Here is a 144,179-nt window from a genome sequence, read left to right as displayed (position 1 = left end):
CATGACAATTCATAAGAAAAATATTCCCATAATCAGATTCAAAAGAACCGGCTCAGATCATAGAGATCTCGGCCATGATCAGCCCACACAAGAACAAGAGACTTTCATGGGAATTCGATCAGGCCAAGGCCTTAAGATCAATAGATCCTTCCCTGTAACATCATAAAACAATCCCTAAACAATATACATAAAGAAAACAGAGCAGAAGAAGTCAGAGTAAGAAGTAACCAAGCGATCCAAACCGGCCAGACTCACACGGTTATCACCCGCGGCCTTGTCCGGTTACTCTTGGCCACACCTCTCACCTTAGGGGTTCGGTCTCCAGGGGTGACTTCCTTCTCTTTCTCCTTTGCCTTCTCCTTGTCTTTCTGTCTCAAATCCATCCTCTTGATCACACGCCAAGCCCACCAGGAACACTCAAGAACAATCTCTTGGATCAGATCGGCCAATCCAAGGTTTGTGTCTCTCTTTCTCTCCTGAGTTTTTCTCTGTGTTTCTCTCTGTCTCCAGATGAAATAAATCGACCAGAATGGCAGGAAAAAGAGAGAGGGACCGAGTTTAAACTGCCCCCAACCGCCTGGGGTGGCAGTTACCAAGGATCAGATTCCTTCTTCCCAAAACCGCCCCATAACCGCCCCATAACCGCCCCTTGGCGGTTTCTCCCCCTTTCTTCCTTTGAAAATTCGGTCACTGAGCCTCAGCTCACACTCTGGGAACTTGTCCACTCCCTGTCCCAAGTCAAAGACCAATTTGGTCGAACAATCCCGTACCCGGACCATCGGCTCGCCCAATAACCGTCCCCGACTCGCCCACGCTGATCCGAACCAAAATGCACTGTCCACCGGATTGAGCTGACCTCCAGCTGTTCCCAGCTGAGTGAGGTAGTTTACCAGCTCCCGTGAGCTGAATAGATCTTGGTGAACTGGTTACCAGCTGAACTGAGCTGATTGAACTCAAACCCACACTCGTCCAGCTGCCTAAACACTCACTTAACTCCTTTAACCTTGTTTCCATCCTATCCTGGTTAAGTCTCAGCTGACTGATGCCCTTAACCTTCATTTAGGGCCATGATACGCTTGTCTCAAGGTCCAATGACCTGACTGGTGCGTCTCCCCGCAACATGGCCCGTCCAGCCGATCCTATCTAGGATCGGGGACATGACAAGTCTCCCCCACTAACTTGGGATTCGTCCTCGAATCCATGTTAAGTGTTTCCTCAGGAAGAAATTGTCTGTACCAGTCCGGATACATAGCTTTCATTTTTGCTTCTGTTTCCCAAGTGATGAGGTCTTTACCATTGTAATCCCACACCACTTTGATCATGGGAACTGTCTTCTTCCTCATAGCTTTCTCTGACCGATCCACAATCCGAACCGGCAAGGTTTCCAAGGTCAGGTCCTTTCCAAGGTCAGCAGGAATCTCGGGCAAGACAATGTCTTGTTCAGACAAACATTTCCGGAGTTGGGATACATGGAACACATTGTGGTATGCATCCATTGCTGATGGCAAGTCCAACTTGTATGCCACTGCACCCACTCTTTCCATGATTTTGAATGGACCCAAGTACCTAGGATCCAGTTTCTTTCGTCCAGAAACCCTGGTCCTACCCTTAAAGGTAATCATCTTGAGATACACCAGGTCATTGACCTCAAACTCAAGATGTTTCCTACGCTTATCTGCATAGCTCTTTTGGCGGTCCTACGCCTCTTTCATCTTCTCTTTGACCATCCTGATCTTTTCAGTGGTCTGTTCTACAATTTCAGGACCCAACATGCTACGCTCCCCCACTTGGGTCCAGCATAGGGGTGTCCTGCACGGCCTACCATACAAGGCCTCATACGGCGACATGCCAATGCTTGTATGGAAGCTGTTATTATAAGCAAACTCCACTAAGGGTAAGTGTTTTTCCCAAGACTCTCCCCAGTCTAACACACACGCCCTTAGCATATCCTCCAAGGTTTGGATTGTCCTTTCAGACTGCCCATCCGTTTGAGGATGATATGATGTGCTCATATTCACTCTGGTTCCCAAGGCCTTTTGGAAAGCCTGCCAGAAATAAGATGTAAATCTTGGATCTCTGTCCGAGACAATGCTTGCTGGAACACCATGCAACTTCACTATCTCGTCTAGGTACACTTGCACAATCCTATCGACCCCATCCCCTTTCTTGATCGGCAGGAAATGAGCCGATTTGGTCAGTCGATCAACCACAACCCATACTGCATCTTTCTTATTCCTGGTCGTGGGAAACCCAGTCACAAAATCCATTGTGATGTGATCCCATTTCCATTCTGGTATGGGTAGGTTCTGAAGTAGACCACTGGGAACCTGATGTTCCGCCTTCACCAGTTGACAAGTGGGACACTTAGCCACCCATTCTGCAACATCAGATTTCATCCTCACCCAATGATAGTACCTTTTCAGATCCCTATACATCTTGTTCAGTCCAGGATGAACTGAAAACTTAGACTTATGAGCCTGTCTCATAATCTCTTCTTTGAGTTCCTTATCATTAGGAACACTGACCCTCCCATTGACCAAGATGGTACCATTGTCAGTTGTCTGGTACTCGGTCTTGTCATTGGCGGCTACCTTCTTTAGATTTTCATCCAGCACCTGTGCTTGCCTGATCCTGGTCAGGAGATCGGCCTGGTTCACTGCCTCCAACCCCCATGGCTCATCTGAACCAACCAAGGTGTTGAGGTTCAAGGACCTGATCATCCCTTCCAGTTCATCCGCCTCCCTCTCAGATGACACTTCAGCCCTTCTGCGGCTCAAAGCATCAGCCACTAGGTTAGCTTTCCCAGGATGATAAGCTATGTCCAGATCATAATCTGCAACAAACTCCATCCATCTCCTCTGCCGTAAGTTTAACTCAGGCTGAGTGAATATATACTTCAAGCTCTTATGGTCTGTGAGTATTTGCACCTTGGCACCATAAAGATATGATCTCCATATCTTTAGTGCAAATACTACTGCAGCCATCTCCAAATCATGGGTAGGATAGTTACCCTCATGCTTCCTTAGCTGTCTGGAAGCATAGGCTATCACCTTCCCATGTTGTGTCAAAACACAACCAAGACAAGTTATGGATGCATCCGTGTACACCACATATGGCTGATCAGTCTCAGGCAACACCAGGACAGGTGCATTAGTCAACATGTTCTTGAGCGCTGCAAAACTTTTCTCGCACTCCTCAGACCATGCGAACCTCACGTCCTTGCATGTCAGCTTAGTAACCCCTTGACATATTTCCTGTAATAACCAGCCAACCCCAAGAAGCTTCTAACTTCCGTAGCATTCTTTGGCTGTGGCCATTCCTGAATACATTTGATCTTATCTTGATCCACTGAGACTCCTTTGTCAGACACCACATGTCCAAGGAACCCAATGCTCTTCTGCCAGAAACTACACTTGCTTAGCTTAGCAAAGAGCTTCTGTTCCCTCAGACGGCCCAGCACCGCCCTAAGGTGTCTTTCATGGTCCTCTTTTGTCTTGGAATACACGAGTATATCATCAATGAAAATGATCACAAACTCGTCCAAGTATTCCCTGAAGATGTTGTTCATCATCTTCATGAATGCAGCAGGTGCATTGGTCAGTCCGAACGGCATAACCACAAACTCATAGTGGCCATACCTAGTTCGGAATGCTGTCTTCCTCACATCTTCTGGTGCAATGGGAATCTGATGATACCCAGAGGCCAGGTCAATCTTGGAGAACCACTTGGCTCCACGGAGTTGATCCAACAACTCGTCAATCCTGGGTAAAGGGTACTTGTTCTTCACAGTCACCCTGTTCAAACCCCTATAATCAATGCACAACCTAAAGCTACCATCCTTCTTCTTAACAAATAGGACTGGTGCTCCCCAAGGTGATACACTAGGGCGTATGAACCCCTTCTCAAGCAACTCCTCAAGTTGCTTCTTCAGCTCTGCCATCTCAGCTGGTGCCATTCTATATGGACTTTTTGATAATGGGGCCGTTCCAGGTTCCAATTCAATGATGAATGGGTCAGCCCTATCAGGGGGGATGCCCTGTAGTGCCCCAAACACATCCTGAAATTCCCGAACCAACGGTATACCCTCTGGGTCACAGGCCCCTACAACCTCATCGGTGTAAACAGTAGCCAAAAAGGCCTCACAACCGTTTCCAAGCATCCGTTCTACTTGGACTGCTGAAACCACCAAACTACAAGAGGTTGGCTTAATTCCTTGGTACTTAATCTGGGGTCCAAACTCGTTCTCAAGTTGCACCCTTCCCCGGTGACAATCTAGAGTTGCCCGATACTTTCCCAACCAGTCCATGCCCAAGATCACTTCATGATGCTTGAGGGGGACAACAATCAGATCTATAGGCATCGGCCTATCCAAGATCACCACAGGGATGTCCTTAACCAGACCGAGTGAGTTCATAATTTGCCCTCCGGCCGCACTCACTCGTTCAGGACCATCCCATGTTCCATACTGGAACAAACCTTTTCCAATCATACTTGGACTCACAAAACTATGTGTAGCTCCAGTATCAAATAACGTGTGTGTTTCCACACCACCAATACTTAAGGTCCCTACACAAGACCCATCAAAGTATATCTATCCATCCTAGGTTCCATACCATGCAATTCTACTGGAATTGTAAAAGTAGTAGTCTAGAATATTACCAGTGATCGCTTGGAAAGGCTGAGTCCCACCCACATCCTTGGATAGTTCATACACACGAGGTGCTGAGGTCTGACCTCGTCCCTAGACTGGCTTGTTAGCCTCTCCACGTCCCTTACCCTGGTTGCCTTGCAACTTTGGGCAATCCCTGCGGTAATGGCCCTTCTGACCGCAGTGGTGACAGGTCCTGGACTCACCCAACGGGCTTGGGCAATCCTTGGCTGAGTGATCCATCTTACCACATCGAGTGCAGGCACCCATGGCCTTCCAGCACTCCCCACCGTGGTAGCGACCACACTTAGGGCACTCTGACCTACCACTTGAGGCTTTACCCTCCTCGGTCGAGTCCCTCTTCCTCTTCTTGTCACCACTCTGCCCCGAAGATACCACCACACTCTTCAGCTTCTGCTTACCCTCCTCGGTGAGGTTGGTCTCCAGCAAGGCCATCCTCTCAACCAACTCAGAAACCGTGTGGAACTTACAAACAGAACAGTAGGTTCGAAGCTCCACCCTTAGGCCTCGGATGAACCTTCGGACCTGAACCTTCTCATCCTCCAGTTCTCTTCCCACATACCTCCTGAGTCGGTTGAACTCTTCTTCATACTCACGAACAGTCCTCCGTCCCTGAGTCAAGTCCAGGAACTTGGACTCCAAACGATCCCACGCCTCAGCATGAAAGTACTTATGGTTGAACTCAACCTCGAAGTCAGCAAAGTGCTCAATGGTGCCATTGGTACGCTTGTCCAAGGCTAACCACCAATTATGTGCATCCCCCTCCAGGAAATGCACTGCTATGTCCTTTTGGTAATCCTCAGGACATCGTGTGGACTTGAAGTTTCGAACCAACCTGGTCCTCCACTCGTCTGCCTCCATAGGATCAACACTTCCAGCAAAGTGTTTGGTCCCCAACTTGGAGATATGCTCCAGCACCTTCAGGTAGTCCATGCCTTGCAATGGCCTGACCGGTGGATCTATCTCAATCACTTCAGCCACACGGTCAGCACCAACATCAGCCACTCCTGCAGCAACCCGAACCGGGGGATTAGCCTGTCCCACGGACGAGTTCACCAAGGGTGTGAACGCCTGTGTCAAGGAGGCTATCTGAGCTCTCATGATCTGCATAGCCTCCACCAAGCCCCTTATGGTCGGCTCAATGACCTCCTCGGCACCAGTGACCCGAACATTGTTTGCACCAACATTCTGGCCACTCCCAGCACCAACATTGGACGACCCAGTGTCGTCTCCATGGACTTGCTCTTGCTGCTCGTCCACATGAGTTTCATTAACCTCAGTAGGAAGAGTTGGACCCACTGGAAGTCCGGTTACATTGCCCACCTGCTCCACCTGAGCGGGTAGCATTGTGGTTGGAATGGTTCCAGCTGGTGACACTCCGGTCTGTTCAGCACCATCCTGCCCCACTGCTCCAGACGCTCCAGTTGCCTCCTTTCCTTTCCGAGATTTATACTTCCTTGTACCCTTAGGGGTTCCCAACACAAACAAAAGGTTAGTCCACAACTGAACACACAAACCTCAATCAGTCTTAAGTTAATCAGTACAAAAGATTACTTAGAACCCAACTATCTCACCATGAGTCCAAACGGCCAAGTGTGTGGTGAACCAATAACCCAACAAATCCTAGAATCAAGAATGCTCTGATACCAACTTGTAAGACCCGATCCTGGATTCCTCAATCCAACCAGACCGCGGCCTCACTAAATAATGCAACCAGTTTCATTTACATATTCAAGATCCAGTGTTAATTAATTCTAAGTCTTTTTCAGAGTTTTGAGGTTCCAACATTCTACTAAGGCAAATAGATATTTCATAGATAAAAACCAAGGTTCATACATCATTCATCATCCTAATAAATAGATCACACACTAGAATCGCATAAGTTCACAAGTTGCACAATAGGCTACAATAATTATACAATTTTCCGAATCAACCCATTCACCACACATCTTCCCATGGCCGCGGTCCTCATGGTGCTTTTCCCTTACCACGGTCCATTTCTGGTCCTGGATTCAACACAGACAGACATACAATCACAAGGTTAGATTACAAAACAAGAATCAATTCACATTGCATGGTCGGATTCAATCTAGACAAGAACAATCATCAAAAATGTCAAATCTGACCCCTTTAAAAAGAGATCCAAATACCAAATAAAATCCATGATAATTCATGACAATTCATAAGAAAAATATTCCCATAATCAGATTCAAAAGAACCGGCTCAGATCATAGAGATCTCGGCCATGATCAGCCCACACAAGAACAAGAGACTTTCATGGGAATTCGATCAGGCCAAGGCCTTAAGATCAATAGATCCTTCCCTGTAACATCATAAAACAATCCCTAAACAATATACATAAAGAAAACAGAGCAGAAGAAGTCAGAGTAAGGAGTAACCAAGCGATCCAAACCGGCCAGACTCACACGGTTATCACCCGCGGCCTTGTCCGGTTACTCTTGGCCACACCTCTCACCTTAGGGGTTCGGTCTCCAGGGGTGACTTCCTTCTCTTTCTCCTTTGCCTTCTCCTTGTCTTTCTGTCTCAAATCCATCCTCTTGATCACACGCCAAGCCCACCAGGAACACTCAAGAACAATCTCTTGGATCAGATCGGCCAATCCAAGGTTTGTGTCTCTCTTTCTCTCCTGAGTTTTTCTCTGTGTTTCTCTCTGTCTCCAGATGAAATAAATCGACCAGAATGGCAGGAAAAAGAGAGAGGGACCGAGTTTAAACTGCCCCCATAACAGCCCCATAACCGCCCAAAACCGCCCCATAACAGCCCCATAACCGCCCCTTGGCGGTTTCTCCCCCTTTCTTCCTTTGAAAATTCGGTCACTGAGCCTCAGCTCACACTCTGGGAACTTGTCCACTCCCTGTCCCAAGTCAAATACCAATTTGGTCGAACCATCCCGTACCCGGACCATCGGCTCGCCCAATAACCGTCCCCGACTCGCCCACACTGATCCGAACCAAAATGCACCGTCCACCGGATTGAGCTGACCTCCAGCTGTTCCCAGCTGAGTGAGCTAGTTTACCAGCTCCCGTGAGCTGAATAGATCTTGGTGAACTGGTTACCAGCTGAACCGAGCTGATTGAACTCAAACCCACACTCGTCCAGCTGCCTAAACACTCACTTAACTCCTTTAACCTTGTTTCCATCCTATCCTGGTTAAGTCTCAGCTGACTGATGCCCTTAACCTTCATTTAGGGCCATGATACGCTTGTCTCAAGGTCCAATGACCTGACTGGTGCGTCTCCCCGCAACATGGCCCGTCCAGCCGATCCTATCTAGGATCGGGGACATGACACTTCTCACGGTACCGTTGTTGTAACAACACATTGCTTGTGTGGAAGGTGGAAAAGGTTTTGTCAAGCATATCCTTATCCGTTATATCCTCACCACACAGTTTCAATTTAGAAACTATCTTAAACATGGCCGAGTTATACTCGTCCACGGACTTGAAGTCCTGGATTCTGAGATTCCTCCAATCATACGTAGCCTTTGGTAATAACACCATTCTCTGGTGATCATATCTCGTTTTCAACTCTGTCCAAAGGTCTAGAGGATTCTCAATAGTCAAATACTGATCTTTGAGACTCTCAATAAGATGATGGCGTATAATTAATATAGCTTCATATCTATCTTTCTCACTTGCATTATTGCCCTCGGTGATACATTCACCGAGTCTCTTGGATTTTAGGATGATCTTAGCATCTAGTGCTCATTGCAAGTAATTATCTCCAGAGAGATTTAGGGCAGCAAAATCCAAGTTGTTGATTTTCGACATCTGAAATCATATGTTTCATAATTTAGATTTAAAAGTGTTCAAGCGAATGCAATCAATATGCTCAAGCAATCCGGATTCTAGGTATGATGCAAATAGGTCATTCGTATATGATGCATACATGTTCAATCCTAGCTTTGGATTCTATATGCAATCAGTTCGTACTATTATGCATGCATGATGCAAACAAGCCGCACGGCTACAATCTTAGCAAACGGTTTCAATGCAATCAATACAATGGTCATTCGTTTTCAATCTTAGCAAATGGTTTTCTAAGAGTTCAATGTGTAATTGCAATCAAACAGTCGAGCAATGCATCAATTAGGGTTCATTCGAGAATGTATGAAAACTATCAATACTAGCCGGATCATTATCAAGAAGAGAATGCATAAATCATTTAACCTAGCTAGCGATTTCTATTTGATCAAATTCAATACGGTTTTAATTAATCAAGGCTAGCATACTATATCCAAACATACAATCATTCAAACAATCAATTTCGATCTCAAAGATTAATTAGGGTTTGGATAAAATTGATTATGCATTAGCTTTAGGGTTTTAATCGATTTCATGCATAGCATGCATTATGCATGTATGCGGCTAAAGGTATTTGGAAAAATGATTTTGATCATTAGATCAATTGGGGTTTAGGGAATCGAACTTATGATTATGAGCTTTGATTTACTCATTGGGGTTTTGATCTATTATCCTAGGGTTTCAATTAGGGTTTAAGGATTACCCTAACCTCAAGTAGGGTTGAATGGACCACCAATGAGATGAGGATCGCGAGCTGAACGTTGAGATTGATACGCGAACGAGCTGAGGTCGTCTAGAGCTGGAATGTATCGCGAGCAGTCCTTGCTGGTATCGGGAACGCAAGCTGAAGCTGAGATCGTCTGATCACAAACGGAAACAAGCTGTTATCGCGAGCGGTATCGAGTCGTCTATCGCGAGCTGGCTGAGATCGTGTCTCAGGATCGAGCTGAGACGGTCTGAGGTCGTGAGCTGGGATCGTGTCACGAATGGGAACATGATGAGTATTAGTTTTAGGGTTCGTGATCGGGAGTTCTCAACAGTTAGGGTTTATCGTCGAGGGGATTATGGATTCGCCGGCTAGGGTTTGTTTAGCTTAGGGTGTAGAGTAATTGTACTGATAACGTGTTGTGAAACTAGAGAATGAAATCTATGTTTCTATATTATTCATAAACATAAGGAGCCCTTTATATATAGAGAATTACACCATCATATAATAATGGAAAGATAAAAGAAAGGAAATACAAATATGGAAAGAGTACAAATCATAATCTAATAAGGAAAAAACAAGATGCCGATTCTCTCTCTCTCCTCACGGCCGAGTCTCTCTCTCTCCTCACGGCCGAGTCTCTCTCTCTAGCATTGGACCAGTTATGAACCGGGCCGGTTATGGACATCCACAATATTATTTATAACAGATAACAACTTAAAAACCAAGAGAGTTTTTTTTCATTGATAACAAAGTAGAAAACAATACACGATGAACGGAAATGAAGATTACATCACAAGCATTGATAACTTCATCTTATTACAAACTTATATCACACACGTCTTATTCATAAAGTTTGTTTGATCAACGACAAAAGAAGTATAGATCATTAAACGGAGACGATGTTGGTCACAGTGACCTTAACCATTTCAGCTTCGAAGATAATAGCATCATTCACCAAATACCCCTTTGATGCATCGTGTAAATCTGCTAACGATATGATACTGTTCACTCCCACACCATTATCACTTCGAATAGGGTACCAAGCTGCAGCTATAAACCAAAATTATATCAACTACTAGTTTCATTCACTGATATTTTTGTTTTCTCTTGGAGAGTAACGTTTTATTTTTTTTAGTTTTCTTACAATATCTCTCCCTATGGTTGGTGCTTCGTTGATTCTTTAACCGCAGATTAACCGCTCCCCAAGTGTTTGTAGCGACTGCGTCTGGCCTAAAGCCTTGAGCATATAAATAGATTGGAAGTGCACTCCCACTTTTCGGGTTAAACCCTAATCTCCTGATTATACATCAACCAAAAGAACTTTTTTTATTTATTACCCTTGGCCACTGCATGAATACAAATGATAGTTGCAAGATTTGAGATCATGAGTACTAACCAGTATCGGTCTCCGACGAGAAAATCATCAGAATAGTAGAACTTATCTTCCATGTCAGAGAAATGAGGTATCATCCAAGTAAACACATTGCGTGGAGGGTTTGATACGAACGTGACTTTCTCTTGTACCTTGGCTGGTTTAACGATGAAGATCTCGACACCAAAAGAACAAGTGTCTTGCACAATGTACCCTTCGTTTGTGTTTTTGAAACTTGCAAGATCAATCAATTGTTCGAACCCCAACTCTTTTTTCTCTGCGTTGAATCTCAGTGCTCACTACAAGAAAAATGGCCTTTCTTAGCGTAAGAAAACAGCTATTAAATGTCTTTGTTAGCGTTATTGAAACCGCTATGTCTGCCCGAGTTATAATAGGTCCCCCCTATATTATAGCATTGTTTGACATGCTATCGTAGTTTTACAATATGATAGCTTTTTTTATGGATTGCTATTACTGAGTGATATTTATAATAGCATGGACATAGGATGCTATATATTCTATACGATAGCAAAGTTTACAAGTTATTATATATATTTTTATGGCACAATTCACCATTGTGGTTTGCAATATGATAGCAATTTTGTTAATGCTATATTTTCGATATCGTAGCAGTAATTTTGTGTCATAGTATTTGTTGTTATTTATGTGGTAACCTGTTCCTATTCGATTGAAAATCTCATAACCTGCCACATTCATTGATGCAGACAGAAGTTCCAAAATACAAAGTCTTAATCCGAACAACAACAAGTTAGCTAGAACATAACCCAGACAACAAGTCTCAATCCAAACTAGAACACAATAACATCCAAGTAGAGTGAGTAGAATAGTACATTACACATGATAGACGTCTTAACACAAGATCACCTTCTCCTTTGGCCATGCAATGCATGAGCCAATTGCATCTCCCAAACACTCGATCTCAGAAGATGGACGCCAAACCTCTGCGAAAGTTACCTTCACCACATCAATCCAGACTTTAACTGCATTTGGTCCCAAGGGAACAAAGTGAACAGTCTGTTCTGGGTTGTCTGATGCCCAACGTCCTTCTGCAACCACCTGCTTGTTCCCGCCAATGGACATCAACTTGCACTTCTGGTTCTCTTTTGGAGCAGCATCCTTTTGACAATGATGCTACAATGTATTCAAGACAAACCATTTTATGTCAATGAAATATATAACAACAAACGGACAGCTACTATGAACTTTACCTGAGATCTTCGAAGAGGAGATGCAACTTGAGTTTTCTTCGGAGTAGCTTTTGGAGGTTGTTGCACTGGAGACTTAGAAACTGGTGACGAAGCAGAAAATGTGTGCCCTGGAGATTTGCTTGTAGCAGTCGATGCTTTAGGAGATGTGGGTCGTGTTGAATTTGTTGTGTTTTCAAACACACACTTACTTGCAGGCCATGCTACAAAGTGCTTAACAGAGTCCCGAAGGTATGTCATTTCTGGTCTAGGTCTCCACAGAAATGTGTCAGGTTCATGCACCACATCTACAAATACTTTCACTGCATTTGGTCCGAGAGGGAGACGATTAACCAATGCTTTTGGTTCTTGACACTGCCAACGGCCTTAAGCAACAACTTCGTCAGTAGTTGTCCAAGGTGATAGGAGTTTGCATTTGTTCACAGAATACGCCGTTGGGCTCTAGCAGACACAAGCATATGTTAATGATCACAACAACTCAGACAAAGAACAACAAAGTAAACTGTAAAAACTTGCTTCTTGATTACACATCTTACCCTAAGAGGAATATCTTCAGAATACATCGACTGGTCTGAAATAATGCAATTATTGGCAGGCCATGCAACCATCTCGCCAACCGCTTGCTCAACAATACACATACCGGTTGCAGGCCTCCATAAAAAAGCATCGGACTTGATTGCAGTTTCAACCAATACTTTAACAGCAAGAGGACCTAAGGGGATGTCATTCACAAAGTCTTCCGGTTCAGATGAAATAACACGACCCTCAGCAACTTTTTCATCAGAACCAGACCAATCAACCAACACACACTTAGGGTGTGCGCTTTTGTTAACACTCTACATAAATATATTTTAAAACATGTCAGTGCATTACTTACTTCACAATTACTAACCAATTATTGTGAAGATGTAAATTACTTACTCTTGCTCTTGCAGTAGCTGAGTTTTCACCTATCTCAGGTTCTTGCTGTAACATAAATGCATGTAAGTAATCAGCTCATAACTAACATCCAAGAATATAAACATGCTTAGTATAACTAACCTGTCTCTTCATCCTAGCAAGTTCAGATTGCAACTCGTTAACCTGGTTCATCAAACAAGGTGCTTCTCTTCCATTTCAGCCATAAATTGTTTCTTCACTTGAAAACAAGCTAACTTCGTCTTCCCAATGTTTCTTCCCATCGCCCTCAAGTGACCAGGATTGTCAGGTCCTAATAGTACTGAAAGCGGATCCACACTAAGGTTTGTTGAATTAGAATTAGCACCGTGATCAACAATCTCAGCTGCCTTTTTCTGTCAACAGAAAATATGTTACTAAGCATATAGTTATATCTTTGAAGCACCAAAAAAAACTACTTACAAACTTCTCCGCAGCTAGCATATTGACTGGTGTTCCATCTTTTTTTGTACGTGACTTGACCCACACTTTAAGCCTACTCACTTTCGATACTCCACCACTCTCTTGTTTCTGATGAAAACATGACATCAGATGTGAAAAAGGTAGTAAGTGAAGAAAAAGTAAATAGATAAGGTGAAGAAATGTACCATATCCTCCGCTAGCCTAACCATTCCTCTACGGCTACAAGTGTGAGGAATTTGTTTGCTCCTCCTCTCCTTGTATTTATCACTCAATACCTTAAAGTCTGAACTGGTTTTGCAGTTGACAAATTTTCGCCACTCCACTGGATTAACATTCTTTGGTCTCAGATTCATCCTCTCTTGGTTAGTAGATTTGCCTCTGATCTGCGTGACAAGTCTTGATTTTGACGCCCTCCATAAACATCCCATTTGCTTCAACACAGCATTCTTCTGATAGTCTTCATCAAGCTTAAACCTTGCCTACAATCACAAATATACCAAATTAATTACAGATATCGATACAGAACCATCAAATGTGAAAATGTAATAGGAGAAAGTCACCTGAACAGATTTCCAAAGAACAGTTTTAACTTCCTCACTGATTTTCCTCCAATCATCAAATGTGACAGGTACATGTTCCCGCACTAGTGGACCTAGGTATGAAGACAGCTTCACTGATCCTTCACCAACAGGATCTCCAAAATCATTGAACTCCACTCTTTCTCTAGCATTTGGATCTCTGGCGATGTGCTTCATCTTGGTTGGACCTCGGTGTTTCTTCTGCTTAGGCTGAACTTCACTCAATTCCACCTCTCCTTCAGGCTCTTCTTCCTGCTCGTTAACGTCAGTCTCCACAGCCCTGTTAGCCTCTTCCGGCTCTTCCTGCTCGTTAACGTCAGTCTCCACAGCCCTGTTAGCCTCTTCCGGCTCTTCCTGCTCGTTAGCAGCTGCAGTTTCTTCATTTTCTCGAAGCTCTTCATGCTCCTTCTCAGCGACAGGCTCCTGATCTTTTTCAGAATCATGCTGCGGTTGACATTCTATAGTACCAATAAATTCTACTTCCACATCAGACTTCTTCTTCCTGCCCCTCTTTGTGATCTTCGTGTCTTTGTTGGTGACCTTACTAGTATGCGCATTCTTTTTCATTCTTGTAGTCTTTGGACGACCCATTTAATTCACCTGAAACAAATTACACATTAGTTAGTACAAGATACAAAAAGAACTATGAAACTACATCAGTCATCACAAAAAAGAATACACAAGAGTCAAGCATCAAACAAGACACATATCACAGAAGACCTCACAAAAGAACACAAAACAGTCAAGCATCAAACAAGACACATATCACATGCATCACACATATATGCCTTCACAATCAACTCGGGCATTGTGAGCTTCATCTATTTCAACATCCATATCAATGATTGATGGCAATGGTCCAATATCTATGTTGACATCTTCTTCTTCTGTTTCATTGTATCTTCTTGATGGACCTCTTAGGACAACATACCAGCAGGATGTATCATCCTCCCTTGAGTAAAACACTTGTTTTGCCTGAGAAGCTAATATGTATGGATCCCTATTAAAGGAAACTTGAGACTGATTCAAGTTAACAAGTGTGTACCCATCTTCCACCTTAACTCCGTTTCCTCGTACTGCCCATTGACACCTGAATAGAGGGACGTAAAAGACATTATAGTCCAACAAGATAATCTCTGTAACTCTCCCATAGTATGATACCAAATCGACGACTTGTGAAGTGTCTTTTGCACTCGCTCTACACATTGCAGTAGCCTCATAAAATACTCCACTGTTTTGGCTCATCCTCTGAACTGAGTGTGTGTGAAAGCGTTGTCCGTTCACTATGTAGCCTGTATATGACCTTGCAGTACTACATGGACCATATGCCAACCATTTTAGAGTCTCTCCATGTGTTTCAGAATCCACTTTTATCTAGCAAAAAGTATAAGCAATTGTCAGAATAGAAGAACAATTAATTTAGAAACGCAACAACTGTTATAAACTTGCCTGCTCTTTTAACCAAGAAGCAAAATTCAGGGTATGTGTACTCCACAAATATGTTGCATCACGTCTACATCTTGCATTTGTGTCTTGTAGAAATTGTAGATGCATGCTTGTGACACAAAAAACAAATGTTTCAGTTCCTACGTAGCTTATAGGTTACGAAGTTAAAAAATGCAGTCACTTACTCAACATAAGGGTCAACAACAGATGTGTTCTGTAGGACAGCAAGGTGGGCTGTTTTCTTCTCCATTTCAGAGAGGTTAATTGATTTTGGTGCCGATATTGGACGTCCCTCTAGGATTGTCTGGCTCTCATAGTCAGCATTCCTATCTAATTTCTCCTCCACATTGGTTGTCTTTTTAAGAAACGCACTGCAGAACTGCATGCACTCTTCTGCAAGATAGGACTCAGCAATACAACCCTCTGGCCTCGCAGTGTTTCTAACATAGTCTTTCAGGATCTTCATGTGTCTACATAGAGTAAAAAAAGTTTTAGTCACAGTCTAGAGATTTTAAAATTTAAATATAGTATAAGTTACCTCTCAAATGGATACATCCAGCGAAAATGGACTGGACCACATAGTTTAGCTTCCCTTCCAAGATGAACTGTCAAATGAACCATTATGTCGAAGAAGCTTGGAGGAAAAAATCTCTCAAACATACAGAGAGTTTCCACAACTTCTGCTTCCATTTTTGAAATCTGCTCTACATCTATTACTCGCTGGCATAACCGGTTGAAGAATGCACACATCCGTAATATTGCTAGTCTCGGGCCTTTAGGTAATAATCCTCTAACTGCAACCGGGAGTAACTGTTGCATCAGCACATGATAATCATGTGATTTGAGACCTGATACCTTACACTCTTCTACTGAAACACCCCTAGATATGTTTGAACAATATCCATCAGGTCCTTTAAAATCAGAAAGTCGCTTGCAGAATACTTTCTTCTCACTCTTCGACAAAGACCAAGGTGCTGCTGGTAGGTAAGTCCTTTTCCCTTTGGCCCTCGGGTGCAGATCCTTTCTAATACCAAGATGTTCCAGATCCTTACGTGTATTGAGACCATCCTTCGAATTCCCACAGTGAAGTAACGTTGAGACAATGCTCTTTGCCACATTTCGCTCAATGTGCATTACGTCCAAATTATGCCTCACGGGTAGTTCCTAAATATCAATACAAAAGAAGCAAAACTGTGAGAGTCTTAAAGATAATAATATACAAGGAATATTGTGTGTTCAATATAAGACTTACCTCCCAATAAGGAAGTTGAAAGAAGATTGATCTTTTTTTCCATCTTGACAACTCCTCCTCATCAACTTCATCTTCTTCCTCTGCCTCAGATTCACTGGAAACGTCCTCAATATCACAGTCTTCTTCAACACTCACTGTTCTTTTCCTCTTCGTTCTACCTTCTCTAAAATTCCCAAAGTTGTTAACAAAGTGCTTCAGGTTATTGGAAATGTCATGACCAGATAGTATCCTAGACTTTCTCCCGTGTTCAGCGTGTCCATCAAACCAAGCCTTCTTCGACCTATATCTATGCGTTGGTGGGAGACCCTTTCTATGAGACATATACACATGCTTCCTACAGAACTTCAGCCACATACTATCAGTGTGTTTCCCGCACACAGGACAACCCATTTTTCCTTTCACTTTGCATCCAGCTAGATTTCCATAGGCTGGGAAATCACTAATAGTCCAGAGCAGCATTGCCTTCATTGTAAATGCAGTGTTACTCACAACATCATATGTTGACTCTCCTTTGCTCCACAACTGATTTAAATCCTCTATTAATGGCTCTAAGTAGACATCAATACTATTACCAGGCTGTTGTGGACCAGGAATGAGCAGTGTTAGCATGATATTCTCCTTCTTCATACATAGGTTAGGAGGCAAATTGTAGTTAACTAACAGCACAGGCCAACAACTGTACTTACTGCTCTGCATGTTGAAAGGATTAAATCCATCCGTAGAGAGTCCCAGCCGTATATTCCTTTCCTCAGCGGCAAATGTGGGATACTTGTCATTCATCTGTTTCCATGTCACAGAATCTACGGGATGCCTTAGTTTCCCATCGCTGCTCTGGTTAGTAGAATGCCACCTTAGGTTTCTGGCCATTTCTTCAGACCTAAACATCCTCTTTAGCCGTGGGATTATTGGAAAGTATCTTAATACTTTCTGTGGGACACCTTTCTTGATCTCACCAGTGTGCTGGTTAATCTTCCATCTTGAGGCCTTACATTTAGGACAACTGTCGAGCTTCTTCAACTTCTTTCTGAACAGGCAGCAATCATTAACACACGCATGAATCTTCTCATAACCCATATCAAAAGACTTCAAGAACTTCTTAACTTCGTACAGTGATGTATGCAACACGTTATCCTCTGGTAACATCTCCGGCAACGTCTCAAGTAGATCATCGAAGCTCTTGTCAGACCAGCCATTCTTAGTCTTCAGCCTAAACAATGACACGATGGCTGATAACTTGCTATGGTTTGCGCAGCTTGGATATAATGGGGTTTCAGCATCTGCAATCTTTGCCAAGAACTCATCTTCTTTCATGTCTTCTCCCTCTGCCATCTCACAGAAGTCACGTTCAGTAGCTAACTCTTCATCTAAATTCTCAACAGCTCTGTACAACCCAACAATCTCTTCATTCCACTGCTTCTCTTTCATCTCGCCTTCAGCCACAGAGTATACTTCTCCATGATGATACCAGTCCTTACGCTGCTTGTACACCTCATCCATTCCCCTTCTAACCAGATGATCGACTATATCTGCAGCTGAATGCCGATCTACATTCCGACAGTCTGTGCAAGGGCAGATAATGAACTTATCAGCTCCATCATCCGCAGACACAGCTTGGACAAAGTCCCATGCACCCTTCTCATAAGCAGGATCAACTCTGCAGTTATAACATAACAAAACAGAACAATTCATTAAACACTCAACTCCCCTACTGAGTACTGACATGGATCAATATATGTTGATTTCTTACCTTGACAGATGAACCCACGCCTTCTCCAACATTGTTTGATCTATACTTCTTTAAAACCATTAGAACGAGTAAAATGGTCACAGAATACACAAATTCTAAATAACCAACAAGTAAAATGGTCACAGGAAATAGAAACCAACGAAAGTAAAGTAGCCAACGAGAGTCAAACAAATGAAGCTAAATTCTGGAAAAAATTAACAACACTCAGTAAAGTAGTCAACGAGAGTCAAACAAATGAGAGTCATGTTATGACTAAGCAAAGACTAAAACAAATCAGAAGCATGTAATGACTAAGCCGAGACTAAAACAAACCATAAACATGTACTAAAGCCACGGGAATTAAACAATTTAAATCAGAATCAAACATATCATAATAAAAGAAATGAGAATCATGGGAAACTGAGATATCGAAGAAAATAAACCTCTTCGGTTCGAATCGACTTGAGCTGGAGAGTACCACAGGTTACAGACGACAAAATCGAGCTTCAAGGTCTCGGCGGAGAGTTTCGATTGTGGGAGAGAGGGGTTAGGGTTTTCGAGAGAGAGAGAGAGAGAGAGAGCTGGAGAGTATCACAGGTTACAGAACACGAAATCGAGCTTCAAGGTGTCGACGGAGAGTTTCGGTTGTGGGAGAAAGGGGTTAGGGTTTTCGAGAGAGAGAGAGCTGGAGAGTATCACAGGTTACAGAACACAGAATCGAGCTTCAAGGTGTCGACGGAGAGATTTGGGTGTGGGAGAAAGGGGTAGGGTTTTCTCGACTGAGAGAGAGAGAGAGTTACTCATTTTTTTTAAATTTAGTTGTCGACAATCATTTTTTTTATCCTTATGTATCCTAAGTGTTACAGTAAAGAGGGAATAGATTTAGTATTTCCCGGTTCTCAAATTTTCACTAAGTATAAGCGGTACGCGTGCTTTTCTATTCCCGCTTTGTGAATTTTTCCCGACAGCATTAAGTTAATGCTATCAATATGTCCCAAAATCGAAAAAATTATCTACCATAGCAGTTTGAAAATCCGTGCTATCCCGCTATGCTATAAAAGGCCAAATTTCTTGTAGTGGCTCCATCTGCGATCCACAATCAACTCGGTTTATAAACTAATCTCTAACAACTTTTACAACTTCCAGGAAGCAAAATATAAAAATTCAAATGATGACAGCCGGTCATTGGCATAGCGATTAAACATACTTAGGAGCTGTTTGTTTCACCATTTGTCATCTCCATCTAGATGATTCATCTGTATGATAGGTTCAAATGATCATAACATATCATTTGAACCTCAATATGTAATTCCCTCACAAATCTCATGATTTCTGAATCGGCCATTAATTTACCTGTAACGGTTAAGTACTTGTCTAGCTTTGGAACGTGAACAAAGAGTTTGAGATCAACATTGACTTCCAAACCATAGGGAATAGATTCAGCCTCTTCGATCCTCAGGTAAAGTGATATATAGCCAGCATTACCAACGTGCAAAACTAATCTCCTGAATTGTTTTTTTTACCATGAAAATTATCTTAATTAGTAAATAAGCTAAAGAAATGAAAAAAGTAAAGATCTTTTACCATTTGTAACCAGCAGCTTCAAAAACAGAGGACTCGTAGGGTTCGCCGCCGGTAAACCGGACTGACATAAACGATAAAATAAAACCGATGTTAAGGAAATTAGACGAATGTAAAAACGAATACAAGAACGATAAGAAATCATATTCGCTAAGAGACATGGAGTCGAGATATGATATCTTTCCTTAACTCAAAATATTCGCTCTGTTAGTGAGACGGGACTGTACGAACATAGAGTCCCAGGATACAACCATGGCAGACGAATCACGCCTGACTCGTCATCGCCCTATCGAACTATAAACTCTACGAAACACTCTCATATTTATGACTTACGGTAAGGGATTTTTGCTGCTTGTTTCGATATGAAAAAAGTTGAGAAATGAAGGAAGAGGAGAGGCGATATTTAAAGAGACGGAGAAGACCCACTTCCCGCAACAGCTGCTGCACGTGGACGAGAATCTCACGGAGATCGAGGGAAGTTGAGTTTCGAAACTTCTTCCTCAAGACTCTCTGTTATCTCGTTTAAAACTTTCGAGAGGATAAACTGCATGACATTTTTATTTTCTAGACTAACTACTTGTCGTTTTAAATAAAATTGCATGCTGTTTTTTCTCAAAATAAATGGCAAAACGTTAAGCTTAACTTGGTCCAAAAAGAATAGTCTTATTGGGCCGAAGGCCCTCCACCAAGACCCAAGGCCCAAGCCCAAGCCCACACCCACGCCCACGCCGAGCCGCCCAGACGGCGGCGGCGGTGCGCGCGTGGGGAGCTCTCTCTTCCTCTGAGCCGTTTAATCTAGTGTAAGTGTGTACACTTATATATACTTCTCGTTTTCTCCTCATGTAACCGATGTGGGATGTCTCTAAACTTCTTCATTAAAGTCATTAAAGGCTTCTTTAGTTAACACCCGCAGGCCCATTTCTTTTCATCATTACCAATTTTTATTAAAGCCATCGTGCTTAATAGATTGGTCCAACAATCCCCCACATGAATAGAAATGACTCTAGACATATGCAGACAAAATGCAGACTCGATAGACTCTAAGGAAAAACTATACTTATTCTAATCCTGAATAGACTAGACAGACTTATCGAGAGTGTTTGTGAAAAATTCACTGTGTTTGAGTTGGTGGCATTTTTAAGCTTTGAACCACTCATAGTTAATATCTGTCGGGTTTACTTTACCAGAAGGTGAACATGATGTTTTGAACCAACCGGTGTTTTATGTAAACCGAGATAACAAGCATAACGCAGCTTCATTTTCTCGTAGAACTTAGTTCTCTATTGTGTTCATTGTGGCCCTGAACTATTCCTGGTTTTCATGAGTGAACTTATAGAATATAGCTTTGCATTCATTCTCCTAGAAACGTCCCCATTTCTCACTCATTAGGTGATTGACCATGAAAAGTATTGAGTAATACTCCGCTTAGAAGCTATGGAATCATCAAAAGCTTATGCTTATCCTTTACACATTTGTTAGCACTTTTATCATCTTAGGAGCTGGGAATAGACTACTTTGTCTCAAGTGCTTTGGTTAGATTCTGCTTGATTTTGTTTTCCCTTTGAACCTACGTCTTGGGATCTCCAGTCATGATAGGTAGGGTTGCAATCAAGCATCCTCATTCGTTATAGGCTTTAAACCCATTCCTTTTGATGATTTAGCAACAACATCTCGTGGCAAACCTTTAGTAAATGGATCCACTAAGTTGTCAGCCGATTTGATGTAGTCTATTGTGATTACACCAGTTGAGATAAGTTGTCTAATGGTTTTATGTCATCTTCTGATGTGACGAGATTTACCATTGTAGAGATTATTCTGAGCCCGAGCTATTGCTGATTGACTATCACAATGTATGCGTATAGCTGGCACATGTTTCTCCCACATAGGAATATCTTCCAAAAAATTTCTAAGCCATTCAGCTTCTTCTGCTGCTTTGTCAAAGGCTATGAACTCAGATTCCATGGTAGATCTGGCTAACACTGTTTGTTTGGTAGATTTCCATGATATTGCTGCTCCTCCTAGTGTAAAGACATATCCACTCGTGGATTTTGAGTTTTTAGAATCTGATATCCAGTTAGCATCACTGTATCCTTCTAAAACTGCTGATTTTTACCATAGTGAAGCCCAAAATCTTTGGTGTAGCGCAAGTAATTGAGTACCCTCGTTATAGCTTTCCAGTGTGTATGACCTGGATTACTTGTATATCAACTAAGTACGTTTACTGCATGCGCCAGATCCGGTCTAGTACAATTGGTCAAGTACATGAGACTTCCGATCACACGTTCATACTCGTTTTGTGAAACCGCTTCACCTGAATTCTTGTCAAGTGCATTTGGGGATCTAACAGAGTTTTTGCCGTACTATTAGAGTAATTTTTAAATCTCTCTAATATTGTTTGAGCATAATGAGATTGTGTTAAGATAATTCTGTTTGAATTTCTTATAATTTTAACCCCGAGAATTACATCTACTAATCCCAAGTCCTTCATCTCAAATGTCCCTTTGAGCATGTTCTTTGTTTGATTGATAATGTCTTTATTGCTTCCAATAATGAGCATATCATCTACATATAGACATAGCAAAACATACGCATTTTTGGTAGTTTTGTAATATATGCATTTGTCACATTCATTTATTTTGACACCATTTGACATCATGGTATTGTCAAATTTTTCATATTTTTCATGCCATTGTTTAGGAGCTTGTTTAAGCCTATAAAGTGACTTTACAAGCCGACATACTTAGTCTTCCTGTCCGGGAATGACAAAACCTTCAGGTTGTTTCATGTAAATTTCCTCTTCTAAATCACCATTTAGAAAAGCAGTTTTTACATCCATTTGATGGATTTCTAAGTCTCTTAAGGCTGCGATAGCTATCATCAGTCTTATTGATGTTATTCTCGTCACTGGATAATATGTATCAAAATAGTCAAGGACTTCCTTTTGTCGGAATCCTTGAACAACAAGCCTAGACTTGTATTTTCCACCAGGTTTTCGTGTCATTATCCATTTATTCCCTAGTGCTTTGCAGCCAGGTGGTAAATCTGTTATGTAATAAGTATAATTTTGCATGATCGAATCAAATTCACTCCTGACAGCTTCATTCCAAAATGGAGCTTCTGGTGAAGCAATGGCTTCTGCCAAAGTTTTTGGAACATTTTCTACGGAAAATGCCATTAGAAAATCTTTTCCAAAAGATTTTTCTTTCCGAGCTCTTTTGCTCCTTCGAGGTTCATCTTTTTCTTCATTTTCTGAATTATCATTTATAGAAATCTCGACGTTTGTCTCAGTTTCTGAGTTTTTGTCATTGTCTCTTTCTTCTCGAGTTCGTTTTGAACCTTGTTTTTCCTTATATGGAAAAATATTTTCGAAGAAAGATGCATTTCTTGATTCCATGACTGTATTTTCATGAATGTCTGATATTTCAGATTTATGTACCAGAAATTGACATTACTGTTATGTGCATATCCGATGAAGATGCAATCCACTGTTTTAGGTCCAATAGTGACCTTCTTTGGTGGCGGTACTGCAACTTTTGCCAGGCACCCCCACACTTTGAGGTATTTATACGAAGGTAATTTACCTTTTCATAATTCATATGGAGTTTTGCCAGTTAATTTGTGTGGAAATTTGTTGAGGATATAATTAGTGGTAAGCAATGCTTCCCCCCACATGTTCTGGGGTAGCTCAGATTCCTGCAACATTGCATTCATCATCTCTTTTAGAGTTCGATTCTTGCGTTCAGAAACTCCATTAGATTCTGGTGAGTAAGGAGCTGTAGTTTGGTGGATTATTCCATGTTCTTTACAGAATGCATTGAATGGACCATCATACTCGCCTCCTATATCGCTTCTAACTACTTTAATAGTAGCTCTAAGCTGATTTTCGACCTCGAGTTTAAATTCTTTAAATTTTTCTAAGGTTTCGTCTTCGCTATGTAATTTCTATGTAATAAATATACATAACAATATTTTGTACAGTCATCTATGAAGGTCACAGAGTACTTTTTCTCACCTCTAGTTTGTAAGTATTTTAAATCACATAAATCGGTGTGAATTAAATCTAGAGGTTTATTGGTTCTTTCAACACGAGGTGATGGCGTTTTCGTGAGCTTAGCTTATACGCATACTTCACATTTTTGTTTACTTGTTTTGCATTTAGGAATGAGATTTAAATTCATTAATCTTTGTATAGATTTGTAGTTTACATGGCCTAATCTTTTATGCCATATATTAAAAGACTCAACCAAATAAGCAATTGGCTATTTCTTATTCATTGAAACTTTTGAAGCTACAACTTTTGGAGGGACTGTCATTACATTCAACTTGACAAGTCCACCCTTAACATACCCTCCTCCCAAATACATCTCATTCTTCCTAATCACGAGCTTGGCCGCCTCAAAATTTGTGGCGAATCCATTCTTGCTGAGCAAGGTTCCAGAGACCAGGTTCTTCCTCATGTCAGGCACATGTTTCACATTCGCCAGAGTGACCTCATGTCCAGATGTCATCTTCAAAATCACATTGCCGCGTTTTTCAATCCTGGAGACTGCAGTGTTTCCCATCTTGAGCTTCTCCTTAGTCATGCTTTTTTGATAGGTGTTGAACATCGCCCTATCGGTGCAAATGTGGGCGGTTGCACCAGTGTCATACCACCATTCCTTGGGGTTGTTGCTTTCAACCATGTTGGCTTCAGTCACCACAGAAACGAGATCCTCCTCAGTGAGATTTGCCTGAGCCTTCTCATCCTTGATCTTTTTGCGACACTCAACAATCTTTTGCCCCACTTTGTGGCAGTAGTGAAATTTCTCCCTGAACTTCTCCACATTCGCTCGCAATGATTTTAATGCTTTTGTTCTTGAAGTTTTTTCCAGAAGCCTTCAGGGCTGCAGCAGTTTTGGAAGGCTTGGCAGGAGAATGGGCGTGTGCCTTTCCTTTGCTTTTGTGCTCAGCCATGTTGACACTGTGCTCCTTAGCAGTCACTTTGTCAGCAATTCGGTTTCCGGATTCCATCTGAAGCCTCATGATGAGCTCCTCGAGCCCCATCTTCTTCTTCTTGTGCTTCAAGTAGTTCTTGAAATCCGCATAGCTTGGAGGAACCTTTTCAATGAAGCTGAGAGTTGTGAATGTCTCGCAGATGGACATTCCTTCAGCAGCGATTTCATGGTAAATGAGCTGAAGCGCTTCCACCTGATCCATGATGGGTTTTGAATCCACCATTTTGAAGTCGTGGAACTTTGAGACCACATACTTCTGGCAGCCAATGTCCTCACCTCTGTACTTCTTGTCCAGTGATCTCCATAGCTCTTTCGCCGTGGGGATCTCACAGTAGACACGGTACAGTGGGTCAATGAGACGACCCAAAATGTAACCTTTGCAGATGAAGTCGGAATGCACTCATATGTCAACAGTTGCAAGACTGTGAACATCATCATTCCCGTATGGAATCAGGGGCTTGTCCTCCTGGATGAACTTGTCCAGTTTCATCGTTGTCAGGAAGAACATCATCTTCTGCCACATTTTGAAGCCTTTGCCATCAAATTTGTCTGTCATCAGTCATTGAGTGAAAAATCAAGGTACAGCCGGAGGAGTTTGAACTGCCATCGGAGCACTTGCAGTTGCTGATACTGAACCCGTCTGATAAAGACCAGCACCGAATAGGCTACGGCGAGTGGTTTCATCAGAAGCATTTCCCGCAGGGAGGATAGTGCTCGTTGTTGCTGCAGCGGTAGTCACACCAGTTGCATCAGTTGCTGCAGCGTTGAGTGGAGTCTGAATGACATCCGTGGTGTCAATGGGGGGGTGTTGTTATCGTTTGTCATTTTTCTGTAGAGAAAACATGAAAAAACGGATTAGTACTCCATTCAACAAATAATATATTATTTTAAGGAAAATAAAAGTCTAAAATCGATGTTCATTTTTGGTGTTTGAACCAAATTATATCGATATAAGTCTTGAGAAAACGTTTTGCAAACTCGCTTAGAAGCATTCGCAGAAACCATTTTTATAGACTTGGAATGTTTTACAAACTCGCTTGAGAAAGCGGTTACTGAAACGATTAATGTATATAACGTTTTAAGAAAGTATCAAAAACATTTTACGAAAAATGCTATAAAGCAATCCGCAAAGCGTAATGAAATAAACAATAAACGTTTCGCGGAAGTGCTAAAAAACAAATCGCAAACACGTTACAAAATAAGAACAAACGTTTCGCGGAAGTGCTAGAAAGCAAATAACAAACCCCGTTATGAAATAAGAATAAACGTTTCGCTGAAGTGCTAGAAAGCAAATCGCAAACACGGTTCCAAAACCCGTTATTATAAATCGTTCTTCAACCCGATTCGAGCTTTAGACATAAAGCGATTTTGAGTTAAGATTGTAGAAGCCGGTAAACCGGACTGACATAAACGATAAAATAAAACCGATGTTAAGAAAATTAGACGAATGTAAAAACGAATACAAGAACGATAAGAAATCGTATTCGCTATGAGACATGGAGTCGAGATATGATATCTTTCCTTAACTCAAAATATTCGCTCCGTTAGTGAGACGGGACTGTACAAACATAGAGTCCCAAGATACAACCATGGCAAACGAATCACGCCTCACTCGTGATCGCCCTATCGAACTATAAACTCTACGAAACACTCTCGTACTTATGACTTACGGTAAGGGATTTTTGCTGCTGGTTTCGATATGAAAAAAGTTGAGAAATGAAGGAAGAGGAGAGGCGATATTTAAAGAGACGGAGAAGAACCGCTTCCCGCAACAGCTGCTGCACGTGGGCGAAAATCTCACGGAGATCGAGGGAAGTTGAGTTCTGAAACTTCTTCCTCAAGACTCTCTTGTCTCGTTTAAAACTTTCGAGAGGATAAACTGCATGACATTTTTATTTTCTAGACTAACTACTTGCCGTTTTGAATAAAATTGCATGCTGTTTTTTCTTAAAATAAATGGTAAAACGTTGAGCTTAACTTGGTCCAAAAAGAATAGTCTTATTGGGCCAGGGGCCCTCCACCAAGACCCAAGACCCAAACCCACGCCGAACCGAGCCGGCCGGACGGCGGCAGCGGCGCGTGGGGAGCTCTCTCTTCCTCTGAGCCGTTTAATCTAGTGTAAGTGCGTACACTTATATATACTGCTCGTTTTCTCCTCATGTAACCGATGTGGGATGTCTCTAAACTTCTTCATTAAAGTTATTAAAGGCTTCTTTAGTTAACACCTGCAGGCCTATTTCTTTTCATCATTACCAATTTTTATTAAAGCCATTGTGCTTAATAGATAGGTCCAACACGCCTCTCCCCTTAATCACAGAGTAGCCAGCTATCGTCACTATCTTACTCGATGGTCGGTCTTCTCTCAACACTCTTGTCACTCCTGTCAACACGTATTGAGTTTCAGTATGTCAACAAGAAATCCAAATAAAAAAAACGGTTTCAGACGACAAGCTAACAAAGAAAAGCGAGAGATATGAAACCTAAACTCGTTTCTTGAGTATCCATTTTCTGTGAATCTTGTTTTTGGTTTTGGGAAGGCTTTACATTTATATAGACAGACGCATCACGGCACTTATTGAATTAGTTACAAATAGTATAAAATAGTGAAAGTGGCTCATCGTGGGAAAACAAATATTTCTACACGTTTTTTTTTTTTTTTTAATGTTTAGGTCAAAAGTTGAAATTATTATTTTAAAAGGATTTGACATCACGGGATTTTCTTAAACATTTTTGTGGGGTATTCATACGCTCTGATACCACTTTTGGGGGTTATGATACTCACTTGTTACATAATACAAACTCATAATACCCCTGTCCCTTTCACTACTCATACGATTCATCCTTGTTCATGACTCAAGAATTGTTCACCCAGTTCACGGCCGCAGCGCGCTACATCTGAGGTGGATCCAGGATCCACAACATCCACTATGAAGTATCGAAAAACACCTCTGATGTGGTTCACAAGATCATTACTCTCTCTGTCGTGGGTATACAAACCCTAGAGAGTATAAAGAGATTACAAGAGAAGTACATGGCTAAGAGCTAAGCCTATGATTACATATCTATCACTAGCTTACTCTATCTCTCCAAGAGACGCCATGGAAGCTCCCGCCTCCTAGAGGCTCAGCTTGAGCTTGAAGATCCATGTCGTGATCTCTCCTTCTTTGTATCAGCACTTGACCTAATGAGCTTCAACTATTAGGCCCATATGTTGTCCGTGCGTAGCTTGTGCAAGCCGGCCCAACATTGAACATGTCTGATGGGCTTTAACCAAACCTCACAAAACCCCACCTGTTTGGTCCAAGTCCATAACCCTTACTTTGTGCTGACACCTCTTGATGATCGAGCAAGCCTGCTCATATTCTGCATCTCCTTGTCTTCTCTTATCTCTTCTCACTTCTCTCAGCTCCACCTTGAGCCAAGCTTGAAATTCCTTCATGATCTTCTTTTAACATGCATAAGCTTCAACTTATACACCACAACCGCTCAAGTAAATTAAAACATTTAATCAACTTAGCCCCATCAATGAACATAGACATCACGCCTGATGAAAGGTATGTGGCAATCCCATTGCCATTCTGAATATCCATCACCTTCATCTATTGTCTTGAGTTGCGAACCCAGCTGCTACACTCCAAGTGTCAAAGCTCAACTCCTCATTGACGTCGTGTTACTTCATATCTTGTTACTCCTCGTGAACTTATCAACAACACAACCTTGCTGTCAAAATCACGAACATGTTCAAGTTCTTGAACAGAAACCTGAACATCTTTCTGCAAGTTGATTTCCTCCTTGGCCTTTCGATTCCACTCATGCGCATTGAGACTTGAATCAAAGTCTTTCAATTCTGTAAAACATCCTTCGAACCATATATGCTTCAGTCCTGAAACAATTTCTGATTCTCTACTTGTTTAAACCATTTCAGCCTTGAACACCTTTTGCACTGCCATTATTTCTAACAGAACCTGTCATCCAGTTAACCACCTTGCTGAACAGACTTTCGACACAATCCTGGTGAAACCCTCATGCTGTAGTAGAACCTTGATGTCACACTAAACCCTTTAGAACCAACCGCAAACCTTGAGGTCACTCATGCTCCATATCTCTGGAACAGTCTCTGACTTAACCTTGATGTTCTTGAACATACTGTACTTGAGCATCACTTTGTACCGCTGCACACTTAAGCAGGACACGCCGCCTAAAACCACATGATTAGGAAGACAATCGACACAAATATCTTTGCTCCACCATCTGATCAAACTGTTCTGCAATAACATAACCTCCACTAACAGATTTAGACCCCACTGCTAGTTGAATGAACTGAGCCTCATACCATCGAATCCATGATACGCCTTGGCTCTCCTCAGGAGCTGCCTGTGATATCTTTATCTAGAATCCTTGATATCCCTTCTTTTCTCAGCTGTGAATTCATTATCTCAATACCCTTCTTGTATTAAGATGTCTCCGAACACCAAAACATGTGTTTCACGATCAACGACTTGAACACACCTGTTACTCGTTGAACTCACCATTAGCCTGATGAGTACCTGGCCATCGATGAGTATCTGGCCATTAGCTAATGGACTTTCCTGAGGACACTGCCTCAATATTCCTCTGTGATGCGACCATATATCCAGAACTCCACATGTTCTGATCCATAAATGCAATCGGTTTTTGCTGCACTTATACCTTCATGAAACTTCTTTCAGTTCCATGACCTGAGCTTAAGATGGGCCTGCTTGTGGAGAACAAGTCTTACCCTTCCTGAGATGGACAAACTTTAAGACAATTCCCTGCAATCCCTGCAATGTCTTCTAATAGTTTCTTACTTTGCATCATCTCACCATTCTCCATCTTCACTGCTCAATATTTCAGTATCTCTTGATATTTACTTCCCTTCAGTTTAACCAAGTACCTCACCACGTGTTATCTTGCATCATACTCGGCTATGATTTCGTGGTCCTCTGTATCAATCTCACTGCAGTGTACTCATGATACAAATGCCGATTTCACTTGTTTTGCCTACAAGTTACTTTATGTAAGACTCCTCTTACAAATCTCCTTATGATGCCCCTTGTACTTGTTAACTGACCTTGACCCTCCTGGCTTTGACATACCGAACATATCCACGACCCTCTTGTCATGGAATAACCTTTCCTTTCAGCTCTTACTCCCTTGAGCTGACCATGTTGCTAACTGAAACTTTTACCCTACAGTTGAACCAATCAAGACATCTTCTAAACCAGTGACTCACTCCACCTGGAATCAGATTATATATATCCTTGATGCATCAATCCTTATATAATCTCAGTGGCTCCACCTGAATCAAATAACTCTTTAGAATTACCACGTCTCTGTAACTAAGTTTCTGTAACTGTTCGTTGTTCCTGTCGGCCTTTCACTGTATCTCTCATTATCCAACCCTGTGATGCTCCTGAGATTCTCCCTTACAGCTTCTCTCATGTCAAAATCGAACCCATGACGAGCTTCTCAAGATGTAATCATACATGAACCCTGACTTATTCAAGCATGAAGTTCTGACCCGGTCAAGTCTCTAAATTTCTCCTTTTGCTTATGAGCTTCGATTATTGTCGGAGAGTTCCACCTTGACACTTATGGTCGTGACACCAGACTGGTGTTCCTTACTCCTCTTATGAGTCTATTCATCTTGAATTTCTGACTCAGACATGCACGACGATTCCTCTAAGGTATAACTCACACACGCTTCTACTAGCTGTGGTAGCGACTTTTTTCTTCTTGAACAAGTGTTGATGACTATTGTCTCATACCCTTTATCCTCAGGATTACTAATACCACTCAAATTACCCTAAGGAGTGAATTTCTCTCTCAAATAAGAGGTTCAGTTGCAGTACTTAGGGATCGAATCCACAAGGAGCTAGGGAACCTATTAAATCTAGTCAAATTATTAATTCTAAGTGTTTGTTGTTTTATGGTTTAAAAGTAAATAGCAATCCTAATTGAAAAAATCTATTGCTCGACTAACAAGATGATTGGGGGTGTAACTTTATGGAAGATATTAGATGCAGGGTTTCTATTCAGGTGTTGGAGATTATAATCCTATAGATGCCTAACAGTTGCATGCATGATATATTAGAGCTCAACTTCTTAATCACAGTGACAGCGATGGCAATGTTTCATTGGTTAACTAACTAGATCTTGGATCTCAACTGTCGTCTTTTGATCACAAGAAGGTGTCGATCGATGATCCTATAGGGATATCGATCGATACACCTTTCGCAATATCGATCGATTGTCAGAAGACAATATCGATCGATGCTTCTAGCTAAGCCCTAGGCGCAGGTTGATAATGCTCACTAGTCTCCTAGATCAGCGGTTATCATATCTCTAGCAGTCCTAGCATGACAGATTAGATTCAGGACAGGATGGTCAAGGATGCTTGACTCATGCTAATTCATAGGTTCATGTTCTAGTTAGCAAGGCTAAAATAAGAATTAATGAACAATCAATCAATGAATATCACAACTTAGCAAATCTATAGTTGGGGCAAATCTCTCTAACCAATTTGAACCCTGAATCTAACAAGTGAACTACTCAGACATAGCTAAGCAATTCATGACACAAAATATAGATAAAAACTGCATATAATAGAATAGATGAATCAATGGAGTTCCAATCACAAATCTCTCTATGATTTTCTCTCATAAAACTCTCTGCTGAAAATAAGAATACAATGGTGGCCAAAAGCTCTTTTGCCTCCTAACACTTAGGCAAGTATATAACTATTAGGTTAAAAACTCGTCAGGGGTAATCTTGTAATTTGGTGAAACTTTGGGTTTAAAGTCGGCTGGAACCAAGTCGCGCATCTCGCGTCTCGACATCGATCGATGGTACAGGATGTACATCGATCGATCATAATCTTCAATCGTCGAGACTTCTCTTCTGTATCGATCAACGGCACCAGATGTGCGTCGAAGGATTGCTTCTTCTTCGTATCGACCTCTAATGGTCAGCTCGGATGAAATCTCTTTTAAGCTCCTAAATGGTCCATAATCATCACTTTACTCCAAGATACTCCTGAACCTGAAAACATACATAATATGATAGAATATACAATATATAGATAGTAAAATCCTTATATACCATGGATGAAAATGGGTCAAATCCATGGTATATCAACTCCCCCAGACTTACCATTTTGCTTGTCCTCAAGCAAAAAAAACATGCATTTTCTCTGAAAAAGGTTAGAAAACAGCTGGGACTTATAGATTTAAAACACAGAAATCATCACCTCCACAATTTCGCAAACCACATCTAAAAAGTCTTAATCACAAAAGCACATTATGCATTATCCTAGCTTAGCAACCAAATTCAACTAGTCTACAACTCAGCAAATGATGTCTGACATTCCCCTCTACTAACCTCATTTCTTAGCATAAATATAAAAGTGAATGCTTTACCTTGGGAGTATCGATCACAGGATGCAAGGATTTTCAGAGAAGTATTTGAAACTGCAGGTAAAAGTTAGTTCCTAAATTCTCTCTCTCTAATTTCTCTTTTTAGTCAAAGTCTGCTTATATTACAAGATCAGTGACCAAGATTGGACAGGCTTCCATGAATTAAGACTTAATGGTGGTTACCACCAAGCCCTGTTCACTTCTTTTTGACCTATATCCAAGAATTCTTTGTGAAGCGAGCCTTAAAGATTGCCGCCTCCAAGTCCCGTTCGAATTCTTTTATTGGAATCTTTATGAATCAAGCCTTAATGGTTTTAGCCATTAAGTCCTGTTCAGATTCTTCCTAACTAAATCCTAAGTCCTAATTAAGTAATAAATTTCGGATTTTTTTTTTTAACTAACTAACTACTATAGGGTCGAAATAGAGAGAGAAAATGTGATAAATGAATCTACACAAGGCGTTGCCTTCCAGGAGATCGGAAATGTGATAAAGACTTGCATCAAATTGGCGTCGTTGCCGGGGATCAAACCCGGGTCACCAGTGTGACAGGCGGGAATACTTACCCCTCCTTCTAGCGCCAAATTTGATGCAAGACTTTTCAAGGGTCCAAGATCAAATCAATGTAATATAAAAGATTGTCGAACCAATCCTAGGTGATTCTAAAGCAAAGGGAATGCGAGTTCATGCTTAAGCTAAGTGCAATCCGGTTTTAAAGATGGTATGAACTAAGAACTAATAAGCTAATGCAATAAAGTAATGATCTTTCTTTCTCAATATGAAGCAAGTGGATTCATAGGCTAGGCATTTGACCTTGGGTGATGAAGATCCAATCTAAGGGTGGCAAGGTATCAATCAAACACTTTCCTTATGCCTAGACACTAAGCTAAACAAGCTCTATCTCTAGATGAATGTTCTTTTGGTAAAGCAACTCAAGCATCTAACCTCTTAGGTTGAATGTTACTAAAGCAAACTTGGAGAACAAGTCCAATAGCAATATTAACTCCTTTAGCAACTAATCTCTTAAGTAAAGCAAGCTAAAAGCATTGAGGAGTTGGTTCAGGCATTTCATGATACACCTTGTGGGCAGGAAATGCTTAGAGATCTATTTTAGTATGATCAAGACTAAAATAGCATTGAGAACCCTCAACAAGCAAGGAAACAAGTAAATCTAACACTAAACACCCTAGATCTTCTCTAATCACCTTTAATCACCCTAGCCCATGAATCCAAGATTAGTCTACTCACTAGTAGACATGAATAACCCCAAAACCATGGATGATTCAAGGTTAAACATGATTAGAGAGCAAGATAATCAAGCAAAGATAAGAAATTGTGATCAAGATTAGATCTTTTTCTTAAAAGTGGCTTTTGATTAGATAGAAAATAAGATATGTCCCAACTTTGGGATTACAAGAGTATTTATATGTCTTTGGTAAACCTAATGGTTTCCATTAAAAAGTCTAAAAAGCCCCTTAAAAACATTAAAATCCGACTAAGGAAAAGATTCGACTCGGGTAAGAGGCATCGGTCACAACCCGCGCGACTCTACCCGCGTTGGAGTGTCGAGACCTTCACTTCATGCGCGCGGGTAGCTCATCCCGCGCCCTTCTTCCCGCGTCAGACCGTCGAGGCTGCTCTCTAGTCTTGCGCGCGGGTAGGCGACTCCGTGTGCTCCAACCCGCGTGACTCCATCGACTGGCTCTCTTCGACAACGCGGGAAAGGGAACCCGCGTCGCTCCACTCCGCGTCGAGGTGTCGTCTCGCTTCTTCCTCTTAGTGCGCGCGGGTTCACGATCCCGCGCCACTCATCCCGCGTGGAGGCTCTTCTTGGCTAGGCTACGCGGGTAGATGAACTCGGGGTGCTCCAACCCGCGTCGTGCTCGCCCAAAACCGAACCACCATCCCTTCTTGTACCAAAATGCTTCTAAACACCTCCAATCGCTCCATAGGACACTCTGATGCCTGATAAAGACTTATGAATGCAATATGGATCCTAAATATGTTTAATTCCTAATCTTTATGATCAATGTGTATAAAATGGATGGTTAAAACAATGCAAATATGCAAGATATCAGAAGCGAGCCTTAAAGATTGCCGCCTCCAAGTCCCGTTCGAATTCTTTTATTGCAATATTTATGAATCAAGTCTTAATGGTTTTAGCCACCAAGTCATGTTCAGATTCTTCCTAACTAAATCCTAAGTCCTAATTAAGTGATAAATTTTGGATTTTTTTTTTAAACTAACTAACTACTCTAGGGTCGAAATAGAGAGAGGAAATGTGATAAATAAATCTACATAAGGCATTACCTTCCAGACTTTTCTGAAGAATCCGATCCCATGTATACAAAGCCCCAAGACAAGCGATTATGTCAGGTTTAGTATTGGAGGTCAGCTTTGGTTCCTTCAAACAATCAAGGCAAGTGTGTATAGTTGACAGGTTGATCCACTTTTGCATCTTTCGTACTATCTGCAATCAGTAAATCTAGAATGGTGCTAAAGAGTGGTTAGACATTCAAGTATAAATCAATAATAAGATCATAGTCCCTTTCACATAGCTAAGCATAATTTATTAAAAATATTTTTATAAGAATCAGAATAAATTATATCAGTAAACCTCCCCCCAGACATAAATTACACTGTCCCAGTGTAACATAGTCGGAGTTATGGTGGAAACTAAATCATAAGTACTCCATGTAACAAGTTGGGAAGATAAACCTGACCAGAGTGGGAATCGATCGATGTGCATCGGTATGCATCGATCGTCGTATGTGATTGTAGGTCGATCGATGTCGACGTGTCATCCATGGTTGATATGGTAATCATTCTAATTGGGTCTTGCAATAAATCTGAAAGAATGAAAACGAAAGTAAATACTAGTAACTAAGAAAACCAATTAAAATTACCTAATGGTGGGTTGCTTCCCACTCAGCGCTTTGTTATAGTCATTTAGCTTGACTGTGGAGGTGTGTGGCTAGTTGGTGGAAAGACAGCTACTTGTTGGGAAACAAGCATCCACCTCATCTCTGAACATTCTGGACCAAGCTGCAATGAAACTTCTTGTGGCCTCATCATTTATGGTCCATCTCTCATCCATCTTATGTATTGCATTTGAGATGTTCTGTAGCCTTTCTTGGGTGTTTTCAATGCTGAACTGATGCCATCCTATCTTGTCGTAGGCGTATGCTGATAGCTCGTTCAGTTCCTCATGCATTGACTCCATTTTGTTTTGTATCAGCTGCTCGGCGTCTGGTGTAGACGTGGTATCGATCGATGCGACCAAGTGTTTATCGGTCGATGCTGCTGCCTTACTGTCGATCGATTTGGAGCGTTCTCTATCGATCGATGCTGATATCTGGTGTTGAGATGCGAATTGCCTCTGAATGGCTTTGACTTCCTTCTGTAACCACTCTGCATGGCTATCCAGTCCACTGTGTCTGACGTCAAATGGAAAGTAGATGTCATCACACCGCTTCTCAAACCAGTCCTCCATGGTGTCTATAGCTGTGTAAAGCTTTGATGTGATCTGATCAACTTCTGGTGCTGTGTAGGGAAGATGTTCTGTAGGTTTCTTGACGTCGAGCGATGCTCTGTGGAACCTATCGATCGATGTTGAACATTCTTTCTGAAAATCATGTTGATCATTAAGTGTGCCAAAGTCTCTCTGGACATTCATCATCTGTGTAGACAAGGTGTCCAAGTATCGCATGATAGGTGAGGTGAAACGGTCGTGCATATCCTCGTATGTTTGTAACCTATCTTCCATGGCTACGAACTTGCTGTCGATTGATGTGATGGTGCAGATATCGATTGATGTGGCTGGTTGTTGGTCCTTCTTGCGAATGGTGTCCAAATCTTGCTGTAGAAGATCAATTCTCATGCTTAACCAGTCCACGTTGTTGTTGAGAGGGTTGTATACGTCGTTAATATTCATGTTGATGTATGCGATCTTCCATTCATCCTTCTTCTCTGCCAAACTTTCCGGTTCTGCAGGAATCTGGGATGTCTGTGGCTTAACGGTGATCGATGTTGCTTGGTTGGCGTCGATCGATGGTGATGTCGTAGCATCTTTCTCAAGAATGTGCTGCATACTCTCAATCTATGTCCTCATCTCTGCCATACTTCTGAAAAACTCATTGTAACCTCTGTCCAAAGGTTGATAAGTGTCATATACCAATGTCTTGAGTTCATCTCCTAGTTTTTCTTGAGCTCCACAAATACCAGTAACCATCTCATTAATCTCATCCTTGATGTAGATCTCTGGTGCCAGTTTTGTAGGTGTGAAAGAAGTGGCATGTTCTGGAAGACATATGTGACTCTCCTCAAATAGGAATGCTCTCTCCAGAATTTTTCTGATGTTGTCCTTGGTAACAGGGATCATCTCACCAGCTACACTCCTTGCATATCCAGACTCATCTCTGTAGACACCATATTCGTCCCTCTGTTCCCAGCTGAACTTTCTGTCTCCATAGATGTCATAAGCGCGACGTCCACATTCGTAACGTCTATCGATCGATGGTGAAGGTGCCTTGTCGAGCGATGTAAGAGCATCCTTGTTGATTGATGTTTGGCCTACTGGTTGACACAATTGGTGTGAACTAATTTCTGTTGTGTCGGCCCTTGGATGTTCATCTGGAACAGCTGGGATGTTGTCTGGAATGCTGCGTTGCTGCATAAACAAGTTGTCTGGTCCATTGGCCAACCGAAGAATATCTGCTATGTCCTCTCTGGATACTTGGAGAATTCTGCCATCCATAACTCTTGCATGGCCATCTGGGTCCCTGAAAATACCAAATTCATCTGGAGTTAGAAAACCGTAATCAATACTCATATTCTTTTTAGTAAATAAAGAAAGTTTAGGTTTAGAATGAGAATCAATCGATGTTGATACTGGAGTATCGATCGATGGTAGACGTTTGTCTGCTGAATTAGGGTTTTTGGATCGAATGCTCTTCCTTGATGTTCCTTCTGCTTTTTGTTTGGGAGCATTCATCTTTTCTGCTATGGTGTCGTGAGAAGTAATATGGGGTGCAAAACTCCTTATATAGGTATTGGTAAACCTACTTGGAATTGGAATTGGAATATTCCCTTTTTCCTTTTCAAAGGCGGCGACTTTAATATCGATTGATGTACCTGGTGTGGTATCGATCGATGCATAAGATCATTTTACTGGATGAGGGTGGGTATCGACCGATGCTGAGTAGACTCTGTCGATCGATGGTGAAGACGTGTTGTTGAAGGAATGTCTTGAATATCTTTCACCCTACATAGCATTCTCTATAGCTCTTTCCTTCCAGTAATCCTCATCATACTCCTCAGTAGGATCTTCATTGGACGAAGAAATTACAGTCTCTACTGCAAAAATTTCATGGAATCCACTGTCTACCCAACTGCCTATTGAATAGTCATCACATCCTTTTTTGTTGGGTTGTTGAAAGGCAAAGTTTGTATAACTCTGATCTGGTAATGTGAAGTGGTCTTCCGGTTGATTCCCGTCGAGCGATGTGGGATAGTGTTCATCGGTCGTCGGTGACTCATTGGAATCGATCGATGAAGCAGTGTGAGTGTCGATCGATTCTGAGTACTCTGTTTCGTACTCTGCTCCACAATGGCATGCTGCAATATAGCCAAGATCATTTCCAAGCTCCACGAGGCACAACTCGAAATAGGTCATAGCGGACGTCTGGATTTATCAGTGTCATACACAATCTGTTGGTGTTCATGTCACATACAGCTCCTACTGTAGCCAGGAAAGCTCTTCCAAGAAGAAGTGAAGAGTTCCAGTTAAGCTTGATGTACAGGACATGAAAATCTGCTGGGACAAGGACATTACCAATATGTACCTCAAGGTCTCTTATGATGCCTCCTGAGCTTCTTTCTGAAAGGTCCACGAAGGGGAAAGATTCTGATGAAGGCTCTATTTTCAGACCCAGCTGGTCTGCCATAACCTTTGGTAGTATGCTGACTGATGCTTCTGTGCCACAAAGTGCATGGGGAAATTCAATACCCTTCACCACACATGGTATTGCGAACTTCCCAGGATCACTCTTCTTCTTCAATGTGATCTTTAGTTTCATCATTTCCCTGACATGATGAAACATTCTCCTAATGTCCTCCTCAGTCTCCTTAGTCTCTCTAAGAACATCCACAACCGGTGTGTGTAATAAACTTCATCAAAAGGTTTCTCCACTGGGATTCTGAGGACTCTCTTAGTGAAACCATCCATCTCCTTCTCATTAGCTTCCCTTTTAAGGTTCTTAGGAATCTTCTCCTTTCTTTTTTCCTTAACCTTCTTCCTTTAGTTACCTCATCAACTTTCATAGGCTCTGATGTAGTGTCTGAAGGGTTGGTTGTAGATTCTGGTGGGTTTGCTAAAGGTTTAGAGGTGGTCTGAGTGCGTTGATTCGGTCACTATCAATAGATGGTAATCGCACTCGGTATGTGTGAGGTACCCGTCGATCGATGGGAGGTGAGGGGGGTCGATCGATATCAGTCTCTCTCTGTCGTATCTCTCGGTCGTTCGACTACTGGCTCATGCCGTCGATCGATTTTGACGTAGAAACGGGAGGGTGGGTAAGGATGTTTTTCTGTGAATTCCTCATGAGTCATGATCCGAACTGCACTACACTCCGCAGTCGTTTCAGCAGATGACGTCAATCGATGGTTAGAGTAATCCGTCGATCGATCTTCATCATGGTCTGTCGAGCGATGTGCATCCATTGACATCGGTTGACATCAAAGTGATCCACCGAAACTCATGGAGCTTTCAACTTCGAAGTCTCCTTCTTCAAGCTTCTCATGCTTCACCACTTGCCAGAAATCATCATTTATGATGACATTTACGTGGTGTTTTGCTTTCTCAACTCCTGCCTCTCTAGCCAAGGCTTCTTGCCTCTTTATAGTGTCTTCAGTCTGAACCACTTGCATTTCAAGCTTCCTCACCTGAGTCCCTAAGGTCTCAATTCTTGTGTTCAGACTGTTGTAGGTGGAATCTATCTTCCCATTGAAGTCCACAGTGAGTTGTTGCTGTCCTTCCAGAACTCTGTCAAGCATTGCTTCAATCTTGCTTTCCTGAGTCTGTAGTGGTGGATTCTGGCAAAATGAGTTTCCATAGCCTCTGTTGTTGTTGCTGAAAGGTTTCTGGAACTGTGAACTCTGGTTACTCCTCTGACCATTGCCATAGAAGTTTATGTTTCCATCCTGGTTTCCAAACCTCTAAAATTCAGTACCTCCAATGTAGTTCACATCTTCTTCTCCTTCCATGTCTACAACTACTTCTCCTTCAGCTGAGCAGGCCTGCTTCCTAAGAAGCTCATGAACCACTTCTAACTTTGCTCTAACTTCGTCCATCTGCTCTTTCCTAGGGATGCAACAGACTTCTTCCTCTCAAAGTCAGTGTTCTTGGTGCTGCTGCTGTTTGCTAGATTTTCTATCAGTCTTAAAGCTTCCACCGGATTCCTGGTGTTGAAGTTTTCCTCGCTAGTTGTATCAAGAGCCATCTGATACCTCAAGGCGATACCTTTGAAGAAAGTGCTCAGCAGTTGCACTTCGTTGAATCCTTGATGTGGGCAGTCTCGCTGGAAGAACTTGAATCTGATCCACGCATCTTTGAAAGACTCTCCAGTCTCATGCGCGAATGTAGCAATTTTGCTCCTCAATTCTTCAGCGCGTGCCTCATCGAAGAAGTTTCGCAAGAAAGCATTCTTGATGTCGGCCCAGGATGTTAGAGATCCTGTGGTTAGCTGCTTAAGCCACTGCATCGCTTCTCCAGTCAAAGAATACTTGAAGAGCTTGCACAATAGGTAGTCCTCGGAGACTCCATCCATACGAATAGAAGCGATAAGATCCTCGAACCTCTCTAGATGGTCCATAGGATGCTCGTGCGGTAACCCATAGTAGGGTATCTGCGACACGAGTGTGTAGTACTGAGGCTTCAACTCAAAATTCTGCTTCTGAATCTCTGGAAGTCGAATAGCTGATCTGTTGGCGTTGTACTCATCTGGACGATTGTAGTCAGCCAGTGCCCTTGGTCGAGAAGCCTCTTCTACAGGTTGAGCAGCTCCTGTAGCATCAGTATCAGGGATTACATTCCCCTGAGCGTCTAGTTTCTGACCTATTGCATTACGTAGATGACCATCCTGGTCATACAGGTTTTCATTCTCGTCCTGTCTGAGAATAACAACCACAACCATGTTTCGCGACTAATGATTGATCGATGTACGCGGTGTAGAATCGATCGATGTCGAACGATGTAGATCGGTCGACGATGAAGGTCGGGTGTCGGTTGATGGTTGGGTGTGAGAATCGGTTGACGTGAAAGCTGCTGCGTCGAGCGATGTGGAACGTTGGTCTTTGCGGATCGTTCGTTCCAAGTGAGCAGGATCTTCTGAGAATAGCAGGTGTTTGTCCTTGTTGCTTCTGGTACTGCTGGGCATGCACCTGAAAAGACAAGAAAAAATTTTGAGTCAGAATGGGGGTAGAGAAAAGAATAAGAATTAATAACACTAAATCTAATGGCGATCAAAGCTCCCTAGCAACGGCGCCAAATTTAATACCACTCAAATTACCCTAAGGAGTGAATTACTCTCTCAAATAAGAGGTTCAGTTGCAGTACTTAGGGATCGAATCCACAAGGAGCTAGGGAATCTATTAAATCTAGTCAAATTTTTAAGTATAAGTGTTTGTTGTTTTATTGAGCAAGTCTATTACTCGACTAACCAGATGATTGGGGGTGCAACTTATTGGAAGATATTAGATGCAGGGTTTCTATTCAGGTGTTGGAGATTATAATCCTATAGATGCCTAACAGTTGCATGCATGATATATTAGAGCTCAACTCCTTAATCACAGTGATCAGCGATGGCAATGTTTCACTGGTTAACTAACTAGATCTTGGATCTCAACTGTCATCTTTTGATCACAAGAAAGTGTCGATCGATGATCCTATAGGGATATCGATCGATACACCTTTCGCAATATCGATCGATTGTCAGAAGACAATATCGATCGATGCTTCTAGCTAAGCCCTAGGCGCAGGTTGATAATGCTCACTAGTCTCCTAGATCAGCGGTTAGCATCTCTCTAGCAGTCCTACCATGACAGATTAGATTCAGGACATGATGGTCAAGGATGCTTGACTCATGCTAATTCCTAGGTTCATGTTCTAGTTAGCAAGGCTAAAACAAGCATTAATGAACAATCAATCAATGAATATCACAACTTAACAAATCTATAGTTGGGGCTAATTCCTCTAACCTATTTGAATCCTGAATCTAACAAGTGAACTACTCAGACATAGCTAAACAATTCATGACACAAAATATAGATAAAAACTGCATACAATAGAATAGATGAATCAATGGAGTTCCAATCACAAATCTCTCTATGATTTTCTCTCCTAAAACTCTCTGCTGAAAATAAGAATACAATGGTGGTCAAAAGCTCCTTTGCCTCCTAACACTTAGGCAGGTATATAACTATTAGGTTAAAAACTCGCTAGGGGTAATCTTGTAATTTGGTGAAGCCTTGGGTTTAAAGTCGGCTGGAACCAAGTCGCGCATCTCGCGTCTCGACATCGATCGATGGTACAGGATGTACATCGATCGATCATAATCTTCAATCGTCGAGGCTTCTCTTTTGTATCGATCGACGTCACTGGATGTGCGTCGAACGATTGCTTCTTCTTCGTATCTACCTCTAATGGTCAGCTCGGATGAAATCTCTTTTAAGCTCCTAAATGCTCCATAATCATCACTTTACTCCAAGATACTCCTGAACCTGAAAACATACCTAATATGATAGAATATATAATATATAGATAGTAAAATACTTATATACCATGGATGAAAATAGGTCAAAACCATGGTATATCAATTACAACCAGTCGTAACAACTTGTTCAACCCGATTCCGCCTGCGCATTTTTCTCTGTCTTTGACCAGAATCTTTAAGCTAAGTTTAACCTTGAATCGCCTCTTCCCTTTAGGTTCTTCATGTCACTCACACGACCTCACTAAAGCTACTACATGTTGTTACCACAGATAGCCATTTTCTCCAACATATCCTTGTGTAGGCTTTTACACACTTTGTCCTTGCTCTAGTTGCTTCTTCGTGGAAGTACAACCTATTTCTACCACACTTACTTGGTGACTATTCTGATTTTCTTCTTACAGCCAGAAACTTTCTGTCTCGCTGTCAAGACCTCACTAAAGCTGCTGCATGCTATTACCACAAATAGTCATTTGCTCCAGCCTATACTTGTGTAGGATTTTACACACTTTTCCCTTGCTCTACTTTCCTCTTCGTGGAGGTACACAATGTTTCAGTCACACTGACTTGGTGACTCCTCTGACTTTCTTCTACCAGCCAGAAACCATTCCTCTCATGCACCCACGAGCCTGACTTGAACTGACCCAAAACAAATCACCTTTGTTTCGTCATATTGTTGTCACACGACAACCAACCTGTGCAGCTGCAAGATCCTTTGGTCATCTTTCGCTAAGATAACCTGCATTCCTTGTGATCTCTGAAAAAACCTTCAGTCCATGTGAGATTGACGACCTTTGATTCCATCTCCTTAAGTATAGCTTTGACTTAATGTGAGTCTGTCTTCCCTTGAGATATCCTCCATCCCAGACGACTCAAATCAATCTCCACCACTGATCACTAACACACCCACCTGTGCAACTGTTTTTGCTGCTGCTTACGCGGGTCTTCCCTTTCTTGCAAACATCTGTTGCATCCCTTACAAGTGTCTCATCATGATTTCACCAACCTGAAAACATCACGTGCTTTGAGATCATCCTCTGTGAACGTTTCTTCCTCTGTTTCTGACGTCGTTGTTGTCTACCACAAACGAACGTCATCTGCTTTTTCTGACGCTTCCTGTTCAACGTCATCTTTGGTTTGTCACACTTACTGTGATCGTGACTACAAATCTACTGATTCTTCTTCTCCAGAATTTCCAGCTGATGTCGATGCTAACTTGAAGCTCCTGCAGAACCTGAATCACCACTGCCTCAAACCAGAAGCCCTTTGACTCAATCCTTATCTAGCCTCAATAGCCCGTAGACACCAAACTCCTCATCCTAAGAATTTCCTTTGTAACAATCTGAATGAACACCTTGCCTTAAACATCACTCTGAACTACTGATGTTGCCAACAGATCCCGCCGCTTAGCTCAACTTGCTAAGAAGACTTTCGACGCAAAGAATCTCTTCTCAACTTCTGCTCAAACAAATCATTACCTCTCAACTGTGATACCCTGTAGACCCATTTGTTTCCCCCTCATATGCCCTGAGAAGCCAAAACAAACTACTACTGAATCCCATGCAGAAAATCCGAAACATACATGTTTCCGTCCTGAATCAATCTCGATTTGACACCGCCACCCGTTCAGCCGAACTCTGTCTTGAACAAGTAACTCCTCGTTCTCGCAGATCCATTCTAGCAGAAAACTATGTGTTACGCCAAACACATATCTGCTTAAAAAAACACACTGCATTCCCTCTGAAAATAGCAGCCTTGTAGTATCTTGTTCTCTGAACATCTACCCAACTGTAGACTCTCATGATCACACATAGACAAACCCGCATGAATCGATCTCCTTCAACCCTTCTGCAACACCCTTCACGCTGACTAAAGAATACCATCTGAAACAGCCATGAAACACTCATATCATTCAAGTTTCTAAGGCGTCCCCTAGTTCCAAGAATCCCATGAGATACCGAGCTGAAATATCTACATAGATTAGAACACCACCTGCAACTGATATACCATGTAGATTCAATCCAAGAACACCGTAAAAACCCTCACTGAATCTTCAGAAAATCCCATAGAAAAACCAGTGCGGAAACCCCTTGTGCTCCACTATGCTTTCAGTTCCAATAACTTGCAGAACATGAAGAAACCCAAGACTCCAATGCATCTAGTCACACATGCCTTGTGACTGCAGATCGAGTACAGCTCAGAAACCTTTCTTTCTTATGCTAGCAGTCTGCCACCATCTTATCTTGTGAGTAACCCGAAGTCTTTATCACACAGTAGCAGATTCTTGCACCCCTGGAGAACTCTAGAGAAAATCCTGATTTCATAACTAGAAATCATCTCAACCGATTCAACTGACTCGTGAATCTTTCCTCCATAAACTTGTGCAGTTGCAGCAAAGAACGTCCAACCGTTTTTCTTCTTCTCTTGTAAACTGAAAATCTCTTTGACCTGATCTTGTAACTTGGTTTATCCTCTGATTTTTAACTTAATCAGATTTCACGTGTGTAGAACCAGGTGACCACCAACTTCCATTAAACCTTGCGAGTTTCTTATGTCTCACTTGGAAGCTTCTTTATATGTCTCTCCTCCTCGAGACGTGGACTCCATGAATGAATGAGCCTATGCTCTGATACCACTTGTGGGGGTTATGATACCCACTTGTTACGGAATACAAGCTCATAATACCCATGTCCCTTTCACTACTCATACGATTCATCCTTTACATATATGTATATATATGCATATAACAGATCAAATTATATATTTGTTCCTAAAAATATTTGTATTTGTAATTCGCTTCTTTTTTGTATATTGTATTTTAGTATCTGGTTTGTTTCGTAGAGTTACAGATATCCAGATTTTTTTTGGTTCAAATCAAAACGGATAACGAATCGAATCAAAATTTATGAATATTTTGCTCAACTTTATCCGTAAACAATAAAATTAATATATATATATATATATAGTTTAGCTTTTGATTCGGTAACTATTTTTATTCAAACCGAAAAATCCAGAATTTTATTGAAACAATGTATGTGAGTTTTATATTTAAAAAAAAGTGCAAAGTACATAATGTGAACACATTTATGAATATAGTATTAACGCGTTAGCATATTTATTATCAAACCATTATAAAGCTGTCACGTGTCTATTATAGTGTGAATACATTTATTACAATGTTTTTCTTTTAATATATAAGGGATTCAATCAATTATTATATTAAAAGATAAGAATGAAATATATGTTGCAACAAACATACGTCGCAACAATCCAAATTATCTAATTAAAAGATGATAAAAAATAAAATGAAATATTAAAATAAAATAAATCTAATAATTCATGATTTATCATGGATAACAAAAAGTTTAGTCGATTAAATTTTTAACTTGAGTTTAGAAAAAAACTAATTCGCAAATAATAGAATTACACTTATTGTCAACAACATCAGATACTTCTCTATATATTTCACCTTCAAATCAAAACATTGAGACATTCATGTAGCGTAAATGTTCCGGACTTCTCTTTCCACACTTTCCATATCAGTTTTGAGTTTATCTCATCAAAAAGACCAAAGTAATTTTCAGTCAAAAAAACGGACCAAAGTAATTGACTTTCTTAAAAGATACTGCATGATTTTGACTAGGAAAATGAGTACATCGAATTAAAAAAAACTGCAAAATTTATATATAACAAAGACCATTACAGTCGTTGTTTTTTGTTGTTTAAATTACCAAATACTAATATACTCAATCAATTAATATATTGATAGATGATAAGGAAACATATGTCGCAACAAACATATGTTAACGAAACATATGTTGCAACAAACATTATGTTGCAATAATTCTACTTATATAAAAATGATGAAAGTAAATAAAATAAGTAATAATTCATGGTTCATTATAGGTAACAGGTAACAACTATTTTAACCGGACATAAATTCTTCTTATTCCGATGGTTTGATTAAATATTCACTAATAAATACACCAAAAAGTGTAGGTTTCGAATCACATAAAAGATGGAATTATACAGGTTAATAGAAAAAAAAGTTTACAAAACTTTTTTAACATGGAGCAATGAGTATGGTGAAACGTGGATCTCATAAGCCGGTCGAGAGTACTGCAGTTAGACATAAAACTTCATAAGACATGTAAATTTGTCGTTTGTTCAATCATATGTAATATTTCTAGTTTATAATATCATAGTTATCCAGCATTAAAAACTATTAACTTGAGAATTTAGAAAAAGTCAATTCATAAATATGGCATTAAATTTATTTGTCAACAACATCAGAGACTTCTCTATTGCAACTAGCCCTCAGACTCGGTTCTTGGTTCGGTTCTTCTGATTTTTTTTTATTCTAGAGGTTTAAGATATGTTCGGGTATTTATAAATTTCTGATTCAATTTCGGTTTTTGGTCAGGTTCAGGTAACAAAGTTGAAAACCAGCTAATATCCTTTATAATATTGGATCCCATTCGATTCCGGTTCTTCAGTTGATTTGGATTAAAAATCAGATAATTTGGGGTTTTCACATTCAATATCATATTTTTTGGATTTTCGGATAAATTTTAGATAATTAAGATAATTTTAAATATTTCGGACAAAAAATATTTTAATAATTCAGATTTCTGAGGTATTTCAGTTTATAAATAAGACTTTTAAATTATTTGATTATTTTAATACTAAATCATCAGGCTATATGTTCGTTCGAATTCTTATTTCTATAAAAGGATCCAAAGTATAAGAAATATTTTTAAAAAAATTTAAAAGTCTTGCACTCCGACATTTCCCAAAATCTTCGATAAAAACTTAAAAACCAAGAGAGTTTTTTTTCATTGATAACAAAGTAGAAAACAATACACGATGAACGGAAATGAAGATTACATCACAAGCATTGATAACTTCATCTTATTACAAACTTATATCACACACGTCTTATTCATAAAGTTTGTTTGATCCACGACAAAAGAAGTATAGATCATTAAACGGAGACGATGTTGGTCACAGTGACCTTAACCATTTCAGCTTCGAAGATAATAGCATCATTCACCAAATACCCCTTTGATGCATCGTGTAAATCTGCTAACGATATGATACTGTTCACTCCCACACCATAATCACTTCGAATAGGGTACCAAGCTGCAGCTATAAACCAAAATTATATCAACTACTAGTTTCATTCACTGATATTTTTGTTTTCTCTTGGAGAGTAACGTTTTATTTTTTTTAGTTTTCTTACAATATCTCTCCCTATGGTTGGTGCTTCGTTGATTCTTTAACCGCAGATTAACCTCTCCCCAAGTGTTTGTAGCGACTGCGTCTGGCCTAAAGCCTTGAGCATATAAATAGATTGGAAGTGCACTCCCACTTTTCGGGTTAAACCCTAATCTCCTGATTATACATCAACCAAAAGAATTTTTTTTATTTATTACCCTTGGCCACTGCATGAATACAAATGATAGTTGCAAGATTTGAGATCATGAGTACTAACCAGTATCGGTCTCCGACGAGAAAATCATCAGAATAGTAGAACTTATCTCCCATGTCAGAGAAATGAGGTATCTCCCAAGTAAACACATTGCGTGGAGGGTTTGATATGAACGTGACTTTCTCTTGTACCTTGGCCGGTTTAACGATGAAGATCTCGGCACCAAAAGAACAAGTGTCTTGCACAATGTACCCTTCGTTTGTGTTTTCGAAACTTGCAAGATCAATCAATTGTTCGAACCCCCACTCTTTTTTTTCTGTGTTGAATCTCTTCACTGCTCCATCTGCGATCCACAATAATCAACTCGGTTTATAAACTAATCTCTAACAACTTCCAGCAAGCAAAATATAAAAATCCAATGGAGGATGAATGATTACAGCCGGTCATTGGCGTCTGCCCTCAAAATTTAATTTATATATATACGTATAGATCATTTGAACCGCAAATTGATTAAGAAACATACATGTTATGATCATTTGAACCTCAATATGTAATTCCCTCATAAATCTCATATATCATAAATGATTTCAGGATCGGCCGTTAATATACCTGTGATGGTCAAGTACTTGTCTAGCTTTGGAACGTGAACAAAGAGTTTGAGATCAACATTGACTTCCAAACCATAGGGAATAGATTCAGCCTCTTCGATCCTCAGGTAAAGTGATATATAGCCAGCATTACCAACGTGCAAAACTAACCTCCTGAATTGTTTTTTTTTACCATGAAAATTATCTTAATTAGTAAATAAGCTAAATAAATGAAAAAAGTAAAGATCTTTTACCATTTGTAACCAGCAGCTTCAAAAACAGAGGACTCGTAGGGTTCGCCTCTCCCCTTAATCACAGAGTAGCCAGCTATCGTCACTATCTTACTCGATGGTCGCTCTTCTCTCAACACTCTTGTCACTCCTGTCAACAAGTATTGAGTTTCAGTGTATGTCATCAAGAAAATTCAAATAAAAAAGGGTTTCAAAAACAAGCTAACAAAGAAAAGAGAGAGATATGAAACCTAAACTCGATTCCTGAGTATCCATTTTCTGTGAATCTTGTTTTTGGTTTTGGGAAGGCTTTACATTTAGAGCACCTTTATGGCGGAATCCAAAATAAAGGTTTCAGCATCAAATAAAAGTGTGGGTTCCACGTTTTTGTTCTCAAAATTTTTAATTACGGATGATTTTGGCCAATTTGTTACACTGTTTTGCGGAGTCCACGATATATAGCGGTCCGTGATTGATTCCGTTTCAATTTTTTTTTCTTTTAAAACAGATAAAAAAAATTAAAAAAAAAAAAAAAAAATTAGAAACCCTCACCTAATAATCATGCTCTTATATAGATATACGCATCATGGTACTTTTAAAATAATAATTTCAACTTTTAACCAAGACAATAATAAAAAAAGAACGTCTAGAAATATTTGTTTTCCCACGATGAACCACTTTCACTAGTGATAGTATAAAATAGTGAAAGTGAAAGTGAAAGTGAAAGTGAAAGTGAAAGTAATTTTACAAATAATATAAAATAGTGAAAGTGGTTCATAGTGGGAAAACAAATATTTCTACACATTTTGTTTTTATTATTGTTTTGGTTAAAATTTGAAATTATTATTTTAAAAGGATTTGGCTTCACAAATGAGGATTTTCTTAAACATTTTGTAACATTGATTATTACTTTTTTTCTGTTTGGGTGTGCAAAAGATCAGTTTCGATTCGGTCATATTGATTTTTCTGTTTTTTTACCAAGAACCACCGGTAAGCATCTTCCAAAAAAAACTCTATTTTGAAGTTTCTAAAACTCTATATTTAAACATGTTTAAAGGTATTGTTCTCCAAAAGTAAAACTTCAAACACAACTTCAAAACTATTTATATTTTATAATATGGTCTTTATATTTGTCATAACTAATTTGAATTCATAAAAATTTTGTAAATAACTAGCACATATATAAACATATTACAACAATAATAATTAATAAAAGATTCTATTAAAATATAAAAAATTAAATAAAAATAACTTAATTAATATTAAACTTCAAACAAAATACCATATTATTTCATAAAATAATTTTCGCAATGCATATATGATCTATTTGCGAGACTGCTTCAAAACGTTGAACGAGTTTGAGATGAAACTCAACCCGGCGAAATGCACCTTCGGAGTAACCTCAGGCGAATTCATGGGCTACATTGTCACCCAGCGAGGCATCGAAGCGAACCCCAAGCAAATAACGGCAATCTTCGACCTCCTGAGCCCAAGGAACAGCTGAGAAGTCCAACGCTTAACAGGAAGAATTGCGGCCCTCAACAGATTCATCTCGCGATCTACTGATAAGTGCCTCCCTTTCTATGAACTCTTGCGCGGAAATAAAAGATTCGTCTGGGACGAAAAATACGAAGAAGCGTTCAATCAACTGAAGCACTATCTCACGACGCCTCCGGTTCTGTCAAAGCCCGAGGCCGGTGATACCCTGTCCTTATATATCGCCGTCACTTCCTCGGCGGTCAGTAGCGTTCTCATCCGCGAAGAACGAGGCGAGCAGAAGCCCATTTTCTACATCAGCAAACGCATGATCGAACCAGAAACGCGGTACCCAACCTTGGAGAAGATGGCTCTCGCCGTCGTCACCTCGGCAAGAAAACTCAGGCCTTACTTTCAATCACATACGATCGAAATACACCCCAACCAGCCCCTCAGAACGGTGATGCAAAACACAAACCAGTCAGGAAGATTGACCAAGTGGGCTATGGAAGCGAACACGACATTGTATACAAGAACCGCACTGCAGCTAGGTCGCAGGTTCTCGCTGACTTCCTGATCGAGTTAACGCCAGAACTTGAACAAGACCTAATCCTACCAAGCAAGAATTGGATATTGCACGTAGATGGTTCATCTAAGAACAAAGGTTCGGGGGCAGGTGTACAACTACAGTCTCCCACAGGCGAGCTAATTCGATAATCGTTCAGCTTTGGCTTCGCAGCATCAAACAACGAAGCCGAATACGAGTCTCTCATTGCGGGGCTCCGTCTTGCTAAAGCAGTCAAAGCTAAGCGAGTCAACGCATACTGCGATTCCCAACTCGTGGTAAGACAATATCTTTGCGACTACGACGTCAGGAATGATAGGATGGATGCTTACCTAAAACTTGTCAAGGATCTCACACGGGATTTCGAGTTCTTCGAAATCACGAAGGTTCCCCGCGGAGAAAACATATGCGCAGACGCCCTCGCAGCTCTTGGAAGCAAACTGCACGACCAAGTAAAGAGAACGATCCCAATACATAAGATTGAGAAACCAAGCATCAACCAAATAACCGAGCAGTTGGCCATCGCAGCATCCGTCACCGACGCAATGCATATCGACCAAGCAAAACCTTGTGCAACGGAAAGTCAGCTCAGCGATTGGCGAAAGGAATTCATCGCTTACTTAGCTGATGGCAAATTGCCTACCGAGAAGTGGGAGGCTAGACGACTCAAGCGACGCATCGCCCATTACGTCGTCAAGGACGGAGACCTCCATTGATGGACCGTGACAAAGGTACTCCTTAAATGCATTTCCGGCGACGAAACAAGACTCGTCATGGCCGAAACGCACGAAGGAGCGGCAGGCAATCATTCAGGAGGGCGAGCTCTCGCATTGAAAGTGAAGAATCTTGGTTTCTACTAGCCGACCATGAATGCAGATTGTGAATCCTACGTCCAAAAATGTGACAAGTGCCAGCGACACGCTTCAACCATCCATATTCCGACGGAGTTGCTCCATACCTTGACTGCACCATACCCGTTCTTGCGATGGGGAATGGATATTATTGGTCCAATGCCGAGCTCTCGACAGAAGAGATTCATCTTGGTCCTCACGGATTACTTCACTAAGTGGCTAAAAGCAGAAGCCTACGCCAACATCACGGATAAGGAGGTACAGAAGTTCTTCTGGAAAAACATCATCTGCAGGCACGGGCTCCCCTACGAGATAATCACCGACAACGGCTCACAGTTTATCTCGCATAACTTCAGAGAGGTCTGCGACAGGTGGAGAATCCGTCTAAACATGTCAACACCGAGAAACCCGCAGAGCAACGGTCAAGCCGAGTCAACTAACAAACACAATCGTCGACAGCCTCAAGAAGCGACTCGACTTGAAGAAGGGTTGTTGGGCTGATGAACTAGACGGAGTCCTGTTGTCCCATAGAACAACCCCGCGTGGAGCAACGAAGGCTACCCCTTTCTCAATGGCCTATGGAGTCGAAGCAATGGCACCCGCCGAAGTAAACGTAACGAGCTTGCGCCGTTCCAAAATGCCGCAGAATGTCAAACTCAACCACGATATGCTCCTCGACGCCCTAGACGACATCGAGGAAAAACGCGACCAAGCACTACTTCGCATTCAGAACTATCAGCATCAGATCGAGAGCTACTATAACAAGAAGGTTAAGTCTCGGCCACTCGAACTAGGCAACCTCGTTCTGCAGAAGGTGTTCGAGAATACCAAAGAATGGAAAGCTGGCAAACTCGGAGCCAATTGGGAGGGACCTTACAAGATCACCGAGATAGTCAAACCCGGGGTCTACCATCTCGAAACCTCAACCGGCGAAGCAGTGCCACGAGCTTGGAACTCGAAGCACCTTCGACGTTTCCACAACTAAACAAACAGCAAAAGCGAATGAACGACTCACGGTCACGTTCACTCGTTGCTAAAAAAAAAAAAAAAAAAAAAAAAAAAAAAAAAAAAAAAACCGAGTAAATGCGCTTTCCCAGCCCCTTTACTCGAAAAACAAAGAACTACGAATGGCTTGATCCTCCAAAAAGGAGGTACTTAGGCAGCCTTAACGGGTCCAGCTGTAACAAAAAAAAAACTCCTCCCTTGAGAAGTCCACACCGCTCATGCGATGCCCACACGAGCTCAGCCCGGCCTCTCGATCGAACGTATCGGCACTCGCACCCCACCATCAAGTATGTCCTGATCAGACACGTGCTCGCGGAGGCTTGGTCGTATCACAGCATTAGCTGATATGTCTGAAATGATGACTCCTATCCGTTTCATGATTTACTAAGTAAGGTTTGGCCGACCGAATGCTTAGAAATTACTTTGAAATCGGATCTGGAACCGTTGCCATTTAAAAAAAATTTCTAGTCCCAAGTTGCCCGCCTTTGGCCTGCGTCTAGTCAGCGCACAGACAGCTGAGCCAAACGAGCGAAAGCACTTAACGACTGATGGCTCGGCGACAAACTATCGCAAGCCCACTGAATCTGTGATCTACGCGAGGCAACGTCAGAAACGACGATATCATTGTCTCGGTGCAGCGTTGATCACATGCTCTAAATATTCACCTTCGCGATCAGTATTTACGAAGCTCCTTAAACTCGATTTAAAGTCTAGACTCTCTTATAATCCTTCGAAAACTCAAATTACAATGCTACGGTTTATTGAGTATTCGAAATTTAAGAAAGTCAGACAAAGCAGAGTTCATAAAGTCTTCTTCGAGGAAAGGATAGATGGAGTCCCAAGCAAACAACAAAAGACCTTTTCGGATCAAGTCAAAAACAAAAAAAATGGAAGAGAGTTTAAGTTCGAAAGGGACGACGAAGTCATTCTTCGGCATCTTTGGCCAGCTCCCGTGCAGCGTCTTCATCACCGACATATGGTCCTGGGGGGTCCACGTTCATCGAATAATCCGCTCCTTCGTTCTCAATATGAGGAGTCGTCTCGCCCTCGCGAACCTCGAGTAAATCCTTAGGAGGGTTGACCTAGGCCCTTGTCGACCTCTCTGTCGTCCTCATCCTTGTTCGATTCCCCATCCTGGACATCCTCTTGGTCAGCAACCGAGGAATCAGAGATCTCAAAGACGGCGGTTCGAGCCTGGTCTTGTGACGAGATCGCCCCCTCATCGACAGTTTGATCGACGGGAGCCGGCACGTTGCTTCCTGGGGGTACTGTGTCCTGGGGAACGAGACGGAGAGATCGAAGCCTCGAGACAATGAGCGGGACTTTGGAGAGCAGCAGCGGTCCTCAGATCAACCAGGTGTGCATTGGTTCTGTGCGGGTCGAGACCTGTGAAGGCTCGCATATTGACAAACTGCGAGTCGAGCTTAAGTGGAGACAGGGCCAAGTCGTCCTCGGGGATCTCGCCAGGGTTTAGTTTCGCAGCTTCCCTCTCGAACTGCTTCTCTTGGGCAGCAAACATGTCAATGGTCTCCTGAGGGATGTCACGACCACTAGCCTTCAAAGCTTCAAGGCATTTCTTAGTTCCGAATGCCTGACTCTGCAACAGCCGCGCTGTGTCGAATGGCCCGCAACGAGCCCACCAGTCGTGCAGATTCCCGAAGTGCTTGTTGGATTTCGCGATCAACTCGGTCTCAACCCTCACCCTCTCCTTTGTAACCTCATGAATACGCGAGTCCCTGAGTCGACCTAACTCTTTCTTCTACTCTGCGGCCTTAACTCTCATTTCCTATATGAGATTGGCCTTTTGCAGCTCCAAAGCTTCGATGGTAGAGCGAGCGATGGAAAGCTCTGCCTCAGCTGCGTCAGCTCGCTCCTTCTGAGCCTTTCTCCGAGCAACTGCTCGATCCCATTTTTTGGCCATTTTATCATAATCTTCCTACCTTTGGCCGCCACCGTCCTCTTCAGCTTCTCCGACTCTGAAAGCGCTTCCTTCAACACCATGTCGTATTTCTCGATAACGAAGTTCGAGACTCCGTCGCACTACGAAGCACGGAAGCCAAAACACTTAAGCAAATAAAATAAATACAATGCAAATGGAAAAGACGATGGAGACGAAGGAGAGTCTTACCAGCAACTTGGTACGAGCAGCAACAACGTACTCGTCCTGGAAGATCAAGTCAGCAACCGGCGGAAGAGGCGTCGGACCGCATTTGATATGACTGACCAATTCCGCGCATCTGTTCGGAGCATAGATGAGGGGAGTCGGTCCATCGTATTCAAATGAGACGCAGTCGGGAAACTAAACCCTCATAGTCTTCCTGACGACCGGAGCACCACCAGTCGACGTAGCGGGAGGTGACGCCCCGGGGACCGGTGGAGCAGAAGCTCTGACAACACTTGGAGCAGAAGCAGAAGGAACCTGGCGACTGGCCGTTCCCTGCTCACTCGCTTGCTTCGATCTCTTCTTCTGAAGCGGAACCTCGGACGAGACATTCCCGGGTTCGTCTGTTAAAACCAAGTTAGGAGTTGTCCCGAAAGTCGAGCCAACCTGAGCAGAGGAACCGGCAACTCTAGCACCTCAGGTCACAATGTTCTCCTCCGGAGATTGCTGAGTGTTCGACTGCTTCTTTTTCTTTCTCTTCTTCGTGGGCGGCTCGGCTGTCTCAGTCTGATCAGTTTCCTCTGGAGGAGTCTCGAGATCCTCACCTACGGAGCGATCGTTGCGAAATCTCTTCTTGCTCTTCTTCTTCTTAGAAGCAGCGGCGGTGGCGCCGGGCGAAGAGTCTTGACGCTGGAGAGTCGCGTCGATTGTATCGGCAACCACCATCTCATTAGAGGGTACCGACGGCTCAGCACTCGGCAGACCAAGCTGGGTCGCCATCATGGCACTTATATCAGGAAGTCCCCTCAATTTCCTCGCTTCGTTGATCCTCTTCTGCTCTTCTTTGGTGAACAGTGAGATCCGTCTCTTAACCTTGTTAGCTGAGGGAAGGTAACTTGAATTTCAATCCTCTGCGAAAAACATGAACAAAGGTTTAGTCACAAAAGTGGAAGCAGAGAGTCGCAGCAGAACAAGGAAAAGAGCAGACTTACTCCTGGAAATGCGATCAATGCAACGGTGAACCCTCTCCCAAGAAATGTTCCCCCAATGCTCTTGATCGAGTCTCGCGACGGCACGAGTGCTCGACAGGAATTCCTCTGGATACTCGCGAGAAGTCGGATGATCAGCTGCAAAGAAAAAAAACAATGAGAATAAAAACGGTTAGTATGCGAAGAAACAACGCGAGTTAACGAGGGTACTCTACCAAGTAAGGTGTTCCACAACACACGGTAGTCTTCGTCCGGAGGATCCTCGAAGGTAGAATCGTCGCACTTGACGTAAAAATAAGACCTCTGCCAGTCAAATGTCTTATTAGGGTGCCCCCCTATCACGTTATAGCTTGGTCGCATCTTTATCGACAAAAGGCCGTCATCCAACGAGCTGATGGACGTCAACTCCTCGAAAGCGCGAACACTTAGAGAGACGTTGATCTCAGCAGCCATGACCATCAAGGAAACCGCGATACGCCATGAGCCATTCAGGAACTGGCTGATCGCCGCGCCTCGGCGCCTCACGTACGATGTAACCAGTCGAGGGATCGGGAACTAGAGCTTCGTATTGTCTTGAAAATAGGATTCATAGACGCACTGGAACCCAACCGGTGGTGACCAAGGCCTCTGGCTTTTCGAAGGAATCATGAAAGTCACCCCCAATCCGCGACGTTCCCTCAAAAGTTTCTTCACACTATCAGGAGTTGACTGCATCTCGATAACGTTCTCCCAGACCTGACCACTCACATCCGGAGAGCGCAGGAACTCGGGAGCTACAGCAGGAAGTTCTTCGAAGATCTCTCCAGGGTAGTAATATGTCGGTACGTAATTAATGAGAGGAGCTCCGTCTCTCGCACCGCCCGAACCGTCTCTTTCGCAAACCTGCGACTCAGCTGGAGTTCCTCCTACTTCTTGTCGGAAACCAAGATCCTTTGAGACAGATCCAAACTCCTAGTGTCCATCATCGCTTTGTGATGGACTTGTTCGAATTCTACGAGCTGAACCCCGCTCGCATCTCCCGCAGGACTAGATGCAGTCGCAACCTCTTTCTCTTTCTGTTTACGAGATAACCTCCCACCAGACGACATACCGCTATCTATTCTACAACAACAACAACCTAGAGAGAAGCACGGAGGAAGAGAGAGAAGTACCTGGATAACGCGGAGAAGAATGGAGAGAATGAGAAGTGGAGAGGTATTTATAGAGGAGGAGCGGGGCGTTTCCCCGAGGCATCATCATTGGATCTTCATGGGCCTCGAAACAGTACCTAGCCGCCCGAAGAAATCGACGCGCCGTTTCGACTTCTCGCAAAAACCCATTCCAACCCAGGCCGAACCAACGGCCGAACTAAAAATCGGGCCTAACCGAATAAAAACCGGCTCAACCGGGACTCGATTAACAGCCTAAAAACATGAGAATACATGACAAAGTCTCGCGATACGACGACCGAGCAACGCGCTTTCGCGACGGCCCGTCTGTCCTTCTAAACCATTAACTCTCAAAATTCATCGAGCTCGACAGAACGTCACTCGCCGATGAACTGGGAGGACTTACTGTAGAGGATGGATTCAACCATCCCTCAAAGCCCGAAGAACAGACGACCCGACCCATACTAAGTGTAGCAACAGCTCGAAGCGGCGGCTCGAAGCGCCGATCTCTCGGCGCGACATGAGAGTACTTTTAGTTGGGCGTGCAATAACTAAACACGGTCGGCTCAATGGCTCCTCGAAGCGATGTGGGCTTCTCGAACCAGCGAGTTAAAAGCCCATAAAAGCGACGCGAGGTATGTCACGGAAGAGCACCAAGTCGGCTATAAAAGAGAGGAGGGAGACAACGTAAAGAGGATCCGAAATCATTCACACATACTTGGCGGCTAGATTAGAGTTTTAACTTTATTATCTTGCCGTGTTGTATCTTTCCAGTAAAGCTCTTCGAGCTCCGGCATCCGTTCCTTTAAGCATTTCCTTTCCTTGTAACCGACGAAACGCTTTCCCGACCATCAATAAGACGTCTTTGCTTAACCCACATTCAAAACCGAACGTTCCCTCGTTTAGTGTCGTTTCCCGATCAAACAGTAAGTCGTCGCATTTTAGTGACTGTCTAGCAACTGAAAATTTACCGATCCGGTTAGAAGCAAATTAGTCGCACTATGAGCACTATTATGTGACAAAATTTGTAGTCGCTAGCTGTAGATACAAAAGAGTCTCAAATATCTGATAAAACCAAGTGTGTCTATTGTAAAATAAGTTCTACTTTGAAACTGATTTTTTTTTTTTGTTATTGGTGGCAAAATAGTCCCTAAGAAATTGGTCGAAACGTGCAAAGTGTTTGATTTAGTTACTACACCTAAATTTAGTGAGTGGGGCTTCTAGCCAAAAAGTCGTAGTATAATTATGGTATACAAGAAACAAATCTCTGAGAAAGATTTTTTTTTTTTTTGATCAAATCTCTGAGAAAGATTATTAGTAGCAAATGGGTCCCTATAGTTCTGTCTATATAGTCATGTATCTCTCACTCTACTGCACAAAAACATAAACTCACTCACCCAATTTTCAATAAATGATAGATGAAAAATCCACTCTTGCGTAACTTATAAAAATCCTCGGTTCTGGCAACAAGATAAAACTATTTTTGCAATAGAGGAATGTATCTGAGCTATGGTGTGTTGGTTTTCTTTTGTTGGTTAGATAAAACTATTTTTGCAATAGAGGAATGTATCTGAGCTATGGTGTGTTGGTTTTCTTTTGTTGGTTTTTATTATATTAACACGTACACTTTATTTAGCTAAGTCGCCTATAATTACTTTTTGTTTTCTTATTGTGGGTGACAACAATTCGTTCTTGTCTAATATATTTTTGTAACATTGCTTATAATTAATTCATATTTTATAACTTTATACATCATTGAATATAAATGTCGCACATAAACATATATATTTAAAGAAATAATTATATATAAGTATGAGCTTTGAATATTTTGGAATAATAGTCCTTTTAAAAACTGTTCTCTTCTTTTAACACATTTAAAAAAAACTGTTCTACATATCTCATTCCAACGTTTTGTTTTCAGAAATTTTGGTAAGTTATTATTTTTTTAATGATAAGAAGATCACTTATGTATTTCTTTTGTTTTTTTTAGAAGACAGAAGTACTCAAGTAATTGATGGCCAACTTCAACACATGGAAGTTATATATTTTTTTTATCACTCTATTTTCTGTTTTAAAACCATTCGGAGCATAACTCAATTTTGTCATAAGGTTACTTTATTTTAGAATGAAAAACAGAATGAACGAGATGGTCTAAACAACTAGGTATCTCGTCAGCGTACGCAGGCATAGTTATTTTGATTTTTTTTAGCATTACATGCATTATGAGGTACTATTAAACTGTTTGATTGTTGCTGTGGTTTTTGGTATTATTAAAACAATTACTGACAGCACAAAGATCTGTTTTCTAAACCCATGAATAAATTGTGGTGACAATTGTGGATATACAATCTGCCCATATGAATCTTCTTTAGCGCGGCTGGTTTAGAACTTAGGATGAACTTCTTAAGTGGATCTATAAACTGGGTTTAATTATCCTGTTCTCAACCAACAGCAGTTTCCATAGTGAAAAGTTTACTACCATCGCGTAACAAACCACGTGATCAGTGTACTTGAGCTTTGTTAATGATGAAAAGCATCATTGTGAATTTGTAACTGAATGTATTATTAGGCAGAAAAACTGAATGTATTACACCCTACAAATTAAACTAATGTTAAATTCGGAGGCTGCAAAAATCAATTTTTATAGAAGCACAAAGAGCAAAAGATATGAGGAACTACTCCATCAAATAATACAGACCTTGATTGTACTCCAAAATCATGTCAGATTAACTGTACCCATAAAACCTCTTTTAAGAAAACAATAGTATTAAAACGTAGCATACATATCTCAGGTAATTCATTCTTGGGGCAATTTGCTGTATAACCATATCAGAGCAAAAATGAAAAATATAGCCATATTTTGAAAAATATGTCATTTTGCTACATAAATAGACATCACTGTCCTTTACGGAAAGTGGACTTGTGTATATCACACTATGATCATATACTATTATATTTATAATCTCGATATAGAATAGATCATCTTAACCATATATGTTATAAGAATTTGATGTATTAATACTATTTATTTATAGGGTTCAATGCAGTTTAAGTAGTAAACAATATGAAAGAACATGTTTATCTGCAGAAATGATGTTTAGTGTATATTAAATTACGTAAAAGAATATATTTGACTGATATATTCTAAATAATAAAATATATTATTCTATATTTTATGACTAAATAATATTGTATGTAAATGTATATATGAAAGAAAAGAAAAGAAGCTAAATGAGATAAAAATAATTGATGGAAAATAGTATGGCGTATATGAAAAGTATGGTTTATATGTAAAAATATGAGAAAAAAAAGGATTACAAATAGAAATATAAGTATGAAAACGAAAATGGGATGATGAAGAAAAAAATTACTATTTTATTAATTGTGGCGATATATATTATGTGGACGTATAAGGAAAAAAGTGAGAGAGGTAGGAGGGATATCGAGAGGGAAGGAGAGAGGGAGAAAGAAAAAGATAGAGAAAAAAGAGAAATATTGATTCAGAAGAAATGATAGAGGGATTTAGAGATAGAGATTGAGAAGAATGATAGAGTGAGAGATAGAAAAAAAAAAAGATTGTATAATAACAATTCTATTCTAGGTTTGTAAATAGAATAGAACAAAATCTTATTTTTTTTGTTATAAATGTACATATTCAATTTATCAATATATGTTCGTTTTACAAAATTCAAAATTTTTTTTATAGAAAAAAAATCTATGTTTTTTATAAGAATTTAAAAAATTCAAATAAATATTTTTTAAACTTATAAAGTCAATTAAAAAAAAGAGGTGAAAGTGAGAAATGACAATATATAAATTAATATATAAATATCATAGCTTAATGAAGGTTATGGTTATATTGTTGATTTTTTTGTTTGTTACGTGCATGTTGCCAAATTTTTCTTCATTCTTAACATAAATTATGAGATGTTATTTTAAAATAATATGACAGCAACATTAGAGTAGAGTAAATGTACTTCTCTTTCCACACTTTCCGTATCAACTATCAATTGTTGGGTTTATCTCATCAATAAAGACCAAATTGGTTGACTTTCTTAGAAGATACATTGGCTAGGGAAATGGGTACACAAATTTTAAAAACTTCAAAATCTATATATAACAAAGAGCAATACAGTTGTTGTCTTTTAGTTTAAATTACCAAATACTCATATATGCAATCAATTAGTTTATTAGTAGATAATAAAGAAACATACGTCGCAACAATCCAAATTATACAATTAAAATGATGAAAGTGAATAGAGAAAAAAATTATATAATAAGTCTAATAATTCATGTTCGTTAAGAGTAATAATGATTCTACAGACTTTCAAGTTGAGAACTCAGAATAAAAAAATTAATGTCGCAAATAATAGTATTAAACTTATTCGTCAAAAACACCAGAGACTTCTCTGCTGCATCTTTAAAATCAAACATTGAAACATTCATGTAGTGTAAGTGTTCTACACTTTTCGTATCAGGTGCATGATTATTATTTATTTTTTAGATTTTTGTTTTGATTTTTAAGTTTTTGTTTTTGATTTTTAGCTTTAGGTTTTATTTTTGGCTTTTGGTTTTACTATTTTTCTTTTTCAAAAAATAGTTAATACAGTACTCTAAAATAATATAAAAAAAATAAAAAAAATATTTAGAAGTTACCATTGAAATTTTTCAAAATATTGTGGCTGTTATTTAAAAATAAAATAAATTAACCAGTTTTTATTTATGGCCAATTTAGGTGAATAACCAAAACAGAGAAGATAATTAGGTGATCATAAAAATTAAAAATAAAAAAAATAAAAAAATTTAGGTGAACATCATTATTTTTATATATTTGCGAAACCATGTATAGAAAGCCGGTGATTTTACGGTTCTGTCCAAAATTGATCACAGTTCGAGCCTAGTTTAAGTAAAAGAATAGGTGAATTATATTGGATAAAAAAAATTATATTGGACACTGTGTTAGGTTTGTGTAAGAGGAGATATTATGACAGTTTGAACATATGGATGCAAAGTAATGCATGTGGTAACGAATAGTAACTTTTAGACTTAGTTGTTACTCATCAAATATGTGGTTCTTGATGGCCTTGTCTCTATTCTTATTTAAATACGTGTGTTTTCTATATATTTTTTTTAATTTTGTGTTCATATGGAGAAAGGTGAATACTGATAATAACCAGAAAATCAAAGTTCTATCCAATTTTTTTTAGTTAAATTTGCAATTTTTAATTTAGAAAATTTAGACATAGATTAAGACATTGAGATTGCTCAAAGTTTAGCTTTAATACATAATGGTTCGAATTGAAAAGTAAACACACATTTATCATTAAGGGGATAAAAATGACTTTTGAATGAAACGATTATGAAAGTTACAACAATAAAACTACACCAAAAAATGATCACAAACTGATGCATGATTTGGATATGAAGAAATATTACAGGATATACATTAAGAAAACTGGTTAAATATGTATAAGATTGGGTTGTTTATAACCATTTTTCAAATGTATGATTTAGAGCAAGTAACATGGTATATTTCTTAGTTTGTAATATTCATTCTATGAATATTTAATATCCGGGTACGTGACATTGTATCTATTTTTAAAAATTATACATGGTTAAATTTATATATACTAAATTGCATGAAAAAATTCATACTTTATGCTGAATATCCAGGTATTTCTTCATCTATCTGGTTTTATAAACTAAACCGGATAATAAAAAGAGCAGCCAGAATATGGTGTATTTATCTATTGCGTGAATGCATATTAGAACCGGATAATACCAAGATAATCGATATTTTGATAGTAATATCCAGAAAATGGTTTATATATATGAAATGTAAATGCATATTAGAACTGAATATAATTCATTATGAGTTCGAGTAAAATTAATATAAAAATTAGAGTAATATGTACTTATGAACTTTTTTTTTTTTTTACCTGGAAGTATCCCGGACTTATGGAAGGGCCTAGACTAATCTTTAAGGGGAGGTGTAGTCCACAGATAGATTTTCTCTCCGGGTATGCAAATGAGCCCTAAAGCATGGATTTATATCCGCGTGGAGTGTTCCGAAACATCATGAGGTAGTTCATTCCGGCAGGGTTCGAACTCGCAATCTGGATGCAGGAAAGAGTCCGTTCTTACCTTTGGACCGTGATGTTCTGGACACTTATGAACTTTGACCCAAGATTACGATAGAATTGAAACATGAGCATTTTTATCTGAGAGCTTCACATGGAATGACCTTTGATGATTTATCCAGTTAACGAACTTTGAAACTAGTACTAATGTTCATATATTTTCATCAACTCATAAAAAAAAATCAAAACCATCTTAGGAAAAATAAACCATTTTAAATTTTCCCCTTTATTACAGCAATCCAATGATTTAGTCCCCAATCTCCTTTTCTAATGGATCAAGTGAGAATTGAGTGTTCTCTAGTTCCATTGAACAAGTAAGGTTCATGAATCAGAAAGAAATTATAATAATCTATACAAAACGCATATGGTTCAGTGTTTCTTTAAACCCAAATCCAAGATTCTAAACCCAAACCATATACCCTAAACCCAAACCATATATCCAAAACCCAAATTCTAGTCTCTAAACCTAAAATATATACCCTAAACCCAAACCATATATCCTAAACCCAAACCGTAAATTCTGAATCGAAACCATGTATCTTAAACTTAAATCCTAATCTCTAAACCCAAACTATATACCTTAAACCCAAAATAAGGTTATACTCGGTATTAAGAGAAAGTGAACAGGGTCATTTATAACTTTTGATTCTTAAAATAACGGATTTTAATTTAGTATGGGTTATTGTGTCTCCAACTTGGTTATTTTAATTTGAAGAACGAAGAAATTTGTAACCCAAAAAAATTGTTATAAAATTTGGATGTCAAAACGAAAATTTTGTTGTATGAATTATACACAACAATTTAAAAGGGCTCTGTGGATGGGAAAATAACTTGTAGGGTATATAAATAAGGCTCTGTAGCGTGTTCGTACATAGAATAAGGCTCACATATTTTCCCCTTTATTACAGCAATCCAATGATTTAGTCCCCAATCTCCTTTTCTAATGGATCAAGTGAGAATTGAGTGTTCTCTAATTCCATTGAATCTCTATAATCTGCAAAGTAAATTGTGAACAAGAAAGGTACATGAATCAGTAAGAAGTTATACTAATCTATACAAAACACATTTGGTTCAGTGTTCCTTTAAATCCAAATCCTAGATCCTAAACTTAAATCTTATATCATAAACCCAAACCATAAACCCTAAACTCAAATTCTAGATCTTAAATCCTAGATCCGGTAATATTACTTCATAACAAAATGAGTGCGTTAGTTTGTGATAATTTCCTTATATCAGTTTATGCAAGGAATAATTTCCATTGCAATTAGACTTCTAGGTATAAAGTTCTTTATGCTGTGAAGTTATGAGATTTAGGTTTTATGCTCATTTATAATGGTGGAGTTCCCAAAAAGTTTTTAACTTTCAATACATAGAGATGATTGTGGATCGAAACTGTCCATATCGCCTTTTCCTAGCAAAATTGGACCCTTTGACTGTGAAAATATTCGGATCATAATTTGTTTGATTGTTTTCTTTTCGTTTTAACTAGATTTTTTATTTGAAATCTATAGTTTCATGCAAGTTGATATCACTCAAATTATCTTAAGAAATGAATTATTCTCTCAAATAAGAGGTTCAGATGCAGTACTTAGAGATCGAATCCACAAGGACTCTAGGATTACCTAACAGATCTAAGGGATTATAAATAAAAATAGACTAAGAGGTTTGTTTGTTTAAAAGCAGTAAATGATGAGTCGAACAAGACAATTGTTCGGCTGTTTAAGTTGAAGTTGTTTTAAGGATGGGAAAACAGCTAGATTTAAAAAAATTATCAGGTATGAAAGCACGCAACTTAGTTTAGACTAAAGGGTTTGACGGTTTTTGAACTCAAACAATGGTAAAACTAGATAGGTTTTCTTTACTAGATCTCGGATCTCAACTGTCGTCTTTTGATCTCGAGAAAGAATCGATCGATGTGACGTGATGCACATCGTTCGATACACCTTCAAACAATCGATCGACACAACGATAGTTGCGTCGATCGACGGTTCTTCTAGCAAGCCTTGCGAGAGGGTTTGAAGTTGTTCTCTAACTTTCTAGACCAACTCTCGTTGTTATCTAGTCAATTAGATCATGATGGCTATTTCAGATATTGAGGGTAACAGTTGGTTATCTCAATTAATCCTAAGACCTAAAATGAGGGTGATCAATCCTAATTTTAGCATTAATCTTAACAAGCATGAAAGAACAATCAAAACACCTTTTTAACAGTCTTATTAGCAGCACATACTTTCAACCTTTATGAGAAACCTAAATCTAAAAATTTGGTTTACTCAGACATATTCATGAGAGACAAAGTCATGATGGTTTGAATAGAACTCAAATGAAATATTCAACACAGAAAATAAAAGTAATAGAAATAAAGGAGTTCAAGATCTTCTATGTTATGCAGTCTCAGATCTATCTCTCCATTCCTAAGCTCTTCTAATGGTAGCCAAAATGCTTCTTCTCCCAAACTAGGTCTTTAGGCCAGTCTGCCTCTAAAATGATACAAAACCCTTATACATATAGCCTCACAGGCGGCTAAGGGCTTAGGTTGCAATTAATAAACTTTATGGAAATGAAGTCTTCTAATTTCGTGATTAATCCTCGAGTGATCCAATATCGATCAACTGCGCTCAACGGCCGTCGATCAATTTTAATTGGCACTGGTCGATCGATATTGCTCTTCAAGCGTCGATCGACTCTCTACGCGTAAAAGTACTCCAAAGTGTCCCAAAAGCATCATTACCTTCTATCAAGTAGCTGAACCTGTAATTGCTTTGAAAAGACTCTAAAACATAATAAATATATCTTAAAACACTTATATACCATGACTAAAAATCGGTGAAATCCATGGTATATCAACTCCCCCAGACTTATCCTTTTGCTTGTCCTCAAGCAAAACAAACGGACAGTCTCTCTGAAAGAGGGTTGGAAATAGCAGGGACTCACAGATTAGCCGAGAATTATAAAGAAGGACTTTAGTCCTTTCTTTATATAGTTTCAAATTTTCATTGGCTAAATGTCTGATTTCATCAAGCTCGTTAAGCTGGATGAGTCTCCTTTCAGCAGCAGACTTTATGACAAAATTCAGAAGTTTAGTGGCCCAAGCTGCTTTATGCTCCAGTTCGACTGGTAAATGACAGGATTTTCCATAAAGGAGGTGGAATGGTCTTGTTCCCAACGGTGTCTTATAGGCGGTCATGTAGGCCCAAAGTGCATTATCTAGTTTTCTAGACCAATGTTTTCTGGAAATTCCTATAGTTTTCTCTAGAATTTCTTTGATTTGCCAATTAGAGACTTCTACCTGTCCACTGGTTTGTGGGTGGTAGGGCGTAGCTACTCTATGCTGAACACCGTTCTTTTTAAGCAATCCATCAATGACCTTATTGATGAAATGGGTTCCACCGTCACTAATGACTATTCTAGGAACTCCAAACCGCGGAAACATTATGCTCTTGAAAAGCTTAATAACTACAGATGCGTCATTGGTTGGGGAAGCTACTGCTTCAACCCATTTGGATACGTAGTCTACAGCGGCTAGTATATACTTGTTTCCGTATGAGGATGGGAAATGACCCATGAAATCTAACCCCCAACAATCAAAGACTTCGACTTCCAGAATGAACTTCTGTTTCATTTCGTGTCTTTTGCTGATTTTTCCTCGTCTTTCATCTGTCACATTGTGTTATAAATGCATGGACATCGCGAAAAATCGTCGGCCACCAGAATCCTGCTTGAAGGATTTTTGAAACGTTTTTGTAGGTGGCAAAATGTCCTGCATAGTCAGATCCATGACATTGGTATATAATGTCCGAAATTTCAGCTTCGGATATGCATCGTCTGTATATCCCATCAGAGCAATGCCTGTAGAGGTATGGTTCATCCCAATGATATCTTCTAACTTCTCTGAAGAATTTCTTCCTCATATACCCCTTGAGTTCTTCAGGCTCGACTTCGGCTGCCAAATAGTTTACTACATCAGCATACCAGGGTCGATCTTTCGAGTTCCTACCAATTGCGTGCACCTCTCGTTGCGATTCTTCATTAGGTGTGAGATTTATCTTATCACCAGCAACGTTTACCTTTATGTCAATATTTATTTTTATATACGAGGTGCCGTGATTGTGGTTACTAGGGGATCGAGGCGTTGCGATACTGTCGTTATCGACCGATGTATCACTACTAGAATCGATTGATATGTTTTCTTTCGCATCGATCGATGTCTCATTGGAAGTGAGAGAAATTTGACCTACGAAAGTTGTGTCTATTTGTGCAACGTTCTCTGTTGGGAATAAGTCGTCTATAGGGACGTTATCCTCTATTCTGATCCGAGAAATATGGTCAGCGACTCCATTATCTACTCCTCGTTAATCTTTAATTTCAATATCAAACTCTTGGAGTAGTAAATTCCAGCGTATGAGTCGAGGTTTTGCATCTTTCTTTTGCAACAAATATTTAATGGCAGCGTGGTCAGTGTGAACTATCACATGTGTGCCAGTTAGATATTGACGGAATTTTTCAAATGCATAAACTACGGCGAGTAGTTCTTTTTCTGTTGTTGCATAATTCCGTTGCGCTTCATCAAGCGTACGACGGGCGTAGTAGATGGCATGCAGCTTTTTATCTTTTATTTGCCCCAAAACTGCTCCTATCGTAAAATCACTCGCATCGCACATGATCTCGAAAGGGAGATTCCAGTCGGGGGCTTGAACAACGGGGGCAGTTATAAGGGATTTTTTAAAATCTTCGAAAGCTTTCATGCATTCTGGTGTAAAATCGAACTTTACTTCCTTGCACAAGAGGTTATTTAAAGGTCTAGCAATTTTGCTAAAGTCTTGTATAAACCTCCTATAAATGCCGGCGTGTCCGAGAAAACTTCGCACGTCTTTTACATTTTTGGGTGCTGGTAGACCGGTCATCACCTCGATTTTAGCTCTATCTACCTCTATACCAGCGGCGGAAACATTATGTCCTAATACGATGTCAATAACCATAAAATGGCATTTTTCCCAATTTAAGACAAGGTTCTTTTCTTCGCATCTTTCCAATACCTTGCATAAATTATCGAGGCAACTCTTAAAATTTGATCCTTAGATCCGTAGACTGAAAAGTCATCCATAAAGACTTCCATAAAGTCCTCGATCATGTCTATAAAAATTGACATCATGCAACGTTGGAAAGTGGCAGGGGCATTACAAAGACCAAATGGCATTCTGCGATACGAAAATGTTCCATAGGGGCATGTAAAGGTTGTCTTTTTTTTATCATTCGGATGTATGGGAATTTGAAAAATCTGGAATATCCATCAAGAAAACAGTAATACTGGTGATTGGCTAAACGTTCCAGCATTTGATCAATAAATGGCAGGGGAAAGTGATCTTTCCTAGTAGTGGCATTTAATTTCCTATAGTCGATACACATCCGATGTCCAGTGACGGTACGGGTCGGGATGAGTTCATCATTTTCGTTCTTCACTACTGTAATACCTCTCTTTTTGGGTACAACATGTACGGGGTTTACCCATTTACTATCCGAAATAGGATAGATAACTCCAGCATCTAGGAGTTTAGTAATTTCTTTTTTGACTACTTCCTTTAGATTCGGATTTAATCTCCTTTGCTGTTCTATCGACGTTTTAGCGCCGTCTTCCAAATGAATACGGTGCATGCAAAGATCAGGAAAAATACCAGGAATATCATCGAGAGAATACCTGATTGCTTTCCTGTGCTTGTGTAGTTTATTTAATAATAACGCAAGTTCTCCGCTAGTGAGATTGGCGTTGACAATAACAGGGTAGGATTGGTCATAAAGAAATGCATATTTAAGACCACTGGGGAGGGGTTTTAATTCAACCTTTGGTACTTTGTCTTTAGACCAATTAGATAATGAAGATGGTTGTCGATCGATGACTTCTCTGAGGTATCGATCGACGATAATGTCTGAGTCATCATCTTCTTCGATGTTCGCAACCTCGATACTTGCATCCATCAGTCGCACGTAATCGTCTGTCCTATTTTCTATGCTGAATATTTCCTTTTCCATATTGGTAAGAGTATTTTCTAGGGGGTCGTCTGAGCACATGTCTATGAAAGATTCCTTATCTAGCTCAGAAACTTCTTCCACATAGAAGGCTTGGTCATCTATCAAGGGTTGCTTGATTAGCCTTTCCATATCAAAGGTCATCGAAATGTCCCCGATGTTCAAATTTATTCGTCCTTCTTTCACATCAATGATCGCTCCAGCTGTAGCTAGGAATGGCCGACCCAGAATGAGGGGGTCTTTTGGTTCTTGTCTGTATTTTAACATAACAAAAATCGTAGGCACGAAGCAATCATTAATTTTTACGGGAACGTCTTCGAGAATCCCTTCAGGTACCCTGATAGACCGATCAGCTAGAACCAAGGTTATCGGAGTTGGCATAAACTCGTTATATCCCAAGGTTACTGCGACGGAGTAAGGCATAAGATTCACGCTAGAGCCAAAATCACATAGTGATCGACGAAAACGCGTGTTCTGTATATTGCAATCTAGGACAAAACTACCAGGATCAGGCCTCTTAGTTGGAGTTTCTCCTTAATTCATGGCACTTACTTCCTCTGACACCATCATCACCCTTTGTTCCGCAGTTGGATAATTTGGAGACGTCATATCCTTCACACACTTCTTTATCGAAGGTGCTATTTTCATAGCATCACTGGGGGACATCTCCATTGTAATTATATCCAATGCTTTCTTGCAGATCGCATATTTTAATGATTTCTTAGTATGCGTTTTAGGAGGATAAGGGGGTAGGGTTCTATAGACTCTTTCAATCGTTGGTTTGGGTTGAGTGGAATGTCGATCGATAGGGTTATCTGAAAGTTGATCAACGACAGGTTTCACCGGTCGATCGACGTGGTTACCATACTGTCGATCGATTTCGGCCTCAATATCTGAATTATCTTCTACTTCTAAGTCTATAGTCTTTTCCTTATTTTTTTCAGCGGTAGACTTCCTGTTTTCGCGAGAAGGTTTTGGGTCAGGGTCATCAAGAAGTATAGGCTGAGAATTGCTCTCGCCTGTTTTATCAGCATTGGCAGAACAACCAATTTTGGTGTTGTTCTTCGTGTTTGTCGCGAGATGTTTTCCGCTACGCAACATTACGGCACTGACTTGATGTCTCGGGTTTAAATCAGTTCTCCCGGGAAGACGTCATGTTTCTCTTTTAATGGCAGTCGCAATTTCAGCTACTTGACTTTCTAATTTTCGGATAAGCTCGCTCAAAGAATCTGCCTTCTCCATTAACTTTCCGTAAACCATATTTATTTTTTCGTAAAAATCTGACTTTGTTTTACGGTTGCCAGTAAGTGCTTGTCTGATATTAAACTTTTCCTTTCCAATGCGTGATTTCACAGAAATGTCATAAGCTTGGGTGAAACTATCAATGTTAAATACGGGATAGGGGTCTGAATAGCTTGTCTCTTCTTCTAATTGATTTTTCATATCAGACAAGGCATCGTTTTCGATCTGGGCTTTATCAGATTGGTGTTGATTTTGAAGAAAAGAGTGAAGCGAATTGAAGGAATTCTTAATCTCTATCGAATTTCCTATTTCTTCATCCATCTTTTCATAGGATTTTCCCGTTGCTACATTTTCGATAAGGCGTCTAGCATCTTCGGGGCTCCTAGTGGCAAAATTTCCTTCACTCGCCGTGTCGAGTGTAGTTTTGTAGCTCAAGTTAACACCTCCATAGAAGATGTTAAGGAGTTGTGGTTCTGAATAACCATGATGGGGACATTCAAGTTCATAGTTCATGAATCTTCCCCAGGCGTTTTTAAACGATTCACGTGGATCTTGGCGGAATGTAAAGATTTGTCTCCTTACTTCCCAATAGCGATCATCATCGAAAAATTTCTTAAGGAAATCGTTTCTAATCTGTTCCCAACAAGTAAGGGATCTTGTTGCTAAACAGTTTAGCCATCTGAGAGCTTCTTCCTCTAGGGAAAATGAGAATAGTTTGCAACGATTGTATTCATCTGGGATTAATTCTTCCAAACCTTCAATGTGTGATCTTGCGGGTGCTCAGAGAGAGATCCACGGAATGGGTTTCGACGAACCATACAGTAGTAATCTGCGTTGAACTTAGATTTCTTGGTATCGTCTCCTGGTATTTTAATAGCGGACCTATTGGAATAGGTTCTACCAGGGTCTAGGTAGTCTTGCAAAGGCAATCTTATCTCTTCACCTTTTATCAAGGTGGGATTTATCTCAACAGAGATTTCAGTCCCCTGTTTAGTTTGGCTAGTCTCATTGCTCAATTGACCTATTGGTTCAGTTTGGACTACTTCATCATCAATAAGCTCGGTAAGAGAAGACTTACCTGCTTCCGGATGGGCGGTGTTGATCGATGTCGAGAGCTCCGTGTCAGTCGATTCTTCGGTCTCCACGTCGCTTGATAACATTACATCTTCATCGATCGATGCTCGGCCGAGTTCTATGTTCTCCATTCTTAGTGTCTACGTAGACAGGGAAAGAAAGAAAACTTAGCAAGTTTTTCGTAACAAGTCTATACTAAATTCTAAATTAAATCTAATGGTAATAAGAAAGAGTCCCCGACAACGGCGCCAAATTTGATATCACTCAAATTACCCAAATGAGTGAATTACTCTCTCAAATAAGAGGTTCAGATGCAGTACTTAGAGATCGAATCCACAAGGACTCTAGGATTACCTAACAGATCTAAGGGATTATAAATAAAAATAGACTAAGAGGTTTGTTTGTTTAAAAGCAGTAAATGATGAGTCGAACAAGACAATTGTTCGGCTGTTTAAGTTGAAGTTGTTTTAAGGATGGGAAAACAGCTAGATTTAGAAAAATTATCAGGTATGAAAGCACGCAACTTAGTTTAGACTAAAGGGTTTGACGGTTTTTGAACTCAAACAATGGTAAAACCAGATAGGTTTTCTTTACTAGATCTCGGATCTCAACTGTCGTCTTTTGATCTCGAGAAAGAGTCGATCGATGTGACGTGATGCACATCGTTCGATACACCTTTCGAACAATCGATCGACACAACGATAGTTGCGTCGATCGATGGTTCTTCTAGCAAGCCTTGCGAGAGGGTTTGAAGTTGTTCTCTAACTTTCTAGACCAACTCTCGTTGTTATCTAGTAAGTTAGATCATGGTGGCTATTTCAAGTATTGAGGGTAACAGTTGGTTATCTCAATTAATCCTAAGACCTAAAATGAGGGTGATCAATCCTAATTTTAGCATTAATCTTAACAAGCATGAAAGAAAAATCAAAACACCTTTTTAACAGTCTTATTAGCAGCACATACTTTCAACCTTTATGATAAACCTAAATCTAAAAATTTGGTTTACTCAGACATATTCATGAGAGACAAAGTCATGATGGTTTGAATAGAACTCAAATGAAATATTCAACACAGAAAATAAAAGTAACAGAAATAAAGGAGTTCAAGATCTTCTCTGTTATGCAGTCTCAGATCTATCTCTCCATTCCTAAGCTCTTCTAATGGTAGCCAAAATGCTTCTTCTCCCAAACTAGGTCTTTAGGTCAGTCTGCCTCTAAAATAATACAAAACCCTAGTACATATAGCCTCACAGGCGGCTAAGTGCTTAGGTTGCAATTAATAAACTTTATGGAAATGAAGTCTTCTAATTTCGTGATTAATCCTCGAGTGATCCAATATCGATCGATGGCGCTCAACGGCTGTCGATCGATGGCGCTCAACGGCTGTCGATCGATTTTAATTGGCTCTGGTCGATTGATATTGCTCTTTAAGCGTCGATCGACTCTCTACGCGTAAAAGTACTCTAAAGTGTTCCAAAAGCATCATTTCTTTCTATCAAGTAGCTGAACCTGTAATTGCTTTGAAAAGACTCTAAAACATAATAAATATATTTTAAAACACTTATATACCATGACTAAAAATGGATGAAATCAATGGTATATCACATGTATTAACTTCTTTTTGTATTATATATATTCAACAAGGTTACGTACCATATATCTGATAGTATTAACCGACTAATATTTAAGATTACGATTATAAAAATTTATTTTCAATATCTACCTTGCATTTATCAGGATAAACTATGAAATCTTTTTCACATGTAATTTAGTACAAATAAATTAGTCAACAGATATAACCAGTTATAATTTTAAAAAAGGATGTGACATCAAATACCCGTATATTCTTTAAATATATCGTGAATAGTAAAAAATAAAAACACTATATATATATAATGATATCAAACTCATCTTATATATAGAACCAGATTTTTTATTGAATATCCGGTAATATTACTTCATAACCAAGTGATGCGTTAGTTTGTGATAATTTTCTTGCATGAGATTTTGCTGATCCTATTTTACCAAAGGAAGACTCTCGCAGGTACTTTATCTCGTCTTTTCGGAGTCATTGAGGATGGTGTTAATGGCACGCAAAGAGTGATAGGTAAGAACCTTGACCCCAACTAGATCTACGCCGTCAGCGAACATCATATCGGGCACAAAGACATCAATTTCTTTTCTTTTTTTTTTAATTTAAAATTGCATTAGTTATCAACCCCAAAAGGCATCAGAACAGTTACAACCACCGGTAATTCAGACAAAACAGTTGACGTTACGTTACATGAAACAAACAGAGAACATCCATACCTAATCTAAGCAAAAATGAGAGAGAGGTTGAAGATGAGAAGACAAGGGGAAGAAGTCTTCTCCTCCAGTGAACACCGACGGCGGCCTTATCCGATTCTGAAGTATCCCTGACGGGGGTGTTCATGCCCTACACAGATCCACAACCGAAACCTTCAAATCTCCATCCACGGAGTTGTCCCGCGGCTCCAAGTCGCCGGATACAAACGAACCGACTCCACAAACCCTCACCGCCGCAAAGAGGTTGAAATCTCCCACTGCTCAAGGTCCGAACCACCACGTATTACCTTCGACCAAGGCACTGAGAGATGAAACCAGACCTGATGGAGAAGAAGCACTGGGAACCGCCATCCCTTATGAGCCCTCTGCCGTCTCCCGAAACTCTCTCTAGATCGGCGAAGACAAATTCCCGCCCCGAGGACTGACTTGCGGTTTTGTGACGGCGTCTCCATCGTCCTCTAACAGAGAACAACCGCCAAGACTCCGACGAGCCACCAGAGCAAAGAGTTTTCCTAGGGGTCCTTCATACATAAGATCCAACCGAAACGCGAAGGGGAGAGAAAAATACCACCACCTATCACCGGAGAAAACCATTCTGTCACGTTGCTCGGTATCCGGGAGGGGAAGGTCACCACGAACGCCGGCTAGACACCGGACACCGGACACCGGACAGTCGCAGTTTCCTCCACCCTCGGTGACTAGGCGATGAAAAAGTTGAGAGAATTCTAGATCTGGCACGTGTTGTGAAGTTGCCACTCAAAGGCTACCAACCTTTTAAGACATCAATTTCTTCTACTTGATCTTCAAGAAACTCAACGATTCGGGAAGCAACCATTTTGATTTCGATAATAAACTTGATTGTGGATAGCTGAGAAACTGAAAAAGAGATAAAGTATATTGAAACAAGAAATACGTTCAATGGGTGCTTTTGGTTTTTGCATTAAACTGAAAGTATTGTCGGTTGCAATTTCAAAGAATTTCATCATTATTACGGAAATTGCATGCGTGAATAGCAAAATGTTGTGTATGTATTGTTCCTACGTATATCCAGTGCAAATTCCCTTTATTTATCATATTTTTATAAAACTTATATTATACTAAAATAACAGTCATAAAAATATCTATAAATTACACAAAATTAAAAATATTTAAAAATTTGAAACTATTTAGAAATGTTCTTATATAAATTATTTTTAATTTTTAAAAATTGAATGGAAATTTCATATTTTAAAAATTAATTTACATTGTATTAATAAAATATTTAATGCTTTATATTTTAGTCATTGTCTAATGTGTCTAGTAATTATTAAAATTATTCAATAATTCTATTTGTAGAAATTAATAATTTTTTTTGTAATTAATTAATATTATATATACCTTATATACAAAAACTTGTATGTAATTTATCATTTTGAAAGTAGTTTTTATTCAATTATTAATTAATTAAAATGTAACAATTTTAACAAAAAGAAATACAAAATTCCTTTTTATGATAAATCCACAAAAATGGGTTTTTTATTTTCTTCATAAATTGGTTAAAAATTTTAAAATTCGTTTTCCTAAATTGTATGTAATCCATTTATTGAAATTATTGATTGGCAAATAAAATGGTTTAAAAGAAACTAAAATATAAAAATTGTTTTTAGAAAAATTAAAACCAAATACTATTTCATAAACTAAAAACAATCAACACCTAAGTTTTTGAGTTTATCTCATCGATAAAGACCAAAGTGGTTGATTTTCTTATAAGATACTGCTTGTTTTCTGACTAGGATAATGGGTACACTAATTAAAAGAAACTGCAAAAATTATATATAACAAAGACCAATACAGTCGTTTTTAATTTAAATGACCAAATATTATTATATTCAATCAATTATTATATCGAAAGATAATAATAAAACATATGGTGCAACAAACATACGTCGCAACGTACAATCCAAATTATATAATTAAAAGATGACAAAATTAGATAAAATAGTAAAATAAAATAAATCTGATAACTCATGATTTATTATGAATAACAAAAATTTTAGTCGATTAAAATTTAACTTAAAGAGTTTAGAACAAAAAAAAAATCCAAATAATAGAATTACACTTATTTGTCAACAACGTCAGAAACTTCTCTATATATTTCACCTTCAAATCAAAAGACTGAAACACTCATGTAGTGTGAATGTTCCAGACTTCTCTTTCCACACTTTCCGTATCAGTTTTGAGTTTATCTCATTAAAAAGACCAAAGTAATTTTCAGTCAAAAACAACCCGAAGTAATCGACTTTCTGAAAACATACTGCATGGTTTTGACTAGGATAATGAGTACATCGAATTAAAAGAACTTCAAAATTTATATATAACAAAGACCAATACAGTCGTTGTTTTTCTGTTTAAATTACCAAATACTAGTATACTCAGTCAATTAATAGATTGATAGACGTCGTTTACGCGGATGCAGATTTTTCAGTTTGGTTTACAGAGTCAGTATAAATCTGTATAAATTGATAAAAAAATGATATATTGATAGATAATAAGGAAACATATGTCCTAACAAACATATGTTAACGAAACATATGTCGCAACAAACATATGTTGCAACAATTCAACTTCTTTCTTATTATACAAACATTGTGTTGAAAATAAATTTATTTTGTAAGTTTTTAAATTAAATACATTTTTCGACTTTATAGTTAAACTTACATTAAATCATTAATATTTTTTTCTTTATACTACTATTCATGTTTCCAAACAATATTCTTCTTTTTGTTTATACTACTATCCATGTTTCTAAACAACATTATAATTATTCGTTTGTCCAAACAAAATAAAATATTAGATCTAATATTTTTTATAATTTATAAAAAAAATTTTAAAAAATTATTTAGAAAAATAAATAATCAAAAAAATTCAAATAATTTTTAAAACAACGAAAATAAATAGAATTTATTTTGCAGCTTTAAATACTACAAACCTTCAATAATAAATCAATTAAATTAACGGATTATTTTATTTATATTTCCTAAATAATGGTTATATTATATAAGTAACATAATAATTCAATAATATCCATACAATAAAAATATATAAAGCTATACATTGTGCAATAAATATAATAAAAATAATAATTATGAAAAATGTTCAAAATATATGTTATCTAAATAAAATTGCTCAACACTAATTGTTAACAACAAATTTAAACCGGTTATAATATAAACCAAATTATTAACAAGATAAATTACACCAAACCGTTATAAAAAAATAAATTAAGCTATATAAAAAGGAGAAATATGTTTAAGACATATTTATAGTTCTTAATTATTTGATATCTATCATTTTCTCAATCAAAATTTTGTTGAAACGTTATAATTTCATAAAATTACAAAACAATGAACTTTAAAATTTGGATTAAAAGGTGATGAAACTATAAAATTTTAAATCAAATTGGATTACATATCGGTCATCCATCGGTTCAATCGGTTAGTCTTAGTTTTTAGTGATTTTTTTAAATATAGATATTCTTAAAATCCTAAATCGACTTATCTAATCACCGGATTAACCGGTTTGACCATCGGTTCGGGTCGATTTTAAAAACACAGATTTAAATAAAAAAATATTTTAAATACAAAAAGTTCTTAAAAATTAACAAAATATTGAGGGAAATTCTTTCAAATGACATTTTTTAAGTTTTTGTCACAAAAATAACTCTCAAAGAAGAAAATGACCAAAATAGCTCCTTTTTATTTTGAAATTTTTAATATTTATTTTTTATTTTTTTAAATTTGGAACCTTATCACCAAAATCTCACCTCTTAACTCTAAACCATAAATTTAGATTAGTTAACCCTAGGGTAAAAATGTATCCTAGGAGATTTCCCAAATATTTATTAAGTTATTAATAGAATTTGTCATCATAAAATATTATGCGCTTGAAAAGCGAGAGTTAAAATCTAATATATAATTAAAAATGATGAAAGTGAATAAAATATTAAAATAAGACAAGTCTAATAATTCATGATTCATTATAGGTAACAACTATTTTAATCGGATGTGTTATTGGTTTATATATTTTGATTGATTTTGAAATCCATGTAGTATTTATTAATCCAAATAAAATATGCAGATTTTTAAAAAAATTCGGAGTAGTATTTACAAATCCGGAGGTTTTCCCTCAGATTTGAGTCTTTGTATTTTTAACAAAAAAATCCAAACAAATCCATTATAAAATCAAATTTATTAGTAAACGTACGATTGAATAAGACTTGATTTGATATAAAATTTATGAATCATTAAACCAATAACACATGATTTTAATATAGATTTGAAAATCATAGAACCAATAACACTTGATTCAGTTCGCATTTTCAAATCTATTAAAATACAACAACCAATAACCCCCACAAAGTATTTTTATTCCAATGGTTTAATTATAAATTCACTAATACTTATACACCAAAAAGTCTAGGTTTTGAATCACAGAAAAGATGGAATTATGCAGATTAATAGAAAAAAGGTTTACAAAAGATTTTCAATATGGAGTAATGAGTATGGTCAAACGTGGATATCATAAGACGGTCCAGAGTACTGCAGTTAGACTTGAATCGTCATAAGACATGTAAATTTGTCGGTTATTCAATCGTCTGTAGTATTTCTAGTTTATAATATCATAGTTATCCAGCATTAAAAAACTATTGACTAAAGAATTTAGAAATAGTCAATTCGTAAATATAGCATTAAATTTATTTGTCAACAACATCAGAGACTTCTCTATTGCAACTAGCTCTGGGCATTCGGTTCTTGGTTGGATCTTCCGATTTTTTTATTCTAGAAGTTTAAGATATGCTCGGGTATTTATAAAATTTGGTTCGATTTTGGTTTTCGGTTAGCTTCAGGTAACAAAGTTGGAAACCATCTAATATCCTAAATAATTTCGGGTCCCATTTGGTTCCGGTTCTTCGGTTAATTTGGATTAAAAATCAGATAATTTGGGGTTTTCACATTAAATATCAGATTTTTCGAATTTTCGGCTAAAAATTTGGATAATTCAAATAATTTTAAACATTTAGGATAAAAAGTATTTTAGTAATTCAAATTTATGGGTATTTCAGTTTATAAATAATCTTTTAAAAATGTAAAATATAAAAAATATCATCGAAAATTTAAATTACACATGTCACTCCCACAATTGTCAACTTTCTTCTGTTTTATAGTATAAAAGTACACATGTCACTCCTACAATTTAATACTAGATTCAGACCTGGCTATTCGGGCGGAATTTTCTTCATAAACTTAAATTGTCAAAAAGAAAATATATTTAATGTTATCTATTATTGAAAATAAAATAATAATTTTTTTCTCTCGATCTCTTTTGATGCATAAAATAATAGATGTATTGTAAATTTTTATTTATAATATGGTTAATTTTTTTAATATTCTATGAAAATAAATTTTATATAGATTGTTGATTACATATTTAGAAATTTTATGGAATGTCTCTCAATTATATTGAAAACTCTGAAGTAATATGAAAAATAGATGATATTTGTTGTACATTTTAAATAAAATGTATTTGTATACTTTGTGAAATTTATTTTTATTTGCAAAACATTATTAAAGTAATAAATTAATTTAATATTATACATGATATGAATGTATGTCATATTAAAAAAAAATACACAGTACTTAAAGTAATTAAAATACGCTTTTACAAAAATCAAATGGTAATATTTAGAATACTTTGAGTTTAAAAATTAATGATAGTGTATCCTGGAATAGTTTTAGAATATGCTAGCAGTTAGTTGCATTTTTGCAAGAATGGAATGTAGAATTTTCAGAAAAAAAAATTGAATAGGAAATAGTTTAGATATTAAAGAGCCATATGCACAGAAATTATCAACTAGAGAGAGAAAAACATGTCAAAATGTCTCTTAAGTCCCTTTTTTGTATGTGCCTTATATATAAAATATTATACGTAATGTCTTCATCTTCAGTCCAACTAGAGAGCCATATGCTTTCTTCCGATCACCAGTGCTCTCCTGACCAGTCTGTCTTCTCGCATGTCTCTGTTTCATCGTTGTGACCACATCTCCGCCGCACCAGAGCGCTGCCGTATCTGCTTCTTCTCTTCTCGCTGTCGTGTCTGCGTCTTCTCTTCTCGCCGCCGTCACATCTCCATCTCCGTCTTCTCTCTTCCATCTTCGTCGTTCGATTGTGGGCGCACGGTGTGAGGCTTAGGCCGAGAGGATAAAATCGAGTTGAACGGTCTTCAGTAAGCGATCAGTTCGTCCATCTCGGGCTGGATCGACTGCTGCAGTTCGAGCATGATGAATCGAGCAGTTGGGTCTTCTCAGTTCGATTGATGCAAGCTCACGAGAGCTGAGGATCCTTTTTGTTTCTTTTTTTTTATTACAAACTGGTCCCTGCTAAAGTTAGCATTGTTATATTCTGATTTATACGGATACTTTACATTTTAGCTTGTATTTAAATTATATTTACCGGCTATTTTGATCAGTTGATGGTTGTTATTTTGTATCAATTCTGCTAAACAAAAATTAACTCTTTAATAAATCAGAAAACATATGATTAGATTTACATATTCGGCTAAACATAAAATTAATTCATTAACAAATCACAATACAAATGATTAAAATGGTTGTTTAGCTGGTTAAGAAATTACTTGACTTTTGTTTTGTTTTAGTTAGCCGGTAATGTATACTAATTACCTCGACATTATTATAGTTAGCCGGTAATATATACTATTAATGATGTAATTTGTGAAATAAACGGTTAATATTTTACTTGTCTTTTTTGGTTATATTTAGTCGATAATATACACTATTATCTCAATATTGTAACATGAATTGTAAGATTGAAAACATCTAAGACTCTGAGGACCATTTGGAGGATTCTTTAAGGGCTTGAAATATAGAATCTGAAAGTATGGGGACGATTCGTGAAGCTATTTGTATAATTGGAAATATTGGGACCAACTCGAGAATATCCAAAGGTTTGAGACGGAGATGGTCCGGTGATCTGAGACAGAGGCGACGATTTGCGGCGGAGAAACGGAAGCTTGAGACAGAGACGTTCGTGGTGGTTTCGTTTTTGGTCGATGGCGGAGATGAACAAAGAAGACAAAGCATGTCCACAGCGTGGTTCGAACTAGCCGTGGACGACGGCCACGACGGAGCAAGACAAAGATGAAGGGGTGAAGCTTGAAGCGATCAGGTTTAGCAAATGACCTCTGATCTATGAGTTCCAATCCATGTGTGGCGTTAAAAGAGGCCATCGTGGTGAGTCGGGATATGAATGTGCGGAAGGCTGAGAGTTGATTGGTAGTTAGGGTTGAATGGCTTGTTGGTTGGTGATGAGGATAGTCGCCGGAGAAGACATTGTTGTAGGTGATGGTGTGTGTGAAGCGGATTTTTCGAGGCAGTGTGGAGACATAGAGAGTGATGTTAGATAAGAGAGAGAGGAAAAAATGTGAAAAGCAAATGAAAAAATAATACGTATGAAATAGGTTGTGTTATAGGAAGCTTAGGGGTAAAGGTGACATTAAAAAAACACATCAGCCAGAAATACATAATTCCATCGGTGCAAATATAGCAGTTATCAGTGTATATTATGGACTACAATGTCTCTATTAAATATGTATAACTATAAAAAACATGTTTTTAAATCTGACCCGGACATTAAACCGAACTACTTTCAGATCATTAGGTTATTGGTTCGATCGCCGGCGAATTGCAAATTAATTAATTCTTATATAATAAAATATTACGTATTAAAAATATAAGAGATATTTTATTTTTTAAGAAAATATAAAAATACTTAAATTTAGTGTTTTATTATTTTCACTAGGTTAAGACTCGCGCCTTACGCGGGATGAACATTATGTATACAAATAATTTTTATATATTATTATTTATTTTACGTTCAATTACATATTATGTATAAAATTAAATTATAATAAATATATAAACCAAAACAATACTTCTTGTATTTTTAAAGTAATATTTTGTTAAATAAATTAAAACAATCATATATTTATTTTATATGATATATAATTAAATTTCAATGATATTGACATAAATATATAATATATTTTAATATAAATATTTATTATTGATACTTTATAGTCATATGATTTTATTAACGTTTGTATATTTGCTGTAACAAAAATTTAAAGCATTAATCGCAAAATTTCCATTGTGAGTTTTTTCAGTGCAAATTTCTGAATTAAAAATTAAGGTTTCAATACTTTACCAATCGAGACTCTTCCCTCCCATTCGCTGCAAGCGATTCACCGTCCATTGCCAATCCGGATTGATATTTCTCCCAATAAGCGGGCGTGCAAGAGGCTCCCATATCGTATATGAATATGGACAAGCGAAGAAGAGATGATCTCTTGTTTCGTCTCTCTCTCCACACAACACGCACCCTTGCACAATACCCTAAGCCCGCATACGATCACCTGTCGACTGTCTGTTCCGTATGGCTAACCAGGTTATAAAAGAAAAGCAAGGCACCCCTTGCGCGAACCAGACCACTCTGCACCACTCCACTTTACTTTTCTTAATTCTGAGTTGATCCCACGTCCTAGCGGCCGAGAACGGTTGCCTGTAGTCATCATCGCCATGCTTCCACATTATAATATATTTTCCTTTGTCAGGGGCCGGAGGCGCAAGCGCTAAGATACTATCATAGAGTTCATGGAACCGCCGGCTCCTCCCTCCTCTAATGTTCCACTCATTACCTGCCACTGCATCATAAACCTTAGCATGTCGCATTACTCCCAGATAGGTGGTACCAGCCGGACCTGTAACATTGATGAGTCTGCCCTTTCCCAACCAGTCGTCGAACCGGAAGTGACATGTCTTGCCATCTTTAATGTCAACCCTAAGAAACTCATAAGCCAAATCTCTTAACTTCAGTAGTTTCCTCCATATCCAAGACCCCTTTGATTCATCCCGTACATCCCAAAAGGAGTTATACAATTGGTAATTGTTTTTATTCATATGATTTTATAATCATTTCTATCTTTTTTTACAAAAACAATTAAACCATTGATCACAAAATTTTAAATGTGAGACTCTTAACATTTTTAGTAATTTATAGTCGTTTTAAAAATTCAAAATATAACATATAAGAAAAAAATCTGAATTTTTATTATATTTTTATTGTGATTGTTTAATTTTTTTTAATAATATAAATTTACAAAAATGATGAAGGATACAAAAATTGTTAACAAATATTTATTATTCATAATCATTAATTGACATATATTAATCAATTTAAGAAATTTTGTATCTTTTATTTAAGGAAAGAATGAGTAATATTCTTTTGTACATTATTAATCAATTTGATAGTTAATTTAATAAAAGTATAATAGATATGTTTAAAGAGAAATGGCTTTTGATAGCCTTATACCAACATTTTCTTCCCATTCTAGACCCCAAGATCCAAAGTCACAAAAATGTTTCATTTAATAAGACAATTACCTTTTATCCTTCATTGATTATCCAATTACATTAAGAAAATTGAAACTCAATCATCGGCGTCGTCTTCGTCACCTCTCACCGTCATCACCTCCAGCGTCAATCTGCTTCTTCGTCCCTCGGTTACATCATCGTCGTCTCTCAGATCCGCCGTCATCGTCTCTCAGCTCTGCCATCACTGTCATTCTTACCTTTGCAACAATCTCCCTCAGCTTCGTCGAAAGGCAGTTATGATGGTCTCCCTCAGCTCCACCGTACGATCTCCCTCAGCTCCGCTGTCGACTATCTCTCTCAGTTTCATTGTATCTTATTCTATTTGTTGTCAAGGTATATCATATCCATCGTCCTCTTCAATTGATTTTTTTTTTTTTGAATTGATTTTCAAATTGTTTTGAAAAGTTTCCAATTAGATTGATTATGTTGTTTACGAATTAATATAACGATTAACCAAATCGAATGAGTTTTGTGATTTTTGTTTCAATTTACAGTGATTATATTATTAGGAAAGCTATTAGGAACAATCTCTCTTTGTAGCCAATGACATGTGTTTGTTTGTAGCTAATTACATATGTTTGTTTGTAGATCAATGTTCTATACTTGTAGCAAATGAACTCTATTTAGTGACTTTGGTACCCAATGAATTTAGTCATAGAGTTTGACTGTAGCCAATTAACTCTGTTTGTTTGTATATTAATGTACTATGTTTGATCTGTGTTCTGTATTTTGTAGACAATGAACTCTATTTAGTGACCTCTATAGCCAATGAATTTTCTTATAGATATTGATTATGTTGTTTTGCTTTGCTTGTTTTGGAAGATTTAGTTCCAATTTAGAATAGTCATCTGGAACAAGAAATGTCATACATTTCCTTACACGCCTTTTAAACTGTTTGGAAAGGTTTCTTTCAAGTTTAAGATTACCTTACACGCTTTTTGAATTGTTTTGAAAGATTTAGTCCAAATATCTCTGATTCACACCTGGTTGATCTTTTTGAGATTTGTTTTTAATCTTTTTAACAGGATTTCGAATATGGTTGAAGTTTTGTGCTTGCGGAGAATGGAGTTCCAAGGAAATTTTTCAGTGGGAGTTCTATATGAATAAGAACATAACTGCATCGTTTATTCACTTAGACGAATATCTTAAATATGAAGATTGGCTAAACATGGTTTCTGAAAATTTTTGTATTCAAGATAAAGATATAACTCTGAAGTATGGAATTTCTTTGGAGGTGAAAAGTATGGCTGAAGATGTTCACCCAATCGCATAGGAAATACTCGCCTACTAAGTTCTTTCCTCGTCAAGATCAAAGGATTTGATTGACTATGTGTCTTGTGTGTAAAGGTTTGTTGTTTTATATCAACTAATCGCTATTCATGATAGATGTGTTATACACAACCTGTGTATCATTCTGTAATAATAATAAAATAAAAGAGATAGTTATGAAGAAGTTTTGTACAATTAAATAAAATGAAACATACTTGTTGCAACAATCAGGAAGGCGTTCATGAATATGTACAAAAGCAACCTAAATAAATTGAAAATTCCAAAAGTAAAAACAAGCATACTTGTTGTGTCACATTAGGTGGAAGAACTTGAATTCCAGTCTCAGCCTAAAAAACAAAAGAAAACTGTAACACATTTATGTAGAAAAATAACAAGCCATTTTTACTAAAGATATTTTCTTATATCAGCATTCTCATTTTGATCAAGAATTGGTGTAGACATTGTAGGGACATGTGTATTATCCAAAACTTGTGTATTTTCCTTTAAAAAGAAATAAAAATTTAGGTTGTAGTTATGAAAGAGTTTTTACACCTAAATATATTAAACAGACTTGTGTTTATATTTTCATTGTTTGATGAAATGATCCCAATGAAAGACTCTGTGCTATCTTGCAAAAACATATTCATAATGATATAGATACCAATAGATCTTCTTCTAAAATACATTAAACTATAATTTAATATATTTGACCTCATCGTCAAGATTTTCTTCTGCTTGATTCAGCTTGGATGGCGTCTCATATGACGGCTCTGCCTCATTCAGTAAAAATCAGGAAAGGGATAATGAACACGTACAAAAGCTTCCAAAAATTACTTGAAAACTCTAAGATTTTGAACATGCACCTGTTGTGTCTGATTTAGAGTAAAAACTGTAGTCTCAGTATTCTGTTGAGTTATTGGTGACGCAGGTGTTTCATTCGTTACCTATGTTCCCATCTGCAAAAAAAAATTAGGAAGGAGATCATAAACATGTACAAAAGCTTCCAAAAATTACTTGAAAACTCCAAATGTAAAACAAGATTGGAGCATGTACCTGATGTGTATGATTAGGAGTAAAAACTGGAGTTCCAGTACTCTGTGGAGCCATTTGAGAGGCAGGTGTCTCATTCATTGCCTTTGTGCCCATTGTTGGGGTTAAAATCGGTTACAACGGAATCAACGTCAGAAACTTCTCGGGAAATGTCCTCTTAGAAAAAGAGAGATAAAATTCAAAAGAAAAGAAAAGCGAGAAAACCTAAATCAAGTTTCGTAACAACTCCGAAAAGGATTCACACGATAAGTCTCCGAGAAAGGTTACTCTAGGCCTCGCACAAACGGATCCCAAACAACAAAACAACTATAAGGCACTATCGTCCAATTCGCCGAAGGGGCGAGTTGGACCGAATGCACCGTCCAACTCGCCGAACGGGCGAGTTGGACCAAACAAAACGTCCAACTCGCCGAACGGGCGAGTTGGATCGAGCGATTCTTCCAACTCGCCCGTACGGCGAGTTGGATCGAACAAGACGTCCAACTCGCCCATTCGGCGAGCTGGACCGAACAAGCAGTCTAACTCGCCCGTTCGGCGAGTTGGATCAACTAGTCTACCTTCATCCCATCCTCGTAGCTCCCTCTTTCGAGATCGGATCGAACTTGCTCTTGTTTCATCTCGATCGGAGTCACGATTGGAATTTTACGATTTACAAACCGCAAGAACTCGTTTTCTCGTATGAAGTTCGAATTGATCGTATAAAAAGGCAACGGTTAAATAAACACTGCAAACTGCCTCCACTATACAAGAAATTCAAACTTTCTTCGGAACCGGCGTTGTTTTGGAAGCGCTCTTTCGATAAATCGTAAAAACGCTTAACTCGGAAAACGGCCCGAAAGGGTCCAGAACGCGGCCAAAAGCCCACTCACGATTTTATACGAAATCATGCCCAATCGTTATGACGGTTTATCTTTTATTCTACAGGAGAAGATAAATGTCAAGTTCGAAGGATAAATGAGAAGTTTCCAAAGGTAAACACGAAGATCGAAGGAAAATGGAATATTTTCGCAAAGCGATAAACTCAACCGAGGGAAGAAAAGGAAAGAGCAAACCGCCTCTAGGAGGATATATAAGAACATCGAGGTTGAAGATGGAGGAGGACGCTTTTTCATATTCACAAAAAACTTAGCACTTAGAGCAATAGGCAACTTTCCGTTTTTGTTACCGAGCTGCGACTCAACTAGGTTTTTGCAGTCTTAGGTTGTTAGAACTAGGAAACTCGCCGGCAGCTCTTGCAGCCAAGGCTCTTACCTTGTTGTAACGCTCATACGCAGATTCGGAATAAGACATCCTTTGCTTTCCTTTTCGATTCTCATATTTTGTTTCGTCTATGTATTTCGTGTTCTGATTGTTTGGCGTGTGGTTTAGCAGAAATCTGGGACCTCTGGAAAATTTACGGTTTCCTTTGCTTGGCGTGTAGTTTACAGATTTCAGTTCACGATCATATTCCTGGACCTTTCAAGTAGAGATTAAATTCATCTCCAGAAGTCAAAGTTTTCATTCTCATCATGAGTAAACTGACCACTGTTATATGGTCGTTTAAAAATGCTGCATTTTTAAACTAAAAATGTCATCTATAATTATCTAATTTGTTTTGTTAAGAATCTTCAATCATTTATGCTTGTGTTTTACCGGAGATATATTATTTTTGTTTCCAATTAATTTTCTTAACAGGGTTAGGTGGTGACAAATAAAAGACTCCGTGTTGCAAAGGCGATGTTAAGCGAAACTAGGGTTTTAGGGGTGACGAGTCAGGATGTGATGATGGATGATTCCGGAGGGCAGGGGAGGCCTCCGGGTGATCCCCCGGATATCCCTGACTCATGGGCAAGGAAGTTGGTAAGGAGTAGTGGTGGTGGGATGCGCAGGCCGGAGGATGTTTTAGATGAGAAGTTTGTGGCAGAGAGGGTTACTCTCGAATTCCCTGATGGGGTGGATGGGGAACCAGTGATTACCATAGGAACGGATGTGCTGGAGGCTATGAATGACTTATGGAAGCAGTGCATGATCGTCAAAGTTCTTGGACGGAATGTGCCGCTTATGGCTTTGCATCGGCGACTAAAAGAATTATGGAAACCTAAAGGAGCGATGGTCGTTATGGACCTACCCCGTCAGTACTTCATGATTCGTTTTGGAGAGGAGGAAGATTACATGAATGCTTTAACAGGAGAACCGTGGAGAGCGTTTGGGAGCTATCTTATGGTTCAGGCTTGGAACCCAGAGTTTGATCCAGTTAAGGATGATATAACTACAACGCCAGTTTGGGTGCGTATCTCTGATCTACCGGTTAACTTTTATCACAAAGCAATTCTTTTTGGTATTGCTAAAGGAGTGGGGAAGCCAATCAGGGTAGATGCAACCACGTCAAACCTGGAAAGAGCAAGGTTTGCACGGGTCTGTGTGGAGTTTAACCTTAAGAAACCATTGAAGGGTTCGATTATGGTTAATGGTGCAAGATTCTATGTCTCATATGAGGGATTATCCAATATTTGTTCGGGCTGTGGTCTTTATGGGCATATGATTCATACGTGTCCATCGTCGGCTCGAGCAAGAGAGCCGATGAGTGCCCCTCGAGCTCAGAGTACTGTGGCTGAGATGCATCCTGGTCAAGTGGAAGATGGCTATACTCAGGTGAAGCGATCGGGTTGGAAGCCGGTGAGGTCGATGGATGTGGCAGTTTCTGCTAGGGGCCAAAGAGGAAATGTGAATCTTGGTGGCCGTGATTCTCGGCTGGAGAAAAATATGGAGAATATTACTATTTCCAACAGTTTTGAACGGTTAAGGGAGGATTTAGATTCGGTCAATCCTCGTGAAGATACGCAGAGTAGAGAAAAATCGAGATGTGAATGTGGAGCGTGCTTCGCAAACAGGGCTTGTTGTGTTTGAGGCAGGTCCATTAAAGCCCATTGCTGGAAATCAAGGAAACGGAAAGTGGAGGAAGAATGGGCCGACAAAGACTAACAATCGAGTCCAGACTCAAGCGAAAATGAAGCCTGTTAGGGGTCTGGTTTACGGCCCAACACATCAGGATTCAGAACTTTCGTCGACGGGGAAGAGGATGAGGGTGGAACCTGGAGATGTGGGCCGTTCAGGAGGGTGCTTTGCCAATGAGAACCTAGTATCGGGAAAGGAGAGTCAACATGAGCAGGCGAAGGGCATGGAGACTCCTCTGGTTCCGACGGTGGCTGTTGAGCATACAGAGTGCACTGAGAAGCTGGGCCACTCCGAGATGGAGCTGGAGGTGAGGGAGAATCTCGAATAGCAGGTTTCCCCGGTTATTCCACCCGGAGTATTTGAATATCTAATGAATTGCATTTTTTGGAATTGTCGGGGGGCAAACAAACCAAAGTTTCGAAGATCGATAAGGTATATCTTGAAGAAGTTCAAAACTGATATTTTAGCAATATTCAAGACTCATGCTGGAGGTGAGAGAGCGAGGAGTATTTGTCATAACCTTGGGTTTGAAAATTCCTTCAGAGTTGATGCAGTAGGTCAAAGTGGGGGACTATGGTTGTTATGGAGATCAGGGATTGGCGAGGTAAAAGTTGTGCTTTCGTCGGACCAGTTTATTTATGCTACAGTGGTAAATGGAGAGGAAACTCTTAACCTCATTGTGGTGTATGCGGCACCGTCGGTGAGCAGGAGAAGTTCTCTTTGGGGTCAGCTAAAGGATGTTATCGGAGGTAATGAAGGACCGTTAGTGATTGGAGGAGATTTTAATACAATTATTCGATTGGATGAAAGAACAGGAGGTAATGGGCAGCTCTCAGATGATTCTTTGGTTTTGGAGGAGTGGATTAATGACTTATCTCTTATTGATATGGGTTTCACTGGAAATCAATTTACGTGGAAACGAGGGAAAGAGGGGAGTTCCTTTGTAGCTAAGCGTTTGGATAGGGTGTTGTGTTGTGCTCAAACCCGTTTGAAGTGGCAAAGTGCGTTAGTTTCTCACCTACCATTTCTCGCTTCAGACCATGCACCACTGTTCCTCCGACTTGAACCACCGGTGAGAATGGATGCGAGTAGACGGTCTTTCCGGTTCGAGGCCGCCTGGTTGCAGCATCCGAGTTTTAAAGATTTGTTGGAGAATTCATGGAATAGGAACATAGACACGAAGGCTGCTCTGAAGAATCTTCAAGTTGTCTTGCGTAAATGGAACAAGGAGGTATTTGGAGAAATCCAAGTTCGGAAGGAGAAAGCTATGAAAGAGATCAAAGAAGTGCAGAAGGAAATTGATAGGAACCAGACGGATGAATTGTTAAGCAGGGAGGAGGAGTTATTAAAGGAGTTTGATGTTATTCTCGAACAGGAGGAAATGGTGTGGTTTCAGAAATCAAGAGAAATATGGGTAAATTTTGGGGATAGAAACACCAAGTTCTTTCACACATCCACGGTGATTCGACGGCGAAGGAATCGTATTGAAACTTTGAGGAATGATGAAGATAAGTGGGTTTCTGATACAGAGGAGTTAGAGAGTATGGCGGTTCAGTATTTCACTCGCCTTTACTCTTTGGAAAATGTTGATCCTGTTGTTGAGAAGCTTCCGCAGGAAGGTTTCCCGAGTCTCTCTCGAGATGATAAGGTGGAATTGAGTAGACCGTTCTCTGGGATGGATATAGAGCTGTTAGTGAGAAGTATGGGAAGCTTTAAAGCTCCGGGACCGGATGGATATCAACCCATTTTCTATCAAAGAAGTTGGGAGGTAGTGGGTGAATCAGTGATACAGTTTGCTTTGGAATTCTTCGAGTCGGGCCAGTTACCGCAGGAGACTAACGATGCTCTGATCGTACTCATTCCCAAGGTAGCAAGTCCAGAGAGGATTACTCAATTCCGACCAATTAGCCTTTGTAATGTTCTCTTCAAGATAATTATAAAAGTCATGGTAAGAAGACTGAAGCAAGTGATGGTGAAATTGATTGGACCAGCTCAGTCGAGTTTTATTCCACGGCGGCTGATCAGTGATAATATAGTGGTTGTGCAAGAAGCGATTCATTCAATGAGGCATAAGCAGGGGAAAAAAAGATGGATGATCTTAAAGTTAGATCTTGAAAAGGCCTATGATCGGATTAGGTGGGACTATCTAGAAGATACTTTGCATGTTGTGGGTTTGTCAGACATATGGGTAAGCTGGATCATCCAGTGTGTTGCAGGACCGTCTATGCGCTTGCTCTGGAATGGCGAGAAGACAGAGCCTTTTAAACCAGCGAGGGGCCTAAGACAAGGAGATCCCTTTTCCCTTATTTGTTTGTGCTGTGTATGGAGCGACTATGCCACCTTATTGAAGATGCGGTGGGACCGAAGATATGGAAACCGATTCAGCTCTCTCGTGGAGGTCCTAAACTCTCTCATATTTGCTTTGCTGATGACTTGATATTGTTTGTGGAGGCATCTGTAGCGCAGATCAGAGTGATTCGCAGAGTCCTTGAGAGGTTCTGCAATGCCTCAGGCCAGAAGGTGAGCTTAGAGAAGTCCAAGATCTTTTTATCCAAGAATGTGGTTCTGGATTTGAGTAATCGTATCACATCTGAGAGCGGTATTCAATCCACACATGATCTTGGGAAGTACTTGGGAATGCCGATCCTTCATAAATGGATCAATAAAGATACGTTTAGTGAAGTTATTGGGAGAGTCTCCTCGCGGTTAGCAGGGTGGAAAGGGAAGATGTTGAGCCGGGCTGGTAGGATTACTTTAACTAAAGTTGTGTTGTCCTCTACTCCAGTTCACAGTATGAGCAATATTCAGCTACCTGTATCTACACTTAATGCTTTGGATAAGTTATCAAGGGATTTTATATGGGGAAGCACAAGTGAACAACGAAAGCAGCATTTGGTCGCCTGGGATCGAATATGTAAACCAAAACAGGATGGTGGTTTGGGGATAAGGTATGCTAAGGAGATGAATATGGCGTTACTAGCAAAGGTAAGTTGGAGACTGTTGAATGATATAACTAGCATTTGGGCCCAATTTCTGCGTTGTAAGTATAACGTCGGTGATCTACAAGATTTATCTTGGCTTCCTTCTACTGGCTCATGGTCTTCGACTATGCGGAGTGTGGGGCTCGGAATCTTAGAGGTGATCGTAAAGAGTTATGCTTGGGTTGTTGGTGATGGTGCAAGCATTCGTTTTTGGACGGATAAGTGGTTGGGTAATGAAGCTCTGGTAGATTCTGTGCATGGACATCTTCCAGACGCGCTCATGAATATCAAGGCTAATGAGTTGTGGCAGGCGGATAGGGGATGGAATTTTGATGTTATTGGGCAGTATGTTGATGAGGGTAAGAGGCTGGAACTTAGATCAGTGGTTCTCGACACAGTAACAGGAGCTAAGGATAAGTTGGTCTGGGGAGAGACTCGGGATGGTAGTTTCTCAGTTGCATCAGCTTATGCACTGTTAACAAGAGAAAATGTCCTTACACAGGATATGGAACAGTTTTATAACTGTATATGGAAGCTGAAAGTACCGGAGAGGACACGCATTTTCTTGTGGCTGGTTTCTCAGCAAGCTATCATGACAAATGAGGAGAGATTTCGAAGGCATATTGGGGTTTCTAATGTCTGCCAAGTGTGTAGAGGGGGTGTGGAGTCGATAATACATGTTCTTAGGGATTGTCCAGCTATGCAAGGTATATGGGACCGTATTATACCGAGGGTTAAGAGGCAAAGTTTCTTTCGGCAGTCTCTGTTTGAATGGACTTATGATAACCTTTCGAGCTCGGAGGTTAAAACTGAGACGGGTCCTTGGGTAGTTCTTTTTGCAGTAGCAATTTGGTGGGCTTGGAAGTGGCGGTGTGGGAACGTCTTTGGGGTGAAGCGACTGTGTAGGGACCGAGTGCAGTTTGTTAAAGAACAGGCCAAGGAAATCAACATGTGCAGTGCGAAGAAAGAAGCGGTGAGGATAACGAGAGTAGAGAGGTGGATTAAGTGGGAGAAGCCGCCAACAGGATGGTTCAAGGTGAATACGGATGGGGCTTCGCGTGGGAATCTGGGGCTTGCTACCGCTGGCGGTGTGTTGAGAGATGAGAATGGTAGTTGGCTCTGTGGTTTTGGTCTGAATATCGGGCGTTGCTCTGCACCTTTGGCTGAGCTTTGGGGTGTCTACTATGGTCTGTTGATTGCTTGGCAAAAAGGAGTTAGGTGTGTGGAGGTAGAATTGGACTCTGCTGTGGTGGTTGGTTTCTTTCAGACAGGGATTGCGGAGACGCATCCTTTGTCCTTCCTAGTACGATTGTGCTATGGCTTTATCTCTAGGGACTGGATAGTCCGCTTTAAACACGTCTACAGAGAAGCTAATGGTCTTGCAGATGGCTTGGCTACTTATGCTTTTTCTCTAGCGTTAGAATTTCATATTTTTGATGTTGTTCCAGTTGAAGTTAGTCTCTTGTTGATTTAGGATGGTTCAGGCCCGCCTAAGTTGAGGCATGTGGTCGAGTAGTACATTTTTTTTGTTTTGAAATAAATTAAACTTGGGAGGTTTTCTCCTCCCTTGTATTCACCAAAAAAAAAATAAAGGACTCCGTAATATAAGCATGCGTTATAACGTCATTAAATTAAATTAAGGGATTGTGTTGTGAAACAATAGATTTAGAGACCGAATGTTTCTTTGTATTATTAATCATAACATGGGTTCCTTTATATAAGGATTACAAGTCATAGAAAAAGGAAAGTATCTATAAACCTAAACCAACTAAGATTAGGAAAACTACTAATACATAATAATGGAAAGATAACAATTACAAGGAACAGAAAATAGAGTAACCTTTTCTCCAAAACATAAGCCGCCTCTCTCTCTCTCTCTCCTAAGGCCGCCTCTCTCTCTCTCTCTCTACGGTTGGGCCGTCTCTCTCTCTAAGTGTATGGACCGGTTATGGACCGGGCCGGTTATGGACATCCATCAATTGATTTATAACACTCCTCCTTGGATGCCATAACCATTCAGGGATTGTAATACGCTTAATGTTGCCTCATTAAAACCTTATCAGGAAAACCCAGTGGGACAAAACCATGATGAAGGAAAAAGAGTACAACACGTACTGCTCCCCCTGATGTGAACCTCAGTGTAGGTTCTTTAGTCTACGCATCTGATGCGTGATCTTTCCTGGACGTGCAGGAAGGGAGTAATCAAATCGGCCAAGTTTATTACTGAACCGTAGTTGGACCATTTTGATCTTTCCGGTCTTTTCTCATGTCTTCTGACATCGTGTGTACATGGTCAAGAAGTGAACCTTTGCTGTCGACCACTCTATACTTTGGTCAGACATGTAGGACTATGGTCCTCGACCAAAAACATCCTCACGGATACTCTCTTTGACTATTAGCCGCCTATGACGATGTTAAAATGCTGATGTGTATGTAACGGACTGTATGAGTTTTCTCTATACTACCATCGACTATGCACTAATCTGATCGATCCATGTTGAGTCATAGACTTCTTTTATACATGTTCATAACTTGTCTTATGAGTGTCCTAGATCATGACTTGATCAATGATCATTGTTGTAATGAATTTTATAATCTTATCTAACTATGGCACTGTGGCCAAATACACTCGTGAATCTCACATGTGGTCATCGATCTCTATTGCCTTAGGCAATGCCATATTCGTTTTTCATTGCAGTCCTATCCTTATATTGATGTCGTCTCATGACCTCTGTTGCTGTGGATCATATCACACAATGAATATATATTAGGTCATGGACTTCGATCACACATTCTTATGGACTGCAACCTATTGGTATCCGATCGAGAAGGATAGATTAAATGTCTCCTCTCAGCCTCACAGCAGCAGCAGACTGTTCTGCTATGTCGGATCCTTATCTAAGGGATCTGATGTTGGATTGGTCTATCCGTAGAACATGCTATCTGAGGTAGTAAGCTGAGGCAATCCGAATTACCTTTCTTTGGGCTGATCTTTCTTTTCCACTAGCCCGTACTACAATCTAGTCGGTTCATGCTAGTGTCACAGATCTGTATAAACCTTTTAACCTCTCTTTAGGTTGGTTTAGTATAAACACAAGGAATTCGAATTTCTTTATTAGTTTACATATGGACTGAATTTGATCGTTCTTATAGAACTCCTTTACTAGTATTATATACTATATGCAGTTGCTTTGTTACAGTCCATGAACAGCTTAGGAACAATGATGTCATTTATCCAGTGATCCATATGCTGCTTACTACATCCTTATATGTCAATCTAATTTCTTTCTTATGACCAGACCTTTGTCAATTTCGAAATTGTGTAGCAGCATCTACCACATAGGAGTTTATCTCCTTATAATTTGTTCCATGGTCTCTGTGAGTATCCTTGTGTAAAAAGCTATGATCGAATGCTGTTAATAGGAAACATGAACACCTTTAGACCTCGTGATCATGTACCATATCTCACAGTTTCTTTTCCCTCACAAGACCCATCTATTTCACTGGTTTATATTAGATGGTGTTTCTGTATATATGTAGGTGGCCAATACGCCTATCTTTCTATATAGATACTTTAAACCCCACGTTTATCTTTTCAATCTAATCTTTATTCTTTATGAGTACTCTTTCGTGGGTTATGATCCTCGTTTATATCTTTATGTTCAAGTGCTACTCTCTTATGTACAAATATATCTTTATGTGTCGACACTTATATATGGTTCCATTGTGTTCCAGACATGATCTAATCGATTTTAGATTTCATTATCCAGGACCTTTGTTACCTAGTAGCTTGGCGTCCCAAACTACATGGTTTGGTACCTTAGATGTTTAGCTGCGCAGCCTTTTCTCAATGTATGGTCTGGTTTCCTTATAACCTCGGATTTGTATTCTATGCACCTCTCTCTTTTTCTTTCCGAGGTTCCTTATCTTATGGAACACTTTGGTTTATCTTGTATAGACTCTGTAGCAACTTGACTGTGTCTCTTTCTAGGACATCAGATTTCGTTTGGTGCTAAGCTGGTTATGACTTAGTCATTCTTTTCTTTTCTTTTCGGGTCAGTGTCTGGCGTCTCGATTAGCTAGCTATGTATAATCTTTTCTATCTTTGGACGTCTATAATTCTAATCTGAGGATCTTTGCCAAGACAGTGATGGTTGATACCATTATGTTTCTTATCATTCTTTACTCTTTACCAGCTTATAGCTTTCTCCTTTTAATGTTGGATAGTCGGATTCATTGATCATACAATCCGTGTACCTGGCCACTTTCTGATTACCCATATTTGGCTCAAGGTCTCTTAGAAATCGTGGGAGAAAGTCATACTCTTATCCAACATATATTCCCAATCCTCTTATGAGGTTCCATTTTAGACGACACATATGTCTGTGGTGGTTTATTCAAAGTCTCTTAAGATGGTGTATGTCTGGTTTATGACCTGTATTCAATCTGAGATGAGAATATTTGTGCTCACTTATATGGCATGATATATTTTTACTTTATATACATGTAAATCCATGATGTCCCTAAGCTTTAGGATGGATGTCCAATCCTTATAGGTAATGGACTGCACGGCCAAGCCGTTTATATCATGGTCATAGACCATGGTTCACGAATTTGTAATATTGATCATGTATCACGGGTTTATCCTCTCTCCCCTCATGAACATACTATAATTTCGTGAAGCTTAGGACAATAAAGCCTAATGAGTTTCCCTCTGTGTACATGTTTCACAACGTGAGATCTTATGGGATAACTCTTTGTGCCTTCTCAATATCAATCTTTGCATCAAGTTTAGACTAGGATGGCTAATCCGGTCTTGCCATAAAGTGTAAAATTTTCGTGGGATATATCAATATGATCACCACGGCTCTTGCCTCTTATCATACTGATCTGTAGCATAATTTTGATCAGTAGATTACATAGGTATAGTCTTGACCACTTTCTTAAAGGGTCTTAGGCGTTTTCTTTCTTTCTTAAATCTGAAGGAACTTGTTTCCTTTTGCCCATTGTTTCTATTTGGAAACCATATTAACTCAATGGGTCATATATTCTTGGGTGTATATAATGCACTTTAGGCAATGCCTTAGCCATAGATTTCTTACTAGGCTACTATACCGTACCATAATGCCTTTTAGGCGATTTTTTTATCAATCATTCACATTATCAAGTAAGATCAGGCAAGATATAATAGTAATGAACTCAAATCAATTCTATTATTATATATAAAATCGTGAATGACAATTAGGTTTAAAGCAAAACACAAATCAAAGACTTAAAACACAATTAGCATGTCGAGATCTTTCTTTAGTCAATAGACATGCCGGCCACACCATCAGTTACATTGGACACGGCTGCCTTGGATTCATCCTGATCCATATCCGTCTTATTTGCTTCAGGATATCTCATCTCACTATTTCTTTTTAGCAACTGATTACTCTGCTCATGAGAGCAGATCATTATAGGTGGTGAAACCTTTTTCTCTATAGATATGTTGTAACAATAGATCTCTTGGATCGGCTGTGAGGAAGGTCTTTTCCAGTAAATCCTCCTCTGTTACCACTTCACCACATAGTCTCAGTTTGTAAACGATTTTGGACAGAGCAAAATGATATTCATCCACAGACTCAAAGTCCTGGAATCTGAGACTCATCCATTCATGCCTGACCTTTGGTAATAACACCATTGTGTATCTGGATTTTAATTTTGTCCAAAGGTCACGAGGATTCTCAATATTTTGGTACTGATTTCTTAGATCCTTAGTGAGATGATGGCGCATAATTGTTATGGCTCTTAACTTTTCACTTTCAGTTGCATAATTACCCTGAATGATACTCCTTCCGAGTCCTCTTGATTTCAGGACAACTGAAGTGTTCATTGCCCATTCTAGATAATTTTCTCCAGAGGGATTTAGAATGGCATAATCCAATAGCTCAAATCTCGGCATCTGAAACCATATTATCAATCAATTCATGGTTTAGGATGCAACCAATTCAAAATAATCAGTGCATATGATTTCATAAGTCTCTCGACCAAAACACTTTACTACTCGATCATGGTGCGAAACAAGTCGAGAATGCTAGGTTTATATGTGATGCTTAGGCCACACGGCCATGTAATGTGATACAACGATCCTAGAGATTGGTTCATGAGATATGCAAGCAAGGTCACAAGACCATTCAGATATGGTGTCTCTCTAGGCCACACGGCCAAGCTATGATGCATTAAGCCACACGGCTTTCAATCACATGATGCAAAGAATGTGATCTATCAAGGGCACAAGGCCGCGAGTATGAACAATGTATCGAAATGGTTAGGCCACACGGCCATTCGGTATGGTTCATAGCAAAATCACACGGCCACAACAGAATATAATGCAAACAAGGATAATCAATTTAGATGCATTCAATCTTATCATTCAGTTGCATATCAATTAGGGTTTACCAATTTCAAGGTTGGTAATATGCGGCTAGATTTTAGGGTTTCAGAATCAGAGTAATCTAGCAACCTAACTCTCATGCAATATGTAATCAATCCTAAACCTCAAATCAATCATTCAAATTTTAAGCAATATGAGATTTAAGGTTTCACGGCCTTTAGGAATTTAAAACGAGATTTAAGGTTTTAAACATTTAAGTGGCCGATTTTATCAACATGAGATTAAGGGTTTCAAGGCCTTAAGATTTTAGTTTCGAGATTCAATCAATCTATTAATCTTAAAACTCAGATCATCAATCATTCAATCAATCAAGAACAATTTAAAATCGATTTCAAGCTTTACGGTTTTAGGGTTTTCGATTCCAAGATTTACGGTTTTCATAATTCAGATCAGAACAATCAATCAACATGTTCTAATGGAATCGATTTCAATCTAGTGATTATAAGATGATCAGTTTTAGGTTATACCAATTTTTTAGGGTTTATCAAGAACATTGGATTTCCATAATAATGGATTAGGGTTTTAAGGTTTGATCATTATGTTCTTAGATTAATCGGTATACCTTTGTTTGTAGGGTTGAAACCGGACCACCAAAGAGAACGGATGAACTTCGAGCTGCACACGGACGGACGCGAGCTGGCTGTCGTCGGATGCGAGCTGAACAGGACGGGACGCGTCTGCTTCCTATCGGGTTCGCGAGCTGCTTCCTATCGGGTTTACAAGCAGCTGATCGGGATTGCGAGCTGGTTGATTGGGAACACGAGCTGGCTGTGATGCGAACGGAAGCTGAGGTCGTCTAGGATCAGGAACACCTAAGGGATGGAGCTGATCGGTTGCTGACGAGCTGGAACGCGAGCTAGGACGAATTAGGGTTCGTCGGGATTAGGTTAATGTCGCCGGCTAGGTTAGGTTTAAGGGATTGGCGATTTTAGCTTAGATTGCAGAGAACAATCGTGCTGATAACGTGTTGTGAAACAATAGATTTAGAGACTGAATGTTTATGTGTATTATTAATCAAAACATGAGTTCCTTTATATAAGGATTACAAGTCATAGAAAAAGGAAAGTATCCATAAACCTAACCAACTAAGATTAGAAAAACTACTAATAAATAATAATGGAAAGATAACAATTACAAGGAAAAAGAAATAGAGTTTCATTTTCTCCAAAGCATAAGCCGCGTCTCTCTCTCCTAAGGTCACGACCGCCTCTCTCTCTCTCTCTAGGATTGGACCGTCTCTCTCTAAATGTATGGACCGGTTATGGACCGGACCGGTTATGCACATCCATCAATTGATTTATAACAGATTGTGAATAGTCTAGTAAGAAAGGAGTAATTAATTGAAGAGGCTGAGAAAGCCTCAGAGAATGACACGCCATCTGATATTCTTGATAATAACTCACGTTTTAAAGATTGTTCTGTTTCCAATGTTTTCTATTTAGTATATAAGGGATTTCACATACACAATATCAAAAAATAATTTAAACTATTTATAATTTTTTGGAACATTTAATAAAAATATCAGGACTTAAAAACCATAAGTATTTAAATCTATAATTTTAATAATAAAGTTAAAGCTAACTTCTTTTTTTCAGAATACAAAACCTATTTTAATAAAGTAATTAAAAACTGATAAAATAAACAAAAATTATCTATTGGATCAACCATGGTTCAGCCGGTAGCCAGTTTCTGGGTCTTAACGGTTTTATGGGAGTTTTATCAGGTTTTTAAATATTGATTTTTATAAAATTTAAATTCAATTATATATTAGGTCACCGAATTTACCGGTTTCAACCGCGGATTCGTGTCGGATTTTAAAACATTAATAACAACTAATTTAATGTTAGAATCCATTTATATGTTATCTCTTTTTATACTATACTTATAAACCGGTTTACTATTGTACGATGTACATATATATTAATCATAATAAAATATTTAGCTACTCTGGTTTATATCAGATTTTGGTTTAGATTAGTTTCTAAAAATTATTTACAGACTTTACACTAACACACACAAACTGGTTATAATATACTGACACACAACCCGGATATCCCAAAATTAAAATTTTAAAATATTCTAACAATCAGTTGTATTTTTATGGAACGTAGAATTTTCAAAAATATTGAATAGGAAATCGTCATCCATTTTCCAAACCAATACCAATTTTGCTAAACCAATCGTATATGGTAAAAAATCAAATATATGATTTAGTTAGATCTTATTAATGAATTAGTTAGTTTTACATATTAACAAGATAGATGAATATGTTCAAATTTAAATGACAACCTTTATACAGCTGATAAAAAATAGAACTCTAAATTAATAGATTAGATGTAACACATAAGATAGAATGAATTATTTATATTTTAAAATTATTTTTAGGACAACCAAAATCACTCATAGTGATAATTTCTGAAAAAAATTGACAAATAATTCAAAAATATTTATACTATATGTGAGTGTTTGCTCTCACGTTAAAATTTAGAGCGTTTAAAGTTTTATTACCAACTATTAATATGTTCAATCAATATACTATTAGACTAGGTAATAACCCGAGCCTTGCGCGGATTAAGATTATTAATTTTGTTATTTCTTAAGATAAAAAGATATTAGGTCTGTTTAATTTGGATATCAGCTCGGTTTTAGGTTTGGTTTTTGGTTTTTAATCTACTAAAATATAACTATCATTTTAAATCAATATTATTTTGTTTATTCTGTTAAAATGCTTAAGGTTTTTGTTTTTTTTTTCAATGATAACCAAAAACTATTATTAATTATTTGGTTTCATGTTATATGAATTTTAGACACTCCTGATGTTGAATCAATGGTTCCATATTATAATTTCTAAATGCTTTAAAAATCAAATCAAATTTAGATAATAATTGATGAAAAAGAAAAGAAAATGATTAAGACAAATCATTTCATTACAATTTGGTCGATGGTGAAAGGAAACATTAAAAAAAAAAAATATTCCAACTTCCAAGAAAATTAGAATCCTCACTTGTAGTGAATATTTATTTATATAGCTGCTCACGTCAATGTGCACATGTATGTCAGGCTGAGAAAAATATTTGTAAATTTTGATTCGATTTGAACAGAAAAATATGGATATCCGTAGCTCTACGAAGCAAAGCAAATACTTATATGCAATATTCGTAAAAATGAAGCAAATCACAAATACTAATATTTTTAAAAACGGATATCCGATCCGTTATATGCATATATATAAATATATTTAATGAATTAAACATATAAGTTATATAGATATTATATTTTATATAAGTCTTACAATATTTTATTTACTGAATTTATTAAATTAGTTATTAGTATTTTTAAAAGTAAATAAGTTTTTTTTTGTAATAAATTTTTATTATTGTATATTATTTAGATCTTTAATTTATTTGTACGAATCGAATTGGATACCAGCTAAAAATCTAAATTTTTCTGGATATCAGAGACACCGAATATCCGGATGGCTACCAATCGACTCGGATAATTAATTATTCGAAAGAAACAGATCAGATCACAATACTTCCAAAACCCCGAATATCTGATTCGTGCCCACACCTACATGTACGTGTATGTAAAAAAATATAAACAATAGTTGATAAATATTTAAAGATACCGTTAATTAACATTAAAAGACATTTTTGTTCAAAATAATACATGAAAGATAAAATTCTTAAAATAAAAATTAAGTAAAAATAAAATAGGCCTATATATTAGTATTTTTTTGCAAGTTATCTTTTTATGTAGAACATTTGTATAACCTGTAGAATCCTGCATGTGAGTTTATTTAAAAAAAACCCGTAAAATAGTACATAATGTGAACACATTTATGTAGAGTTTGGCTGAGAAGCTCTCCCTACCTGTGACACGTCAGCGTATCCATTCTCAAATCGTTGTGAGGTTGCCACGTAGCAAACATAATGTGAACACATTAAATGATAATGTTTCTCTTTTAATATATAAAGGATAATAACAAAACATATTTCGCAACAATCTAAATTAGAGCTTAAACCGTGCACATACACAAATATTTTTTTTAATAGAATATATATATGAATTAATGTAATGGTTGCACAAACATATGTTTGTATATATATTTGTTTGATTTATAATACATCATTTATGATTGATCAACAGTTTTTAAAAATTTGTTGATTGCTCATATTCCGATTGAATATAAAATCAATCAAAATGATATGTTATATAACATATTCGTCAATTAATATTTTTAACTATAGCATTTATTTTTATGTATATTATAAAATATTTCCAAAAAAAAACTATTTATGTTTTAATAAGATAGATAGATATATATATGTTTCTATGTTTTTTATATGCCAAATAAACTCTACTTCTTTGTTCATATTTGTGGAAAATATTAAATTGAAATTTATTTGTTATATTCTTGCAATTCAAATATATATGTATGAATTATATTAATCATCAAATTATTTAACATATATTTAAAAAATAAATTTTTATATTTTAACAAAAATATTTATAGTTTACATTTTGTATGTGAAATGAAATAATAATATACATAAATATATATCATTTAAAGTTTATAGTTACATTTTAAATAAATTTGTTTAATTTATTGTAAAATTTGGTTATAATAATACGGTTAGAGGATAATTGTAATTTTTGTAAGTTTGATTAGAGAATAATATAAAAAATAAATAGATTTTGGTTAATTAATTAAGTTTGGTAAGTTTGGATTGAGAAGAATCTAAAAAATAATTAATCCATTAATTAATTGTTATTAATTCAGTGGTACAAGTTGGTAATATTAAGATGAAGTAAAGGTTATTAACAAAAAGCATTTCAGTTTTCATAATATAGATTATATAATTAAAAGATGATAAGTGAAAAATAAAATAAGTATATTAATTCAATAGTTATTTAAAATAATAGCCATGGGATTTGGTTCTCAATTTCCTGGTTTGGGTTCATTTTTTCAATTTTTTGGTTCTGAAGTTTAAGATCCATTCGGGTATTTTAGAAAATTTGGTTTGATTTCAGTTTGGTTATTTCGGTTTTCAGTACGAGTAACCAAATTATAAATCAGCTAATATCCGAGGTAATTCTAGATCTCATTTGGTTCCGGTTTTGTTCATTTTTTGTTAATTTGGATTAAACATAAGAAAATTCGGAAAAATGGATAATTTGGATAATTTTAAATATTTCAGATAAAATAATTCATTTTTGGATTTTTGGTTTATAATAATATTTAAAATAATTTTATTATTTGAAAACTAAATATAATTAATATTTATAAGTATGTAAATTGTATTATAAAAATTCGGATACCCATTCAGTTTTCAGCTCTGTTCTGGTTCGGTTTTATATTTTGATACTAGAGATATTGGTTCCTCGGATAATTTATAGGATCCAAACTTGAACAAAACCTAGTTCTCGCTTTGGTTTGGTTTTTCAGTTCTCGATAAATGTGCCCATGCGTAAAAATAACAACGATTTTAACAAATTTAACTTTCAGTTTAATGTAAAAAAAATCACTTTCGCAAATAGTAGCATTAAACTTATTTGTCAACATCAGAGACTTCTCTGTTTCACATTTAGAATCAAAACATTGTAACATTCATGGACTGTAACTGTTCTAGACTTCTCTTTCCACACTTTCCATATTAGTTTTTGAGTTTATGTCATCAGTAAAGACCAAAGTAGTTGACTTTCTTAAAAGACACTGCATGTTTTTTTACTAGGTTAATGGGTACACGAATTAAAAGAAGGGCTAATTTGCCAAATGACCAAATTCATAAGGGAAATTAAGTGAATGACATTGATGTTGATATAATTAAATTTCTAATATTTACTCCTTTATTGAGCTGGTTATACCCTTGACTTTTGCAAGTAGTCGGTTAAAATGGAAAAAGTGAATGACGTCTTTGATTATAATTGTGGACAACAGTTACGGAAAATCACGTGAATAGAGTCTACGTCAACATACTATATAGGATAGTAAACGTCTAAATAGTATGGTATACGTTAAGGTATGTTTGTGAGTTATATAGAAAGAAATTAGATAATATTGGGATTAGAATAGTTACTTAGATATTTTTGGATGTATTCTCGTCAGAGGATAAGACATATGTATTTCACTTAATTACCACAACCACTAAATAATATACTCAAACTCCTACTTAGTAAATCTAAACCATAGTCAATAAACTATAAACCCAAATACAATCTATAAATTGTCTTCTGATATTAAACCCATGAAGGCACATTTATTTGGTTTGAAAGCTTGCATATGGGCTAATTCCATACAATCTAAGTACTATGATAAACCAATTTTACAGGGGAAGCCTACATATTAAAGCCGCTTACACCCGCAACTTACTATACCTAAACCCCTAAAAATTAATCGATTTATAACAATGATACAACAAAAAAATATAAACCCTCTTGTATCCTCGTAGCAAATCATATGTTGTTACCGGTAAACCATAAACCCAAATAGAATGGAACAAAATAAATAACATAGTACATATTGTTGAAATTATAAAATGTCTATGATAGCATGAAAGAAGTTGATGCTGACCTCAACCATATCCCTTCACATTCTAAATACTAAACCCTAAACTCTAATCACTAAACCCTAACTCAAATATAATCTCTAAACCCAAATATAAGCCAGAAACCGAAATACAATGGAACAAAATAAATAACATAGTACATATTGGTGAAATTATGAAATGTCTAACCATACTCCCTCACCTTCTAACCATACTCCCTCACCTTCAAAATACTAAACTCTAAATTCGAATCACTAAAATCTAACCCAAATATAAACCCTAAACCCAAATATCAAAATCTAAAAAGTACATAATATTATGTAATATTAAATTATATTATGTAAATATTAAACTATACAATATAGATCACAGTATGATTTTTACAGGTTCAAAAACATGTAATGATAGTTAAAACTTAAGAAAATTACAAATTATATTTCTAAGCAAAATAGAGCACTTTTTAGTAATCGTCAAATGGAATGAAACATGATAAAATAGTATAGTAACATATATACATATATATATATATATATATAAAATCGTATAGTAACAATTTACTGAAATTATCAAATAATGTACAAATACTATATTACATAAGTCTCAAATTAGAAAATAGTATATTGTCTAAAATTTACAGTTACTAACTGCCAGAACATAATGTAATGAAATATTACGGAGAATGTATGGGACCCATCGTAATACTTCCCCGTAATGCTTCTACAATTCCAAATGGGCGTCCTCTAGTCAGTCTTGATCAACTCAGTTCAAAAGAGATTGAAATAGTTATTTACCCTTTTCCAGCCAGCTAGTTCAAATCCAGTTTTGAACAATCGACATGGCATCGCTAAATCGTCCATTAAAAATCTGAGACACCAAAAAAAGATAAATATGTTAACATGACTATCAATATACCATCGGCCAACAACATCTAGAATATGCTTATAAGGGTACTATATTCCATGTTTACATATGTCCATGGATGATTTCATTAAATATGTTGAAAGAAATCTTTTCCATTTATAAATTCACTCATATGGAAGGACTTATAAATAGAATAAAAAAACTATTCAATACAAACCGAGACACATAAACTTCTGGTACATCTATCCATACAGGGGTTCCATGCGATCAATATTGTACTGTTTTTTTTATAATATATGTATATTTCAGATACAAATAGATTTAGATCCACATACTTATACACCAATTCACTTTTACAAAGCTATTCCATTTACCAACTCATTCAGATGAAATGACTTAGAAATAGAATAGAAGAAACCATACTATGCGAACAGAAAACCCCTAACTTGCGGTTACCATAGGTTAATAAACAGATTCTGACATGCAATTTCAGATTCATGAAATCGAATCGACCAAATCGAAACTTACAGTAGGATAAAGAGTTCGGGAATTGGGGTGTGAATGCGAATCGGTGAAGATTGATGCAAATCCTGCCAGGCCTGTTACTTTCTTGTCTCTTCTGTAGATTTCGAAAGCGGTGAGCCGGAAACTCAGACAACAGAATCCTCTTCGCAAACGCCTTTTCTTAGTCGAACTAGCGCCGTAATTGAAGTCGGGGAAAACACGTGGAGAGAATCTGGGGTGGAACTACTCAATTTCTCCGATTGTTACCAATAAAAAGTTACTATGGAAGGGGTGTGACTCTGAAAAGAAACGATTTACTTTTGCTGAATAATAATTATCAATTTAATATTTTAACTACCAGGTTTTCCCGGTTTCGTACAGGGACAATACGGCCATATTATATAAAAAGCAAGAGAAACAGTCAAAAGTTAGGGTTTTTAGTTATGGGATGAATTATAATATATTTGATAGCCATACAGTGAAATTTCCCTTAAAAGAAACTGCAAAATTTATATTTAACAAAGGCCAAAACAGTTCTATTCATAAAAAAGACCAAAACAGTCATTGTTTTGTTTTACATTATCAAATACTAATATATTCAATTAATTAATATATTAATATATAATAAGAAAACATAGGTCGCAACTAGGCCTGAGCATAAAATCCATAATCCGAAATCCGAACCTAACCAAAAACCCAATCCGTACTCGGTCCGAAATGTAAAAAATACCCGAATGGATCTTGTAAGGTGGTACAAAACATATCCGAACCCGAAGTGTTATTAACCGAACCCGAACGGGTAACCCGAAAAACCGAAAAAACCAAAAAATCTGAAAAGATATCCGAAGAAACCGTTCCGAATGTCCAAACTAATATACAATATAATTATATGAAACACGAATATATACTTCAAATATTCAATTTCATATTTATTTTGATATGGTATCTAACAATAAGTATTTTAAATTTAAATAACTACTTTAAATACTTAATTATATATACATAAGTATATATTTCTTATGTTTTGCTTTTAAATTTTAGATTTTATTTCGGGTATATCCAAACCGATCCGATATAACCCGAATCCGAATGATATATGATTACTTTATGGGTTCTATTATGTGATACAAAACCGACCTGAACCCGATGTGTTATATCTGAACCCGACCCGTACTTGTAAATTTACTAGAATGAGACCTAGATGGTGTTATAAGAAAGAACTGAAATCCGAAAAATCCGACCCGAATGCCAACGGGTACCCGAACGCCCAGGCCTAGTCGCAACAAACATATTCCCTCGTATAATTTTAATTATCGTTTTAGGTTTATACACACATTAAGAAAACATTACATTTTGCATATTTCCAAAATAAAAGATCATTTCCTATATAGCAAACCATATTTCAATAAAAATAAAAATAAATTTTGCATTGAAATTATAAAATGACACTTATTTTGAGACAAAAATTTAACTCTACAACGACAATTAAACCGAAATAAACGAAAAATGTCGCAACAAACATATGTCAAAACAATCCAAATTATATAATTAAAAGATGATGCAGGTGAATAAAAATAATAAAATAAAAGTCTAAAAATTTCATGATTCATTATGGGTAGCAAAAAATTTAACCTAGTTAAAGAACTCCCGATGGAAAATCCTCCGAGAATTCGTCGAAAATCATCTTTGTTTTCTTGTAGTCATCAATAAAGACTGAAGTAGTTGACTTTCTTAGAAAACTTTGCATGTCTTTGGTTAGATAGAGTAAGAGCATAATTAATGCGGATTCTTAGGGTAGGGTTCTTAGCGGAATATAAGAACCTGTCTATTAACTTTTAATTAAAAAAGTTAAGAACCGGCTTTTAAATAAGATATTTAAGAACCGGTTCTTAAATTTTTTAATTAAAAGTCAAGAGACGGGTTCTTGTATTCCGATAAGAACTCCACTATAAGAACTCCCATTAATTATGCTCTAACGGGTACACGAATTAAAAGAAACTGCAAAATATATACATAATAACAAAGACCAATACACTCATTGACTCGTTGTTATTTTTATCAATAAAGACTAAAGTAGTTGACTTTCTTAGAAAACATTGCATGTCTTTGGTTAGATAGAGTAACGGGTACACGAATTAAAAGAAATTGCAAAATATGTACATAATAGCAAAGACCAATACATTCGTTGACTCGTTGTCTTTTTGTTTAAATTACCAAACACCAACTTATTCAATCAATTAATATAGTAATAGATAATAACAAAACAAATGTCGCAAAAATCCAATTTATATAATTAGAAGATGATGAAAGTGAAAAAGTAAAAATAAAATAAGTAATAATTTATGATTCATTAAAAGTATTAGTCATGGGCATTCGGTTCTATGTTTTCTTTTTAGTTTTAGAGGTTTAGGATCTGATCGGATATTTAAAAAATTTTGTTTGGCTTCGGTCCAGTCATTTCAGTTTTTGGTTTGGTTAAAAAAAGTTAGGAACTTGCTAATATCCCATGTAATTTTGAATCACATTTGGTTCTAATTCGGTTCTCGTATGTAATTTTGAATCCCATTTGATCCTAATTCGGTTCTCGTATTTTGAACTAAAATCAGAAAATTGAACTTTTGGATTGAATATCAGATTTTTGGGTTTTGGATTAAAGCTTGGATAATTATATAATTTTAAATATTTCAGATACAAAGTATTCTAGTTATTTGTTTTTTGGGTATTTTAATTAATAAATTATATTTTAAAATTAGTTCATTGTTTTAAAACTAAATATAGTTAATATTTTAAGTACGAAAACTATATAATAGAAAATCGGGTATCCATTCCGTTCTCGGTTAGATTTCGGTTTGGTTCCATTTCTATTTCGTTTTTTTGATTCTCGAAATATATGATCCGCTCGGATAATTGAAAGGATCCAAACTCAAACCGAACCTCGTTTTCGGTCTAGTCTGGTTTGGTTCTACAGCTCCGGATAAATGATCCCATGCTAAAAGTAATAACGTTTTAGCAGTTTCAACTTTCAACTTGACTTGAGAAATCAGATTAAAAATCACTTTGCAGATACTACCATTCAACTTATTTGTCAAAATCATCAGAGGCTGTAACTGGATTAGTATTTTCTTGGAATAAAACTGTTTGGAATGACTTATTCCAAGAGATTCCAAAAAAATATACCATTTGCATGAAATTGAAAAAAGTTATCATTCCAATAATTCATGTGGGATATATGAAACCAAAAGGAATACAGTGATAATCCTTTCATGATAAAAAAAAAAAGCACGTGAATGAATGGAGTGGAATCCAACTAAATAAAAAAATATTTTTAATTAAGTTTAAATATTATGTAATTTATTTATTGCAGCAAAATATTAGATTTGTTATGGTTTTAAAATTTAAATTCTGGTAGATTTTTAGGACTTGTTACTAACTAAACAAAAGAATAGCAACATATTCTTCCTTATTTAAACACTCATACGTAGATATTAAATGCACAAATCAAAATTTTCTTTCTCTCTTTTCTTCGTTGCTATACTGTTTTTTTTCCTGAGAAAAAAACTTAAATATTAATGTTTCTTGATCGATAGGTAATAGGTTGTATATATAGCCACGTACATTTTGTTTGCTACGTATTGAATTTGTGTAGAATCTGTACTTTAGTGATCAATATTCTCATTACGTTTAGTTTTAAACAAAAGTTTAAATAAATATATGTTAAAAAATAAATTATTTATAAATTTTTTTGAATTTACATTAATATCAAACACGTTTTATTGGTATATTTAACATGTTTTGATAATTTGATTTAAATTAAAAGTTACTTTCATTCCATTCCATTAGATTCCTTTAAAAAGTTTTCATTTGCGTTACAAAAATATTTCTTTGCAATTATCCATTCCATTTATGTTATTCCATAACTTCCATCATTCCATTAGTTCGCATTCCATTTTCTTTAATTCTTTGCATTCATAGTATTCCTCAACTTGATTCACGAAGTGTAAATATACTTCTCTTTTCCACACTTTATGTATCAGTTTTGAGTTTCTCTCATCAATAAAGACCAAAATAGTTGACTTTCTTTAGATACCGCATGTTTTTACTAGGATAATGGGTACACGAATTAAAAGAAACTGCAAAATTTATATATAACGGAGACCAATACAGTCGTTTTTTAATTTAAATGACCAAATACCAATATATTCAATCAATTAATATATCTCTATAATATTATTTGAAAAGTCAATTTTTTTATGTGTCGCGTTCACGTTAATTCTTACGATGATTAATTACAGAGATATCCTTAATGAATTAAAGATTTTACACTTAAATACTATTGTTAAACTTTTTTTATTTAGTTTCCTTTTTAAATTTTTCAAAATAACATATATAATAAAAAGGGAAAAATTTATAAAGTTTAAAAACGAATTTAATACGAAAATATATGTATATATAATATGATTTCATTAAAAAGGAAAGTTCGCAAAATAGTAATATTCCATAAAAATATATTTAATAGTAACAATAAAAAAACTATATTTCAAAGTCCTAAAATTATTTTTTATATATCTATGAATTTTCTTAGATGATTACATAAAATAATAACATAAACTGATATATATTTAATTGACTGAAAATAGTTTGTAATTAGTATTATTGAAATATTTTATTTACTTTTTCGTATATTAGTTGATTATAATATCTTTAAATTATAGAAAGAATCTATAAATTATGTTTTACTTATATAATATGATTTCTCAATAACAAACATGAATTTGTTTTTGTTATTTTTAAGAGATATAAAAAACTAAAAATAAATTTTAACAATAAACATCTTTTGATCAAATAATTAAAAAATATTTTAAAATAGCTAACAGTGTATACTTTAACGAGGTAGATATATTATATTTTATCATTATTAAAATTATTCGTTTTCATAATTATTTAATCAGAGTCACTATTATATTTTATCATTATTAAAATGTTTTATTTCTCTTATAAATAAACAGTAAAACCATTATGATTGTTTTTGAGAAATCATATTATATAAGTAAAATTTAATATATATATATATATATATATATTGCTATAATTGAAAGATATTATAGTGAAAAATAAATAAAATATTTTAAGAATAAACATCTTTTGATCAAATAATTAAAAAATATTTTGAAATAGCATAACAATATATACTTTAAAGAGGTAGATATATTATATTTTTCATTATTAAAATTATTTGTTTTCGTAGTATTTAGTTTGCTTTTTAATTCTATGGTTTTATGTTTGTGGAACTTAATATAATCATAACTAAAATACGCAGGAAAATATAATTCTCATATTTAATATTATTTAAAATAAGTTTCAGTTTACTATTCAATAAATCTAAAGCATAAAATTATTTAGAATTTATAAAATATTTTAATTATTGTAAATATTGATATGTGTTCATGAGCTTCAAAACTTTTATCAATTATTTATGTATGTAAATTCCTATTGATTATCGCTTTATTTTCTAATATTTTTTAAAAATGGACATATAATTTGATAAATATTATGAAAATATATGCATATTGAAGCAATAAATAAAACTAATTTTATCTGACTTAACTATAATCAAAAATAATTATACTTAAGTTTAAATTTGAAAGAATATGTGTAACTCAATATACTCACAACATGAGTGACTCGAATAATCCAACTTTTATAATAACAATTTATTTATGGAGAAATTTTATGTTTACTACTTTCATGGTACCACTTTTCATCTTTACCACCACTAAAAGGACATTTTCAAAAATACTTTCTTCATTAAGTGACAAAAGACTCTTATACCCTTGTTCTCTCTATATATAATAAATAATTATTTAAATAAAAAAATAATAATTATAGATAAATTTTTTTATGTTTTCGAATTATAATTTTTTCAAATTCGAACTTTTTTTATAAAAAAAATTGAAATTTTTTTTTTATTTTGTTTCAAAATTTCTTTTTGAAAATCGAAAATTATGTTTGAAACTATTTTTTTAATTTTTTTTAAATTTTTAGGTATTTATTTATATATTTATTAGAATCCTAAATTTCACATTAAAAATACTCTATTCCACCCCTCAACTTTAAACCCTAAGTCTAGATTAGTTAACCCTAGGGGTATAAGTGTTTTTTATTCTTCGTTAAAAGTGAGAGTAAAAGTGATTAGTGTATACATGAAAAGTGGTACTATGAATGTGGTATTTGTGGCAATTTCCGTTTATTTATTTTGTAAAGTACAATTACTCAAAATATATTAAAAATGAAAATAAAATATTAACCAACTGTTACAATTTAGTTCTTTTGTGAATTTATATATATGCATGGCATGAGACTTCAGAATATTATCGTTATATTAATTTATGTAATTTGGAATCAGACACTTTAGTTTATCTTTTATTTCACTCAAAGCATAATATATCTTAAATTTACATGATCTTCCTAAAATTTATTTACATATCTGAAACAACAACCAACCTAAATGCAAATAATAAAATTAATCAAAATTTTAATATATGTAGAATAAAAATATTATAGTTGAATTCAGAGAAATATATGCAATCTAATATACCTAAATGATAACTAAATCAACTGTAAAAACAATAAAATCGACTTGATATAACATATCTAATATTATATGTCTAACTGAAGTAATATAATATTATTAATATAAATTATAAATACAAAATATAAAATAATTTAAAATTAAAAGTAAATATCAACCAATTATTATAGTATATTTACTTTATAAATATTTATATCCGTGCACGAGCATGCACACGGGAAAATCACCTAATTAATAGATAATAATGAAACATATGTCGCAACAAACATGTGTGTCACAACAATCCAAATTATATAATTAAAAGATGACGAAATTAAATAGAATAATAAAATAAAATAAATCTAATAATTCATGATTTAATATGGATAACAACAAATTTAGTCAATTTAACTTTTAACTTAAGATTTTGGAACAAAAAAAAAATTATTCACAAATAATCAGATTACACTTATTTGTCAACAACATCATACTTCTCTATATACAGTAGAACCTCTATAAATCAATAATGTTGGGACTTTAAAATTTTATTAATTTATAGAGATATTAATTTACAAAAGTTTCCTTATTTAGATTTTTTTATTTTAAAATATATTTATTCTAAGATAAGAAAAATATTTTATTTTAGTATATTGACATTAATTGTTATTCTTTGAAATTTTACATATATATTAATTTGATTATATTATTCGGTGTATATAATATATATTGTATAGAACTTAAAAGTGGTTTTAAACATAATATTACTAAACATCATCAAAAATATATTAAGTGTTGAGAAAATATAAAGATAATTTCATTGTGAATATAAAACAAATAATATAATATATGTAAAACAAGCTGTCGGGGCTTTGACAGTGAGGAAAGAGGCCTTGTGGCAATATTTACCTTGCAGTACTCTTGAGAGAAAGCAGTCCGGGTTAGTAAGAACTCGCCAAGATTGCTTCGCTAGAAGAGCTTTGTTAAATAGTTGTATGTCGTGAAAGCCCAATCCTCCGAGCTTCTTTGGTTTTGAGAGTTTTGTCCAAGATGTCATGCACATCTTTTTCTTGTTATCATTTCCGTCCCACAAAAACCGTGTCAGCGTTGACTGTATCCGCTTACATAAGCTCACCGGGAGCTCAAAACAGGACATAGCGTGCGTTGGAGAGGCCGGCGGTACGGACTTCAGCATCGTCATTTTCCCCGCACTCGACAAGAAGCGGTTCGACCAGCAGCTAGCTTGTTGTCTAATCATGTCGACGATTGAAGTAAAGAGGTCTTTCTTCCTTCGGCCGAAGTGTTCGGGGAGGCCGAGATACTTTCCAACTCCCCCTTCTTTTGCAATACCAAGGTGAGATTTGACTCTAGTTCGAGTCTCCTGGGTTGTTTTCGCAGAGAAGGTAATAGCAGATTTGGTCAGATTGATGGTCTGTCCCGAGGCAGCCTTGTATTGTTGTAAGATCCGGTGTAGTGTGTCGCAGCTCAACTCATCAACACTCATGAAGAGCATCGTATCATCTGCAAATAACAGATGGTTGACTCGAGGCCAACCCCTGACAACTCTAATTCCAGATAACAGCCCCGTTTGTTGAGCTCTCCTACACAAGCCTAACAAGACCTTGCTGCAGAGGATAAAAAGGTACGGTGAAAGCGGGTCGCCCTGCCTGATTCCTCGAGTAGGCAGTGCTGAACCTTGGACGGAGTCATTCACTAGGTAGGAATATGACACTGTCCTGATATAGGCCATGATCCTCACCACCCAAATGTTTTGGAAACCTAATCTCTCTAGGACGAGTTGAATGAAGCTCCATTCCAGTCGATCGTAGGCTTTACTCATGTCCGTCTTCACCGCCATTGAACAATTCTTTGTGGCATTGGAGGTCTTGAGATAGTGTAGTGTCTCGTGTGTGATGAGGACATTGTCAGATATCGCTCTACCAGGTACAAAGGCCGATTGAGTTTCCGAGATAATACTGTGCAAGATCGGTTTCAAGCATAGAGTGAGGATCTTTGATATCAGCTTATAGACCACATTGCAAAGAGCAATGGGTCTATAGTCTGATACCATCTTCGGGCTCTGGGCCTTCGGTATAAGTCTCACGGGGGTGTTGTTAATCTGCTCCGGGAGGACGCCCGTCCTGAAGAACTCTTGCGTCTCTTTGACGATAATAGGGCCTACTGTAGACCAGTTTGACTGGAAAAAACATACCGAGAACCCATCTGGTCCGGGTGCTTTCTCCGGATGGATCGAGAACATAGCCACTCTAATCTCCTCCGATGTTGGTATCTTGATCAGTAGTTCATTAGTTTCAGCTGAGATACACGGGGAGATGGCTTGCTCAACAATAGCTGATGACTCAAGTCAGAGGTCTGGGCTAGAGTTCAAAGTAAAGATTGTCTGGAAATACGAGGTTATCTCCTGAACAATGTGTGTTTCCTCATAGAAGACAGTACCAACAGAGTTCTCTAGTACAGCAATACGATTTCTAGCTCGTTTTCCTTTACAAATTGCGTGAAAGTACCCTGAATTCCTATCACCAGCTGCAAGCCACATTAGTCTACTCCTCTGTTTCCAGAATTCTTCTTCATCCTTGTAAGCTCTGAGGAGTTCCCCGTTGAGGTGTGAGATAAGGGAGTCGTTCTCTGTTGGGTCCGACATTGCAGTTTCTACTTCCCCTTTTAGCCTCTCAACGCGTATTCTGCTGTTAGTAGCTTGTTTCTTACTCCAGGCAGAGATCGCAAAGCGGCATCTGGTTATCTATATAACCAATATCCCAAAAATCGATTAAATGAGGCGTTCAATAGGAGACTAGTGATTAGACGGGCGGTGCGCGGTTTACATAATTGGGCGCTTACGCACTGATAAGCTACACTGATTCTTCGAACACTGCATACAACTAAACACTCCAACTTTTCCCAGCATCTGACCTTTGATAAAACTTAAAAACCAAGAGAAATACATTTCATTGATAACAAAGTAGAAAACAAAACATGGAGCACAAACTCATCAAACGTCTCTTTTATTCATAAAGTTTGTTTCATCCATGACAAAACAAGTAGAGATCACTAAACGGAGACGATGTTGGTCACAGAGACCTTAACCATTTCAGCTTCAAAGATGATAGCATCATTCACTAAATACCCTTTGGATGCATCGTTTAAATCTGCTAACAATATGATATTGTTTACTCCCACGCCATAACCGCTTCGAATAGGGTGCAGCTGAAAAAAATAATTATATCAGCTATTAGTTTCACTAATACATTTTTTCTCTTGGAGAGAAACATTTTATTTTGTTATGTTTTCTTACAATATATTTGTCTATGGTTGGTGCTTCGTTGATTCTTTAAGCGCAGATTGACCGCTCCCCAAGTGTTTGTAGCGACTGCGTTTGGCCCAAAGCCTTGAGCAAATAAGAAGATTGGAAGTGCATGTGGTCTTCCTCCTCCATCTCCTTTCGGATTAAACCCTAATCTCCTGATTATACATTAACCAAAAGAATGCTAGCTATTACCAATGTTCTAAAAATCGGCATATACAGCGCTCACACTGCACCTATACGACAAATAGGTCATAAATAAAACGATTTTTTCTAAAACATTTTTTTTAAATCGGTTTAGATGGTACCTATACACTTGTCTAGGGGTTAATCATCGGTCTAGCAATTTTAGAACATTGGTTACTACACTTGGTCACTGCGTGAATTTGAATGACATATGCATGCTTTGAGATCAAGTACTAACCAGTATCGGTCTCCAACGAGAAAATCAGCAGAATAGTAGAATTTATCTTCCAAGTTGGAGAAACGAAGTATCTTCCAAGTAAATACATTGTCTGGAGGGTTTGATATGAACGTCACTTTCTCTTGTACCTCGGCTGGTTTAACTATGAGGATCTCAGCACCAAAAGAGCAAGTGTCCTGCACAATGTACCCTTCGTTGGTGTTCTCGAATGTTGAAAGAGCAATCAATTGTCCAAATCCCAACTCTTTTTTCACTCCATTGAATCGCTTCAATGCCCCATCTACGATCCACAATCAACTCAGGTTAATAAACTAATTTATACCAAGTTAACAATTTCCAAATAGATGTATAAAACAAAGTATGAAACTCCAAAGGACGATGAATGATGACAATATATCCAGGACCGATCATGAGCGTAAGGATTAAACATTTGCATTGGCCCTCAAAATTTAATTAATTAATATGTATAAATCATTCTGCCCGTAAATTGAGTAACAACACATATGTTTTAATCATTTAACCCCTAGTGTTTCAAAAAAAAAACATTTATCCCTTAATGTGTAATTGCTTTAAGCCCCATAAATCTTAGGATCGGTTATGAATATACCTGTGACAGTCAAGTACTTGTTCAGCTTTGGATTGTGGACAAAGAGTTTGAGATCAACATTATTGAGTTCCCAACCAAAGGGAAGAGATTCAGTCTCTTCGATTCTCACGTAAAGTGATATATAGCCAGCTCCACCATCGTTAGCATTACCAACCACGTACAAAACTAATCTCCTGATTTATTTATTTTGCCATGAAAATAATCTCAATTAATAAATAAGCTAAATAAATGAAAAGAATGTAAAGATCTTTTACCATTTGTAACCAGCAGCTTCAAAAACAGAGGACTCGTAGGGTTCGCCTCTTCCTTTAATAACGGAGTAGCCAGCTATTGTCACTATCTTACTCGATGGTCGCTCGTGTCTCAACACTCTTGTCACTCCTACAAGTAAGTTTCAATCTGTCATCAAGAAAATCCAAAGAAAAAAAGGTTTCAGACAAAGAAGCTAACCAAGATTCGCGTCGAGACTGTAAGAACTGTTGTTCTCAGTTCCTCTGCCTTGCGTGACCTGTTGAATGAGGAACTCAGCTGAAGAGCAAGTGATGAAGAGAAAAGCTAGAGAAATGAAACACAAACTCCTTTGTTGACTATCCATTTTTATGTGATCTGGTTTTTGGTCTAGGGAAGGCTTTACATTTATAGACAGACCCATCATGGCACTTATTGAACTCGTTAATTACAAATATAAAATAGTGAAAGAGGTTTCATCATGGGAAAAAAATAACATTTCTACACGTTTATTAATTAAAAGTTGAAATTTTTAAAAATGATTAGGCTTCACAAGTGGGGGTTTCCTTAAAGTTTTTTCTATGGTGGCAACTAGAGAATTGAAGAAAGCATTGAAGGATGACAGCATTTTAGCTTAGATATTTAGCAGACGATTTAATCACCAATAATTGAAACCAAGTAGTGGTTGGAAAATGTTCAAAATATGATTATTTGTTTTTTTTTTTTTGAACTAAAGCTTTCATTAAAATAAACGTTTACAAGATAAGGTTTGAGAACCTTATAGAGAGAAAAAGCTAGCATGAATAACTTCATGAATAAAGGCTACTTATACTTATGAAACATAAGGCATAAGAGAGATGGACCAAAGTGAAATGAGAAAAGCAACTAGCGAGTAGAACCACTACCACGACGACCATGTTTACCTCTCCCTTAAACTGTCTTTCATTCCAAATCTTGGTACTTGATAGGAGGTTTTGTCTCCCTCCCACCCCTTGCCAAGCTAAGCGAGCGCGGTGGCTCATTGTCGGCTTCATCTGCATCATCTAGCACAGTGAACCGAGGACTCTCAAATTCACTAGCTTGGGACAATGTGGTTAAGGGAGCAACATTTGAAGTTTTTTGGACCTCTTTGTTGGTAATGTTAGATGGAGAAGTTTCCATAATGTGTGCTGAAATGGGAGCAGATAGGACATCTACTAATGGTGATAAAGTGTTAGCCAAAGTTTGCAATGCAATTTGATTGTCTTCTTGTACCTGTGAGGTAGAGGAAATAGATTTGTTCTTTGTGACCTGAAGTATCCTCCTTTTCTTGGAAAGCTGATGAAAGTGAGCCAACATTTTCTCCAACATTTTCTGTTTGTTGCAAGATGATGTCGATATCAACTACCGGAACGTCAGTACCCACACCCTTTGAGTTTGCCGATAGACTTGAGTTTTCTGGAGGTTTAGAAGACGGGAGACATCTCTTCGATTTATGGCCTAACCTAACACATCTCTCACAAGTAGAAGGAATCCATGAGTAGTCAACCTGAACCAGAAAAATACTGCCTTGCTTATCATTAAGAGCTATAAGCTTTGGAAAGTTTCTATCTAACTCCATTTCTTTAGCTTCACCCATGCTGGTAGGATCCAGTCGTGGTCGTGGTTCTACTCGCTAGTTGCTTTTCTCATGATTATTTGTTTTGTCCGAACGTTTTACGTTACTTAAATAATTGCATGATCTACTCGATGTCAAAGGTAGAGAAGACTGAGTGCAATTTATGTATTGATTTAAATTACTTTCATATTAATCAACTTTTATATAGACCAATATAAAAATAACGACTCCCACGTTCAATCCAAATGCCTTTGGACTCCACTGGGAAATGTAGAGAAGACTGAGTGCAATTTATTTTAAAGTTAAGATTCATCCAGTACGTTCAGAGGACAAGTGCATCTTTTTTCGTCATTCAAATTAAGATGTGATTAGGAATACTTATAACTGTTCTCTTGTAAGGAGTGGTGTGATCACTATTTGTTTTCTACAAGTGATTTAAATCTTACTGCACCGTGACGTCACACTCTTTTGGTCGGACGTAGTTTAATAGGAAGATCTCTACAGAGAAGAGAACTATACCATAAATTTCAATGTCATAATTAACCAGATAACTATAGTATACATTAGACTAATTAGTTTTTTCTCTTTTAAAAAAAACATTAAGATGTCTATTCAACTTTTGTATAATCTTTTATTCCCTAAAGTATTGTTTCTTACCACTTTTCGAATTGTCTGATCAAACCGCGTAGCTGACTATGAAATACAACCTTAATCTCTAACGACAGTGTAGATCAAATCACCAGTGAGCTCAAAAACCTCACCAGATATTTTTTCGTGGACAAATCAAATAATTAAAAAACACATTATCCCTTATATATTAAAAGAGAAACATCACAACATTTGAACCATGGTTCTTGTCATCACGATAATCAGTTTCAAAATCTTTAGAAAAATAAGCTGGTCTATCTAAACATATAGTATACTTTTCATTAACCTAATCATACAATTAATTATTAATATAAAAATATTCTTCATTACTTCTTTAAATAGAACATACGGAATTACCTAATCTGATCAAAATATATATGATAATTAATGATTTTAAATAATAAAGATTTGATAATAATTTATACATCCTATATCATTTTTGTTTTATATTAATTTTATAAAATAAATTAGACAATCAAATCAACCAAATAATAAAATTTCAATTTTTCTATATGTGTTATATTTTGAAATTTTTAAAAACGAATATCAATTAATAAACTTTTAAAAAATTTCACTTTGAAAATTTGTGATCAATGGTTGAATTTTTGTTTATAACAAGATACAATGTTTATAAATTTATATCAGTAAGATGTCTTATTTAATAAATATTAGATTAAATATATATATATATATATATATATATATATTAGTATCGTTTAAATTAAATTATATATTATATAAAATGCATAAATATTTAAATTTCAAAAATTTTATTGAACAAATACTAAAAATTTAATAGTTTAGTTTCAAAATTTTCATTGATTTTTTAAAAATGATTAAAAATTAATAAAAATGATTAAAAGTTCCATATTGAAAATTTTGCTATCAATGTTTCAATTTTTTTGTTATAAAAATATAAATAATCATAAAACCATGTTAATTGGAAAATTTTATTTAATAAATAGTCATATTTAAAAAGTATACTATACATCGATATTCATATCATTTAAATTTAATTATAAACAATATAAAAGATAAAAATTGTTGTTTTGATTTATTTACCATGAAATGATTGTAAATAACAATGATTATTTGATTTATTTGTCCACACCAATTTAGTTATATATGTAATAGTCACTGACCTCTCACTAATTTAATATAAATACAAAAAACACAAACAAATAATAATACATAAAATTGTATTAATACACAACATTCATTATTCATCCCGCTCAGTGTTGTATGTATACACAACATTAATTTATAAGTCATAACGATGGTCTGTAAAATGAACAATGCAAATTATTTGTAGCTTAACCATTGTAACTTCCATCGAATAAACTTTAAAGGATTATTAAATATTGGCATCACACTAATGTTTATAATCAACAAATATAATTGTATCTTAACTCACCCCGTGCAAAGCGCGGTCTTCACCTAGTTTCTTAGTTATTTAACTTGGTCAGGTAATATGTCAACGGCTGGATAATTTTACAAAGGCCAAGAAATAATTAAGATTTCAAAATTACAACAATCAATCTCGCTACATGTATCTCTCTATTCAATGAGCCAAATTACAACAATCAATCTCGCTACATGTGAATAGCCAATGAGACTGTTAACGAACGACACAGCTCCCATCTCAAGAGATGATCATATTGTAAACTAAAGAGGAATTATAAACTCTCAACTTGTGTTATCATGAACAACAGCCTTGAGTATATATATACAGAGGTATCAACCAACTTAACATATAAACCTAGAGATAAATAGGAAATATAACATAAGACAATGACGGTTTATCAAGGTGATCCTTATCTAGGATTTCCTTTCCTAATACTCCCCCTCAAGTTGGAGAGTGAAGGTCTTGAACACCCAACTTGGATGACAATGCTTCAAACTGAGGACGCCCCAATGCTTTGGTTAAGAGGTCTGCAATTTGATCTTTTGTCTTGACATGGATAGTAGTAATGAGACCTGCTTTGACGGCATCACGTACACTGTGACAATCGCGTTCTAGATGTTTAGTTCGTTCGTGAAAGACAGGATTAGCAGCGATGTGGATTGCGGCTTTATTATCATAGTAATATCGAACGGGTTTAGCAACCTTGGCGCCTAGATCCTCAAGTAAAGGGACGATCCATTTGACTTCTTTAACAGCAAACGCCATGGCCCGATATTCAGCTTCGGCTGAAGACATAGAGACTGTATATTGCTTCTTTGTTTTCCAATCAATAGGCGAGTCTCCTAGAAAGACCACATATGCACTTAAAGAACGGCGACTCTCTGGACAAGAACTCTAATCTGCATTGACATATACTGAAAGTTCGAGACTACTATCAGCTCGCATAAGTAGTCCCTGTCCTGGACATCCTTTGAGAAAACGAACCACACGAAGAGCAGCATTCCAATGAGCTTAACGCGGTTGTTGCATAAACTGAGATAGGAGATGAATAGTGTAGCAGAGTTCAGGTCACGTGATCGACAAGTAAACTAGACGACCAACCAGGTGGCGATACTTCTTAGGATCAGCAAGCAGTGGGGTTTCCTCGGAGTGTAAATGATGATATTGCTCGAGAGGAATTGAAACAGGTTTGCAGCCGAGAAGACCACAGTCAGCAATGATATCTAGAGAATACTTCCTTTGGGAGATGAAGATTCCTTCCTCAGAACGGGCTACTTCGATGCCAAGGAAGTATTTTAATTTACCCAGATCATTCATTTTAAAACACTCGCCCAAATATGCTTTAAACTTGACGAGAAATTCAATATCGTTACTCGCGATAACAAGGTCGTCGACATAGATCAAGACCCGAACTTCTTTGGACCCTTTCGTATAGGTAAACAAAGAATAGTCAGAATAGCTTTGAGCGAAGCCAAACTCTGTAAGTGCATTAGTAAGCTTCTCGAACCAGCAGCGAGGAGCTTGACGAAGACCATATAATGATTTTCTAAGAATACAGACTTTTGAAGGATCAGAATGTGTGAAACCAGGTGGTAGCTTCATATAAACTTCCTCATTAAGATCCCCATGCAGAAACGCATTATGAACATCCATTTGGTGAACTTCCCAACCTTTAGCAGCCACAAGAGCAAGTAAACTACGGATTGTTCCCATCTTGACAACAGGAGCGAACGTTTCTTCAAAATCATCACCCTTTACTTGATTATTTCCATTGGCTACGAGACGTGCCTTGGGACGTTCAATTGTTTCGTCAGGATTAAACTTGTATTTATACACCCATTGGCAGCGTATAGCCGTCTTTCCGGGCGGAAGAGATACAATATCCCATGTTCCACTCTCCTCATGCGCTATCACTTCGTGTTTCATTGCACCGCGCCATATTTTGTCTTTGACAGCTTGAGAGTAATACTTTGGCTCAATAGCAGGAGTAACAGCCGCAAGAAACGCCTGATGTGAAACTGAAAACTTGTCGTCAGAGATATAATCAGTTAACGGATAAAGTGAATTACCTCGGATTGTTTCAAAAGACGATGATGCAGAGCAGGCGAGAGCGAGAGATGGGTCTTCAAGATGAACTGCATTATACATAACGTAATCTCTGAGTTTGACTGAAGGAACCCGAGATCGCTGTCCTCTGCCTAATGTTTCTTCAGGAGCAGAAACGATATCAGAATTTAATGGCGGAGGAATCATAAGGGAGGTGCTGATGGAGAAACAACATCGAGTATGTCTACAAACGGTGTGTTAGAAGGAGCTTCTTCCTGAGTATTAGCTTCAACAGAGCTCACTGGATCCGGAGTAGAGTCTTGCGGAAGAGATGAACTCTCCCTGTCATTGGAAGGGATGATTTCCCAATCTTCATCGATCGTGGTGACTGTAGGTTGGTGTGTAGGCGTCAGAGAAGCAAAGGGAAATTCATGCTCGAGAAACACGACATCTCTAGAGATTAAGAACTTTTCGGTAACTAAATCAAACACCTTCCATCCCTTTTGAGCATGTGGATAACCAACAAAAATACAACGTCTGCTTCTTTTCCCAAACTTATCTTTGTCACGAGCACGATGGTGAACAAAGCACAAACTTCCGAAGACCGGAAGATGAGAGTAGTCAGGCTTCTCATTAAAAAAAATCTCATACGGCGAGCGGTTTTGAAGGACTGCAGACGGAGTACGGTTGATCAAGTGTGTTGCAGTCATAATAGCTTCTCCCCAAAACTTGATAGACAAGTTACTATGAAACAACAAAGATCGAGCAACATTAAGTATATGGCGATGTTTTCTTTCCACTCGGCCATTCGGCTGAGGCGTAGCAACACATGACGTTTGGTGTAGAATCCCATTCTCACGAAAGAAACTGGCCAGACACATAAATTCTGTGCCGTTGTCACTACGAACGGTTTTGACGTCTTTCGAAAACTGTTTAGAAGTCATTTGGCAGAAGTTTTGAAGAACTGTTCTAACTTCCGACTTCTCTAGGAGAAGATACGTCCATACTGATCTGGAGAAATCATCAACAATAGTGAGAAAGTACACTGCTCCAGATGATGATCGAGTTCGATATGGACCCCAAACATCACAATGAATAAGCTGAAAACACTCTTTAGTTTTATTCAAACTCTCATAAAAAACTTCTCTAGTTTGCTTAGCCTCAAAACAAATGTCACAAGGACTATGAGGAGCGGTTTTATTGAAAGACATAGGTAAAAACGATAACACTGAAAACGAAGGATGTCCTAGCCGCTGGTGCCACAGAAACTGATCAACTGGCTTGGAAGACTTATCAATCACTTGAACACGTGCAGCCATAACATCTTTGAAGAATTAAACCCTATCTCTCTCTTCACCTGCTCCAATCAGCGTCCTCGTGAAACGATCCTGTAAAACACATAATGTATCTGTTAGAATAGCAAAGCAGTTCGTTTGGCGTAGGAGCTTGGAAACTGAGATAAGAGAGCAGTTTAAATTGGGGATAAACAACACATTCGACAGAATGATATTATTTGACAACTAAAACACTCCAATATGAGTTGCATAGGTCTTGTTTCCATCCGCAAACCCAACTGGGCACGGTGGAATACTCTTAACGTTTTTAAGAAACGAGAGTTCTCCTGTCATGTGGTGAGATGCTCCCGTATCCAAAATAAGATAACCATATTTCTTACCAGTCTGCTTATCAGATGACTTAGCTTTCTCATTGAGCATCTGAGTCAAAGCTTTCCACTGCTCCTCGGTGAACGCTGGGAAGGTAGACGAGTTTGACGAGGCAGCGTGAGCGTTGTGAGCTCTAACGCCGCTGTTTCTGTTGCGATCCGAGCCATAGCCGGCACGTCCACGGCCTCCATGGCCTCCTCTATTGTCACCACGAGTTGGAGGTGTTTCTTCCTACCAATCAAGAAAACCAACTAGCTGCAAACAATTTGTTTTCTCATGTCCCCGTCGTCCACAATGAGAACAAGTAGGGATACGACGAGACTGACTCTGATTATTAGATTCAGGTTGCTCCTTCTTGGCAACAAACCCGACAGCGTTGGTATTTGCTTCTCGTTCCTTAGCTGAGGTAAGACGTTGCTCTTCTCTGATTATCTTCGCATAAGCTTCACCGAGATCAATAGGAGAATCTGATGCGATGATACCTTGACACACAATCCTAAACCTGGATTCATCTAAACCCATTAGAAACTGATGAACCTTCTCTTCTTCACGTTCCAGTTCATATTGAGCAGCTGCACTGCAGCTACACGCCGGAAGAGGTTTGAACGCGTCAAGTTCTTCCCACAACTTGGCTAATCGGCCAAAGTAGTCCATTATCGTCTGTGCATCTTGTTTACAAGAAACTAGCTGTTCTTTAAGATGATGTATACGCACTTTGTTTCCCACCGAGAAACGTTTACGTAGATTTTCCCACAACTTGTGAGAATCTGAGATGAAAGTAACCGTTGACCGAACACGTGCTTCAATTGACGAACGGATCCACCCAACGATCATAGAGTTAACTGACGACCAGAGCTCGAACTTTGGATCATCTGGTGACGGTTTAGGTATGGTTCCGTCAATGAACCCTATCTTTTGCTTAGCTCTTAGTGCATTAGTCAGCTCTATTGACCACTCATTGTAGTTGTCACCCGTGAACGAAACAGAAGTAATCAAAGCTCCTGGATTGTCGGATGCGAACAAGGAGTATGGAGTTGATGTGTTAACGACAGACTGCTCAACCTGGGCAGCGGAACTCTTGGTAACGGAAGACTCGTCTCCGTCGACCATGACTTGTGCGTTTGTTATTACTTAAGAACCACGCCAGCAAACAACAAACGAAATCAAACTTTTAGGTCACAGAGATTTTATTGCTCTGATACCATGTAAACCAAAGAAGGAATTATAAACTCTCAACTTGTATTATCATGAACAACAGCCTTGAGTATATATACAGAGGTATCAACCGACTTAACATATAAACCTAGAGATAAATAGGAAATATAACATAAGACAATGACGGTTTATCAAGGTGATCCTTATCTAGGATTTCCTTTCCTAATACATATATCATTCAAGCTGGTTTTGGGGCAAATTCAGAACGTGGGAAGAGCATGTCGTTTCTTGGTATGGACGAAGGATTGGCATGAGTAAAGATCTTACTAATCAACTTCAAATGCTTGTATATGTTTGACCGTGTTTCTAGCCTAAGAGATCAACTAGAAGCGGACGTACAGCCTCCGTCCGCTTTGCTGTCTCACGTACCAATACGGGAAGGACGGGGAGCAACGAATAGATGGCTCAATCCAAGTTGCCGGAAGAGGTTGTATACCTGACTCAAAACAGATCAAACTACCAACCAATGATAGCTGTATCGGTAAAATATAACCAGTGCTTATACTGACCTTTGTTAACGACATGTCTTCATGAACAAACGTATGGAGACGGATTAAAAAAACCTAGGAGGAATATCTATGTACATCTCTGAATCATCTGATGTTGGATGTATATACTATGCATAAAACCCTTTAGATGAAACAAGTTTAGCAAACTCGCTAAATCTGTGCCTGGAGATTGCATAATTAATTAATTTATCAGACAAAACATGACTTCTTCCAAAGAGAGTGGAAAAGATGAGGGTCAACCATTAGTTTTACCTGATCGGTCTGGTACTTGGATCACAAGGCAAAGGACTATGTTGAAAATCTACCTTAGATTGAAGGAGAACATAGCTCTCTGCTTTTGATGGAGAGAAACAATAACAAGCTTCTGACTTTGACGTGATTCCTTTGCTACCATTGGCAGGTCCGGCTCTAAAATATTTTGGGCCGGAAACCCAAAAACTATAAAGGTAAATGAGTGGTCGAAAAAAGTACTAACAAATTCAAACCCTACACTTCTCTAAATATTTCAGAGTCATTTACCAACAAAGATACAAGAGATTTTGGTAAATGAAACGCCAAAATTTTACTTATTGTAAACAGGATCGGAAACGCATTTTTCTATGGCTTTCCCTCATGGATGGTACCTAGATACCAAATTGGCTGGTGGGATCAGGTATATTTCGATGTGACATGATCACTCAGAAAACAATTAACAAAAACTATTTGATGGGTTCTAGTTGAGATGATTGGTTGAATTGGTAACTAGTTGAGAATAACGAACGCATGTAATGGGCTTGAAACTACAATTTACCTAATCAAAAAAAGCCCCAAACCTCAATTTAGCTTGAAGAAAAAAAAAAAACAGAAAACATGGTTAGGTTGTATAAACGCCACTAAACATGAATTCTCATTATTATTTTTTACAATTTATTTATCCAAAATTGAAAAATCAAGATTTTATATTCAAAATTCTTTTTTTTTGAATATATTCCATTTTATTATTCTGTTTTATCTTGTTTACTAGTTAACTAGATGTTTCATCCGCACATGCGGGCATAATCATCTTACAAATATTTATTATTAAATCTATTATTAATCTAAAAATTAACATAGTAAATTATTAATTATGCTTTCAAAAATTTAAAATAAACATCAAATTAAAAACAGGAACACTAGTATAAATATTTTCAAACTTTTAATGGTCTAATGTTGAAACAAACATTTCAAAATTAAAAAATATTGGTTAAATTCTTCATCGGCAGTACATCTAAGAAAAATTAATAACTTTGATGTAAAAAATATAAATTATCTTAGTTTTGTGAATCAAATACAATCTAATATTTATGTGCACGTGATATAATCTTATGCGTATATTATACTTATCTAAATACACAAGTTTAGCTATATAAACTTTAGATTATAAGTATTAAATAATATAAGACTACAATGATAATGATTCATAATATGTGACTCAAAATATGTAGTCAACTAACGTGAGAAAATTATTTGTAAAAAAAAATTACGCTGATAATTATAAATAATATAACTAATTATATAATTATTCATAAATGACATAAACGATATTAGCTACTCTAACTTTTAACGTGAGAGCTATGATAGTCATAAATTAAATTATTTATATAATTATTCATTAAGGGTATTAACTAGGGGTGGACATTCGGGTATCCGTTCGGGTTCGGGTCGGGTATTTCAGATTTTCGGGTATTTCGGTATAGAGGTATAGAATCTGTTCGGGTATTTCTGTACTTCGGGTCGGGTTCGGGTATTTTTAGTTCGGGTTCGACTATTTCGGATCGGGTTCGGATATTTAGATTTTGAAAAAAAAAATTAAAATTTTCATTTCTCAAATTTCTTGAATTTAAAAATATAACTTTCACTTAACTAATTTTTTTTATTTTTAATAGATTGAATGGTTAATAGATTTGGACATAACTTTTTGAAACTAAAAAAGACATTAATTTGGTTATTGTTTTTAAATTTTGGATGTAAATTTTTGTTAATTATTGAAATAAAAAGTTTGACATGCATTTTAAGTGAGTAGCAAATCATTTTCTCTGTAATTCTATGTATATCATATGAACTTAAAGTATGTGTAGTATCAATATAAATATTTTATATAAAATGAGATATGTAAACTAGAAATATATGGTTAATTATACATATGTTCGGTTATTTTCGGATATTCATTCGGGTTTGGATATTACCCGTTCGGATTCGGATATCCAATCTCTCCTAATTCAATACCCGTTCAGATATTTTGCTACTTCGGTTTGGATTTAGGTTCGGGTTTTTCGGATCGGATTCGGGTGCGGCTTCGTATATCGGGTAAAATGCCCACCCCTAGTATAAACGATATTAGCTATTCTAACTTTTAATGTGAGGGATCAAATGCGAAAAATTATTTCGCAAATAATAGTATAGATCTTGAGAATATTGTATCCAATTTTCTGTTATTCTGTTTTATATTGTTTATAAGGAAAAATATGAGACGTTTACACTGGGAGACACTTTGTGTCTTTCGTTAACGCTGAAAGGCACTTTGTGGATATGAGATATATTGTGGGGACAGGTGTCTTTTTCGTGGACACAAAAACCCTCCTTGTGTTAACTAGCGAAATTGGGAAGAGGATGTTCCATTTAAGGAACCAAACCAGATAACTCTTTGGTTGGAATAAATGAAAAATGTGCAAAAGTAAAAGTAGTTGTATGGATTTTAGGGTCTTTTCCTGGCCGTTGGATCATTTTTTAAAAGAATATCTAATGGCTCAGAAGGACACAACAGGACTAATTGCACTGCTCCGATTTGAATAGAGATGGAGTTCTCTATAATTTAAGACTTTTTGCGGATATTGTAATGAGGTGTGGAGATAATATTTTTTGGTACTGAACCTGTGTGACCTCAAGGAGTAATTGTTTTGGTATTTTTGTAATAGAGATGTTAATACCACAGATGGTGTGAGCAAGAACGCTTTGGTTATGATTTATGAATTAGCAATATGGATTCTAAGTTGTGGTTTGGTTACGCGTGGTCAAAGAGTTTTTTGTTTTTGAAAAGTAAGTCTGATGTTTGTGGTATCCATGTCGGTTTGGTTAGTATGTTGCATATTGTATTGTGTTCTGGCTCAGTGGGCTGAACCGATATTTGAATTGTTTGTACATTGTATGAATGATTTGGTGGATGTGTGGCTGTGGTTGGGAGCGTTGTTTAACATAAGACCTTTGAGTGGAATGGGGTGTTTGAAGTGACTGTATTATGAATGAAGTTGTGGGTGCGGCTTTGTGGTTTGGATGGTTCTTAATCTCATAGTGTTTCATTTAGCTGAGTGTTGCCAGTGGGATGTTAGTGGGACCTTGTTGATGTAACTTGATGTTGTATTGGTTGTGGATGATATGTTTGTGGTAGGTATGTTTAATTAAAATAGCAACCACATATAGGATTTTGGAGGTCATAGGGAATTGGATGTTAGGTATGTGAATAAGGTGGGTATTATTCCTATTGACTTTGGTTTTTATAGCTAGAAATCTGGACTACATTATGAGATGTGAGGGATTGTGTGGTAACAAAGGATTGTTGTGGTTAGTGAGGTAGTGGTCATGATGTGTGAAGGTAATTTGTTGGTAGTTGTTGATATGTGTGGGAAGATGAGAGTATTGTTTTTTGTTGTGTTCCTGGAAAAGGTGAACTAAAGATTTGTATTTGTGGCTACACGGGTGTTGTTGTTGATACCTCGAAGTTGTATTGTGGCTAGAGAGGTTGTGGCCAGATGGAGCAACAATTATGTGTGAAGGAGATGGTGAAACTATTTTTTATACTTGTGGATACGCCGGTGTGGATGTTGTGGTTGTGGTTTAAGGGTTGATTTTTTATTGGTTGTGGATGATATGTTTGTGGTTGGGTTGTGTATTTAAAATAGCATCTACATTTAGGTTTGTGAAGGTCATAGGGAATTTGATGTTAGGTTTGTGAACCAGGTGGGTATTATTCCTATTTATTTTGGTTATCATAGCTAGAAATCTGAAAATAGATTATGAGATGTGCGGGGTTGTGTGGTAACAAAGGCTTGTTGTGGTTAGAGGGATAGTGGTCATGGTGAACAACTCTAATGTGTGAAGGTAATTTGTTGGTAGAGGTTCATATGTGTGGGAAGCTGATAGTAATGTTTATTGTTGTGTTCCTGGGAAAGGCGAACTTAAAATTTGAATTGGTGGCTACACTGGTGTTGTTGTTGATGAACAGAAGTTGTGTTGTGATTAGAGAGGTTGTGGTCAGGATGAAAAACAGTAATGTCTGAAGGAGATGGTGAAACCATTTTGAATACTTGTGGATACGCCGGTGTGGATGTTGTGACTGTGGTATAAGGGTTGATGTTGAATCATATCTCGTTTGTCGTTAGGTGTTGCATAGTAGATGGGTGGCAATGTTTAATACAAGATTGGGGGAAGCAATAACTAATATTTTTTCATAGTAGATGGGTAGCAAAGTTTACAACAAGATTATGGGATATGGATTCAGAACCAGATCTACACCTTAGATCTAATACACTCTAAAACCTCAACAATCTCGCTGATATCTTTCTTCATGTCAAGAAGTTCTTGCTTTAGTTGGATCAGGTCTTGTTCTAACCTGGCTTGTTTATCTGTGGGAAGAGGGAATCAATTAGTTTATCTGTGGAAAGAGGGAATCAAGAAGTTTAAGAAGCGGGATCTAACCTTCCATTTGGAGTTTATCTATGAAACGCTAGAACCGCAAAAATCCTGAACTTCGAGGTCGAGAGACTGAGTGCGAGACGATGATAACGCGAAACACATACCCGAATTCGGTGAGGAGAAACAGCAAATCAAAGAGACGGTGGTTTGGGAAGGTTAGATTTGGGTCCAATTTCAGATTATGCTTTTTAGATCTAGAAGATGTCGCCGGAGAAAGAAATTAGGGTTCATCGGTTTTGGAGAAGATTAACAAGAACAGTAAAAAGGGGAAGAGATAAGGTAAGCGATGGTTTTGTAAAAAGTTAAAAATAAGGAATCGGTTTTGGATTGGTTAACGAGATTGGTTAGTTGGGTGAGTTTTCTAGTCAACTAAAGATGTCTCTTAGCTGAGGATTATATTAGTAAACCTAGCATAAGAAAGTGTGTTGTAACACAATGTGTCTCTGAGTGAAATTGTAAACACAAAATGGGTCTCTGAGGGTAAAAATTTAGAAAAATATCATGTATTGAAGGTAAGTATCACATTGATTTGTTTTCTGATAAAACACTCCCAAAAATTTTATGACTAAATCATAAATTTATCATATTTATAAAACATATTTGTTTACTATTACTTTTTTTTTTCTTTTTGCTATTTTTGTTTTACTTCTCAATTAGATGTAAGTATGGTAATTGAGATTTGTTTTCAATAATATGAAAAGCTTATGCATTTTTAGGAAAAGAACAAATAAAAAGAAGTATATTTTTCTTTTAAGAAAGTTTATAATTAAATAAAAAGATGTATATTTTTCTTTTAACAAAATTTATAATTAAAAAGAAATAATTTTCCCAAAGGAAATTTATATTTATTTTAAAGTAACATAATAAACAATAAGCATATGTCAACAAATGAATTGGTAAGTGAGATTTGTTTTCAATGTGAAAAGAAACATTTATATGTGTGAAGATAAACATTTATATATATTTCAAACTGGATAATAATAAAGAAAAATAAGCATTTTTAGCAAAAAAATAAGAGTTAAAGAAAAAAATCAAGATCTACCAAATAAAAGTTATATTTTGTTTAAAATTAATAAATATATCAATATAAATATTGAATACATGTCAAATTTAATTAACTAATTGACATCCATTACAATTTTTATTAGTAATATAGTGAGATTTTATTTTATTTTTTGAAATAGAAAAATGAATAAGAATCTTAAGTAATTTCAGTGAATGAAATTTGAAACTAATAAATAGACTAATTTAACAGTTAAACTTGTTATTCTATACCATCTTGTAGACGCAAATTAACATACGATTTTGAATAAAATAAATTAAGAAACTTTCATTAGCCAAGAACAAAATATTTAATGGTCGAACATATCTTTCAAATACCATATTTACCAACACAATTTGTTAAAGAGTACTTTGTTGGGAAAAACGGCAGTTTTTTTTTTTTTTTTTTTTTTTTTGAAACAGGGAAAAACGGCAGTTAGAATTATGTTTTCGTCAACAAATAAAACTTGGCGCGAAAGCTATTTAAATTTTAAACTTAACTACTATTTAAAAAAAAATTACCAAAAACAAAACAAAAACCTAAATGATACTATACATTACCATAAAAATTGGCGCGAAAGAATATAAGATTTTGATAATGTAATAGAACACGAGTTGATTACACAATAGGACACTTTTTGTCTTTCTTTTATAATAAGAGACACTTCCCACATGTGGAGCACATTTTGGTGGGACCAACCTATTATTTGGACAATTACACCCTTAGAAATATGTTTTCGTCAACAAATAAAACTTGGCGCGAAAGCTATTTGAATTTTAAACTTAACTACTATTTAAAAAAAAATTTACCAAAAACAAAACAAAAACCGTGATGATACTATACATTACCATAAAAATTGGTGCGAAAGAATATAAGATTTCGATAATGTAATAGAACATGAGTTGATTACACAATAGGACACTTTTTGTCTTTCTTCTATAACAAGAGACACTTCCCACATGTGGAGCACATTTTGGTGGGACCAACCTATTATTTGGACAATTACACCCTTAGAAATATGTTTTCATCAACAAATAAAACTTGGCGCGAAAGCTATTTGAATTTTAAACTTAACTACTATTTAAAAAAATTTACCAAAAACAAAACAAAAACCGTAATGATACTATACATTACCATAAAAACTGGTGCGAAAGAATATAAGATTTCGATAATGTAATAGAACATGAGTTGATTACACAATAGGACACTTTTTGTCTTTCTTTTACAACAAGAGACACTTCTCACATGTGGAACACATTTTGGTGGGACCAACCTATTATTTGGACAATTATACCCTTAGTGAGAAAAAACTTGAAGTGAATTTTAGTTGGAGCAGAATTACGTTATAAGTGTTGTTTCGATTGGTAAAAACATTTTGGCTAAACAGTCTTGCATATTCTTACATCCTGATATAAATGTTGAAATATAAAAATATATATCAAATTGTTTTATATTTTATTACTGTTCATTTCACCTTATGTTTGTATTTGCTTTTTTCTCAAAATTATAGATATAAAAACAAATATAACTGTTATAATAAATTATATGCATTTTTTCTATATTTTAAAATCCATTTTCATATATATTTTATATATTTTAATATTTATACAAAAACTGTATGGACATGGATACTACAGATGATGTCATATATATTATACATGATAGAAAAATGTGGACATGGATTGACAAAAAAGCACGAACGAAAAGAAATATATATATAAAATCAGTTTGTATAATATAAGTATGGATGCTAAAGTGTGGATGCCAAAGTGTATACAACAGAGTTAGAGAAACAACAAATATGAACATGAAATGTGTGGACGGAAAGTCATGAACGTTAATGGCACTATAGCAAATAGAAAGTTGTGTTTGATATATGTAAGATATCTAGACTGAAAACATGGATGACTGATATGTGGATGGGAAAATATAAATGAGAGATGCATAAACTATAAAACGTGGACACATAAGCATAGATGGAGAATATGGAGATGGACATTAAAAATGTGTATGAAAAAAGTAAATTATAATTGTGGTTTCCTTAAAAATATAAAAATATGAACATGGACATTAAAAATATATAAGGTAAAAATAATTATTACAATAAATTGTAATATTACAATAAATTGTTTATCGATAGAAAAGCATTCTCAGAGATAATTTGATTACCTCACAACGCCCATGAACCCATCTTTGAAGAGGAACTTAGTAGTTATATTAGGAACCCATCTTTGAAGAAGAAAACGTATAAGAGCTTCGCATTGACCAGTTTCTCCAATGATAGAGCCAACTCCAAGGCTGCAACAAACAAAGAAAATCATCATTATTATTTTTGCATATTCTCACTTTCCCTTGCTGATGAAAAGTCACAACCTTTGTGAACTCTAATAAGTAACTCCAAATTCTAATAGGCACATATATGAAAACACTGATACTTTATACTTGAGAAATGAGAAAGAGCTTTACCATAGACAACATCAAAACATCTCCTGTGTCAGCGTAATCAAACTCAGACTGAGGTATCACCATGGGCTCTAGCTGAACCCTCCCACCACGTTTTTCCTGCAACAACACATCACACAACTCAATTAATAAATAAAGACACAAGCTTTATCAAAGAATCAACAAAACTCTCAAGACACGAACTATCAACAAAACTCTCGACATTGTATTCAACTTGCAGCAAAAGAACCCGTCAACAAAAAAACTCAGATGCATGAGACTTACAACACAAAAAAGGTTAAAAAGAACCAGAATTGACCTGCTCATTCACTGCGGCTTCACATTCAAGGGAGTACATATGTCGAGCAAGCGAAAGCTCCGGACTTGAAGGCACGAGATTGAGTTCCTTCTTCACTGCCACTTATCGGTTGCGTGGATGCACAAACAGAGAAGGAGAGGTTTTCCCCGACAAAACAGCAGAGAAGAGAGATTAGGGTTAATGGATTTTGGAAAGAGGTTTTGAAATTGAGAGAGATGCCTAGAATTTCTCAATGTTGGATAAGGGTTTGTTTGTGATTTGGTAAAGCAAGAAGTTTAATATGAGATACTCATTGTTTTGTTCAGTTTGGTCACGATTGAGAAGAGTGACTTGGTTTCTAGTTAGAGGGCATGGAAGACTTTTATATACAACAAAGTGTGTCACAAGTGAACTGTGTCTCAAAAGTGTAAAAAATTTATAGAACATCTCAATTATATATGGTCATGAATGTCTGGTTGCCAAATGTAGGTTTTAAGTGGCCACCACCAAATGTGCATTATTATACAACAAAACCCTTGTAACTTTGGGCTTCATCCCTTTCATGCAATGCAGCCCACAAGCTATTTACTTTAGACTGTAACACAGAATAAGGTCTATGTTGGCAAAATGATTAATGCTTTTGAAAGAAATCACAGAATCCACAAAACCCCTAACATTTTTCTCTTATCAGTTCCAAAAGAGACAAGACTGTGTTGTGTCCCCAATGTTTCGTTTCATATGTATGACTCATCAGGACCGAACTTTTAGTCCTTTCTGTTTACATAACAACGTTTTAACTTTTAACGTTTATGGGCCTAGTTAACCAACCATAGGAGCTGTTTTGTAGTTTGGAGGTCAAGATGGGGCTTTGGATGACGCATCGTGGAACTCTGAACAGTTGATCGTATCCAGAGTTATGTTCTGCAGCTCAACGATGCTAACTAGCTCCTAAAAATCCAAGGTAGTGTGAGCTTACTTCTCTCTTGATGTGTGCTACTATGTAATCCAAAACATACAATTTGCTTCTGAAAGATGCTGATATTCTTTCCGTCTCTCAACCTTCAGCTTAATGTTCCAGTTGCCTCATTATTATCCCTCACTCGTTGAGCGGTGAACGGCTCTCTACCACGATCCATGTCACCTTTCATGACAGGGGGATCCAACAAGAATTGGGTTGTGCAGAGCTCTCCCTACTTTGCATTCTTCTGCTCTGGAACTATAAAGTGCATACGCAGGTAAACTGGTCTCTTCTTTTTCATTCTCATTAACCTCCATTGACTATATATATATGTGCCCATTAAAGATTAGGTTTCAACTGAATCCTTTGGTAGTTTTATGTCTTGGTTGAAAGCAGTTTTACTGCTGACTTTTGTTTGCAATTAATGGATTGTGTTGATTCATTTTGCAGCCAACTTTTACCATATGCTACATCTGTTAGTAGTTACTTCTGCCGGAACTGAGGATAAAACTCTACTCAATCATCAAAACCTTGCTCAAATCCATGGGTGTAGGTAATTTCAGAAGATCTTCCCTTTGCTTGCATATTTTCATTTCTCAGCTTAAGGTGATGAAAATAAAGTTCCTTTGTGCATCTATCTGACCAGGAATGGCAATGGAACTGGCAAATGAAGTTGTGTCTAATGCCTCTGTGGATCTAGAAGGACTTGATGCGGTAAAAAAAAGGAAGCATTCGTTTAATTCCTGAGCCGAGGCAGAGAACTCTGCTGTTGAAGTGGGAGTCCCTCACAATCACTCGTTGAAGATAGCAGCTCTTGAGGCACTAGAAAGAAACTCTTCTCACCATCGTAAGCTTCTTTTAACTAACTTATTACTGTTGATAGTTCAGTATGAAGTTAGACTCCGTGGTTTAACTTATCTCTAGCACATGCTTCAGACAGAGATGTTATGGTTTCTGAAGAAGGTAATAGACAAGTAGTGAGTGAGACTCGAGAGGGAAAGGGTTTAGCGGCTAAGGATAGTTTGCTGGAGGAAGCAGAGGAATTGGTAAGAAGGCAGAGTCCTTGGGTGAATCTGATGATGATTCTGTTCCAAGTCTTAAGGCGGATGATTTGATTCTGATATTGAATCTTTTAGTGCAAGACCAAGGATTCCCAAATCTGTCTTATTAACTGTATCTCTATGTTTCTTTTAAGTTAAAAAGTTTTATCATCTTGATGTTGTTAACATATATGTTTTAACCAATTTTGATATTTTCATAAAACAAATCTATATTTTATCTAGTATAGTAAATTTGATTTATATTTGAGATTTGGTGGAAAGTTGAAATTTAAACTAAATGATACACAAATTTGGGAAACTCAGATCTTGTTGAAGGCAACAATGTCACAAGTCTGAAGAGGAGCGAGTCTAAATCCAGACACTGATGACTTTCCAAAGAACATGAAGACCTTGCTCTTGTAGGATGTATAACATCAGCGTATTCTCCAAGACCTTTAAATGTGTTAAGAGTACTTAGATTCTTGATTTCCAACAACAGAATCAAAGGGAGCCCGTCCAAGATCGCCCATGAATTGCTCCACCTACTACTATTTCTAAGTTTGGATCACGACAGAAGCAATGAACTAAAAATTTCTTGTGGCACAAGGCTTTGCTAAAATTTGAAAGTCCATACTATCCGTTCGAAACAGGGGTCCGTCCATGCTCTGATATCTCAACCTGATGATCATGGTTGTCCTCTCGCACGTGCGCTTGAGACAGGTCAAGCTTCTTTCTAGGTTTTTGTCCCTTGGTTATATAAACAAAGTTGAAACATCAATAAAAAAAGGTTTTCTTCTTGCAGAAACAACCTCCCAGGAGAGATTCCAGGATTTATTTAGACGTTGATTGCTCTCAACTTATCAAACAAAACTCATTCACAGGACATCAATCAGCATGTCTTTCACTAACGTCACTTGGCTTGAGTCACTAGACCTGTCTGAGAACAAACTCTCGGTTGTTTCTGGCCTAATATCTAAATGTCATTGTTGGTAACAAGCTCGAATTATAACAACGTTCCAATGCAAACAGGATAATAAGAGAGTGCGCAAAGAGTAAACACAAAGATAAACCAGTTCTCAACTTAAAAAAAAACAAAACATTCAAGCGGATGTGGCCGCAGATAAAAGTCATATCATCATCATAACCACCAAAACAGAGTAAACAGTAAACAAAATGCAGTAGAGATCGAGAGAAAAAGGGTGACCATAGTGAGCCTTGTTGGCTGCTGCTTGCTGCTTGCTGCTTGCTGCTCACAGCTTGTCTTCGAAATCAGACAATGGAGTCATCTGTTCCTTCATACCCTTCCTCTTCCTGATGTCAGTCACCAGCGTTGAAGCCTGCGATCCTGCCTCCAATGGGTCAGACGACATCATCTCCCAATGATCAAACACACACTGAGGGAAGGCCTGTCCTGAGGTTGCCGCTCTAAGCTGACTTGAGAATCCAAATGACTCAACGACTGGCAGGTACGCCTTGATGTTGTACAGCGGTGTTCCTGGCCTCTGCATCTCCTCAAACACGTGTCCACGCTTCTGATTCAGCACGCTGTAGATTCCTCCCAGAGCTCCTTCTGGTGCTTGGATCTCCACCATGTAAACCGGCTCCAACAGCCTGGGCTTGGCGGTGATCTGCGAGGCGTAGATAACCCTCCTCGCCGTCGGGATAACCTGACCACCACCTCTGTGGATAGCATCAGAGTGGAGCACCACGTCGCAAACCTCAAAGCAGATCCCTCTCATGTTCTCATCACAAAGAGGACCTTCCTTGGAAGCCCACTGGAACCCAGCAACAACAGAATCCTTGATTTCATTCAGGTATTGAACTCCCTTACACATGTCAACAACCATGTTGGGCCCTGTGGTTTCAGGTCCAAACGCCCATATCTTCTTTGCAAGATCCTTGTCCCAACCAAACTCCTCTGCCAAGATCTTGGAACGTATCTTGGGATCATCTCTTGGACCAATACGGCCTTCATCAATAGCCTCCGCAAGACCATCCTCCAAAGGCCTAGCCTCCATGTACAGACGGTTATGCTTGTTTGGTGATTTGCTCATCACGGTGCGCACAGACCGCTCCAAAACAGTCTCACGGAACGAGACGACAGGGTCTGACTTGACAATCTCAGCACCACCCATGAAATCATCCTGAAGATCCTTCAAGCAAATCTCAAGATGGAGTTCTCCAGCACCAGCAACAATGTGCTCACCTGACTCCTCCATTGTGCAGACAACCATAGGATCAGACTTGGCCAGCCTCTTAAGTCCCTCAACAAGCTTGGGAAGATCAGAAGCGACCTTGCACTGAACAGCAACACGTACAACAGGGGACACGGAGAACTTCATCGCACGGATAGGATGAGCATCAACTTCTTTCTCATTCGTCAGCGTGGCATTCTTGGTGATGAACTGATCAAGACCAACCATAGCAACGGTGTTACCACAGGGAACATCCTCAACAGTCTCTTGCCTCTTACCCATCCAGATGACAGTCCTCTGAACACTCTTGACGTAAAGGTCTTTCTTCTCACCAGGAACAAAGTTGGGACCCATGATCCTGACTTTCATACCAGTGGACACCTTTCCAGAGAAGACACGACCAAAAGCAAAGAACCTCCCCTTGTCTGAGGCAGGAATCATCTTAGAAACATAGAGCATGAGAGGGCCATTAGGATCACAGTTTCTGATGGCGGTGGCGTACTGATCATCGAGAGGACCTTCATACAGGTTCTCAACACGGTACCTCTGTGCAGTGTGGGGCGACGGAAGGTGAAAGATCATCATCTCAAGCAATGCGGTACTTGCAGGGAGCCAAGTCTGCATGACACGCTTCATCAAAGGTTTACCCATGAGCTCCTTCTCATCAGACTTCATCTGGACACCAAGCTTCTGCAACATAGGCCACAGCTTGTCCTTCTGGTCATTCATGCAAGTGGCAATGATCTGCTTGATGGGCTCATAACAGAACTGCACAAACCCACGCTTGCAAGTAGCCGACCCAGTGTTCTTGCCGCTCCATTTCCTGGTGGCAGGGTCAAAGAAATTCTCACCCCACAGCCTCTCCATCATCTTAGTCTCGTCAACACCGAACTTGGAAGCATACATCTTCGCAAAGTTGGTCAGGGTGAAAGCCCAGCCATGGAGACCAGCAGAGAAGGCGACGGTTCCTTTCTCAGGGTAGACCTGAACATCACCAAGGAGAGGATCCTCATACGTTGCCATGATGACATTAGCGTTCTCAATGACCCTCTGGAACGTCTGGTAAGCCTCCTCACCATCAACCTGAAGCTCAAGGAAACACCTGTCCATCTTGTTCACAGTCAGCACGGGCCTAATCCTCTCACCAAGAGCCTGACGCAGCACAGTCTCAGTCTGAACACAGACACCCTCAATACAGTCAACCACCACAAGGGCACCATCGGTAATACGGAGCGCAGCAGTGACCTCAGAGGAGAAGTCAACGTGGCCAGGAGAGTCGATGAGGTTGATAAGGTACTCGTTCCCATCTCTGGCGCCAGTGAAGCTCTTCAAGGAAGCATCGGTCATCTCGTAGTAGAGAGAGATACCCGTGGACTTGATGGTGATACCACGTTCAGCCTCGTCAGCACGAGTATCAGTCATACGGACATCACCAGCAACTTCTTGCGCAATGATACCAGCAGCAGCAACCAAGGAGTCAGTCAGGGTGGATTTACCTGTCGTCAATCACAAAAAGCATAAGAGAAAAGAGAACCTGAGTAACCCTAGTAAAAATAATTTGAAGTCTGAAAAAAAAAAATAAATAAAAAAGACAGTAAGTACCATGGTCGACATGGGCAATAACGGACATGTTACGGATGTTGTGTTTGTAATCCATAATCCTACGAAGCTCATCGGCCGTAAACTTCACCTACAAGTTAATTTAAAGGAAAAAAAAAAAAAAAGTTAGAATCAACAACAAGAAGACAAAAGTAAAGATATTAACAAGTATGGCTTACCATTTTGACAAACTCTGATTTGTAGATACCCTACGATATCTCTGCAATCACAGAAACAATATTAAGAATAAATTAGGCAACTGATTATGAAACGATTCAAAAACATTTTAATACCAAAATAATCTTCTGAAAACTTGAGCAAACAGACAAGTAACAGCTCACAATCAAATAGTATTTATACGGATCCTATCATCATTAAACGTTTCTACGATCAGATCTAAAGAAACGAGACAGATCGATTACCAAGAAAATAAAAATAAAATAACAACAAAGACCATAAGGAAACAGTACTACTGATCATATAAACATCTAACAGCTAAAACTATGCAGATTCAATACAACAATTAAACCATCGACGACAATCGTAACAAAGAAACGGACTCTGACCTTGGAGGGGAAGGAGAGGCTTGTGAGAGAGATGAGCCGGAGAGGAGGCGATTGATATATGCCTAGGGTTTCCGCTGCTTTTCTCGACCCTTTGTGGCCCAATAAAAAATTTGGCCCAATAGTTTATTATTTTGGCCCAATAATTCGTTTTAAGATTTGGTTTTGAAGATTTTTTTTTTTTTTGGTATGGAACTTTGTAGTGTTAAAAGTTTTATCTCTCTCTCCTCTGTTCTCTCTCTCTCTATCTTTCACAGAGGAGAGGAGATGAGATAAGAAACTTTGATGTAAAATAGTTATCTTTCGATCGTTTAGATCGAATTTTGTTTTCCGGTTGCGGATTATCTTGTTTGCATGGCGATTTTGTAGTGTTTCAGTTTAAAACCAGCTGTTCTGGTGCTCAACATTCACAATCCCTAAGAAGTGCATAGAAATCATAAATTCTCTGTGTGGGGCTTACCTTTGAAAAGGATCATCGGAAGGCTCTCACTCTGCAAGAGTATCTTGGGAAACGGTTATACTGTCAAAAGATGAAGGAGGGCTTGGGATCAGGAACTTGGTGTGGTGGAATAAAGCTTGCTCCATCAAGCTGTTGTGGGTACTATTCTTCAGAGCGGGTTCCATTTGGGTGGCCTGGTTCATTCAAAATGTTCTCTCAGGTGATCTGAGCAACCTGTGGACACTAAGAGAAAAGCAAACTCATTCCTCATCCACCAAAAAAATCCTAAGAGTAAGAGATTATGTCTATAATTGGATCAAAATTGTACCTGGCAGTGGGAAGAATTGTCGGTTCTGGTCAGATAATTGGAGTCCCTATGGCAACCTGCGACAATACTTTGGTTTGGCGCCTACTACTAGCCTCAGTATCAGAGCATCTGCCACCCTCCATGATCTCTTCCAGCAAGGTAGGTGGCTTCTTCCTCAACCCCGATCAGAAGCCCAACTTAACCTCCACATTCACCTCTCTACTATCACCCTCTCAGAAGTGAATGATGAATACACTTGGTCTCCCCTTGGCTCGCCGCTATCAACTTTCTCAATAGGTCAGGTTTATAATGAAATCAGGCCCCATCAACAAAGGGTCCTTTGGCATGCTTCTATCTGGTCATCCAGAGGTATACCTAGACATAACTTTCTCGCCTGGCTCATTACTTTGAATCGCTGCCCCACGAAAGACAGGATGCAAAACTGGGGGATCCCAACAGACCCAGCTTGTATTCTATGTAATAGCGCTTTAGAATCAAGAAACCACATGTTTTTTGAATGCTCCTACTTGTGGAATCTATGGTCGGGTCTGGCAAGAAAGGCAAATTGGACGCCTTCTAGGAATTGGGATACTGGTCTATGCAGCCTACAGGCATCCTCCCTCCCAAAATTCCATCGATCACTCATCCTCATCGCATGGAAAGCCTCCATATACCTCCTCTGGACTGAACGCAACAACCGTCTCCATCGGCAGCAGTTTCGGTCAATTGCGTCTCTCGAAAGGCAAGCCGACTTGCTCATCAGAAACCGCATCTCAAGCTTCCGAGATGAAAACCCCCGACTCTCCTCCTCAATGCTCCAGCTTTGGTTTGATCGATGATCATCTCTCGGTGACTCTTTGTTTTTCTCCGTCACTAACTGCCTCTTCATTTTCGGTTCAATTGCAATTCGATTAGGGCTAGGCTCGTAGGTCCTTTTTGGTTAGTATCTTTATGTATTGGGTTCAAACCCAAAACAATTGCCTTAGAGGCCATTTAGTTTATAAAAGTAAAGCCCTTTCTCAAAAAAAAAAAAAACCAGCTGTTCTTCAAGGTTTTCTTCTTTTCTGGTTTTAGATTGAAGTTAATAAAAGCTCTGATTTTATTCAGGGTTCTTGTTTATGATTCTCTTTCGTGAGAGATTATGAAATCCCGACTTCATCAGAGGATACACTTTCAACTCTTTTTCAGGGAAATCAGTCTTTACCTCCTCTTAGGTAACTGGATGGGATTGGATTCTTAGGTTTACCATGTAAATATGTAGTGGTCCATTGGACCTTTTCCATAATGGAAATTAAGTTGACAAAAAAAAAATGAGCAGTATTAAAAGTTTACACTATTACTTAAACTAAAAGTTTACCTTAGATTTTATTAAACCATTTACAATGGCATGTTTATTCAAGGGTTGAACTCATACAATGATATGTTAAATAATATGAGAAGATGACATGTATTAAACTTGGTTGAATACTTTCAACGGGTTTAATAAGTAAAGTGTATGGTAAAAAATACACATGTCACTTTCTGATTGAAACTACAATTTAATTTTTGATTAAATTAAAAGTTTAATTATATGCTATTTTTCTATTGGTTGTTAAAGTATTAGATTTCCTAACCCTAATTATTTGACATATATTATTTAATTGTAGATTAACTTTTTATATATGATTTTTATACCAAAATTCATCATTTTAATACTTTATAAATAGAAATTTGTTTCATTAAATTTGGACATATAAAAAGTTACTTTTTATAAAATAGTTTTAAAAATAATATTTTTACTTTTACTATTTGAAAAATAATTAGTTAAGAATATAAATAATTTTTTTAAATTATATTAATTTTTATTTTTTTAATTTAATTTCAGTCAAAATTATTATTAATATGTAGTTTTAAAATTATTAAAAGTAAAATATAAAATAAAATGGTGGGGTGAGGTGTTGGTATTTTCATTAAACACACCATTGTAAAAGTTAAAATTAGAAAGGGTGTTGAATAAATATGTGGAAGTAAAATAAGATGATGTGGATTGTATAATAAAGAAAGTATAGTGTTGAAAAAATTGACTATTGTAGATAGCCATAAGTAAAAGGTTTGGAGGAATCAATGACAAAGTATTATCTAAGTTTCAGGTAATATTCTAAATAAAATTTGACATAATATTTATGGTGTATCGGCTGATTGCTGGACTAAGGGTTGAACACGATTATGTAATATAATGTCCCGTATTCACTACTTTTATCTAAATTCTTAAAAACATCCAAATAGGTAAAGCTTTTATGTTTACAGTTTATCAGATTCAAGCTATAGACACTATTCACAACATTCCAGTAGAATCAAACAAAAATTAACAATTATTATATTTTTTTTTAAAAAACAAATCCCCCAATGTAATTTCCTATTTAGTTTACAAAAAAAAAAAATGCAATTTCCAATTTGTTGCTTTGCTCCGATCCGCTTCGTGACGCTTCCTTTTGTATAACAAAACCACACTCGCAAACCCCACCAAAACAATTTATACAGACAATTTATACAGAACAATCCCCTATATATTAAAAATCTCCTCCATATTAAAAGAGAAACAATAGAAATATTCTTATACAGACACGTGTCATCACGAGAATCAATTTGAAAATTCTTAGAAAAATAAGTTGGTCTATCTAAACATATAATATTTTTTTATTAAACTAATCATATAATTAATTATCAATATAAAAATATTCTTCATTATTTCCTTAAATAGAACATACGGAATTAACTAATTTGATCAAAAAATATTTATGATAGCTAATGATTTTAAATAAAAAAGATTTGATAATAATTTATATTTCCTCTATCATTTTTGTTATATATTAATATTATTAGAATAACTTAGACAATCAAATTAACCAAATAATAAAAACTAGATGATAACCCTCGCGCATGCACGGGGTGAGTTTTTATAATAATGTTTGTTTATGAAATGATTTTAACATTTTGTAACACTACAATTTTTATCGATAATGAAATGATGAATACAAATGTTGGTCTCTTAAATATATCGTCGTTGTTGAAGAGTTAACATATTACATCGCATTTTAGTTATTTTTAAGGCTTCATATGCACAAAAGAAAATTAAGTTTTGCGGCTGACACAAATCACCAAAACCAAATAGGCAATATCGATTCTATAACGACGAAAGGGGATTAGG

General features: G+C 37.4%; 3 protein-coding genes across 6 annotated transcripts; all 3 read right to left on the bottom strand.

The window, feature by feature from the left end:
• Nucleotides 1-9,915: 9,915 nt before the first annotated feature.
• LOC106378903 lies at nt 9,916-19,259 on the bottom strand. Its single transcript, XM_022695603.2, has 3 exons — nt 10,598-19,259; nt 10,346-10,497; nt 9,916-10,251 (listed from the first exon to the last, which is right to left on the bottom strand). Exon 1 carries the CDS (start codon nt 18,154-18,156, stop codon nt 16,354-16,356), a length of 1,803 nt encoding a protein of 600 aa, XP_022551324.2. The 5' UTR covers nt 18,157-19,259; the 3' UTR covers nt 9,916-10,251; nt 10,346-10,497; nt 10,598-16,353.
• Nucleotides 19,260-46,748: 27,489 nt separating this feature from the next.
• LOC106380012 lies at nt 46,749-118,682 on the bottom strand. Of its 4 annotated transcripts, none has more exons than XM_048748037.1 (7): nt 118,672-118,682; nt 116,541-116,696; nt 116,345-116,471; nt 116,091-116,263; nt 115,484-115,763; nt 115,051-115,217; nt 46,749-47,084 (listed from the first exon to the last, which is right to left on the bottom strand). In XM_048748037.1, exons 2-7 carry the CDS (start codon nt 116,683-116,685, stop codon nt 46,921-46,923), a joined length of 1,056 nt encoding a protein of 351 aa, XP_048603994.1. In that variant the 5' UTR covers nt 116,686-116,696; nt 118,672-118,682; the 3' UTR covers nt 46,749-46,920. The 4 variants fall into 4 exon arrangements, with proteins under 4 accessions (XP_048603994.1, XP_013675299.2, XP_022552958.2 ...); XM_013822564.3 differs by lacking the exon at nt 46,749-47,084 and adding an exon at nt 114,681-114,962; XM_013819845.3 differs by lacking the exons at nt 115,051-115,217; nt 115,484-115,763; nt 116,091-116,263; ... (1 more) ...; nt 116,541-116,696; nt 118,672-118,682 and adding exons at nt 47,179-47,330; nt 47,431-47,710; nt 47,977-48,128; nt 48,209-48,335; nt 48,436-48,590.
• An 18,260-nt stretch (nt 118,683-136,942) lies between these two features.
• LOC106382533 (elongation factor 2) lies at nt 136,943-140,374 on the bottom strand. The gene is made up of 4 exons (XM_013822563.3): nt 140,250-140,374; nt 139,863-139,903; nt 139,687-139,774; nt 136,943-139,580 (listed from the first exon to the last, which is right to left on the bottom strand). The coding sequence occupies exons 2-4, from the start codon at nt 139,863-139,865 to the stop codon at nt 137,140-137,142; spliced, it is 2,532 nt and encodes an 843-aa protein (XP_013678017.2). The 5' UTR covers nt 139,866-139,903; nt 140,250-140,374; the 3' UTR covers nt 136,943-137,139.
• Between the last annotated feature and the right edge of the window lie 3,805 nt (nt 140,375-144,179).

The sequence above is a fragment of the Brassica napus genome, chromosome C2 (genome assembly GCF_020379485.1).
Source record: "Brassica napus cultivar Da-Ae chromosome C2, Da-Ae, whole genome shotgun sequence".
Classification (NCBI taxonomy): Eukaryota; Viridiplantae; Streptophyta; class Magnoliopsida; order Brassicales; family Brassicaceae; genus Brassica; species Brassica napus.
Note: the sequence above shows the minus strand (reverse complement) of the source record. Positions and strands in the feature narration are given on the sequence as shown.

Coding starts and splice junctions, on each gene's coding strand:
- LOC106382533 (XM_013822563.3), bottom strand. Junction 139,581..139,686: donor TATTGCCCATGTCGACCATG/GTACTTACTGTC, acceptor GATTGACGACAG/GTAAATCCACCCTGACTGAC.
- LOC106378903 (XM_022695603.2), bottom strand. CDS start 18,156: ATGTCAGTACTCAGTAGGGGAGTTGAGTGTTTAATGAATTGTTCTGTT.
- LOC106380012 (XM_048748037.1), bottom strand. CDS start 116,685: ATGGATAGTCAACAAAGGAGTTTGTGTTTCATTTCTCTAGCTTTTCTC. Junction 115,218..115,483: donor CTCGTTGGAGACCGATACTG/GTTAGTACTTGA, acceptor ATGTATAATCAG/GAGATTAGGGTTTAATCCGA. Junction 47,085..115,050: donor CAACCATAGACAAATATATT/GTAAGAAAACAT, acceptor TTTGGTTTATAG/CTGCAGCTTGGTACCCTATT.